At 40.2% G+C, this 144,179-nt stretch overlaps 2 protein-coding genes across 5 annotated transcripts; one reads left to right on the top strand and one right to left on the bottom strand.

The window, feature by feature from the left end:
- Window positions 1–31,261: 31,261 nt before the first annotated feature.
- LOC143033204 (GPN-loop GTPase 1-like) lies at window positions 31,262–38,833 on the bottom strand. Its single transcript, XM_076198391.1, has 2 exons — window positions 37,660–38,833; window positions 31,262–31,462 (listed from the first exon to the last, which is right to left on the bottom strand). The coding sequence occupies exons 1-2, from the start codon at window positions 38,461–38,463 to the stop codon at window positions 31,262–31,264; spliced, it is 1,005 nt and encodes a 334-aa protein (XP_076054506.1). The 5' UTR covers window positions 38,464–38,833.
- A 6,773-nt stretch (window positions 38,834–45,606) lies between these two features.
- LOC143033477 (RUS family member 1-like) lies at window positions 45,607–130,642 on the top strand. 4 transcript variants are annotated; one of them, XM_076198961.1, is made up of 11 exons: window positions 45,607–45,777; window positions 53,744–53,861; window positions 54,770–54,890; window positions 70,069–70,229; window positions 72,035–72,227; window positions 85,742–85,860; window positions 107,899–108,101; window positions 108,233–108,363; window positions 110,650–110,775; window positions 129,960–130,089; window positions 130,321–130,641. In XM_076198961.1, exons 2-11 carry the CDS (start codon window positions 53,755–53,757, stop codon window positions 130,377–130,379), a joined length of 1,350 nt encoding a protein of 449 aa, XP_076055076.1. In that variant the 5' UTR covers window positions 45,607–45,777; window positions 53,744–53,754; the 3' UTR covers window positions 130,380–130,641. The 4 variants fall into 4 exon arrangements, with proteins under 4 accessions (XP_076055076.1, XP_076055077.1, XP_076055078.1 ...); XM_076198962.1 differs by lacking the exon at window positions 45,607–45,777 and adding an exon at window positions 45,792–45,886; XM_076198963.1 differs by lacking the exon at window positions 45,607–45,777 and adding an exon at window positions 46,166–46,292.
- The last annotated feature ends 13,537 nt before the right edge of the window (window positions 130,643–144,179 follow it).

Here is a 144,179-nt window from a genome sequence, read left to right as displayed (position 1 = left end):
CTTTTCCTTTTCAGTTCTATTCTCATTCCTTTGATTCGCCTCATTCCTAAGTTCTTTTTCTTCCTCACTCATTTATTTTCTTATCCAAATATTTTTGTACTGTTTGCTGTTTGCTAATCTTATTGTTCTAGATAATATTTCTTGTGCTTTATTGCGATCTAAGTTTAACTTTTAGTGATCTATCCTGTTTATCTTTAGAGTACCTGCCCATTCTATGAGTTTCCTCGATTTCTCGGTCCCAGCCTAACTCATCTGTTTGTAACTCTTTTAGTATTTCTTTGGCAATCTCTTTTTCTTCCTTTTCCCTCTGATATCTTGGTACATTGTGCTTTTCTTTAATGCCATAGACTACTAGACACCTTTTTCTATCCACTGTGTCCCTAACTAGGTTACTTTTCTCTTTAATTATCTGAATTACAGTTTCTTTGGAGTGTGGAGCAAGGAGGGCGGGAGGGTAGTGAGTGGTGGGATGAGGAAACAAAGAAGGGTGTAGAGGAGAAGAAGCAGGCATTCATAGATTGGCTACAAATTAGGACGAGGGAATCGTATGAGAGGTACAAAGTAAAGAGAAAGGAAGTTAACCATAAGATAAAGGAGGCAAAGAGGAGAGCAGATGTGAAATGGGGAAAGAGTATGACAGAAAATTTTGAAAGTAATAAAAAGATGTTTTGGAAAGAAATTAAAAAAGGAAGAGGAGGCGAAACAAGTAGAGAAGAAAAGGTAAAAGGTGCAGATGGAGAGATGATAATGGAAGAGAAGGCAGTGAGAGGAAGATGGGCAGAGTATTTTAGGGAGTTGCTAAATGTGAAGAAGGATAGGGAGGGAAAGGTAGTTGCAGTGGGAAGTGCTAAGAAAATGAGAGTGATGAGTGAGGAAAATGAAGGAGAAATAGGGAAGGATGAAGTGAAAGCAGCTGTTAAGATGATGAGAGCAGGTAAGGCACCTGGGTTGGATGGATGCCATGCAGAATGTCTAAAAAAAAGGAGGTATAGTTATGGTGGACTGGCTGGTGAGGTTATTTAATGTTTGCTGGAGAGAGGGTAGAGTGCCAGAAGACTGGAGGAGTGCCTGTATAGTTCCGCTTTACAAAGGAAAGGGACACAAGTGTGAGTGTTGTAGTTACAGAGGGATCAGCTTGTTGAGTGTAGTTGGGAAGGCTTATGGGAGGGTCTTGATTGAGAGGATTAGGAGAGGAACAGAGGGAGTAATTGGTGAGGAACAGTGTGGTTTTAGGACAGGTAGAGGATGTGTAGATCAGATTTTTGTGGTAAGACAGATATGTGAGAAAGCTATAGGAAAAGTTAAGGATGTTTTTTGGGCTTTTATGGATCTGGAAAGGGCTTATGACAGGGTAGACAGGAAGGCACTGTGGGAGGTACTGCAGATATATGGAATAGGAGGAAAGCTGTTAAGAGCAGTCAAGAGTTTTTATGAAAATAGTAGAGCTTGTGTTAGGATTAGAAATGGAGAGAGTGAATGGTTTGAGGTAAAGGTGGGACTTTGTCAGGGGTGTGTTATGTCGCCCTGGCTGTTCAATCTATACATGGATGGGGTGGTGTGAGAGGTGAATGCAAGGGTAGTGGGTCAGGGGTTGGAGATGGTTAAAGAAAATGGAGAAAAGTGGGAGGTAAGCCAGTTGTTGTTTGCTGACGACACTGCGCTTGTAGCAGGATCAGAGGAGGGATTGAGGAAGTTAGTGACAGAGTTTGAGGTGTGTGAAAGAAGGAAGCTGAAGATAAATGTGGGCAAAAGTAAGGTGATGAGATGTACAAGGGGAGAGAGTGACAGTAGGCTGGAAGTGAGCATTAAGGGTGAGAAACTGGAGGAAGTGGATAGTTTCAGATACTTGGGTGCAAATGTGACAGGAAAGGGAGGAGTGGGGGTGGAGGTAGAATGTAGATTGAAAGAAGCGAGTAAATGCCTTGGTGGATTAAAGAGTGTAATGAGAAATAGACATCTGGGAATGGATGCTAAGAGGAGGTTATATGAAGGAGTGTTTGTGCCAACAGCAATGTACAGGGCAGAAACATGGAACATGAGAGAGGAAGAGAGAAGGCGTTTGAATGTGTTTGAGATGAAATGTCTGAGAAGTATGATAGGGGTTACTAGGATAGATAGAGTGAGAAATGAGGAGGTGAGGAGGAGAACAGGGGTGGAAAAGGAGCTGGGAGATAGGGTTGATGAAATAGTATTAGGATGGTTTGGACACATGGAAAGAATGAGTGAAGAAAGATTAGTAAAAGAGGTGTGGAAGGCGGAGGTGGAAGGAGTGAATATGAGGGGGCGTCGTATGTTGAGATGGATGGATGGGGTGAAAGGGCCTTTACAAAAGAGAGGAATGTCTGTAGAGGAAGGACGGGAGAGGACAGAAGATAGGGGTGAATGGAGAAGGGTTGTGTATAGATGAGGCTGTGATGCATGAGGGGGAGTGGGGAGGGAGGAGGGTGGAGGGGAGTGGAATATATGGGAAATGAAATGGGCAGGAGTGATTTCTATGCCTTTTTCTTTTTGGTTACCCCCCGTGTAAGGGGGAAAAAGCCTTTGGTATATGTATGTATTTTGTATTAAAACTATATGTATAGAATGTTTGTGCAGGAACTGCTGCAGTTAGGCATGCTCTTGTTGTTGTTTATTTGTAGAATGTTTAGTATGTGTTTATTTTGTATTTTGTGGTATTCTTTTGTTGTTGGTTTGCAGAGGTGGGCAGTGCAAATGAAAAGGGATTATGCACAAATGCAATGAGCAAACTCTATTTCACTACTCTGTGCAAGCAATTTGCATATATGTGTAGGAATATTTACTTTGTTCACCATACTTGTGTCAACACACAACTTCAAGATTGTGGCTAATACAAGGAGAGCAAATATACAAAGGAATTAATATAGACAGCAACAACTTACAACAAAACTGTAAACAAAAATCCAATCATCATCACCACCAAAACAAGATGCACCCCAGTTGACCACAGACACACATACACCAATTACAAGAGAGCTAACTGGGAAGCTTTTACTAAAGAGACAGAACAACATTTTGAAATACTTAACAGTACACCAATCACAAACATAAACATTGCTGTGCACACTTTTAATACAATCATACAAAACGCAGACAAGAGATACATCCCTAGAGGCAACAGAAAATCACACAACCCCAACTTCACACCAGAAATCCAAGACCTCATCAGACAACGTGACACACTTAAACACGATACCCCCACACCTATCCCTCAAAACATAGCAGACCAAATACAAACACTAAACACTGATTGATAATAAAATACACGAACAAAAAAGACAAAATTGGCAAAACTTTATCAATACACTTGATCACAAAACAAACACCAGCAAATTGTACAAAACACTCAACAGCATTACACTATCCAACAGTAACACTACACGCTCTCACGCAGCAATAATCACAACAACAGATAATCTACCCTCAAACAGACAACAAGCAAACGCACTCATATGTCATTTTGCACAGACAAGCCATCTCACTTCTCACCCTGACGACCGACACACCATTCGACGTAAGAAAGACTTCCCCACAGACTCAGACTATACACCCTTCATAGACAGTCAGACAAAACTCATAATACATACTCTCAAGCACTCATCTGCCTGTGGCCCTGATAACATAAGCAACATCCACCTAAAACACATTGGACCACAAGGTATACACGCACTCACAAACATTGCAAACTACAGCTATTCACACAACACTATACCTGACATCTGGAAGCATGGTAAAATAATCACCATTCCAAAACCGAACAAAGACCCAACAATCCCAACATCGCACCGCCCAATCACACTTCTCTGCACCCCCTCTAAAGTCATTGAACGCCTAATACTTAAACTTGTCACACCACATATTCCCCTTGCTGACTCACAACACGGTTTTAGGCCACTACACTCCACAAACACTCTTCTGATAAACCTCACACAAAGAATTTTAGATGGCATCAATTCAGATAGGCCCCACCACAGAACATTTCTCATAACATTAGACATTAGTAAAGCTTTTGATGCTATCCCCCACCACAACCTAACAAATAAAATATATAACACAGACATGCACAATAACACCAAAAGATGGCTGGCCAATTATCTGGCAGGTAGGAATGCTTACGTGTCATATAATGGCCAATCATCGCACATCAGAAACATTAAGAATGGAGTACCACAGGGGTCTGTTCTATCCCCCACACTATTTAATCTATACATGCATGACTTACCCACACCAGACAACTCAGAAATACAAATCTCTTCCTACACAGACGACATAACAATCACATGCACACATCATAACACAGACAAAGCTGCGGAAATAATCCAGCCATACCTTGATACACTCAACACATGGTTCATCAGACTCAAAATAGCTCCAACCAAATCTACAGCAACACTTCTCACCAACTGGACAATAGAACACAAATACATACCTCATCTCTACATCAACAACACTCTAATACCACACACAAACACACCGAAAATTCTTGGTGTAACATACGATACATCCATGTCTTTCAAACAACACATCACAAACATAAAAAACAAATGCACACCTAGACTTAACGCACTTAAGGGGGTACGCGACACCTGGAGGTCATTTTCTAAAATATTTAGAGTAAAGAGCTGAAACTTCTCAGGTAAATAGGTATCCATATTGCTTACATTTTAGGTGAAGCAGAATGATGTATGTACACATGTACACATGTACACATGTACGTATACCAGTAGCGACATTTAAAAGTGCACAGCACCATAATACGTGGACCAATTTGTTTTATATTTTGGCTATGATTAGTCAGTAGGCACACCTAGGGCCGGTCATTGAGTAATTGAACAATTTCTTTTATACTTTTGCATACAGGCATTTCAATTTTAATGGCTGGCAAAAATCGTGAAAAATACAATTTTTTTGCTCTTGTTTCCATTATTACTCCGAACTCTTTCATCCTATTCAAAATATTCGAACGATCGGCCCTAGCAGTTACTAAAAGTAATATTCCCTGTAAGTTTCATTTAAATCTAATGTATATTAGATTTTTTATGATTAAAAAAAAGTAGAAAAATATCGAACGGAGATATGGCAACTTGAAATATGAATATATCTGTAACTTGCTTATAGTTTCACCAATTTGACTGATTTTTTCATGGCTTAATTCTTATTATATAATAAGTAAGTACAGTAAAAATTATCAACATATTTTAATTATAAGTACTTTAAATACTGAAAAACTAAAGTATAAGTATGTCACAGTAGTGACGACGCACAGACGACAACATCATATAATTTGCTTTTTGCACCATTGGCGGTTTCTTCATATGAAACCTCTCTGCTGGGGGTCTTCAGGGTATCTAAATCATTGGAAAGAGGTTTATTTTCCAGTAGTGGGCACCTTCTCTTTCCTCATCAGATTCCCCTCGCCAATCTATGTTGGTAGGGCACCCCCTCCAGCATCATATGATGTCCCTTCTTCTTTCTTCTTCCTGTATAGCCTTGATCTTTTTCCTCTTGCTTTCTTCTTTGGATTTAATCTTCCTCTTTGAATTGTTTAGTCTAATGTTGTCCTTTACCTCTGTCACCGTCACAGAGGTGCAGGTGAGGGCGGTGGTGGAGTGAGAGGTGGTGAGATCTTTAGTCGTCTTTGACTGCTTGCCATCTTTAACTGCTGTTTTTTGTCATTGTGATGTTCTTTTGTTCTTTTTGCTACCCATGATGACTGTACTAAAGAGTAATATGTACTAGCTAAAGTAATAGATTGCAATGAGAGCTCATGAGACATGCGTACTTCCCTTTTCAGAGTTAGCCGGTAACTAACGCTTAGTTTCGCACAAAGTTGGCGAAATATTCTCCCTCCACCTTCCTCCCTTCCCCTCCACAATCGTATTGGCCGTTGATACACTGGGCGAGTGTAAATTCAATCAAATTTCAACGTTATTCGCTGCGCCTGAAGGTCCTAAGTGGCACGCCTCCTTCTAGTGTGGGTTGCGCCTTTAAATCTGTCCCTTTAATCCTCACCCAGGACCTTTAAATTGCGCGCGGCTGGAAAATTATTTGTCGGGATTTATTTCTAAGTGGTATACGAACATTTTGAACACAGTTTTGAAAAATGCCATATCTTGACCAAATTCACCCCCCCAGGTGTCGCGTACCCCCTTAAGTCAATCACTGGAACGACATTTGGACAAAACAAAGAAACTAATATAACAATATACAAACAATGCATACGCTCAGTGTTGAATTATGCGAGTCCTGCATGGGCTCCTAATCTCAGTGAGACACACCACAACACCCTTCAAATCATACAAAACAAAGCCCTAAAAACAATTACAGGCTGCACAAATACAACACCAACAGACCATTTACACCATGAAACAAAAGTCCTCAAAGTCAAGGACCACCTCGACATGAGAGGCACACAAACACTTGCCGCAGCCACCACAAACACATCACACCCGCTACACTACATAGCAGAACACACACACACACCAAGAAACATTAAAACAACACCCAAAGACCTTTATTACACACAAATACTCTCTTCTCTTCCTCCACAACCACCAAATACCAGCCTCCGGAAACATATTCATAATCATATCACTTACCGCTCCATTAACACACTGAAAGACAACACACTGCTGCATGCCAGACCCCCCTGATATCCACCCTTCTGAATCCTCTCTCCCACGAAAGGACAGAGTCCACTTGGCCAGACTGTGATGCGGCCACCACCCAGCACTTCTAAGCTACCAGAAGAGGCTGGATGACCGCATTGTGAACAGCTGCCCATGATGTAACACTTCACCCCATACCATACAACACATAATGGAAGACTGCATTATACACAATCATACACGCAAACAACACAACATACACTCTATAAAGGATTTGTGGGAAAACCCAGTTTCGGCTGTAGCATTCCTTGGGGAGACGGGACTGCTTGGACAGACAGTCTAGGGAACGACAACAACAACAAAACTGTACAGCTTATTGAATTTATCCTATATAGTTGTCACTTGTCAGTGTCACTCTGTCTCCAAGACATATTTCCACATCTATCTTCAGCAGACCACCTTTCCTTTAGGAAAACAAACCTTTTAAAATTACTTGTAAAATTCAGGCTGTCCCTCTTGGGCTTCAGGACATCCAAACACTGAGAGAATGCCCTCTCAACACCTACAGGACTTGGGATGGTGCTGTCAGCACATGACTTCAAGCTTTTAACTAAAATGAGATGGTTAGCAAATATACAAAGAATGGGATAATAAAGACTACCACAACAAAACTGTACAATTTAATAAATCTATTCTGTGTTGCTGCCACTTGTCACTGTTTTCAATCCAAATTTAGTTGTGCAACCAAATAATTTTACATTTGGACATTGTATTTTTATGTGCAAGAGTGTAATTCTGTCAAAGAGCACAATTCTGCACATGTACAACTTATTCTCACCTACCTGGGTCTGTTGGTTTGGAAGCGTTTTGGCAGCAGGCCCATTTTGTTGTGTACTGGTTTGTGTTGGTGAGTGGTGTGGACCCAGGCTTTGCATGTATTTGTATTGAAGGAGTGATTGTGCTGACACCACTGTATGGGGCAGAGACCTGGAATCTAAGAGAGGCAAAGAGGAAAAGTTTAAATGTCTTTGAGATGAAATGTCTGAGAAGTATGGTAGGGATTACAAGGTTAGAGTAAGAAATGAGGTGAAGAGGAGAGTGGGAGTGCAAAAAAAAAAGATGGCAGATAGGGCTGATGAAAGTGTATTGGGATGGTTTGGTTACATGGAAAGAATGAGTGAAGAAAGATTAGTAAAAGAAGTGTGGAAGGCAAAGGTGGAGGAAGTGAGCTTGAACGGATGACTGAGGATGTGATGGATGGATGGGGTGAAAGGGGCATTGAGCAAGAGGGGAATGTCTGTAGAGCAAAGAAGGGTGAAGGCAGGACATAGGGATGAGTGGAGAATGGCTGTATATAGATGATGATGTGTTGCAAAGAAGGGAGGAGTGGGAGATGGGGAGGGCTAGGGAGTGGTTATATATGAATGATATTTTGACAGTCCAAAGGGACTTCTCCCCATCTTCTCCTTTTCTTCATGTGGAGACAGAGGGGGGGTGTCACCTATCAAGTGAAGCAGCCTTGCTGTGGATGTGCTGTGTCTTGCTGCATTGCTTCTGACCTAGGGCAGTGGGCAGGATACAGGGATGACCCATCATCCATGAGGAGCTAATATGAGAGGGAGGAAAGGGTGGTGGATGGGAATGAAATTGGTGGGAATGAAATGGGAGTGAATGCTTGCTTTTTGACTTGGCTACCTCCCTTGTAAGGGGGGAAAAAACCCCTTGGTAGATACTGTATTGATATGTGTTAGTGATGTATTTGTGTATACTGGACAAGTATAGGGGCCTGGGTTTGTTTCTATATTACTGGGTAAGATAAGTAGATGTGGTCACTGGTCTTTGTATCCTCTCAATCTTGAATATATCATCATTTTGTGTGGAGACCACACCAAAACTACATATTTTACTCTATGGCAGCTTAGGTATTCTATGATTTTTTCAGTATCTCTTCATTCATGTGATTAAACCATAAACTGCAACATACATCACATGATGACCAGTGTGTATATCTGTATTTACTTAGTTGTAATATACAGGAGGGGAGCTATGCTCGTGATGACCCGTCTTTGTATCTCTCCGCATCAAGTTTTATCTTAAAATCTTGTATAGTGTTTGCATGTACTGTTTTGTTGTCTAATTTGTTCCATGTATTTATCGCTCTGTGTGGGAAACTGTTCCTTTTCAAGTTTTTTCTATAACTGTCCCTTTTCAGTTTTTTTCCGTGTCCTCTCGTTTTACCGTTGTCCCACACTAACAAGTCGTTCCTGTCTAAAACTTCCATTCCTTTCATTATTCTATAGATAGTCAGCAAATCTCCTCTTTCTCTTCTTTGTTCCAAAGTTGGTAGATTCAATTTGGACAGTCTTTGCTCATATGTTAGTTTGGCGAGAGTCGGTGCTAGTTTGGTTGTTGCTCTTTGTGACATACATCATATGATGTGAAGGCTGTATTTCACTCTCATATGTCTAAAAATGAAGTTTGGCATCATAGGGTGAATGAGTCTACATGCTAGACCTACCCATCCCTTGATTCTCCTCAGACATCATAAAAGGGGTAGGTCAGTTACCTTCGCACAATCCATAACCATCTAATTCTCATAGTGTATAATGCAAGATGACTTACACAAAAACATTCTTATGAAAAGGAAAGAAACAGTGGACAATGCAAACAGCAATAATGAGGAACAGTGTGAAAAAGTATAAAAAAGAACATAGTATAAAAGTTCCCTGTAGCTCACCCATACATGACCACCACTCACTGTCTGCTACCTCCAAGTGAAAAAAGGCACAACTTTGTTACACCACCACACCTGAACTAAAGCAAATAATTTACAAATATTTTGTTTTCCCATACATTTCCATGCAAACTTTCAATCCAATCCCTGACCCATTACCCTTGCATTTAAGAAATATAGCATAACGGAATTTGGAAAAAGTAAAAAATGGATATCATAACAATATAAGATTTGTGAAAAGGAAGTAAAGAAAGTGGGATCTGAAAAAGACTTGGGGATAATCATCACAAAATGTCCCTTGACAAACATAACAAAATTGTTGGCAAAACCTATAACTTGCTAAGATCAATACAAGTGGCTTTTACTTACATGGATGAAGAAATGGTAAAGAAAATACTAGTCACACTGATAAGGCCTAAATTGGAGTATGCAGTGACACTATGGTCACCCAGTACTAAAAAGATAAAGAAAATTGAAAGAATCCAGAGAGTAACTATGAAGATGGCCCCAACACTATCAAAAATGTAAAATGAAGAAAGATTGTCAAAACTAGAACTACCAACTCTGGAACAAAGAAGAGAAAGAGGTGACTTGTTGACATCTACAGAATTATGAGAGGTGTGGAAATCTTTCATAGAGAAGACTTACTAAATTGGGATAAGAGAAACACAAGAGGACATGGAAGGAAACTCAAAAAGGACAATTATGGAAGAGACTTCAAAAAGAACAGCTTTCCCCACAGTGTGGTGGATGTATGGACCATACTAGACGAAACAATAGTGTGTGCAAAAACAATACAAGAATTTAAGAGCAAATTAGATATGGCAAGATACAGATACTGGACACTATGAGTGTAGCTCCCCTTCCTATAAGATACAACTAGGTAAATACAAACCATAATTTGTAAACATGGATAGCCAACTGTAATTACTATTGAGTTATATCTCAGTGCAGCAGGAGGCATCCAACCTCTACATCTTTTCTCTATAGATGGTGATGCAATCCTACCTGTTCAGAATCTGAATAAAACCACCACTAAACTGAGTACACCTTTTATATAAAAATGGTGCTACCAGTGTAGTTGACCATAGATCCACTACATTAGTAGTCTCCACTTGGAGCATTTAGGAGTTCAAAATATATCAAAACATGATATAAACTAAGAAAAAAAAAAAGGATATCACAAGTTGTACAATTAGGTACAATACAAACAAAAATGTATAAATCCTGCATTCAAGACTGTTCATCAGAAGGTGTCAACTTCTGTTGCATTGTTTTATTTTTATGTTGATCCAGGAATTGCTTAAATGATTCAAGCTCTTTTTTCTCCTCTGTGTCCTCCTCATCTAATTCATCTCCTTCTTGTTCATCTTCACTATCAGCTCCTGGAGACAGGAAGATTTCTGTCTCTTCCCTGGATATAAGAAAAATATTAAAATTGTCATCATTATAAAACACATTCAGTATCATTACAGTATTAAGGACACTTTTTTAATTGAAATAGGAAGCTGATTTCTTTTTTACTGAAACTCATGATCATTACTGTAGTCATTTTGACCAAGTTTCATTGAAGTCTGTCACTAGATTACTTACAAAATAAAAATCTCATTTTTATATGTAAAATCATCAATATACAAACTACCAGTCTCCAACTATTTGGACTTATGCTGTGGCATTTGTTTCTATGAAAGTATTGGGCAAAGTTATAATTATCAACACACTATATATACTTTTTTGTTCAGTGGTTACATTGTTATATTGATATATCATTTACCCTCACATAATTTTTTAACGACTCATAACATAAATCCCTCTAGAAAAATTAATATTCAACACTTCATTAAAAAAAAATAATAATAATAATGTAAATAGACCAAATTTTGTCAGAGTAGTATTATTCTGAATTATATTATTTTAGAAAGAAGAAGAAGAAGAAGAAGAAAAAAAAAAAAAAAAAAAAAAAAGCGAGAGAGAAAATGGGCTTCATAGTATACCTTCAGGTTTTTACACTCCAGGCATCAATTTAATGGGTGTCATTTGTGAAATATGCAGATAAATTATTTGATAATTCATTATTCAAGTAAATCAAGGCATTAAAAGGAAGAGAGTGGTTGCCCTTTATTAGTAAAGGGCTACCAATATCTCTTCTCTCTTCATGCTTCTTCTCTTACTTATGCCTGACTTTTTCCCTTTCTCTGCTGCAGCCCTCTTCTGTTTCAATGGTTTAGGGCAGCATTGTTTAACCCAAATTGCCCGGGTGCCGCACATGTGCGGCAATCACTTTTGTTCCAAGATTTCGGGGTCAGCATATATGTGGTACTTGCAAATTTCTGAAGATATCGGGTGTCAGCATATATGCGTTACATAGCCACGTTCCAAATTCACGGGGAACGCACAAATGCGGTGTTGTCTCTTGTTCTCGGTCCTCAGCATATGTGCGTCTTTTTATCCTATAAGGCCAGAGGTTCTTTGTTTACCATTTGAAGTAAGAGGGGAGGGGGACTGGGGGGATAATTAGTTTCGCCTCATTACTCCAATACCCCCCTACTCAAGGGGGGGTGGCTGGGGTGAATGATGTCACCGAATTGGCGCATTCTGATTGGTTTATTTGAAATATATTATCTTATAAGACGATCTGAGATTGGATAATAAATTATGTTACACTATCTATGATTGGCCATAGAGGTGAGGGGTGAATGATGTCACCGAATTGGCGCATTCTGATTGGTTTATTTGAAATGTATTATTTTATAAGACGATCTGAGATTGGATAATAAATTATGTTACACTTGGCTATCTATGATTGGCCATAGAGGTGAGGGGTGAATGATGTCACCGAATTGGCGCATTCTGATTGGTTTATTTGAAATATATTATCTTATAAGACGATCTGAGATTGGATAATAAATTATGTTACACTATCTATGATTGGCCATAGAGGTGAGGGGTGAATGATGTCACCGAATTGGCGCATTCTGATTGGTTTATTTGAAATGTATTATTTTATAAGACGATCTGAGATTGGATAATAAATTATGTTACACTTGGCTATCTATGATTGGCCATAGAGCTATATATAAGGCGAGACTCAGCCGGTTGAAGTCGTTTCTCGCCAGGCCTCTGAACTGCTAACATGCCTCGCCAGCCCTCAACCTCTCTACGTTCAACTTCTCGACCTACGAGTCATAGAAGGCCTACTTCCAAGTCTCGCCCTTTGCGTATATCATCCTCTGACGAAGATGACCCTGCACCTCTTGCTCCATCACCCAAAAGGCGTGCCATTCCATCTGCAAGTGGAACACAACTTGTACCATCGGGTACACAACAACCTGTACCCTCTACTTCGGGTACACAACAACAAGTAGGCGATTCTGACTGGGATCCTGAGGACGTGGACAGCTCAAGTGAGGGCAGTGATGAAGAATGGGGAGAATTGGATTATGTAAATATACATGATTCATCAATAGACTCGGACGAGCCGCTAGCCAATGTGGTGAGGAAGGAGCACGACAGGAATGCACCAGGTACATCTGGTTTCCAGTGGAAGAAGAAAAATAACGTACCAAGGAGATTTGCTTTCTCTGGTTCTCCAGGAGTACAGAATGAAGATCTGGATGGATACTCCACTGTGTCTGATGTATTTTCCTCTTTATTCCCTCCTGAAATGTGGGAAAGATTTGCTGAGGAGACAAACACATATGCCAGCCAGAACCCACCCAAAGCCTATGCCCATTTGAAGCCTTGGACACCTGTGGACGAGACTGAGATGAAGGCCTTCATAGGTCTCCGTCTTCTCATGGGAGTGCAGAATCGTCCGCATGCACAGCACTTCTGGTCAAAAAGCAAACTTCTGCACTCCGAAATATTTGGTGAGACCATGAGTAGGGACCGATACTCCATGATTGCATCAAATATGCATTTCTCCAATAATATGGATCCTCAGAAGGACAATGACAAGTTGTGGAAGCTAAGGCACATCATTGATATGTTTGACTTCACCTTCAAGACTGTTTATACATCCCCCAAAATTGTGACAGTCGATGAGAGTCTCTTGGCATATCGTGGCAGACATCATGCTGTCCAGTATAATCCCTCAAAGCGGTCACGGTTTGGTCTGAAGGTATACAAGTTGTGCTGCAGTGATGGTCCTGCTGCTGGCTACACCATAGCTTTCAAGGTCTATATGGGGAAGGAACCAGGAAATGATCCAGTGGCTATGAGGGCAGTTGTTGATCTGATGACGAAGGCTGACATGATGGACAAAGGATACGACTTGTATGTGGACAATTGGTATTCGTCACCACAACTTTTTCACTACCTCCAGGCAAGGCGAACAAATGTGGCTGGCACAGTAAGGATGAATAGAAAGTTCATGCCAAAAGATATGGTAGTAAAGAAGAAAGGAGAGATAACATCACGGTCAACAGCTACAGGCATGATATGTATATCCTGGATGGACAAGAGGAGAGTAAACATCCTCTCAACAATGCACAGAGACAACATGGAACCCCTTCCACCCAACAGGAGGGGAGAGGTACGCCACAAGCCATCCTAGATTATAATCTAGGAATGAAAGGAGTGGACTTGTCTGATCAAATGGCACAATCGTACCCTGTACCGCGAAAAACCAACAAGTGGTACATAAAGTTATTTTTTCATCTGCTGGACACTGCCATTGTGAACACTCATCTCATTCACCGGGCACTTGGAAGCACCAAATCACATCTGGATGACAGGCTGGAGCTGATAGAAGACCTTATTCAACCTCATCACACCAGATGCCGCTCACCATCACCAGGACCAGGAGTTATAGGTGTACGACCAGGTCATCTTTTGACTGAAGTCCCAGACAAGAAAAGAAAACGCTGTCGCCAGTGTCGCTTAGAAAGTGGGACAAGAAAAGACTCCTTCTACTGGTGTGCCAAGTGTAAGTTAGGTTTCTGCCCAGGGAAGTGCTTCAATAACTACGCAGAACACAGACATGTCTTCTAGACTGACCACCAGTGGACCAGAGGACGGGCTGCCGCATATATGTGGTGCTTCTAATTTTATTATTTTCCTTTTTGTAAATTCAATAAAAATTATTTTGTGATCACTATATTTATTACATAAACATATATGTAAAGGATGGAACCTGATATACATAAATAAAATAAAAAAAACAAGGTAGTTGAAGCTTCTCTTAGTAATATAAGCAACCAAACTCAAGCTTACATAAATTTAGGATGTCTTACAAATTTTATTCTCATATGAACACATCACAACACATAATAATAAATAATACATGTTCGTGAATCTGAAGGGCCCTGGCCTTATACAGAAACCCCGCTATGCGCGGAAGTTAAGTAGATAAGACGTCCGAGAGTGAGATGCGTCAACAACATCTCAGGCCCGTCAAATTTGGGTTAACCAGGGTTCCCCAAAAGGTCCCTAAGGGTTCCATGAGAACAAGTGAGATAAGCCAATGCACTTTTGATTTTTTAGTTAATTTTATATACGTACATACATATATATACCAAGGCTTTTTCCCCCTTACAAGGGAGGTAGCCAAAAAGCAAGAGGGTAAATCCATATGAAACCTACCAATTTTTTTGCAAATTTGAACCTCACCGTCACCGATTTTTATGAAATTCGGTATGCATGTAGAACTCGGTAAGGCAAATTGATTGAGATTAGTCTCACGTTTTCTATCTTTTATAGAACCAGAATTATGGCTTCCGGAAATTTTGAGAAAAATCGAAATTTTGAAGGTACGGCCTAATTTCAGACATGCATAACTTTGTTAGTTTTTGTCGTAGAACATTCGTTCATATGTCATTGTAAAGCTAATGAGTAGCTCTGCAACTTTTATTCTATTCATATTTTACCTATGAGGTCAAATAAAAAAGTTCCATTTGACCTTGACCTTTGACCTTGAATAACAAAAAACACGCCATCTTCGATTTTTTTCATTTTTTGTACAAATATTCACCATCATCTTAATAACCTTCATGCCAAATTTCATAGTGGGACATTCATGGGATCAGAAGTTACAGGCACTTAAATAACTATAGGTATAAGAAAATTTTGGTATTTTTTGATCTGTATTATTTCAAAAAATTCATATCTCGGTTATTTTTCATCACAAAACGTTCACTAATATACCATTTTAAAGCTGATGATTAGCTCTACATCTTTCATTCTATGCATTTTCTACCTAAAAGGTCAAATAAAAAAGTTGTCTAACCTTACAAAAACTTTTTTTTGTGGGGTACAAAACTTCACTACTTACCTTATTGTATTCAATATCCAGGTATACAAACTGCTTGTGTATAGGATTTGTATATCTAAATTTTTTATCTAATATTAAATAAATAAAATATAATATTTATAAATAAAATATCTAATATTTTGTATATCTAAATTTTTTTTATATCCTTTTTACAGATAAAATATTTACCCACCAACAGAAATAAGTTTAAAAATGCTTGGAAGAAGTTTTAAATTCAAGAAAGTGTGTTGTAATCCTATCAACCTTCATGATGATGATCCTAATAAGAAAGGAAATCGGCAAATGTCAGAAGACTTTGTGGCAAAGAACATTGCATTTAACCTTACAGAAGGTTATTATATTTGTGACAAATGCAGGAAAGAAATTACGAAAAGAAGTCGAGAATTACAAACTACTGAAATAGAAAATGAACCAGCAACAGTCCCTGAAACAACAGATAATGAATCATCATCTTCTTCAGATAAAAGTTCGGAAGATGATGTTTTTGTTGACAAAGATACTGACCTGAAAGCACTTAATGAGTCTCTATCAATCATTGGAGAGTCACCAGTAAAAAAACAAAGACTTGAAAAAGGAATTTACTATAAGGAAGAAAAAGCCAAGAAAATCCAAGATAATATTTGCAGTAAATTACAAATTGGTTCAGCACCATCAACATCAAAAGACCATACAACAGCATTGATCTGCCTCTCACGTTACAAATGCAGATGAAGAAATTGTTATTCAGCTAAAAGAAAAATTTAATACAACAGAAAAACGTTCAGAAAAACTCCAGATTTTGACTGTTCTTCCAAAAAGCTGGAGCAGATCAAAAATCCAGGAAGAGTTCAAGGTGACCCAATATATGGCTAGACAAGCAAAAAACTTAGTAAAAGAAAAAGGTTTCATGGCTCTCCCAAACAAAAGATTACCAACTTTCTCAAAAGAAACTGAAAACATTATCTTACATTTCTACAAATCTGAGGAAATAAGTAGGATTATGCCAGGAAAGAAAGATTATAAATCTGTCAGGAAAGGAGGATTTAAGGTACAAGAACAGAAACATCTAATTCTTTGTAACCTCAGGGAAGCATACAAATTATTGAAAACAAAACATCCTTCCTTAAAGGTAGGGTTTTCAAAATTTGCAGAACTTAGGCCAAAGGAATGCATATTGGCAGGCGGAGCTGGAACACATAGTGTATGTGTATGCACCATCCACCAGAATATTAAGCTGATGATAGTAGGATCCGGGCTTTCTTGTTGTACAGAAGGTGAAGAGATTCATTTGAGTGATTACACTAGTTGCTTAGCTGCTACTACTTGCAATGAAAAGTCAATTGACTGTTTTTTTCATCAGTGTTCTGATTGCAACTCTCTCTCGAATAATTTTGCTGAATATTTAGAGACAATTTTTGAAAAACACATGATTGATGACATTTCATATAAAAGGTGGATTTCTACAGATCGAACAACATTAGAAACCATCAGTAAATCTGTAAATGAGTTTATTGAAGAATTTTGTTCTAATCTTAAATTATTGAAACGGCATGATTATATTGCAAAGCATCAATCGCAATTTTGCGCTGAGAAAAAGAGAACATTAGGTGATGGAGAAATGTTGATTTTGGCAGATTTTGCTGAAAATTACTCATTCATTTTACAAGATGCAGCTCAGGGGTTTCATTGGAATAATGCACAAGCTACATTACACCCCTTTGTATGCTATTATAAAGATGAGGAAGAGCTTAAACATCTAAATGCTGTAATTATTTCTGATTGTTTACACCACGACACCATTGCAGTACATTTATTTAAAAAAAAAGTTATAGAAATTTTGAAAACAAAAATTCCTGGAGAAATAAATAAATTGATTTATTTTTCAGATGGTGCTGCCTCCCAGTATAAAAATTTTAAAAATTTCATAAACTTGTGTCATCATGAAAAGGACTTTGATATGAAAGCAGAATGGCATTTTTTTGCCACTTCACATGGCAAAGGACCATGTGATGGGTTGGGTGGAACTATTAAAAGATTAGCAGCAAAAGCTAGTCTGCAGAGAGCCTACAACAACCAAATCATGACACCAAGACAACTCTATGAATTTGGAAAAGAAAACATTCCAGGCATACATTTTTTATATGCCTCTCAAGAAGAATGGTCTAAAGAAAAAACATTACTGGAAGAAAGATTTAACATCGCTTGCACAATACCAGGCACTCAGAAACTGCATAGCTTTGTTCCAACATCTCTGTCAGAACTCAAAGTAAAATTTGTATCAAATAGCACTGATGATAAAACCGTAAGAATACGTAAACAGACCAATTTCATATTTGAAGAAATCAAAGGATTTGTGACAGCAATGTATGACCAAAAATGGTATTTGGCATGTGTCCTAGAAACATATTCAGATTTAATGGAAGTAAAACTAACATTTTTGGAACCTAATGGACCTTCTCCTTCTTTCAAATATCCACGAATACCAGATATTTTAATTGTACCAGAGAAGGACATTTTAAGCATTGTAGATCCACAAACTGCAACAGGAAGAACATACAATCTCTCTGATAAAGAAATTAAAAAAGCATCTGAATTATTAAATGAAAAATTATCTTAATAATCATTAAAATCCAGGGTGGGTGGAGGGACCTGTGGCTTTTTCTGCTGAGCTATCAGGGGTGGCCCCTTAGGCGATGGGGATACCAAATTGTGTACAATTTGGTAGTGGCTTTGCCACCAACCATGGACCATAGCAGACATGCTCAGTCATGAGTATGATACTTTAATAGTATGATAAGTTTTAAATAGTCAGGTATTTAGTGTAAAATTAATTAGGTAGAATTACAATTTACAAACAATAAAACACAAAATGACGGCATTTTAAATTTTTCAAGGACAGTGGTCGTTCACAACTTTTTTATTTGACCTTGAAGGTAAAAAGTGCATAGAATAAACGTTGTAGAGCTAATCATCAGCTTTAAAATGGTATGTTAGTGAACATTTTATGATTAAAAATAACCGAGATTTGAATTTCTAAAAATAATACATATAAAAAAATACCAAAATTTTCTTATACCTATAGTTATTTAAGTGCCTGTAACTTCTGATCCCCTGTATGTCCCACTATCAAATTTGGCATGAAGGTTATTAAGATGATGGTGAATATTTGTACAAAAAATGAAAAAAATCGAAGATGGCATGTTTTTTGTTATTCAAGGTCAAAGGTCAAGGTCAAATGGTACTTTTTTATTTGACCTCATAGGTAAAAAATGAATAGAATAAAAGTTGCAGAGCTACTCATTAGCTTTACAATGACATATGAACGAATGTTCTACGACAAAAACTAACAAAGTTATGCATGTCTGAAATTAGGCCGTACCTTCAAAATTTCGATTTTTCTCAAAATTGTCGGAAACCATAATTCTGGTTCTATAAAAGATAGAAACGTGAGACTAGTCTCAATCAATTTGTCTCACCGAGTTCTACTTGCACACCAAATTTCATCAAAATCTGTGACAATGAGTTATAAGTCATTGGTAGGTTTCATATGGAATGACCCAAAAGGCATAAAATCATTCCCACACATTCCATCCCCAAATACACTCCACTCCCCTCCACCCTCCCTCTTATCTTAGCACCTCCTATATATAATTAAACACGTACAACATATTCTTACACATACATACATATACCAAGGCTTTTTCCCCCTTACAAGGGAGGTAGCCAAAAAGGGAAAGGCATAAAAACACTCCCACCCATTTCATCCCTAAATACACTCCACACCCCTCCCACCCTCCCTCTCATCTGAGCACCTCCTGGATGACGGATCATCCCTGCACCCTGCCCACCGCCCTGGGTCAGAAGCAGTGTCGCAAGACACAGCACATCCACAGCAAGGCCGCTTCATTTAATCGGCGACCCCCCCCTCTCTGTCCCCCCTTGCATATAAGGAGAGGACGGGGAGAAATCCCTTCGGGCTGCGTCAAAATTTACTCACACATACTACCCCACCCCCCCTCCCATTCCTCCTCATGCAATCACAACATCATCCATATACAACCATTCTCCACTCACCTGTCTTCCGTCCTCTCCCTTCCTTCCTCAACAGACATTCCCCTCTTCCCCAAAGCCCCCTTCACCCCATCCATCCACCTCATCCTAGGACGTCTCCTCATGTTCACTCCCTCCACATCTGCCTTCCATACCTCTTTTACTAGTCTTTCTTCACTCATTCTTTCCATGTGTCCAAACCATCCTAATATTCTTTCATCAACCCTATCTCCCAAATCCTTTTTCACCCCTGTTCTCCTCCTCACCTCCTCATTTCTCACTCTATCCAGCCTAGTAACCCCCACCATACTTCTCAGACACCTCATCTCAAACACATTCAAACTCCTTCTCTCTTCTCTTATGTTCCACGTTTCTGCCCCATACAGTGCTGTTGGCACAATCACTCCTTCATACAGTCTCCTCTTCGCATCCATTCCCAAATGTCTATTCCTCATTACACTCTTTAATCCACCAAGGCATTTACTCGCTTCTCTCAATCTACATTCTACCTCCACCTTCACTCCACCTTTTCCTGCTACACTTGCACCCAAGTATCTAAAACTATCCACTTCCTCCAGTCGCTCTCCCTTAATGTTCACTTCCAGTCTACTGCCACTTTCACCCCTTGTACATCTCATCACCTTACTTTTACCTACATTTATCTTTAGCTTTCTTCTATCACATACTCTCCCAAACTCTGCCACCAGCTTCCTCAATCCCTCCTCTGACCCTGCCACAAGCACAGTGTCGTCCACAAACAACAGCTGGCTCACCTCCCACTTTTCTCCATTTTCTTTAACCATCTCCAATCCCTGACCCACTACCCTAGCATTTACCTCTCACACCACCCCATCCATGTGTAAGTTGAACAGCCAGGGCGACATAACGCATCCTTGACGCAGTCCCACCTTTACTTCAAACCACTCACTCTCTCCATTTCTAATCCTGACACAAGCTCTACTACTCTCATAAAAACTCTTGACAGCTCCCAGAAGCTTTCCTCCTATCCCATAAATCTGCATAACCTCCCACAGTGCCTTTCTGTCTACCCTATCATAAGCCTTTTCCAGATCCATAAAAGCCCAAAAAACATCCTTCCCCTTTCCTATAGCTTTCTCACATATCTGTCTTACCACAAAGATCTGATCTACACAACCTCTACCTGTCCTAAATCCACACTGTTCCTCACCAATATTCTTGGTTATTGTAATAATGTAATATAGACATCATCCTATCTAACCTATTATTACAATATAAATAAAATGAGAAAGATATGGTATATGTGTTGTTTTTTTGCACAGGGGTTCCTTGAGACATGCAATTTATTTTAAAGGTTACGCAGTAAAATGGCTTTAAAAATTCATCGTCAATTTGGCCATCTGGGTGTGGAGAGCTTGATAAGGATGCTGCGAAATGCTGAAATGTTGGAGAGGGACTTTGAGAAACAGTTTAGAAATGTTACTGAAAACTGTGAAGTGTACATAACCACCCTAAACCTGGACCAGTTGTCAGTGTGCAAATGGCAGAGAAATTTAATTAAGTAATTGTAATGGATCTGAAACAGGTACAAAAACATCTGTTTCTTATCATAGTAGATCTTGCTACAAGATATTGTGTGGCATCAGCCATCACCAACAAGTCTGCTAACACAGTGGTTGGCAGCATCTTCAGAAACTGGATTTCATTGTTTGGTGCTCCAAGGAAACTTCTCTGACAATGGACTTAAATTTAATAATAGTGACATGAGAGAATTTGGTGATCTGTTTGGTGTTGAAATTCTAACTACTGCTGCAGAAAGTCTGTGGAGCAATGGTGACACAGTGCTAAAAGTGTTTGAGGATATGCAGTGTGATATCAACGTAGCCTTAGCATGGGTGGTGTCAGCCCATAATGCATTGGCAAATAATTCTGGTTTTAGCTCAAACCAGTTAGTATTTGGTTTCAATCCTGCAGTACCGTCTGTCACCAGTAGCTCCTTGCCTGCTTTAGAGTCAGTTTCTGGCTTGGATATTGTATAACAAAACTTAAATGCTCTGCACTTGGCTCAAAGGAAGTACCTCAAAAACAAATCTAGTGGAAGGATCAAGAGAGCTTTGCATCATAATGTGCATGCAATGGAGATAAATGACCTTTACAATGGCAATGAGGTGTACTTTAAGCATAACGATTAATCAGTGATGGCATGGTCCAGGCACAGTTATTGGTGGGGATAGCAAGCAGGTTCTGGTTTGTCATGGAGGTGTTTATGTCAGAGCCTATATTTCCCAATTATCCAAACTTCCCTTGAGGTCTCAATCAGATTGTCCTCAGAATTGTGGTGGATCATCCAATGACACCCGGGAGGTATTGAGGAATATGGAGGGCATATGTGATCAGGAGGAGGTAGATGAGGATTCAGAGGGGTCTGCTTCATCTGCATCAACATCTGAAAGCAGTGAGGAAGTAGATGATAGTGGTGAGATACAGGAGGTACAACAAAGAAAAAATTATATTATAAACAACCCTGAACTGCCAGAGAACTCTCGAAGAGAAACAAGACCATTCAAACTGCTACTGGGGCAAAGGATCCGAAGACTGAATGAAAAAACTGGTAAACACATGTCTGGAAGAATAGTGAGCAGAGGAGGTAAAGCTAAAGAAAAATAAACAAAATTGGTTCAGCTTCCAAAAAGATTCTGATGGGAGTGTAGAGTGTGTGGATTATTCAGAAGTTGCAGAATTGGAAGTGGTCTCTGACAAAATGGAGATGTTCGTGTTTTACTCCAATGAAGAAGTGATAAAAGCAAAGGAACTGGAAGTACAAAATTGACAAAAAAAATTGTTATGAGGAGGTGGAAAACAAGAGGACAGGAATTTATATATGTGCAGTGGGTTATTACAGAAAAGGTGAAAGATGGAAGCCCTATAATCAAGGCACACCTTGTAGCACGGGGTTTTGAGGAGGACACATTCAGCTTTTGGAAGGACTCCCCAGCTTGTTCTAAAGAATCTATCCAATTGGCTTTGGCAATGGCTTCTATGTTTGGTTGGGTGTGTAACAGCCTAGATGTGAAGTGAGCTTCCCTTCAGGGCAACTACATAGAGTGAGAGGTTTACTTGTGTCCTCCCCCAGAATATCATAGTGGTCAGCTTTGGAGACTGAAAAAGATGGTGTATGGTCTATGTGATGCAGTGAGAGTATGGTACTTGCATGTCAAGAGTCGGCTACTGTCTCTGGCAGCTGAGAGGAGTCAACTTGAACCATCCTTGTTTTCATGGTATTTTGGTGGTGAACTTCATGGTATCATATGTGTATATGTGGATGATTTTCTCTGGATGGGCAGTGGAGTGTTCCAGGAGAAGGTTATTGATGTTTTTCAAGGAGAGTTCTATACTGGGAGCACGGCATCATCTACCTTCAAGTACATAGGATTGGAAGTGGGCACTACAGCTGAAGGTAGGAAAAACGAAACAAAGCAGACAGAAAAAGACGAGAAAGGAAAAAATTAAAGTTAGCCTATACCAACATAGATGGAATGATTTCAGGACTGAATGAATTAAATGACTATCTGGCATTAGAAAAACCAGACATAATGGGAATAGTAGAAACTAAATTAAAAAGTACTCTACCACCAAATACTGTGGGACAAGGTCTATACAACTGTTGAACGAAGAATACATACATACATACATATACCAAGGCTTTTTCCCCCTTACAAGGGAGGTAGCCAAAAAGGAAAATGCATAAAATCATTCCCACCCATTCCATCCCTGAATACACTCCACACCCTTCCACCCTCACTCTCACCTTAGCACCTCCTGGATGACTGGTCATCCCTGCACCTTGTCCACTGCCCTGGGTCAGAGGCAGTGTCGCAAGATACAGCACATTCACAGCAAGGCCGCTTCATTAAATCGGCGACCCCCCCTCTCCGTCCCCCCATGCATAAAAGGAGAAGACGGGGAGAAATCCCTTCGGGCTGCGTCAAAATTTGCTCATATACTACCTCACCCCCCATCCCCCCGCCCATTCCACCTCATGCATCACAACATCATCCATATACAACCATTCTCCATTCACCCCTGTCTTCTGTTCTCTCCAGTCCTTCCTCAACAGACATTCCCCTCTTCCCCAAAGCCCCCTTCACCCCATCCATCCACCTCATCTTAGGACGTCCCTTCATGTTTACTCCCTCCACATCTGCCTTCCATACCTCTTTTACTAGCCTTTCTTCACTCATTCTTCCCATGTGTCCAAACCATCCTAATACTCTTTCATCAACCCTATCTCCCAACTCACTTTCCACCCCTGTTCTCCTCCTCACCTCCTCATTTCTCACTCTATCCAGCCTAGTAACCCCCATCATACGTCTCAGACACCTCATCTCAAACACATTCAAACTCCTTCATATAGTCTCCTCTTAGCATCCATTCCCAAATGTCTATTCCTCATTACACTTTTTAATCCACCAAGGCATTTACTCGTTTCTCTCAATCTACATTCTACCTCCACCTTTTCCTGCCACATTTGCACCCAAGTATCTAAAACTATCCACTTCCTCCAGTCGCTCTCCCTTAATGCTCATTTCCAGTCTGCTGCCACTTTCACCCCTTGTACATCTCATCACCTTACTTTTACCCACATTTATCTTCAGCTTTCTTCTATCACACACTCTCCCAAACTCTGTCACCAACTTCCTCAGTCCCTCCTCCGATCCTGCCACAAGCGCAGTGTTGTCCGCAAACAACAGCTGGCTCACCTCCCACTTTTCTCCATTTTCTTTAACCATCTCCAATCCCTGACCCACTACCCTTGCATTCACCTCTCACACCACCCCATCCATGTATAAGCTGAACAGCCAGGGTGACATAACGCATCCTTGACGAAGTCCCACCTTTACCTCGAACCACTCACTCTCTCCATTTCTAATCCTGACACAAGCTCTACTACTCTCATAAAAACTCTTGACAGCTCCCAGAAGCTTTCCTCCTATCCCGTATATCTGCAAATCCTCCCACAGTGCCTTTCTGTCAACCCTGTCGTATGCCTTTTCCAGGACCATAAAGGCCCAAAAAACATCCTTCCCCTTTCCTATAGCTTTCTCACATATCTGTCTTACCACAAAAATCTGATCTACACAACCTCTACCCATCCTAAATCCACACTGTTCCTCACCAATTACTCCCTCTGTTCCTCTCCTAATCCTCTCAATCAAGATCCTCCCATAAGCCTTCCCAACTACACTTAACAAGCTAATCCCTCTGAAACTACTACATTCACACTTGTCCCCTTTTCCCTTGTAAAGTGGAACTATACAGGCACTCCTCCAGTCCTCCGGCACTCTAACCTCTCTTCAGCAAACATTAAATAACCTCACCAGCCAGTCCAGCATCACTGTACCTCCTTTTTTAGACATTCTGCATGGCATCCATCCAGACCAGGTGCCTTACCTGCTTTCATCATCTTAACTGCTGCCTTCACTTCATCCTTCCTTATTTCTCCTCCATTTTCCTCACTCATCACTCTCATTTTCTTAGCATTTCCCACTGCAGCTATCTTTCCCTCCCTATCCACCTTCACATTTAGCAACTCCCTAAAATATTCTACCCATCTTCCCCTTACTGCCTTCTCTTCCATCATCATCTCTCCATCTGCACCTTTTACCTTTTCTTCTCTACTTGATTCGCCTCCTCTTCCTCTCTTAATTTCTTTCCAAAACATCTTTTTATTACTTTCAAAATTTTCTGTCATACTTTTACCCCATTTCACATCTGCTCTCCTCTTTGCCTCCTTTACCTTTTGCTTTACTTCTCTTTTCTTTTCTTTGTACCTCTCATATGACTCCCTCGTCCTATTTTGAAACCAATATGTGAAAGCTCACTTCTTCTCTTCTATAACCTTCTTTGTTTCCTCATCCCACCATTCACTACCCTTCCTTCTATTTCCTCCTATCCTTCTTGTTCCACACACCATCTTTGCACACTTTGTGACTCCCTCCTTGAACCATCCCCATTCCTCCTCCACACCTAGCTCTACTCTATCCTTCACTCCCTCCCACTCCTCCTTCAGTTTCCTCTTGTACTCCTTCTCCTTTTCATTTAAAGAGTTCACTCTAAGCACCTCCCTACCCTTTGTCCCTCTCCTCTTCCTCCATCTATCCTCCACTCTCAACTTACCTTCCACCAAAAAATTATCTGATATTCCCCCACCCGCCTCCCCTTAGCACATGTACATCCTTAACTCTTCATATCATAATCCTATTTACCACTACATAGTCCATTAACACTCTATCTACTACCCTTCCATCCACCACCCTCTCCCATGTGTACTTATGCTTGAATTTCTTCCGAAACACTGTATTTGCTATCATCAACTCTCTAGACACATTTCCACCATCAACTCTCCACTAAGATTCTTTCCTGGAACTCCACATTTCCCAACCACTCCATCAATTGGATCATTTCCTACCCTAGCATTAAGGTCTCCCAGTACTATTACATTGATATTTCTCCCTAAATCCTCTATACACTCATTTAAATCTATCCAAAAAGCCTCCCTTTCTTCTATTCTCTTCTCACTGCCAGGCCCATATGCACTTACAAAAACCCACATCTCCTTTCCCAGTTTCACCTTAATACACATTATCCTTGAGGGAACCTCTTTCCACTCCACTACACATTTCCCTATCTCTTCACTTACTAGAATAGCCACCCCTTCCCTCCCTCGCCCTCTCTTCACTCCTGATAACCTCCCACTTACACTCCCAAACTTACACTCGCCCTTCCCTTTCAGCTTAGTTTCACTCAAAGCCAACACATCCATCTTTCTTCTCACAAACATACTACCTATCTCTTCCCTTTTACTCTCATCTGTACCACATCCACGCACATTAAAAGACCCAAACCTTAGGGTGCTGGTCGGAAAAATCCCAGACCCTCTTATGCCTTTGCTTTTTCTTTTAGGAATGTTCCCTGTGGGGCTACAAGGAGAAGGATGCCTAGTCCCAATCCCCGTCCCTTTCTTCTCGCCTCTTACAATCCAAGTGGAATTACTTGGTGGCAGTATTCTTTTCCTCCACCACAGGGAATAGAAACGAAAAACAGGGTGGGGGAGTATTATTTTTGACTAGGAAAGATTTAAATGTGACAAAGATAACAGAAGGAAAAAACAATGTAGAATAAATTATTATAAAAGTTTAAAGCAATCACATGAAAAGTAGAAAAATTGTAGAAGTGCATGTGCCCCCCAAAACATAGTCCTGGACAGAAAGCGATCATTCCAAACTGTTGGAAGATACAAAGTATGAACTGACAGATATACTGAAGGAAAGAGGAGATATAGTAATTATGGGTGATTTTAATTCAAAAGAAATATGTTGGGAAGAAATGACAGTAAAGGGTGGAGAAGACATCTGGGGCAACATGCTGCTCGATATGACCATTGAATACACAACGAGTCAGTGGATAAAGGAAAATACCATATACAGAAATAATGAGGAACCATTGCGACTGTTTTAATACTTATGTCAGAACCTGAAACTGAGGACAGATTAGATTACAAAACACCAATAGGAAAGAGTGACTGTGTACTAATAGAATTTGAACTAAAAGAGCAAATGGACCTAAGAAGAAATGAGAAACATAGAATAGGAAGACCAATGTATAACAAAATGAATTTTGAGAAACTTAAAAAATTCTTTCGTAACGCAAACTGGGAAAAATTCCTAAGGAAAAAAACAAAGATGGAAGAGAAATGGAATATACTAAAAGAAATTTATAATGAGGGAGTGAACAAATATGTACTACAACAAAAGCAAGAAAGAGTATACATAAAAAACTGGTACAACAAAAAATGTAGTGAAGTTAAGGATAAAAGAGACAAAGCTTGGAAAAAATGGAGAAAAAAAAAATGCAAATAGCAAACATACATCAAACTAAGAAACGATTATGTAAAAATATGCAAAGATAAAAAGAGAAAATATGAAAAAGAAATAACAGAAAAATGCAAGGAACAACCTAAACTATTTTACAGGCATGTAAATACATACATATACCAAAGGCTTTTCCCCCTTACATGGGGGGTAGCCAAAAAGAAAAATGCACAGAAAACACTCTCACCCATTCCATCCCCTACATATTCCACTCCCCTCCACCCTCCTCCCTCCCTCTTATCTTGGCACCTACTAGATGATGGGTCATCCCTGCATCCTGTCCACTGCCCTGGGTCAGAAGCAGTGTCGCAAGACATAGCACATCCACAGCAAGGCCACTTCATTAATTCGGCAAGTCCCCCTCTCTGTCCCCTCATGCAGAAAAGGAGAAGACGGGGAGAAATCCCTTCGGGTTGCGTCAAATTTCTCATACATACTTCCTCACCCCCCCCATACCCCACCCACTCCCTCTCATGCATCACAGCATCATCTATACACCCTTCTCCATTCACCCCTATCTTCTGTCCTCTCCCATCCTTCCTCAACAGACATTCCTCTCTTTTGTAATGCTCCTTTTACCCCATCCATTCATCTCATCCTAGGATGCCCCCTCACATTCACTCCTTCCACATCTGCTTTCCACACCTCTTTTACTAATCTTTCTTCACTTATTCTTTCCATGTGTCCAAACCATCCTATTACTCTTTCATCAACCCTATCTCCCAACTCACTTTCCACCCCTGTTCTCCTCCTCATTTCTCACTCTTCATATAACCTCCTCTTAGCATCCATTCCCAGGTGTCTATTTCTCATTACATTTTTTAATCCACCAAGGCATTTACTCGTTTCTCTCAATCTACATTCTACCTCCACCCCCACTCCTCCCTTTCTTGCCACATTTGCACCCAAGTATCTAAATGTATTTGTATGTAAATGGTAAACTAAAAAACAAACAAGAAATAGAAAAGCTGTGCCAGGGAAATTATGAATATACAGAAGAACAAGAAATGGCAGAAATTATGAGCAATCATTTCAAATCGGTATTCACAATTGAGAACTCGCCTAACTGTGAGGGAATAGAGACAGAAATCCACAATGAAGGAAATAACTGTAACACAGAAGGAAATTGAACAAATAAAAAACCTTGATGTCAGGAAATCACATGGTTCGGATGGAACTGCAAATTGGATACTGAAAGAATGCATAGAGGAGTTGACAGATAAAATATAATATAATCAAATGCTCCCTCAAAGATAGAAAGGTACCACAGGACTGGAAAAAGAATATAAAGAAATTAGAAAGAATACAAAGAGCAACGACAAAGTTGGTACCAGTTCTTTCCAAATTAACATACAAAGATTATCCAAATTGGAATTACCAACACTGGAGCAGAGAAGAGAAAGAGGAGATCTACTGACTAACCATAGAATCATGAAAGGAATGGAAATCCTTGATAGAAATGATGTACTAAAATGGGACATTGGAAAAACAAGAGGACACGAAAAGAAACTCAAAAAGGATAACTGTAGAAGAGATCTGAAAAAAAAAAAAAAAAAGCTTCCCACACAGAGTACTATATACCTGGAATAATTTAGATAAAGAAGCAGTGTGTGCAAACACTATTCAAGATTTTATGAAAAAACTTGATGCTGAAAGATACAAAGACGGGTCACCATGAGCATAGCTCCCTTCCTGTATAATACAACTAGGTAAATATAACAGTTGGCCAGTATAGCTATGCCAGTCTGCTCATACAACTGAGTTTGGGATTTCGCAGGTCGGCAGCTAAGTCCATTGAGCCATCGAACAATGAGAAGAAAGAATTCAGTGCTCTGATTGGTCAACTGAGCTGGTTAACTAGACAATCATGACCTGGCATTGCCTTTGATATGTGCAAACTGAGTGGACATTATAAAAATGCCACAGTGGCTGATGCTGTGAGACTCAATACGATTATCAAAGTTATGGGTGACCATTTTTGCTTACTGTTTAGAAAGCTGTCAGCTGTAGAGGACTGTATAATTGAATGCTTCTCAGATGCTTCCTTTGGGAACCTATCTGATGGTGGTTCCCAGGGAGGATTTGTGATTTTTCTCAAGGATGGGGAAGGAAGAAAGTGCCTGATTTTATTGGCAATTGAGGAAATGGCGCCAAGTGGTGAAATCCACATTGTCTGCCGAGACCCTGGCACTCATTGAGTGCACTGAGGCTGCTTCCTATCTTGGACAAATTATCAGGGACATTATCAAATGCCACATCTTAGCTGTACACTGCTCAGTTAACAAGAGTTTGGTGGAGGCCTTGAATTCTTCTCATAGTGTGGAGGATCATCATCTTCAGATCAACATTGCACTGCTAAAGGATATGTTGTCTCATGGTGAGATTAACTCTGTTTCTTGGGTCAGAACCTCGGAGGAACTTGCCGATTGCCTTACTAAGAGGGGAGCCTTGGCCCAGCATTTGCAAGGGGTCCTCTTTGGTCAATAAGTTTGCTTGGCTTATAAATACTTTAAAAAAAATAATAATAATAAAAAAAATATATATATATATAAATAAAAAAAAATAAAAAAAAATAAAGACCAAGCATCATTGGAGTGTTTACTGTCGTCATTTGGCTGAGGGCAGCCATATTGGATTTGTGTGGTTCAGTGAACAGACACCAGATGGCAGTGTTGTTGAGCTATTATGTGAAGTGCTGGGTCCCCAGTATAAAGGAAGTAGTGACTGGAGCAAGTTTAATCTGTCACCACCCATGAAGCAGTTAGAGCAATCCTAGACAAAATATCAACATCATCATAAACAAATATCTCTCCAAAACTAGCTTCAAGCCCACTATACCAGATATTTGTAAAACATGACAATGACATTCCTCGAATTAGAATTCTTCCATAGCCCATTAATACCCTCAACCATCCTTCCCTTTGCCACCCTTTCCCATGTATACTTATGATTGGCTCTCTTCTTAACCACTTCAGTACGGGACTTAAATCTCGCGGGCAGCAGCCAATGCCAGCCGTATGACGTGTCGTAATAATACTCGCATCATAAAACATAGTCACCACTTATATCGATCGTTCTCTCTTTCATCCGCGAATTTTGAAAACCACAGAGAATGGGATTCAGGGCGCATTTGGGAGAATATAAAAACACAGGGGCGACTACAATAAATATAATCAAGACGCCGATATGGCAGCGTCGCGAATCCACTTGCTCCTCATGACGCCTACGTGTGCGGCACCGTATGGAAGGGGTTAAACAGTGTTTGCCATTACCAACTCCCTTTCTGAACACATCTCCAACATCATCTCTTGACTATAATTCTTAACTGGTACACCAAATCTCCCTACTACCCCATCTACTTGCTAACCTCCTACTCTAGCTTTGAGATTCCCCAACAGTACTATCTTTACATTTCTCCCAAAATTTTCCCCTTCAACTTAGTTACACTTGACTCTAACACATCCATTTTCCTTCTCAAAAACTGCTAATTTCTTCCCTTTTACTCTCATCTGTACCAAAACCATGCACATTTAATGACGAAATGATGAGTGGTTTCAGTCAATAGGGGGCACCCCAAAACAGTCCATAAAGCATTGGCTGCGTGTTACCTTGCAGTCAATACTCCTTCTGAAAATAAAAATGTTATGGCAATCATGAATGTGAATATTACTTCACAATGTTGAATCAAGGCTTAACCATACCTAATAGCTTTCCGCACTGTGCAGAGGGACTCCTTCTCTTCTCTCATGTCCTTCTCCAATTTCTGCATTTCTCTCCTCTTCTTTTGAGTTTCTTCTTCTTTCCGTTGGGTCTCTAGTTTCTTATATTCAGCCCTGTATTCTTCATACTCAATGGATGCCTCCCCAGTTAAATCCATGAATTTGTCCAAACCCTGAAAGTGATGTATATATTAATTCTTTCTGAATACAAAAATGTCATACTGATCTCCATGCTGTCTTAAAAACACATCACGCTCATCTCCAACTGAAGTAATGGAGTAAGGTAATGTTTGGTTTACGGTTTAGCCCTAAGATTTCTATTGAATTCTATTGTATTGCCTCCACCTTTTCATTCAATGAAAAGTGACAAGCACCAACTGCTCCTCTCCTCTAGTGGCATAGAAACATCACATATGAATACAATACAGAAGACATTCCAATATTTCTTCTCATGAGATCTATGCAAGAGGCCAAGTCCCACTGCATCTGTTGCGGGACTGTAGGTTTACAATCAATGAAACTTGAAACAACCTTTATTACTATTACTATAACAAACCTATTTTACTGGTACAGAGAAGGCTTAATAGTTGGAAATGGAGAAAGTGAATGGTGTGAGAAGCATATGGGGTTGTGTAAAGAATATGTGGTTCAGTATGTATATGAATGGGATGATCAGGGATGTAAATGCATGAATACTGGGCAGGGGTTTAGAAATGGTGGATGAGAATGGACAGGGAAGTAAACCAGTTGTTATTTGAGGATCACAGTGCACATGTGACTAATTCTGAAGAGAGACTGAAACAGTTGGTAACTGAGTTTGGAAAGGTATGTGAGAAGGAAATTATGAATAAATGTAAGAAAAAGTAGTAGAGAATGATGATGGTGGTGAGTTCAATATGAGTATAAAGGGAAAGAAGCCTCAGAAATTTGGAAAGTTTAAAGTATTTGGGGATACATGTGGCAGTGAATGAAGGAGTGGTTGCATAGGTAAATTATAAAGGAAACAAGTAAATGTCTAGGTGGATTTTTTTATGAGGAATAGGTATTCAGAGATAAATACAAAGAAAAGGTTTTATCAATCAATCCACTGCCCCTGGTCTCTCTTCCAGTAGACCCATGGCCTCCTGGAAACTGCCCCTGGAAAGGACCACAAGTCATTTAGAGAAGACTTGTTATAGTCTGGGGATAGACAGTGTGGGGCATTGTAGTATAAGATGTTCTGGGTCTTCTGTGTGGTGATTACATTTGGGACAGTTTGAATCTGTGGCCAGGCCTAATCTGTATTGGTACAGTCTCTCTGATGGATGGTGACCTGAGTGCAGACATACTAATGTGGTTCTTGTCTGGTGTGTGAGGGTTTTCTTATATCTTGGAGTTATTGTTGAAGTATTGAGTTAGGTGGTCTTTCTTGGAGGGTTTCTTTAGTTATCTGAACGTGAATTTTTTTCTGTGTGGATGTTTTGTGTGGTTTGCGTGACATTTTGTGGTAGATGCTCAAGCAGTATGCTGTTGGTGTAGTTTTGTTGTATTCTGTTGGTGGTGCTTGCAAGATGTAATGTGAAGTGTGTGTGGTGTTAAGGATTCTGGCATAGAATTGTGTTCCTGTCATTTTCATGAGATATTCTAATGGGGTGATTTTGATTTCTTTATGTAGGTGTCCTAATGGGGTGGTTTTGGTGATTCTTGTAATTACTCTTTGTGGTCCACTCTGCAGTGTTTGTTTGATCTGCTGATTGTTGGGAACCATACTGTGGAGGCATATTCTAAAATTCTATGAATTGTTTATAGATGATTATTAGTTTCTTTTTGTCAAAGTCAGTGCTAGGGATGATTTTCAGAAGGTTTGTTTCCTTGTTGAATTTTGTTGTTAGGTCATTGACACGAGGGCCAAATATGACATGACTATCAAATGTTGGACTCAGAATTTTTAGGTTCCTTTCCAAAGGAAGGGTTTAACCATTTAATTTTGTTATGGAGCATTTTTTTTTTCATAGTTGTCTGGGGTGAGCAATGTTACTATTGATTTCTAGGGCAATATTTGATCCAATCATGACATATAAGTCTTATATTTTTAGAAATTTTCTAATGCTTTGTTTCTGCTGATTTCTTATTATGAATATCCTTATAATAGATAGACTTCTAATGGGTAAAAAAAAAAAAAAAAAAAAAAAAAAAAAAAAAAAAAAAAAAAAAAAAAAAAAAAAAAAAAAATGAAACTAGTTATGGTACTACAGTCGAACCTCGAAAGCCCGGACTAATTGGGGGGAAGGGTGGTCCGGTCATCGAAAATATCGCCCTAACACCCGTAGATTTTCGTAGCGGTATACGTATAGGTAATGTATGATATGGCATAGAAACACATAAGAATAATACTCTAACACTGTAATAATAACAATACTGTAATAATAATACTATGATACTAATAATTCTGTAATAATAACTGTAATACAGGCATGTAAATGTGCTGTATATACAGTGTACTGTACTGTATTTTTTATTATGTACACTGTAAATATCGGAAGGTATGCATGCGGGACAGTGGTGGCGGCCAGGGTTGGCACGTTTTCTGCACTGCCGTGTAGAATGGAGTGTTGCTATACCGGGGCGTACATTTTTCTCGGGCGTGTGCAGACTTTCATAGCAAGATACACTTGTCAAACTTTGACAAAATGTTGGTTCTAGTTTTTTTTTATTCTTGAATGTATATAAGGCCCCCATGCCCTAACATATTCAGTAAGATATAAAAATTATTTTTTTTTTAAATATTATTATCACTAAAAGAAACCTGAAACTTTAGCGTAGAATTTTTGTCTACACCGTAAAAATGTATCTTTTGGGGTATAATATTTTATAAGTAACACAATTACCAATGAAAGTCATATTTTGATGTACCATTTATTATTTGATAACTAGTTCTATGATTTTTAAACAAAAGTTTGAGTTTTTGAATGTTTTTAACAGCCCGCTGATATGTAGAAAATTTTTCCTCATGTCCTTGTGCAGTTGCCACATGCCGCTATTTTACTACATTTTGGTACAAAATTCTACGAAACGGCAGCCCTGGTGGCGGCTTGACTGGGCCAGGTTTGAGTACACGTGTACGGCCGTTGCTGCCTCCTACCGGACAAATAGGGAACTTTGCTTGAAAAGTCCGCCCTTTGTTCATTTCGACCGGTCATACGAGGGTCCGGGCATTCGAGGTTCGACTGTATTTAAAAATAACTGGGAAGTGACATGAATTTGATCAATTTATATCAATAATGTTTTTATTCTTTCCAAGAAGTTGTAAATAATATCTTCAGAAAAACAAATAAACTCTTCACCACTCAAAATTAAAATGGTGAAACTGATTACAGACGCTCCTCTACTTACGTTCATTATTTTTAAATTTTTTCGATTTTACGTTTGAACTGACTGGTAAAAAAAAAAAAAAAAAAAAAAAAAAAAAAAAAAAAATTGCGAGTGAATTTTTTAGTTTAGCGCGCTCTCCGTAGTACGAGACGTTCAAACGATACTTACGCATGATGCTGCGTCCATTGTTTACATGGCACAAACGACAGACTGAACGTGCCTTGCCTCCTCATCCTCCCCTCCTCCTTCTCCTCCACCATCTCACTTTATGTTGCTTGAATTGAATTTATTTGAAATTAATGTTATTATTTTACAATGCTATGTTTATAATTAATGATTTAGGGGTGTTTTATAAGATATGGTAATAGAATTTATGGATGTATAGTACAGTATGAACGGTCATACATTACTGGAACGTACAGTAACAACTTACGTTCATTTTCACGTTACCTTCGGCCGTTTGGAACGTAACTAAAACGTAAGTTGAGGAGCGTCTGTACTGACTGAAAGCCTATAAATACCCCCAATTACCCTGAAGCTGGGCTTTAGAAATTTTGTAGTGTGTCTCAAGATCTTTAAATAACCTTCTATGCGGTAATTTTTTAGAAATGTACACCTACACGATATAGCAGAAGAAAACCAATAATTAATTTTGTTAATTATAATATATCAACATATGCCTTTTTCATGGTGGAAATTAATATCAAACCAATTTATTAACAAACAAAGTCACAGAGGGTGAATGATATGCCCTATTTGTTTTAATAGATGCTGAGGTTGAAGAAATGAAAGGATGATAAATTCGTCTATTCTAACCTAACCTACCTAAGTAATCTAAGCTGTACTTAGCAATGTGATACCTGTAATTCTAAATATCATCTGGGTTGTTGTCACGGATGCTGACACCCTGATTGTTTACTCGATCGGACTGTGGGGAATAGAATTGTTGCATAGCTTGAAGGAAGCCCTATTGTCTTCGTAACAGCACTTATTAATGTCACCTGGAGTTGGAGAACACCTGGTGCACAATGTGAAAGCCATCGTCTAACTGACATTGACTGGACTGGACATATGACAACACGGTGTCTTGGTCCTATGCTCGCAGCCTATTTGGTAGTATATTTGCTTTTAGCAAGGTTTTTTGCTATTGATTTCTGCCAAGAAAAACATATATTACATTGATCAACTATAATTTACAAAATTAATAATTAATTCTCTAATGCTGTATCACATAGGAGTGAACTTGGAAAAAATAGCCTTGTATGCAATGTCGCTGCTAGTGAAAATATGTATTCAAGAAAATAAACTAAAATTGTGTTTGTGAGTTTCTGTACTTATACAGACAACAGTTACCTTAGAGTCAACTGTAACCTTTAATAAACACAATTGGTTATTTAAAACCATTCCTGCAGAAAATATTTTATGAACACGTGAATCTATAAAATATTATAGTATTCTTCTTGAAGTGCACACCTATGTGATATAGCATTAGAAAATTACTTATTTATTTTGTAAATTATGATACATCAATGTAATGTACATTTTTCTTGGCAGAAATCAATAAAAAAAAAAGAACTTGCTAAAAGCAAATATACTACCAAATAAAGCTGCAAGCACAGTATCAAGATGCCATGTTGTCATCTGTCCAGTCCAGTCAATGTCAGTTAGATGATGGCTTTCACGTTGTGTACCAGGTGTTCTCCAACCCTAGGTGACATTAATAAGTGCTGTTACAAAGACAATAGGGCTTATTTCAAGCTATGCAACAACTCTAGTCCCCACAGTCCAATTGAGTACTTAAAAAGACTCTCAACTTCCATGACGACAATGACAAAGACCCAGATGATCTTTAGAATTACAAGTACGGCATTACTAAATACAGCTTAGGTTAGAATAGATTAAGTTATCATCCTTTCATTTCTTCAACCTTTGTATCTATCAAAACAAACATGGTGTATCATTCACCCACCGTGACTTTATTTGTTAGTAAATAAGTTTTAGCAAATTTTTTGTTAATAATTTCCACCAAGAAAAATGCATATTACATTGATGTATTATAATTTCGGGTCAATTTATAGTTTCACCCAACCATAGAATTTGATATGTGGCTTGTGTGTTTCTGGTGAGAAATGTTGTGATAAGAACGATGGTGTATATAATTTCTGTCGCAAATGCGTACTTTTGAAGTAATTAAGTATTGAATTTATGTACTTATGGCTACATCTCCCGAACGATCTGGGGGGACGTGTGGGAAATTGGGATTTTTGGGTGGGGAAGACTAATAAATGGAGTAATGTGCTTTGCCAAACAGGTGTAAAATGAAGAAGAAGACTAAAGAAACCTATAAAAAACAAAAATATCCCATATCGGCAGGTACTGCGAGCGGCGCCATGTCTGTTTACTAATGATTGTAAGTATTTGTGAGTAGAAGCACTAGATTTAGGGCAGTCCCTTGTGCAAGACTTGGTAACCGTAAACTAAACTAACCTAACCTAACGGAGGTAACATCAGTTTACGGTTATGAAGTCTTGCGCGGCTGGAGTGGCCTTCGCTAAATGTAACAAATCGTTGGTAAAAACAAAGATGGCTACCGCTGGACTCGGGCCCTAATATATGATTTAATTTTTTTTTTTTTATATTTCTTCAGTGTTTTTGTTCATTTTATACCTGTTATGCAACGCAAATTACTCCATTTATTAGTCTTCCCCACCCATAAACCCCGATTACCCACACGTCCCCCCAGATCATTCGGAAGATGTAGGCATAAGTGCATAACTTCAATACTTAATTACTTCAAAAGTACGCATTTGTGATGGAAATGATGTACACCATCGTTCATATCACAACATTTCTCACCAGAAACACATAAGTCACATATCAAATTCTATGGTTGGATGAAACTATAAATTGTCCTAATTTCCAAATTGAATTATTAATTTTTTATTGCTATATCATGTAGGTGTGCACTTCTAAGAATTTACCACAATTATTACGTAAATAAATCAAAATAAGTCCTTACCTCTCCTGTATATGCTGATACTCCACATGACTTGATATTGCTATAAAATTCCTCCAGAGCCAATGAGAGGGAACGGGTTAGATTCGACGCATAAGAAGACTCTGCTGCTAATGCATCTTGAAATTCTTCAAAATCTTGCATCCACTTCATTGCATATTTACAATCCACAATATCTATTTTGTTTAGGGCAATAATGAAAGGTAATTTGTACTTATATAATATAGAGCAAGCATATAACATGTTGGACATAAACGTCTGAGGATTGGCAGATCTGACAACATCTACAACATACACAATCATGGTTGGGTAAGTTGAAGCGAGAGTTCCGGCTATAATTGGACCTGATGCTGACCAATTAAATACTTCTATTTGCCCTGGAGTATCAAAAATGATGTAATCCAGCTGATCTTCCCGTTTGGCAATAAGTTTCATTACACTGTCAAACATTGTAGAGAACAAATTTAAGGCAGTAACAATTCCTCCATTTGGACCCAAACCATATTGTTTCATTACTTCTTTGTAATTGACAGTATCTCGAATATCTATGAATGGTAGGAAGGGGACATCATGTACAGCTGGGTCCAAATTGATGACGTTGTGAGGTTTCTTCTTGACATGTAAATGGGTATCAAGTCGACGTACAAAACTTGTCTTTCCAGATCCTGCCATTCCTAATACGATAATACAAAGAGGTTCTTTCTTCTTCCCACTGCTTTGCGCTTGTGATGTGCCTGCCATCGCAGTATCCTGCTGACTTGATTTACATTTCCCATCTCCTTCCGCCAGGGTACCTGCCCTTTCCATGTACTCAGGGGTTAACTGTTTATGGTGTTTTTAATAATAGAGAACTGCCTGATCAGCAACACAAACTTCTATATTTAATACACTATGTTTTGAAACACTAGCTTGCTCTCATTAACAATACTCTGGGTTAATACCACGTCTATAACTGTAGTGTAGGACCTTAACTTGCAACTGTTTGTTGTTGTAGTAGTAGCGGCAGTACTTCTGGGGTTACGTTTCGTTTATTTTCAGACTTTGGTTGTTCTGTATTGCCAGAGGTTATATATTGTTTGTCGGTTCTCTTCTAGGTTTTCTGCTTTTGCATCGAACAGTAATAGTTTTAAGGATCTCGTCTTTGATTTTCGGGTATGGTTATTGCAGCAGTTTGTTTCACTCTGGCCTGCGCTGTTTTCGGGCCAGTTTTTAGCACTGAATAAAAAAATCATGCTCATTTTACTCAATTAGATAAAATTAATTAAATACTAGCACATGATAAAATCCTAAATTCCGATCTATTTGTAAGTGAATGAAACACAATATTGAAAATATTAGACTGATTTATTCACAGAAGCCTCACAAAATATTTTTAATAGATAGCAAGAAGAGTATAATGAACTAAGGAAGCTACTCATGGATGAATGGTCTCTTCAGGGACCGTTTGTGCTGAGCAGACTCCACATCCCTCTTCAGTAGTGCTGGGCAAATACCGCTAATTTCAATACCGGAATTACCGGTAAACAACAATGCCGTTACCGGAATTACCGGTAATTTACCGGTAAAAGACTCGTGAGGTAGTAGTGACGTCCCAAGTTCGAGTCGCCTTTATGACTTACATCTAAACAAATTTCATCCTACTATGGTGTGTAGTCACAACTCAAGTTTTGTAACGTCGTCACTATAAAAATCCTGCGCTCCGAGTCGTTACTCCAACTCTCGTGGGCGGGGTGCGTGTAAGGTCACAACATTACCTCCTTTCCCTCAGTGCATAGGCCTACGCACCAATCCCCCCTCCCCCTCTCACACTCCACTTCCGTCTCTATGTAAGTGCAATTTCATACAAAGAATATATTTTTCACATAGAAACACAATTTCATAAAAGAAAAATAATTACATGCATCATTTTTACACATTTCACATAAAAATTCATTTCCAAAATCACTCATTTTTCATTTAGTCAGGACAAATTTTTTTTTGTACAATTGAGGTTTTAAAGGTTTTGTGTGAGATGAATTGACATATGTAGGTCATTTTCATGTTTTTTTTACCAAGTTCCTCTTATATTAGGCTCAGGAACACATAATCTCAACCTTTTGAATTTCTGTCAAAGTTTTTTTCAATTGTTCATAGTTGTCATTTTTTATATTGGAATTACGTTAATTTTGTATTAGCAGGACTCTACGATCCCTATATTTATATTATAGTACCTTTAAATGGACAAAAAAAACACGCATATATTTTATTTTAATTTTTTATTCTGTGTACCCATTTGGATACATGCCCACCGGAATCGCCAGCGCGCGCCACCTCCACCAATCTAGGGTAAGGCTCACAAATATTAGGTACTTAAGACCAAGATCTAAGAATATAAGGTCTAACCACTTCCGACCGAATTTCGAGGGAGTTGGCGCAGCGGGCCCGTGAACGTCACCTGGCTGTTCAAAGTGGGGTTGGCGGGTCCTATAGCTGTCAGTTGAAGCTGGTGCAGCGTTGCCGTTTCGTGGAAATATCGCTCATGGTGAGGGAATCTAGCGAATGTTGGCAACTGGCGTGGATAACGTGGACGTATTTCTACACAGTGTGGAAAAATATTTCCACATTTTCTATCTGCTTTGGGGCCTCTAGCTTATTGTGTGCAAAGTTATGTTTAGTTAATGTTATACGTAAGATGGATTGCTGATAACCAAATGTTCCATTAAATACCTATATCTATACACTAACAGTCGTAAAATTGCAACGATACAAGAGAAGGGTGCTTAGCAGAGGAAGATAACATGGTCAAGGTGTAGGTTTGTGAGGTCCAGTTATTCAGCTGAAACGGAGAGAGTAACATATTGCTTCTTCTACAGGTGTCGCAACTTAAGATATGTGAAAATGAGGTAAATAATGATGGACCAAGTGAAGAGCTTTTCCATACAGAGGATAACCTAAATACAGAAAATCAGCAGAATGAATCAGAAAATACTAGTAATGACGAACAAAATGAGATAAACAATGATGGACCAACTGAAGAGCTTTTCCACACAGAGGATTCCCTAAATACAGAAAATCAAGAGAATGACCCAGAAAATACTAGTAGCGACGACCAAAGTGTGCTACGTTTTCATGAGCCAAATGACGAGTTTCCGATTCATACAGTAGAAAATCTTAGCGAAAACTATGTCAGTAGTACTGGGGAAAACCCTGACAGAGATTTCCTCAGTGATAGTGATACTGATCAAGAAAATACCGTAGAGAATCCATATACAACCTCCTCAGACTCGGATCCCTCTTCACAATCACAAGTGCCAGAATTTGAATACGACGGTGACTATGACAGTGATAGGTCAGACAACTCTTTAAGACCCTTTAAAAAGAGGAAATATTAGGTGAGTTTTGTTCAGTAAAATAATTATGTTACGTTATTATCATTTACCTTATTAGGGAAAGAATTAGCGGTATTCTAATATTCATCGGTTTATAATGGTATATGCTTCAATAGTATTATTTATATGTGTTTTCTTTCTCATCTAATGTTTAGAGAACTCTGTTGGTGGCAACACTCCTATTCCACATTGTTGTGTGTGTCCGTTATGCCGATAGAAATTCCGTCAATCACAAACATGAAATAGCTTAGTCACTGTTCAGTTTTCGATCAAAGAAAACGTGTGGAAAAAATAGGGTGTGGAATTCTGGCAACGCTGAGCTGGTGCAGTGTATAGGAAAGACGTTGCCTTCGCTCGCACAGCTCCACGCAATTAGTTATATTCTGACAAATATTATATAAAATATATATATATATTATATATAATATATATATATATATATATAAAATATTATAGTTCCTGTCTTCCTTGGCGTTTCACAGTTTTCTTCAGTGTTTCACAAAGAGAAAATGGACTCAGCCAAATGACGTCAGAAGCTGCGCACAAGAATTCAAACGGTCTGACCTGTATATTTAGACCTTGCTTAAGACTACGCGAATAATAATTACATGCGTATCACTAACAAAATATGATTTTTGAATAACACGTTACCTTGCGTCGTAGAGGCCACTTCAATGGGCACAGTGTTAATCCACCAGAATCTTTGATCGTCTCTGCCCGCTTGTTCTTGTCTCTGCTTTCCGTGATTCTGTTGTGGTATACTGTATTACCTGCCCCAACCCATAGGTTATATATATATCCTTGTCAGTCATCACTCGTGCGAGTCTGATAAGTGTATTTGTGAACTTGTTTGTGATTAACTCCAATACAAGTACAGTACAAATAGATTGTAACATGCGGATGGTGTCTTTCATGAGCAACTGCGTACATTTTTGTAAATATGCATATATTAATTAACATTAAATATAAAGTTAAATATGAAGATATGGTAAGTGTGGAAACAGTGTCTCTCCAATCTCCCCGTTCTGTGAGCTTTCATGTCCGTTCTACAAACTTTACAACGTGCCTTATTTCCATCCTCTTTCACTTCCGCTAACTATTTTTTAAACAGGGGATCCTTTAACCAGACAGACTGAAAAGTTTTCGAGTAGTTTGACCACCTCTTCATTTCTAGATCACATAGGCTGACTAATCGAATACGTACATTTTGCACTGAACCTCTGCGGGCCGAGATGCGAACAAAACGATCTAGCACGTCTGTTAATTTTCATATTCGAATACGTACATTTCGTACTGTGCATCTGTGGGCCGAGAAGGGAGCAGGACGATCTAGCACGTTGAATACGTTCCTGTTAATTTTCATCCTACGTAGGGCCGTCAGTACTGTCACTCAGTACCACCAAGCCGAAACGTGCTTACCGCTCTCTGAGTATTATGGGATAGCTTATCGGTTAACGGAGCCTAAACGGTAGCAGATTTTTTGCTGGTAAGCTACCGTCAAGGTTGTTACCGATAAAACCCGTAACTACCGGTAGCTGCCCACCACTACCGTCACTCAGAACCACCAAGCCGAGACGTGCTTACCGCTCCACGAGTGTTTGGTAAAGCTTATCGGTTAACGGAACCTTAACGGTAGCAGAATTATTGCCGGTAAGCTACCGTCAAGGCTGTTACCGATAAAACCGGTAACTTTACCGGTAGCTGCCCACCACTACTCTTCAGAGACCAGCAGTAGTCGGCCAGAAAGTTGACGTCCCATCGGCCTATGGCGTTCCTCCATAACACTGATATCTTTGTGAAAGCGCTCACCCTGTTCTTCAATGAAGTCTCCACGATTCTCTGGAAAATAGTCCAGATGAGACCGAAGGAAGTGCATTTTCACTGACATGCACGCACCAAGTTGGCGGAAATTCTCCATTAACTCATCAGCCACTTTCTGATACTGGGAACTTCTGTGGTTGCCAAGGAAGTTTGCAATGACTGACTGGGACAACCAAGCAGAGTTCAGCAGGATTCGGTGCATCATCAAAGCTAGTATCTTTGATGAGTTCCATCAAATATACCTGCCCTAAGTTTCGCCATGCTTTTTTGTTGAAACTTCTGATGGAGGAAAGCAAATCTTCTACCTTCCCTGTCCAATGCCTTTACAAAGTTCTTCATGAGACCGAATTTGATGTGGAGGGATGGAAGCAATATCTCGCTCGGTTCAACCAGAGGGTGGGACAGAACGCGTTGTGTGACCCAGGTTTTGATCCTTGTCTTGATGGCCACTCTTGTATGACATAACGCTGGTCATCAGCACAGCTATCCCATAAGCATGGATACTTTGTGTAACCACCTTGAAGTCCTAGGATGAGTCCAACAACTTTAACATCTCCACAGATCAACCATTTATGTTCCTGGTAGCTCAGAGCAGACAACAGACGTTCCATGCTTTTGTGGGATTCTTTCATTTCAACTGAGTGCCCAACAAGGATCGATGAAAACTCATATACGTTATTCAAAAGAGCTGCCTTGAGACTTCCGTTAGATGAGTCAGGGAAAAGTCTCCATTCCATAGCATCATACTTCAGACCAAGTAATTCAATCAGGTCAGCAATATTGTTACAGTAGACCAGTGAAGATGCTTCATCAAACGTGAAGAATTTTCTAAATTCTCTCTCGCGGTCCCGATACCAATAGAATGTTCCTGGTGCCAGTAGACGTTTCTCTCGAAGACGAGAACCCAGTAGCTGGGCAGACTCCTTGGAAAGGTTCAGGTCTCGTGTCAGGTCATTGAGTTCGGCTTGGGTCAAAGGCACCGGTTGGTCGTCCTCTTCTGGCCTGTATGCACCACACTCAGCTGTATCAGTCATGTCACTAGATTCGGAATCAGAACTAGATTCCATGGTGACATTTGGCTCAGGAACAGGAAGATCGGGGCCATGGGGGACTGGCTTTATGGCAGAAGGAACATCAGGGTATTGAACATGGTGCTTGTTCTTGCAATCGATGCCTTTTAGATTTGTCATGCAAAAGCAGCAGTCGGTAGCGTGATCTTTCCCTTCCCTCCACACCATTGGGACACCAAATGGCATACTCTTTCTTTTCTCGTTCCTTCAATCCTGTAAGTTCACTACATATGTTTTGCAGCAGATATGGGGAGCGAATGGCTTATCCTGGTTGTGTGTGTTGGTCGAGGGCTAAGTACATTCAGCCTTAAACACTAACACAGTTACAAGAAGATACAATATAATAACAGAGTCAAAGATAGCGCCCATGCGTTACTCGGCGTCCCCTCTACGGTCTCTCACTCAAGCACTGTTGCTAAGCTCCTATGCATGCCTACCCCGGGCATGCGAGTTGCCACATGTCGCCAGACGGGGATATCAATAACCCACACTGGTCTCCTAGTTTGACTCCAAAGTAAGCTTTATATGCCTTCTTCACAAAATCCGTGATTTTTGCTTGACGGTCTACTACTACTACTACCACTACTGCTACTACTACTACTTCTGCTGCTGCTATTACTACTGTTTTTTTTAACGACCTCCATCCTCGTGGAACTGTGTGGTGGAAGCAGCAGGATCTGTCTCCCACCGACACAGTTCATCGGCCCCTCTCCCGCCAATGACTGGTTAACGACCCTTTTATTTATCTATTTATTTTTTTTATAATTCCCAATACAAAAGTTCATTTATCCTACTGTCAACCACCGTCTGCTCAAAATCTAGATTTTGTATATGTGCTGCTTTGGGCGGTGGGGACCTGGTACCTCTCAGGCATAGGAGGGCTGATCTTAGGAGTGAGAATGACAGATCTAGCCTACATCTCGTCCATGAAACAATGCTGCTTTTTGGTTGTTGTTTCTTTTCAGGCATCACCTCTGCCAGCCGAGTGTAGAATGCCTTTGCTCTACTACTATTTTTTTTATTTTGAATATTAAAAATACGACCTCCATCCTCGTGGAACTGTGTGGTGGAAGCAGCAGGATCTGTCTCCCACAGACACAGTTCATTGGCCCCTCTCCCGCCAGTGACTGTGGTCAACTACCCTTTCATTCATCTATTTATTTTTTATTAATAATGCTTAATACAAAATTTCATTTATCCTACTGTCAACCACCGTCTGCTCAAAATCTACTACTACTACTACATGATAACGCACGTCAAATTTTTAATGAATATCGTAGTTAATTCATTCGCTGCGATAATAGCGGGTCAGATAAATTTATAAATAGGTCATTTTGACAAAATGTTGTGGCACACATGTAATATTCACGAAGAACCCACAATCGGAATAAAAAGGAAACTTTAGAAGAATGTGTAACTTCTATATTTCGGCTTTCCTTTTTATTCCGACTGTGCAGGGTTCTTCGTGAATATTATAAATAGGTATTTGTTCATTTCACGAGTGTTTCTATAAGCCATGAAGTTTATTTTTAGGCATGGGATTTATTTCCGATTTGACCAGTGAGGTAAGAGAGGGTGAATTCTCACGAGATAAAAAAAAAACAAAAAAAAAAAACACGGAATGCATAATCGCAATATACTGTATTTTCCACTCTTGTTGCATGAAACTAATATTAATTGAAAAAATAATCATAAAACAAGTTCAGCTGTACTTAGCTCCCAACTACGCAAGAGTAGATGTAATATATGCAAAAATTAGCTCAGTAACACTTGTAATAATGCAGTGAACGAATCAAAATATTTCATAATTTCAAATCCGTGCAGGCTATTCCCAGTTTCCCGCCGCACCGTTAGAGTTCAGAGTAAGTTGACACTTGTTAGGTTGATCAGTGTGCTGGCGAAAGCATATAAAACAAAAGTTACAATTGTCATAAAATATCTATTGCATCAATAAAACACATAACTCTTGAGGTTTCAATAGAATTGCTTTTCTAGTATTAGTAGACATCAAAACATAAACAGGTTAAAGTTTGAAATGACCGATAGACTAGGTCTAGAACTAACCAAGTAAACGAATAATTATGAACAAGATCATAAGATGTTGAATGTTCTCTTGACAGTATGGCAGTATTTTAGTATAATAATAATGTGTAATGTATCATTTAGAAGGCCTTGATATATGCCACATATCACTCTTAAGACTTAAAACTGATGTATAGATTTGATTGGTATGACGTGATCCTTGCGACTCATTATATTCTAGCTTACTGATATTACGCTCAACCATATTTTGATCATGGTTGAGTCTTGTTCTAGGTGTTTCTTAAACAGGAAACCTGGAGTCATAATTTGGTCTGCAAGTCACTCGGAGGAAAGAGTGAGTGCATTTTGGGCCTTTGCTAGACACCAGCTGGACTCATCCGAGTGGAGGCAGGGGTTGACAAGTTGTATTTGTAGGTTGGGTTGAAAGTACAGTGACACCTTGGATAATAAACTTATTGTGTTCCATGATTTTTCTGAAACTGAAACATTCGGTAACCAAAATACTTATGGCAAACATGCTTTTATAACTATCTTTTTTGAGTTTCTTTCCATGCCTTCTTGTGTTTCTCATGCCCCAATTTAACAAGTCCTCTCTAGCAAATATTTCCGTGCCCTTCATGATTCTATAGATGGTCAGTCTTGCATATACCCTTCATTCTGTGTGGGGACCATACTACTGGTGCATATTCCAGTTTTGGATGTATTAGGGTTTCGATGAATTTTTTTCATTATCTCGTCATCCATATAATGGAATGCCACTTTAATCTTCTGGAGTAGTCCTTATGTCTTTCCCACAATCCTGCTGATATATGTCAGGTGACAGATTGTCTTTTATCAATACTCCCAAGTTTTTCTTCTCTTTGCTTTCGTAATGCGTTCACTTCCCAAGGAATAGTTTAAGGATCACCTTTTGCTGCTATTGCCCATTTCTAGTACTTTGGATTTTTTGTTATTGAACTTCATTTCCCATTCTTGGCTCCATGCAAAAATAGTATCTAGTTCTTTTTGCAATATTCTACCATCCTCCTTATTTTTCACTCTTCTCATTATTTTTGCATCATCTGCAAACATGCTGGCATAGCTTATTGTTCTTTCCATCGTGTCATTAACATAGACAAGAAATATTATTGGTGCAAGCACTGAACCTTGAGGAACTCTGCTCATTACTGCTCTCCATTTTGACATCTTGACCTTTGCAACTGTCCTTGTGTACCTTTCCTTCAAAACGTCTTTAATCTATTCTAATAGTTTGCCTCTCAGTCTTCCAACATGGTCCAATTTCCACATAAGTTGACTGTGAGGTACTTTATCAAATGCCCTCTCTAGGTCCAGGTACAGACAGTCCACCCAACCCTCTCTCTCTTGCAGCACATCAATCACTCTTGAGTAAAAGCTTAATAGGTTTGACACACGTGACCCTCCAGATCTGAAGCTAAATTGACTGTCTGTCAGAATGTTCATCTTTTCAAGGTGTTAGGTCCATCGATCTTTCACAATCCTTTCACATAGTTTTACTATTGTGCTGGTTAGTGATACTGGCCTATAATTTAGCAGTGCTTCCTTGTTTCCTCCTTTGTGAATTGGCACCATATGTGTTTGCCCTTTTCCAATCAAATGGCATAATACCTTCTTTCAATGAACATGTAATAAGACTGGATCTTGTCCACTAGTTGTTCCCTACATTTTTTAAGTATAGAGTTTGAGATCCTGTCAGATCCTGAGGCTTTTGTTACATCCAATGATCCCAGGAGATTGAGCACTTCCCTCTCTTCTACATTTATATCTGCTAAACCTGGTTTTTTGCTCCCCTTGCTTTTCTCCAAAATGTTATGCTCTTGTGAAGACAGATTGGAAACCTTCATTCATTATTTGTGTCTGAACTGAGGCCTCTTCAATGACCACATCATCTACTATATTTATTAACTTGGTGATTTCTTCCCTGTGTCTCAGTTTACCATTTATGAACCTGTAAAACAGTTTTGGTTCATCTTTGCATTTTTCTACTACACCTCTTTCAAAATTGCTTTCTCACATTAAATTCTTGTATAGTCATTCCTAGCTTGTTTGTAAGTTTCTTTTGTTTTATTGGTTCTTTCTCCATTTTCCCCAAGCCACATCCCTGGCCTTTTTCGCAGTCTCACTTTTTATTAAACCAATTCTGCTTTTGCTTCTTCTTTTCTCTAGTCTTTGGCACATGATTGTTCACTCCTAGGTTGTAAAGGTCAAGAAAGATTTCTCATTTCTTCCCTATTCCTTTGGTATTCATGAATTCCTCCCAGTTTGTTTCTTCAAAGAATTGTTTCAACTGTAATTTGCTTTCCTAAAATTGAATCTCCCTTGCCTGTGTGATTCATTCCTTGCCTCTATCTCCTCATCCTCCAGCTGAAATTCCATTGTAACATGGTCACTTTTTTCCTATTGGGCAGAGATAGTTCAGGGAGCTGATGATGAGGCATATGCATATATGCCTCATCAATAGAGACAAAAATTTTCAGAAAACTTGTTCATTAAGTTATTTGTTAGTTAAATTGAGTGTTTGTTATCCGAAGTTCAACTATATTTTGTACAATCCTCTCTCATTGAAACATTATGTATGTATCTAGTTGTAGTATATAGGCTTATGGGTGGGTTTTAATTGAAAGTATTAGGAACATAGGGAGCAATTAATGAGGAATAGTGTGGGTTCAGGAAAGGTAGGAGTTACGTAGATCAGATTTTTGTGGTAAGACATATGTGAGAAAGCTTTAGCAAAAGTTGAGGCTGCTTTTTGTGTCTTTATGGATTTGGAAAAGGCTTACGACATGGTAGACAGGAAGGAACAGTGGGAGGCATTGCAAAAATATATGGGACTGGAGGAAAGCTGTTAAGGCCAGTCAATTGTTTTTACAAGAGTCATAGAGCCTTTGTTCAAACTGGAAATGGAGAGAACAAGTGGTTTGAGGTAAAGGTGGGACTGTGTCAGGGATGTGTCATGTTGCTATGGCTGTTCAATATGTACATGGATAGGATGGTGTGGGAGGTAAATGCGAGGGTAATGGGCAGGGATTGGAGATGGTTAAAGAAAATTGAAAAAAGTGGGAAGTGAGCCACTTGTTTGTTGACGACACTGCACTTGTGACGGTCAGAGGAGGGATTAATGAAGTTAATGATGGAGTTTGGGAAGGTATGTGATGAGAGAAAGTTGAAGATAAATGTGGGTAAAAGTAAGGGGAGAGTATGGCAGCAATTTGGAAGTGGATAGTTTCAGGTATTTTGGGTCACATGTAGCATGAAAGGAAAGAGTGGAGGTAAATTGTAGATTGAGGGAAGCAAGTAAGTGACTTCGGAGATTAAAGAGTGTAATGAGAAATAGATCAATTACAGAAATGGTCTGAAAAGTGGCTAATGAAAATTTAACACAAGTAAATGCAAGGTAATGCACATAGGTAAAAATAACAGTAAGTACGATTACAAGTTATTTGGTAATTCGTTAACAAAAGTGGATAGTGAAAAAGATCTCGGCGTAATTATCAGTAACGACCTCAAATCATCTAAGCAGTGTATTTCAGCCTCTGAGAAAGCAAATAAGATTCTGGGACTGATTGTGCGATCTTTTGATTTCAAAAGTCCATCACTCATTAACAAGCTATATAAATTGTTAGTTCGTCCACATTTGGAATATGCTGTTTCTGTATGGTCACCGAATCTCATAAAAGACATTGACAGACTGGAAAAAGTACAACGGCGAGCCACAAAACTGATTCCAAATATCAAAAATAAATCATACGAAAATCGACTAAAACATATGAATCTGTTTTCCCTAAAAAAGCGTAGACTCAGAGGTGACTTGATACAGGTCTTTAAGATTTTAAAGGGAATTGACAACATCAAAAGTGACAAAATTTTCACATTGAATGAGAATCAGACAAGAAACAATGGTCTCAAACTATCCGGAAATAGATTCAATTTGGAAGTAGGTAGAAACAACTTTGCCAACCGTGTAGTAAATGAATGGAATAAACTTCCTGCACAGGTTGTGCAATGTAGTTCAGTTCGAAGCTTTAAGAATCAGTTAGATAAATACCTAAGTAAGATGCTGTAATGATTATAATTTATCTTATATTATTTGTTTTTGTTTTGTTAAAATTTGTCTGTCTGATTTTCATTTATTATTAGTTATATGTCAATTTATTATTATTTACTATTTACCTGTTTGTTTATTATTTAACTATACCTATGTATTTATTTATGTATTTTATTTGTTATTTACATTATTATAGTTTTTATTTATTGTTTTATTATTAATATGATTTTTTTCGCATCCAACCTAGATATGGATCAAAAGGTCTCCTGTCGGCATGCTCCGCCTTTGTAATCCTTTGTAAATATTTGGGAATAGATGCAAAGAGATTATATGAAGAGGTGATTATGCTGACAGCACTGTATGGGGCAGAGACGGAATTCAAAAGAGTCAGAGAGGAAAAATTTAAATGTGTTTGAGATGAAATGTTTGAGAAGTATGGTAAGGGTTATAAGGTGGGACAGAGTGAGAAATGAGGAAATGAGAAGGAGAATGTGGGTGGAAAAGGAGTTGGGAGATAGGGTTGATGAAAGAGTATTGGGATGGTTTGGACACACGGAAAGAATGAATGAAGAAATTTTAGTAAGAGGTGTGTAAGGCAGAGGTGGAAGGAGTCAACTTAAGGGAAGACTGGGGATGAGATGGATGGGTGGAGTTAAAGGGGTGTTGAACAAGAGGGGGATGTCTGTTGAGCAAGGAAGGGAGAAGGCAGGAGATAGGGATGAGTGGAGAATGGCTGTGTAGAGATGATACTGGAATACAAGGAAGGGAGTGGATGGTGGATAGGGGGATTATGGAGTGGTTATGTTTGAATGATATTTTGACACAGTCCGAAGGGATTTCTCCCGTCTTATGTTTTTCTGTATGAAGGGATTGAGGGGGGGGGGGGTCACTGATTAAGTGAAGCAGCCTTGCTGTGGATGTGATGTGCTGTGTCTTGCTACATGGCTTCTGACCCAAGGCAGTGGCCAGGATACAGGGATGACCCATCATCCATTAGGAATTAAGATGAGAGGGAGGAAAGGGTGGTGCAGGGGAGTTGAATGGGTGGGAGTGAGTATTTGCTTTTTGACTTTGGTTACCTCTAGGGGTGTGCCGATTCAATTTTTTTTGCCAATGCCAATTCCTGTTTACCATTAATTGTTGATGCTGATACTGATGCCAATTCGTATTCACTCTTAGTTGCCAATGCCAATTCCACTTTATATGATTACAGTATATCAATTTTAATATAAAGTAATTGAACTATGATTTTTACTTGCTTTATAATCTATGTAGATTTATACACACTAGATTGGACTACTTTTTGAATATTTTATAATGTATCTACATTTTATTATGTACTTATTTCCATAAAAAATTCTTCTTTACAAATATTTTTCAACCAGCATCACTAAACATAATTAATTAGTGGTTTTATTCTATAAGCCAGTAGTACATAATCACTAAAACAATACATAAATGCATAGAACAAAAATTTTGAATAATACTTTTTATTATGTTGATGAACAACAACTTTTTTTTAGACAAAACAAACCTTAATGTAAACTTTAAAGATACTAATAAAATACAAATTATACTATTTATAAAGATGCCAGATGTTTTTAATTTAGCAGTTTTTAAGCCTCTAAAGTCTACTTATAAAAACTGTGTTTTTGAATAACAGAACTATGTAGTCAAATTACATAAAGATGTATTGTTATATATTTACTTGTCAAAATGTAAATAATAATAAATAAATAAATGCATAGGTATAGTTAAATAATAAACAAACAGGTAAATGTTAAATAATATTGAATTGACAGATAAGTATAAATGAAAATCAAGCAAATAATAAACAAACAAATAATGTAAAATAAATGGCAGTTATTGTAGCATCTTGCTTAGATGTTTATTTAAACGAATCTTCAAGCTTTGAACTGAACTACATTGCACTGCCTCTGCAGGAAGTTTATATATAAAAAAATCTTTATAAACAATTTGTTTGGTTATAAATTGCTGCAGAGAAAGTGGGAGTAAATCCATCCACTCATTTTTCGCACTTATAAGTGGGTAAAACCGATGCCAATGCCAAATCCCATTCTAAGAAATGCTGATTCTTGCCGATCCCGATTCACCAAAATAGTGCTGATTCTTGCCGATACCAGTTAATGGGCACACCCATAGTTACCTCCCTGGTAAGGGGGAAAACTCTTGGTATATGGATGGAGTATATAGGGTTGGAGCTGTGCTAATGGGATCCCATGTATTTGCCTCCACTCATCAAACTTTGCCTTAGATTTATTGAAGGTGTTGATTTGGATTATATGTCATCCAGCTTGTTCCAAAAATTAAACACTATTATATGGGAAGTTATGTTTCCTACCATCTTTTTATTTTATTTTATTTATTTTTTCCACTGTGACCTCTTGTTATTCTTTCATCCCATAGTACTGCCAGCAAATCCTGTGTCTATTTTTTCTGTACCTTTCTCTGATCTAGATATTCATATTATGTTGCTTTTCTGTCTTCACTCTTCCAGTGTGGGAAGTCCTAGTTTCTTTCAATCTTTCTTTGTATGTGTTTTCATTTAGATTTTGGATCATCTTGGTTGCTTCCCTTTGTATTTTCTCTATTTTTGTTATATACTTTTTTAGGTGAGATGACCACATCAATGCATATTCCAGTCTGGGAAGAGTCAGATTTTCATAGATTGACTTCATCATGTCCTCTTCCTCTTAGTGTCAGCAAATTATAAGTCTTTCATCATTTTCTTAGTATTATTTTCTGGTGTTAGATCATTCATGATTAAAATCACTTTTCCTCTCAACCTGATACCCCCTCACTCTTTTCACTTCTTTCCAAAACATTTTACTCGTTTCATAATTTCATCAAACTCTTACTACACTTTATACCTGTTCTCATTGACTCCCTTACCTCACACTTTGTTTTTCCTTTATTCACTCTGTACCTCTCATATGCTTCCCCTAGTTCTACAATTCTGGATCGACAATATATTTTTCCTCTTCTTAACTGTCTTGGTGGCTCAGAATATGGTGAGATTAGTTGATTCAGTTGGAAGTGTAAAGGATATTGCCATCACTGACAAGTTATATAACAAAAAAGTAGAAGTAGTAAACTAGTAAATGAGGTGTTTAAGGAAGATAGTTGAAAAGAGGGGGTTGTCAAAGTTAAAGTGACTAGTACTTTTTTGAGTTGTAGTAGTAAGCTAGTAAATGAGATTTTGAAGAAGTGTGGTTGAAAGAAGGAAGTTAAAAGTGACCAGTGTTCGTTTATAAGTGGAAATTAATAAACATACATATATATCATATGGCCTTCCCTTTACAGTTGGGGTGGCTAAATGAAAGCACACATCCACTCCACACTGATCCCACACCCATCACAACTTATTCACCTTAGCACCTCATGGAGGTTAATGTCTAATCATTAAAGAATGCTTCATGGCTTTTATCCATAGGTATTTCATTAAGTTCACTAAAATATTACATACCTAGTAGATACATATCAAAAGGCTAAGAGATGGCCAAGTTATAGCATATACCCATCCTGTGCCCATCCCACAAACTTTTCGAACCCCATCTTAATATATCTTCTTGCATTGCCTTTTTCCCAAGCAGTGTGGACAGGGGCAGGGATGAACTAAGATAGTGACTGGATAAAACTTATGCAGTCATTGTCTTATACTCTGCATGTATTTACTCTGACCTTTATTTTTATCTCCTCAGAATTAAATAAAATGAAGAATGCAAGGATTAAGGAAAGCATTGCAGGCTTACGCTGTAGATATTACCAAGAATCATCAGGAGAAAAGGGATTCATATCAACAGATCTTAAAAGTAACGAGTAAGTTATTGTACTGGTGTTATGTTACTGGTACCAATCTTTCACTAGGTTTCTGTACATATCAATCAGTCAATCCTTTACTTGTGTTCAGGACACTATTCATTAACAACACAGAATAGGCTTTACCACAAAATCAAGCTCCCCTTGAGGCAACCACAACACAGAAGACACTGAACACCTCATCTTACACTGCCCCACATGAACAATCCCCAGACAACAACTCAATATTTCCTCTAAGTGACCTATGGGCCTCCCTGGTGGCCCTTGTTGGTTGTACTTGGGAGCTGTGGGTCTCCTGCAAGAGAGGCCTAAACCAATAGATTGACTGATTGATCTGCCCCATTTAGTTTGTTGTTATTCTCCAGGATTGGAAGAGGGCTATCATGGTACCAGTTCATAAAATAAAATAAAATAAGAAGAAACCCCAGAATTTCAGATCTGTCTGACCACCATGATAGCTAAATTGTGAGATTGTGAAAAATAGATTAACATTTGACTGAAAATCAGTCCAGTTTCAGAACTGAAACTATTGAACTTGTTAAGTACTTACTCACAAACAAGAGAACTGGGTAGATTGTGTGTACTTAGATCTGATAATCTTTCCATTAGTTTAGATATGGGAGAGAGGTGAGAGTTAGGTCTGCATGACATTGGGTTCTGTGACATTTTGTTTGGTTTCAGGATGGGTATTATGTGTGCTCTTCATCAGACTATGGTATTATTGTGTAACCAGAAATTATTGGAAATATTTGTCCTGATTTTTATTGCTTTAGTGAATTTTCATTTTAAAGATTGTAGCCTTGGTTGTAATTTTTTTTTTTTTTTTTATCTTTGTTTCACTTTGTATTACTTCACATGGCCATGTTCTGTCTGTTATACAATACCTGATAATTTTTCCTTGCTGACAGTAAGGCAGTCAACATTTGGGACCGCATGATCTACGGGGTCAAAGATGTATTCCTGCCTCAGGGTTATCCTGACTCAGTCTCTCCTGACTACCTTGAATATCAGTGTTGGGACACTTTACAGGTAATATTAGGCTGTATCATGCCATTTTTTAAAGTAATAAAGAGCTCCTGACATGATATTGACATATTTGACCATTTTTGTAGCACATAAAAAGTTTACACAAAAGGAAAAGAAAGACAATGAAAAAAATTATATATATATATATATATATATATATATATATATATATATATATATATATATATATATATATATATATATATATATTTATATATTGTGGTTGTAGGGCAATGTATCACTTATCTGCATTATTTCCTGCTTCTTGTTCTTCGATGATGAAGACTCTTCTATCTAGTTTCTCATTCACTTGTATTGCCTATCATCCTACCTGAACTAATTATTCTCTATATTCTTCTTCCCCAGCACTTTTCTCACTCGCTTTCTTCCCCCCCCTTTCCCCTTGTTTGCCCCACATACACATTGCCCATGTGCATCAGCCAACGCCCATTTGCCCCCATCTACATGGTGACCTTTGACCCTGTGCTGGGGGTGCTAACTGCACACCCATATCTGGACCACATTCATACCACACCTCCCCTTGATCTCAAGATCAACCTATTCTTCATCTTCTTCTTCTCCCCCATTTCCTACTTCGTAGTCCTGCAGCTATCCCAGAGGATGTTTATTACACTGCAGTCATCGAGGCACTGCTCCCCCATCCACTACCATGTCATAATTCTCTTCATCGTTTTCTCTGCCATCCACCACACAATGAAGACCCAGGATATGTTGTGGCACTACCTTGAAAGAGATGTTCTGTGAATTTACCTGTTACCATACCCCTCGTCCACTGTGAGGTGCACTCACTGTCTTTTGGCTTCATCCATTCCTCCTCTCCTACCTGTACTGAGGCAGTGCCTTCTTCAGCATTGGCTGGTAGCACCAGCACTACTCTGGGATGTCGCAAGTCACATTTAAATAATGCTCTCTATGGAACCGAGTCTTTGTCTTGGTCTGACCTAGGGGACATATTATACCAAAAGACTGCTTCCATGGGTGGTATTAGTGCCTTTTCAGCAATGGACTTAATAGTGCGATGGTATTGTTCTACTATTCCATTTCCACTCAACCAGTAAGCAGCCCTAAAGAAATGTCATGTGCTCCAGTTGTCCAGCATTTCTTGTAGTGATCCTGGATGAAATGCAGTGCTAGTATCCATCAGGACTTCATCCACTGGACCCTTTTCCAGAAATATCTCATTCATCACCTGTGCAATTTCCTCTCCTGTCTCTGTCTTCAGCTCCTGCCAGACAACAAATCATCCTGGCCCACAGTCAACCATTGATAAGTACATGCCTTGTTGATAGTGGGTTATGTTGACTGCCAATCTCCTCCAGTTCTCTTGTACACTGAGTTCCCCTGTTGTGTGTGGTCTTGGGGTGGGATCTATTGATTGACATTGGACACATGCTCTCACAGACTGCTGGACTTCTTCCCTTGTTATATTTGGGTCAGAACAATGACCTATCAACACCTTGGTGATGTGTTCCATGTAACTCCTCCATGCATAGGGACCCTGTGGTGCACACTTCAACTTTTTCCTCCTCCTGTTCTCCTGGTACTCTCAGCCAGATTTTCTTTACTCTGGTTAACACGTCTGCTTTGCTCACTCCTGATAGCACCTGGGATTACGCTCACCTTTACACTGAACTCGTTTATTAACTCCCTCTGGATCCCAAGGTGCCTTTTCACAATGACATCTGCTGCCCCTTTCTTGTGTATTCTCTTCTCAGCAGTCAATATTGAGTTCATCTGTCCCACCACTGTGACTAAGTCTGTCCTGATTTCAATCTCACATAGCCCCCATTTCAGTGCCAAATTGACTCCTTTTACATATTTTAGTGCATTGATAGAAGCTATCTCAAAGTCAGTCATGATGTTTTGAGGCTGGTTGTTATCCAATAACTCTTTAATTTCTTCATAGCATGCTCTGTATGTTGATTCGGTTTTGTTAGAGAAGAGAACAAATGCTTGAGGAATGCTAAAATTATTTTTTTGAATATGAATGGTGAGTACATACATACATATACCAAGGCTTTTTCCCCCTTACAAGGGAGGTAGCCAAAAAGGAAAAGGCATAAAATCATTCCCACCCATTCCATCCCTGAATACACTCCACACCCCTCCACCCTCCCTCTTATCTTAGCACCTCTTGGATGACGGGTCATCCCTGCACCTTGTCCACTGCCCTGGGTCAGAGGCGGTGTCGCAAGACACAGCACATCCACAGCAAGGCCGCTTCATTAAATCGGCGACCCCCCCCCTCTCTGTCCCCCCATGCATAAAAGGAGAAGACAGGGAGAAATCCCTTCGGGCTGCGTCAAATTTTGCTCACACATACTACCTCACCCCCCATCCCCCCACCCATTCCACCTCATGCATCACAACATCATCCATAGACAACCATTCTCCATTCACCCCTGTCTTCTGTCCTCTCCCGTCCTTCCTCAACAGACATTCCCCTCTTCCCCAAAGCCCCCTTTACCCCATCCATCCACATCATCCTAGGACGTCCCCTCATGTTCACTGATAATATATTTCCGGAGCCACTTTAAATGTGCCATCAATGGGTCAGTTTTGGAACCTTTTTAGATCTTTTATACCCGTTGCAGTCATAAATGTAAGCATGTGATTTTCATCATTCACACGTAAATCATATTGCAGAAACCTTTCTCCAGAGTCGAAAACAGTAAATTCTTGTGGTATGGCATATCCTGTACATGACATCGGAATAGCTGGAAAATTAGCATTATTCTGTCTCCATTTTCAAACATTTCTGCCTATGGTACATACAGAAGGTAACTGTGAAAGTGTAGCTTCATCTAAGGTAGCAGCCGCTTGTGATACTAATACGCAACTTGATTGATGAGATAATGTGGAAGTAGCCTTTAAAGATGCTTGAGCAACTTTAGCTTCAACTACATCCTTTGTCACATAGTGGTTGTACTCATTAACATACTTCAAAATCTCAACATTTTCTAATAATGCTTTTGTGTGAAATCTTGCTTTGCATTTCTTTTACTCTCTTTGAGAACATTCCCAATAAATAACTGTGCCACTATTATTTTCGCTATTGCTATGATTATGATATATGTATTACAGCTCATCCACGAGCATATCACTTCCACATTCACTTTTTATTACACGTGCCATTATGGGTCTTTTCTTATATATCTGCAGAACCTCTCACAGTGTCTTCCTGTCTACCCTGTCATAAGCCTTTTCCAAATCCATAAAAGCCCAAAAAGCATCCTTACCTTTTCCTATAGCTTTCTCACAAAAATCTGATCTACACAACCCCTACCTGTCCTAAATCCACACTGTTCCTCACCAATTACTCCCTGTTCCTCTCTCAATCCTCTCAATCAATACCCTCCCATAAGCCTTCCCAACTACACTTAACAAACTGATCCCTCTGAAACTACTACATTCACACTCGTCCCCTTTTCTCTTGTAAAGTGGAACTATACAGGCACTCCTCCAGTCCTCCGGCACTACCCTCTCTTAAACGAACATTAGATAATCTCACCAGCCAGTCCACCATAACTGTACCTCCTTTTTTTCAGACATTCTGCATGGCATCCAACCAACCCAGATGTCTTATCTGCTCTCATCATCTTAACAGCTGCTTTCACTTCATCTTTCCTTATTTCTCCTCCATTTTCCTCACTCATCACAGTCATTTTCTTAGCACTTCCCACTGCAACTACCTTCCCCTCCCTATCCTCCTTCACATTTATCAACTCCCTAAGATACTCGGCCCACTGTCCTCTCACTGCCTTCTCTTCCATTATCATCTCTCCATCTACACCTTTTACCTTTTCTTCTCTACTTGATTTGCCTTTTCTTCCTCTTTTAATTTCTTTCCAAAAGATTTTTTTATTACTTTCAAAATTTTCTGTCATACTTTTACCCCATTTCACATCTGCTCTCCTCTTTGCCTCCTTTCTCTTATGCTTTACTTCTCTTTTCTTTGTGCCTCTTATACAATGCTCTTGTCCTAATTTGTAACCAATCTGTGAAAGCCTGCTTCTTCTCTTCTACACCCTTCTTTGCTTCCTCATCCCACCACTCACTACCCTTCCTTCTATTTCCTCCCATCCTCCTTGTTCCACACACCATCTTTGCACATCTTATGACTCCCTCCTTGAACCATCCTCATTCCTCCTCCACTCCTAGTTCTACTCTATCCTTTACTCCCTCTCACTCCTCTCTCACTCCTCTCTCAGCTTTTTCTTATACTCCTTCTCCTTTTCTTTCTCATTTAAGCAGTTCACTCTAAGTACCTCCCTACCTTCTGCCCTTTTCCTCTTTCTCCACCTATTCTCCACTCTCAACTTACCTTCCACCAAAAAATGATCTGATATTCCCCCACTCTCTCCCCTTAGAACATGTACATCCTTAACTCTTCCTACTATACTCCTGGTTACCACTATATAGTCCATTAAAGCCCTATGTACCACCCTTCCATCTTCCACCTTCTCCCATGTGTACTTATGCTTGACTTTCTTCCTAAACACTGTACTTGCTATCATCAACTCTCGAGACACATCTCCACCACAAATTCTTCACTACGATTTTTTCCTGGAATTCCACACTTCCCAACCACTCCATCTATTTCTTCATTTCCTACCCTAGACTTAAGGCTTCCCAATACAATTACATTGACATTTCTCCCTAATCCCTCTTACTTACTTCTTACTTCTTACTTCAGCGTCCAGTAGTAGGCTTTATGCCTGTCAGTGGTCCCAGCATGTTCCTCCATCTGCCTCTATCATGGAAGGCCCCTTCCTCCCTCAGAGTTTCGATGTTGGGCAAGTCATGTCTGCTGAGGGCTTCTTCAACATTTTCTTTCCATCTCTTTCTCGGTCTTCCTCTTGGCCTTCTTTCATCTGGCTTCCACTCCCAGCATCCCCTTGCAATTCTTTCTTCATCCATTCTTTCTAAATGTCCTAACCATCTTAACTGGGCAGCATCTATTTTGCTTAGCATGGAACAGACGCCAATGCTTTTCCTTATGTCTTCATTTTTTAATTTATCTCTCCTCGTCTTTCCAACTATGGCTCTTAAGGCTAATGTGAGGCTGAGGGCCTCCCTCTCAATGGTAGAATATCGCCTTTGATACTCTGTAAGAATCTGAGACATAAATGAGATGGGTCTCATGACACCATCCTTTTCCTGAGCAAGCATAGCACCTACAGCTACATGACTGACATCACAAAAAAGATAAAAGGTCTTACTATAATCTGGGGCTATCAAGACAGGACGGCCTGAGAGAAGTTTCTTGCATTCTTCAATGGCTGCATCAGCGCCCTCATCCTACCTGAAATGATTATAAGAGAGCATGCGGGTTAAAGAAGCGGCTACCTCTGCAAGGTTTGGACAATACCTCCGATAGAATCCAAACATGCCAATGAATCTCCTGATGCCTCTCTTCGTCTTTGGGACCTGGAAGTTCATGATGTCTTTTACTCTGGCCTCTAATGTCGTGATGCAATTCTGGCCAACTTGGTGTCCCAGGTAGTCGATAGTACTCTTCCCAAAGGCACTCTTCTTTAGGTTCACAGTGAGATGGGCTTGTGCTAGTCTGTCAAGTAAACTCTTCAACCTGTGCATGTGATCACTCCATGTGTCAGAGAACACTACTATGTCATCTGAGTATGCCCTGACACCTGGCAACCCCTCAACTAGCCAGTGTAGAAGGCACTGAAAGGATGCTCCACTATTTTCCATCCTGAATGGGGTCACTTTATATTGAAAGTGCCCGTATGGGATAACAAAAGCAGATATTTCAGTAGCTCTACTTGTAAGGGGGATCTGATGATATCCCTTCATTAGATCCAATTTGGATAGATATTTTGCAGCAGTGACCTCCTCAATGAGATCATCTATTCTGGGGAGAGGGTAAGGGTCCACTTTTGTGACTGCGCTCACCTTCCTGTAATCAACACACAATCTCCACTCACCTTTAGGTTTAGGCACCAGCACAGCTGGCAAATCCCAAGGACTAGTGCTAGGTTCCACTAACCCTTGCTCCATGAGCTGCCTTACTTCCTCCTCCATGATCCTCTTCTTCTGGGGCGACAATCTGTAGAGTGTCTGCTTCACTGGTTTGGCTCTATCTTCTAGGATGACATCGTGAGATATTGCTTGAGTAACGGTGGGGCATGAGGAAAATATGTGGGCATTCTTGCAGAGGCCCCCATTTATATGTCACGAACTAGGCCCTGTATTTGAGTTGGTACATCAAATCGTAAACCATGACTCGACCAGATCCTGCAATCCAGGTTCTAGAACGTCTATTTAGCCTCTTTTATATCAATTTAACTTCACTGGGGTCAAGAAAATAGTGGAGCACAATCACTTACATACATACATATATATACCAAGGCTTTTTCCCCCTTACTAGGGAGGTAGCCAAAAAGGAAAAGGCATAAAATCATTCCCACCCATTTCATCCCTGAAAACACTCCACACCCCTCCACCCTCCCTCCCACTTAATTTAATATATGAATTGATTACAATTAGCCTTTTCTTACAATTAAGTTGGTGTGAACAGAGTGCAAATGCAGTTATTAGGACTCAAAAGTGCCTGCGCATCTTTTTTTATACTACAACCGTACAACACCAGTGCCATGGCACAGGTGCCAGTGTATGCCAATGTAACCTATCCTATTACTATTTACCCAGCTCCACACAATTTACCTGTATCTTTATTTTTGTGTGAAGAAGGCTTACAATATATTCACTACTACTCATCTAAAACATGTAAGCACTGGGGTCTAGAGGAGAAGGCCCTACTTCAAGTCATCATCTTGATTTACGTGCCCTCTGACCTCTGATGACAGCATTTTGTAGTCCTCCGCTGCCGGCTTCCAAGCCCTCCGCGTCCTTTGTCAGTAACATGTCATGGAACATGACAGTCTTGGTGGGTGTCTTCTGAAGAAGGCAAAAAAGGGTGATCGTCTGGTGGTAGTGTGGGTACCACTGGTGATCTTCTGACAGGCCAGTAGTAGATCTGGCCATTTGTTTGGATGTCCCTGGCACAGTGTTGCCAGGATGCTCTTCTTCGATGCATCCACTCTACCACACCGTTTGCCTGTGGGTGGTATGGGGTGGTGTAGAGTACGGTAATCTGCTACACCTCACACATCTCTAAAGGCTGTGTTGGTGAACTCCATGCCATTGTCCATGATGATGCTCTCTGGGACGCCATAGTCTGCAAAGTACTGGGTCAGGGAGTGCAGTATGTATTTACCTAGTTGTAATGTACGGGAGGGGAGCTATTCTCGTGGTGACCCGTCTTTGTATCTCTCCGCATCAAGTTTTATCTTAAAATCTTGTATAGTGTTAGCACATACTGTTTTGTTGTCTAATTTGTTCCATATATTTATTGCTCTGTGTGGGAAATTGTTCCTTTTCAAGTTTTTTCTATAACTATCCTTTTTCAAGTTTTTTCCGTGTCCTCTTGTTTTACCATTGTCCCACATTAATAGGTCGTTCCTGTCTAAAACTTCCATTCCTTTCATTATTCTGTAGATAGTTAGCAAATCTCCTCTTTCTCTTCTTTGTTCCAGAGTTGGTAGGTTCAATTTGGATAGTCTTTGCTCATATGTTAGTTCGGCGAGTGTCGGTGCTAGTTTTGTTGTCGCTCTTTGTAATCTTTCTAGTTTCTTAATATTCTTTTTGGTACTGGGTGTCCAAAGTGATGCTGCGTACTCAAGTTTTGGTCTTATTAGTGTAGTAAGTATTTTCCTTATCATTTCTTCGTCCATATAGGTAAATGCCACTTTGATTGCTCTCAATAAGTTGTAGGTTTCTCCGAACATCTTGTTTATATGCTTATCTGGTTTCATGTCCTTTCCAATCATCACTCCAAGATCTTTTTCATAGTTTGTTTTATTTATTTTTTCTTCCCCAACTCTGTAATCTTTTGATATTCTATTTTTACTCTTTCCAAATTCCATTATGCTGCATTTCTTAATATTGAATTTTACTTCCCACTTTTGAGTCCAATTCCATATTGTGTCCAGATCTTGTTGCAATGAGTTGCAGTCCTCTTCCGTTTTTACCTTCTTAAGTAATTTTGCATCATCTGCAAAAAAATTTATATAGCACTCCACGCCTTCATTCATGTCATTAATGTATACAGCGAACATGATCGGGGCCAGTACTGATCCTTGTGGGACCCCGCTTTTTACTTCTTCCCAGTTGGAGAATTTTTCTCTAATTACAACTCTCATTTTCCTCCCAATCAGAAAGTCTTTCATCCATTCCAATAATTTTCCTCTGATGCCACCTTTTGACTCTATCTTATTTATTAGTTTCCTATGAGGTACCTTATCGAATGCCTTTTGCAGGTCCAGAAAAGCACAGTCTGCCCATCCATCTCTTTCTTCTATTATGTCTACTAATCTTGAGTAAAAGCAAATCAGATTTGTTGTACAGGATCTCCCTTGTCTAAATCCAAATTGATTTGGGTTCAGTATAGATTTTTCTTCCAGGTCACTCTTTCACAAATTTTTGCTATTGTGCTTGTTAGTGAGACCGGTCTGTAGTTAGATGGATCTTCCTTATCACCTCCCTTATAAATTGGTACAATGTTTGCTTTTTTCCAGTCCAATGGTACTTTTCCTTCTTTAATTGATGATTTAATTATATCATATATGTGTTGTTGGTATTTTGTTCTTAATGGGAAGAATCTAATGAATCTACTGTAGTGATTGATTATGGTCATGATATACCTATAACCCTGTGATCCGGATACCATATCTGTTAAATCTATGCCTATTCTCTCCATTGCTTTTGTAGCAGGAGGAACCTCTTTTTATTGTTGTGACATCCCTTGCATACCCTGGAACCTCTGGCAAGTAATGTATCTCTTTATAAAATTACACACATCTACTTTTAAGTTAGACCAATAGAATAGCTCCTTTGCTTTATTAATGGTCTTTTGTTCAAGATGACCTGTTAACTCATGTGCATGACTTACTACTTTGTGGACCAGATTGTGGGGGATTATAAGCATGTAGTGAAGGCTTCTATCTGATTTCTCCCTAACGTAGTATAAGATGTCATCTATTAAAGCAAACTGATCTAGTGCTGTTTTCTTTAAGTGTCTACTTGGTAATGTACCTCCTTCTACGTAACTTGCTAACTCCTGCCATGTGAAACTCTCCCTCTGTTTTTCCTTGAAAGTCTTTTTATTGTATCCCAACCAAGTGGCTTCCAGTACTCTCATAATTACTGTAACTGATCTTGATAGTTGATTGGCTACAATATTTTCTTTCCCCTTGACGTATTGGATCACATACTGATATTCTCTCATTTTTAAGATTGACCTGTTCATATGGGGTGACTTGGTTTTTCTTTTGAACATGCTGGTTAGGGTTTGGTGATCTGTAATAATGATGAATTTAGTCCTCCATAAGTGATGGGGAAAGTTCCTGCAAGGTAATACTATAACAAGTGCCTCCTTATCTGTTACTGCATATCACGTTTTGCTTGGGCTCAACTTCTTTGAGAAGTATCCTATGGGTTTAATGCCCCCATTTGGTTGCATCTGGCTCAGTACAGCTCCTGTGTGTTTGTTACTGGCATCAGTAGTTAATACGAATGGTTGGTCATTCCGTACCTTTGCTAATATTGGTGCACAAGTTAGTTTCTCCTGCATGTGTTCAAATGCTTCCTGGCAATTACCAATCCATACATATGTAGTATCTGACTTTGTGAGATTAGTGAGTAGTATCGTGATCGTAGCAAAATCTGGTACAGTATATACTTCCTGTAAAAGCCACACATCCCCAGGAATATTCGTACTTTCCTTACATTCTTTGGTGATTTCAACTTAAGATTGCATCTACATTCTTTGCCAATGGTCTACTATCTTTTGCCGAGATTGTATGTCCCAGGAATGTGATCTCTTTTAATCCTAAAAGACATTTACTTAAGTTCAACTTGACTCCATTTTGTTCTAGTCATTTCACTAGCTCTGCAAAAGTGGGTGCCCATAGAATGAGGTTGTCCAGATAATTCATGACCCATCCTTTCTGCAGTAAGGGTTTTAACACATCTGTCATGTGCCTTAAAAATATGGCTGGGGGTGTGCCAGTTCCATTTTTTTTTTTGCTGATATTGATGCCAATGCCGATTCCTATTCACGCTTAGTTAACGATACCGATGCCAATGCTGATTCCACTATAATTATGGTATATAAGTTTTTAATATAAAGTAATTAAACTGACTTTCACTTGCTTTATAATCTATATAGATTATACACACCAGTTGTTGAGCTGTTGGATGCTAATGATTGAATAAATTTAATGAAATGCTTATTGATAGACCACTTTATGATTGATATATATATATTAATGTTTGGAACCTATTTCTTGACATGAATTTCCTGAATGTTGGTGTACCCAGCAACAGTTCTTTTTTCCAATAGTCGCTGATGACATGTTTCTTTGTGTGTGGCATCAGAATAGCTAGAGCAAAGAACACAGAGAGTTCCCTGACCGTTGTGTCTTTCCATATCCTGAGGTGGTTGTGTGCATTACTTTCTTCTTCTGAATTGTCACTCTCCTATGTTATGGGATAATTATGTTGTAGATTCTCCTGCACTATTTTGTCCATTCACTTTTCTTTTTAGGAATATGCCCCGTGGGGCTACAGGGAGAAGGATGCCTAGTCCCTCTCCCCGTCCCTTTCTTCTCGCCTCTTACGATCCAAGTGGGAAACTTGGTGGCAGTATTCTTTTCCCCCACCACAGGGAATTCCCCCATCACAGAAAGAGAATACTCAGAGAAATGGTACAGGACAGCAACAAGGGGTTGGGGGACAGCATAACGGAGGGACAGTCGTAGTATAAAAGTGTCATCATTTCTCTATGAACAGAATTTCTTCTATCATAGACAAAATGATGTGTGGCTCTGGTCCGTAGGGGCGCCCCATATAGACCCTAAAGTATCGACTGCATGCTACTTTGCCACAATAACAAGCCAATTAAATAAAGCGGCCTTGCTGTGGATGTGCTGTGTCTTGCGACACTGCTTCTGACCCAGGGCGGTGGGCAGGGTGCAGGGATGACCCGTCATCCAGGAGGTGCTCAGATGAGAGGGAGGGTGGGAGGGGTGTGGAGTGTATTTAGGGATGAAATGAGTGGGAGTGTTTTTATGCCTTTCCCTTTTTGGCTACCTCCCTTGTAAGGGGGAAAAAGCCTTGGTATATGTATGTATGTATTTTGTCCATTACTTCATTGTCAAAGAAGGCTTCAAAATATTTTGCTTCCATTCCATCAGGCCCAACAGGAAAAACTGAAGTCATGCCTGACGAGCTAGACTCAAAATTATGAATGTGAGGGTCAAAATCATGACCATCACTCCATGAAATAAAACCCACATTGTCGCAGGGGTTCATGTCAGTTGGAGTGATGGTCGATGCAACTCCTTCATCCTCACTCGAATTCCATTCATACTCTCTCCCTGATGCACCAGGGCATCTATGTCACTGCTGTCCTCTGCTTGATGATTGTGATTCATGTCATCATATGATCCAGAATTGCCATCGGATCTTGTTGATGATAGCAAAGTTTGATCACTTTGTCACTTTTGGCCAATGCTGATTTGGGTCCAAGTATCCGACATTACCACTAATTATGTGTGACCTAATGCAAAAAGAATACATAAGAAAGCAATAATACCATAATACCATGATAATAACCATAATGATAATAATGATTATAGTGATAATAGTACTGCCGAAAACAATGATGGATGACAATAATAGTGACTGTAATGATATTGATACTGATAACAATGATAATGATGATGGTAAGGATAGTGGTAATGATGATACTGATGATGATGAATGAAATAGCAACTTTAGTAGGCCAGTTGGCAAGAGAGGCTCTCGGTGACAAACCGATCTTATAACTACGACAACATGCAAATCGTGAAAATCAGAAAGATTCATAAAACAAAACACGTGCTCCCAGACAACCATGCCAACAAAAGTGTTCTACCTCACACGAGAAATATTAGCACGATATATATTTCAGGTTTGTTGCTGAAAGCCAACCACGCTCGCCTCAAGTCCACATGAATCTGTAGGCAGCATAACATCATAACATAATTTTCAACAGGGCTCAGTTCTATCCCCCACATTATTTAATCTATACATGCATGACTTGCCCACACCAGACACCTCAGAAATACAAATCTCTTCCTACGCAGATGACAACAATCACATGCACACATCGTAACACAGACAAAGCTGCAGAAATAATCCAGCCTTACCTTGACACACTCAACACATGGTTCATCACAAACAGACTCAAAATAGCTCCAACCAAATCTACAGCAACACTTCTCACCAACTGGACAAAAGAACACAAATACATACCTCATCTCTACATCAACAACACTCTAATACCACACACAAACACACCGAAAATTCTTGGTGTAACATACGATACATCCATGTCTTTCAAACAACACCTCACAAACATAAAAAACAAATGCACACCTAGACTTAACGCACTTAAGTCAATCACTGGAACAACATTTGGACAAAACAAAGAAACTAATATAACAATATACAAACAATGCATACGCTCAGTGATGAATTATGCGAGTCCTGCATGGGCTCCTAATCTCAGTGAGACACACCACAACACCCTTCAAATCATACAAAACAAAGCCCTAAAAACAATTACAGGCTGCACAAATACAACACCTACAGACCATTTACACCATGAAACAAAAGTCCTCAAAGTCAAGGACCACCTCGACATGAGAGGCACACAAACACTTGCTGCAGCCACCACAAACACATCACACCCGCTACACTACATAGCAGAACACCCACACACACCAAGAAACATTAAAACTACACCCAAAGACCTTTATTACGCACAGATACTCTCTTCTCTTCCTCCACAACCACCAAATACCAGCCTCCGGAAACATATTCATAATCATATCACTCACCGCTCCATTAACACACTGAAAGACAACACACTGCTGCATGCCAGACCCCCTGATATCCACCCTTCTGAATCCTCTCTCCCACGAAAGGACAGAGTCCACTTGGCCAGACTGCGATGCGGTCACCACCCAGCACTTCTAAGCTACCAGAAGAGGCTGGACGACCGTGTTGTGAACAGCTGCCCAGGATGTAACACTTCACCCCATACCATACAACACATAATGGAAGACTGCATTATACACAATCATGCACGCAAACAACACAACATACACTCTATAAAGGATTTGTGGGAAAACCCAGTTTCGGCTGTGGCCTTCCTTGGGGAGACGGGACTGCTCGGACAGACAGTCTAGGGAACGACAACAACAACAACAGGGTGGACAGACCGAGTTCATACACACTTTGCAAAGTACTATATAAATAATTTCAAACATACCTTTCACCAAGTATTTCTATTAATGTACCACGAGATGATAATAGTATATTGTACATTAGGCATGCTAGGAAAATATGGGGAAAGGGAAAAACTGCAACCCTTACATTATAAAGGGAGATTTTTTTTATTATGTGTATAATATTTTCATGCCTGACTTCATTGCTTGTGTTTCAGTATTATTCTGTACTGTCAATGCATATTTCTAATCTTGCCATATAACCTTACTAAACAAGAAACTGTTTTTGATAACAAAATATGAGCCGTTGCTCATTAGTGTAGACTAACAAATCTAAGCAATAATTTAGCTAAGCTTCAAGAAAAAATAATAAAACTAATTACGTCACATCCAATGTATATGGCTTTAACTATAAAAACTTGCCTAAAAGATAAATGAACTGGTGGCTACTTTTCTCAGCTAATCAGAACATACGAATGTGTATGTTCTTCACAGTAACTGATATACTCCCCTCTTGACAATTGAAGCTCTAATGATTCTTTTAGGGTGGTCGTAGTCAATCAGATGATTGATGGGTGAGTTGCCAAGTATTAAGATAATGTGAGTGTAATAACACATTTGCCGTCGGCAGTGTATATCTGTCACATCCATCCACGGCAATTGCCGTGGACGGCAGTGTAAGGGTTAATACTAGACAAAGTGATGAGCCAATAGATGGAGTAGTAGGGAGTTATGGCATGGTGGGAAGCATAACGGTGCGATATTAGAGATGTGCACAGGAAAGGAAATGATAGCAAACACAATGTTTGAGAAGAGAGATGAGCATAATTATACGTAGGCCAAGGTGGTGTATAAGAAAGCAGTTGAGAGGATGTTAATGGACTATGTGGTGTTATCCAAAAGGTAGATAGGAAGGGATCTGGATATAAATATATTCAGGGGATTGAGGTGTGGATTGTTAGATCATTGTCTGGTAGAGGAGAAATTGAGAGTAGAGGTTAAATGGAGGGGAAAGGAAAGTGTTAGAGGTAAAAAAGTGTGGTAGGGGACAGGGATGACCCTCAATGAGGTTCTAAAATTGGAGAAGCAATGAATGAACTTTGGATAGGTGTAGGGTGGGTGTATGCTTTGACTGCATCAACTCCCTTTAGGAGGGGGAGAAGGCCTTTTGGTATATGCAGTATGTACCAAATTTAGATACAGATATACCAATGGCTATTTCCCCCTTACAAGGGAGGTAGCCAAAAAACAAAGGCATAAAATCCACTCCCACCCATTCCATCCCCACATACTCCACTCCCATTCACCCCCCTCCCTCCCTCTTATCTTGGCTCCTCCTGGATGACAGGTCATCCCTGCATCTCACCCACTGCCCTGGGTCAGAGGCAATGTAGCAAGACACAGCACATCCACAGCAAGGCCGCTTCATTTAATTGGCGACCCCCCTCTCTGTCCCCTCATGCAGAAAAAGAGAAGACAGGGAGAAATCCCTTCAGGCTGCATCAAAATATTATTCAGACATACTCCCTCCTCCATCCCCCACCCACTCCCTTCCATGCATCACAGCATCATCCATACACAACAATTCTCCACTCACTCCTATCAATATTGTGTTAAGAGCTCTTGAACAGTAAATGTGTATAATAAATGAACCAGAATTCATCAGAAGAGTCTCATCTACTTGTGCCAGGTTCTTTCATGCAAAACAAATTACCTGTAAGAATTGATCAATATGTTTTGTACTTGGAATCAGATAATGCAATCCAAGGTAAAGAATTTTATATATTTTTTTAACATTACAGGCCATGTGCAGCTACTTGAATACTTCATTAGGGCTCCACAGTGCTCTGCAGGCAGCAGGGGTAGGAGATGAAAATGCCTCTATTCTCACATCCACACTTGCTTGGATACAGAAGGATGGTGCTTCCATGCTGGCTTCCATTGCATTTGCATATTTTCATGGGTATGGCATATGGGATGAATTTTGATGAAAAATAGTGTGACTATTAGAATATTTAAGAACATAGTTCAGGAATGGTGGTGAAGACATTGGAAAAGGAATTAAGTAAGGATGAGGATGAGTGATGAGGAGCAAACAAAGATTCTCAACTTTCTTCCTTATTTGGTATGATTTTCTTTTACTAAAGGCCCACTCCCAATTATAAGGGGATGGGTGTCAAATCACATGTCTACTTCATACACATAATGATCCATTCAGTGTTCCTCCCATTTCAACACATCATGGATGAATGTTTCCTCTTGTCCATCACACTCCTTGGTTCAAAGACAGTGCAGCAAGACACAGCAGTTCTGTGCAGGACCCATGTGTGAAGCTAGCCCTCCATTGCTTCAATATATGGTGACCCCATCCTCATCCTCTCAAAACATTTTACAGAACAGATGAGAAGAATGTCCTTTTGTGCCATACAGCCCATTCCCTCTTTTTTTTTTTTTTTTTTCCTCTCCTGCCTTACAGACATGCCCCACTCCCTGCCACTTGTGAAGTTTGAATAATATATTTGGGGATTGGGGTATGGCCTCCTCCTCCTCCTCCTCCTCCTCCTCCTCCTCCTCCTCCTCCTCCTCCTCCTCCTCCTCCTCCTACTCCTCCTCCTCCTCCTACTCCTCCTTCTCCTCCTCCTCCTCCTCCTCCTCCTCCTCCTCCTCCTCCTCCTCCTCCTTCTCCTTCTCCTTCTTCTCCTTCTCCTCCTTCTCCTCCTTCTCCTTCTTCTCCTTCTCCTCCTTCTCCTCCTTCTCCTCCTTCTTCTCCTTCTTCTCCTTCTCCTCCTTCCCCTCCTCCTTCTCCTCCTTCCCCTCCTCCTTCTCCTCCTTCTTCTCCTTCTCCTTCTCCTTCTCCTTCTCCTTCTCCTCCTTCTTCTCCTTCTCCTTCTCCTCCTTCCCCTCCTCCTCCTCCTCCTCCTCCTCCTCCTCCTCCTCCTCCTCCTCCTCCTCCTCCTCCTCCTCCTCCTCCTCCTCCTCCTCCTCCTCCTCCTCCTCCTCCTCCTTTTCCTCTCCCTCTCCTGAATATCAGTCTAGAATCACCTATGAAATCAACTGATTCCACTAAGAACTGTTTGGGATTAGTGGGTTGCATGGGAGCTTGGTCAGATAAACTATGAGAAATGGTGCCAGCATACAAGTAAAAGGAACCCCCCTTCCCCCCTGAACATATGCTTCCCATTGGTAATGATGATGACATTCTCCAAGCTGTAGCTTATATAATTTTAGAAGAAAAAATTGGTATATTAAAAAAAATCATGTGTATTCTGTTTCTCAGATTATTCAAAACCTTTTAGGCCTTTGACAAAAATAGGCTCATGATCCCAGGGCCTGTATCACACCCACAATTTTCTCTGCTTCCCTGTTTATTATTTCTCTTTTTATCAAACATAATATACAAGTTTGTTTTTCAAAACCATTCAAGCATTAAACAAGTGATTTTACTTATGTAAGCAAATTAGTGGAATTAAGGCATTGAGCATAAGAGTAATGCAGCAAACTTTCATTTTCTAGATTATATCTCTGTGGAAAATAAGACTTTATGATATCTGGTTTTCTTTTATGCAGCTATTCTCAAGAGCAGCACTCAGGTAAAATAAGTTGCTGTATTAGCATTTATTTTGTTGCTGCATTACAATAACTTGTGCTCATAAACATGAATAGTTTATTGTTACTATAATCATGAAGATATGAACTTCAAAATATAAGCAATATTGATTTATCAACCAATGTGGAGTCAAATACATTATGCTTTTCTCATATTTGCAGTTCATACCTGGACAGTAATAGTAAACAGTGGCGCCTCTTTGCAGATGTTGCAAATGATTTTGGTTTTGTGCTGCAAATTTTAAGTCCTATGTTGCCATTGCCATTAAGCATCACCATGTGCCTTATTGGTATTACATTTTCACTGGTTGGCACTGCAGGTGTAGCTACTCGAATGGCTCTTGTCTCACACCAGGTATGATATAGTTGTTTTGTCATTGAATTTATTTCTATTTAATTGCTTTATCCGAAGGGATTTCTCCCCGTCTTCTCCTTTATGCATGGGGGGGCGGAGAGGGGGGGTCGCCGATTTAATGAAGCGGCCTTGCTGTGGATGTGCTGTGTCTTGCGACACTGCTTGTGACCCAGGGCAGTGGACAAGGTGCAGGGATGACCCGTCATCCAGGAGGTGCTAAGATGAGAGGGAGGGTGGAAGGGTGTGGAGTGTATTCAGGGATGTAATGGGTGGGAATGATTTTATGCCTTTTCCTTTTTGGCTACCTCCCTTGTAAGGGGGAAAAAGCCTTGGTATATGTATGTATGTATGTAATTACTTTATGGATTTTGTTGGTATATTGTTAAATAATCTCTTGTCATAGATATAGTCAATAAGAATAGATATATCATAATTGTTGTCTGGCTGAAAGACTTGGTTATTTCATGGAAGGTATGCCAGGAACATGATATGAAAAATGCCAGATAAATTACTTCCATGACTCAAATGTGACTGATTGGTGAGGGTGTGTTTAAGTTAGGTCTCTGCAAGAGGAATGACTTGTGTCCAGTGAAAATAAAGTTTATGTCATAGGTCAACAAATGAATTAATCATCAAGTCTTGGAAGTTAGCAGAAAAATATATGTTTAAAATTTTTTGGGTCAGGAAAGATGTATTTACCTAGTTGTATTTAATGGGAAGGGGAGCTATGCTCGTGGTGACTTGTCTTAGTATCTTGCAACATTTAGTTTGTTCTTAAGTTCTTGTATGGTGTTTGTACACACTTGTTTTTTCCAATTTGTTCTAGATATCCACCACTCTGTGTGGAAAGATTTTTTTTTTTTTAGATCTCTTCTATAACTCCTTTTTGAGTTTCTTTTCATGTCCCCTTGTTTTTTTTCTATCCCACATTAATAGGTCTTCTCTGTCAAGGACTTCCATGCCTTTCATGATTCTGTAAATGGCCAATAGATTGCCTCTTTCTCTTCTTTGTTCCAGGGTTGGTAGTTCCAGTTTGGACAGTCTTTGCTCGTATGTCAATTTTGAAAGTGTTGGGGCCATCTTTGTCATTGCTCTTTGGATTCTTTCTATTTTCCTCATATTCTTTTTTGAAGTTGGTATCCATAGTGTTGCTGCATACTCCAATCTTGATGTTATCAGTGTGAGTAGTATTTTCTTTATCATTACCTCATCCAAGTAATTAACCCCTTCCATACGGTGCCGCATACGTAGGCGGCATGAGGAGCAAGTGGATACGCGAGGCTGCCATATCGGTGTCTTGATTATATTTATTGTAGTTGCCCCTGCGTAATGACATACTCTCTAAACTGTCTTCATCACATTTTCTATGGTTATCAAAATTCACGGGTGAAAGAGAGAACGATCGATATAAGCGGTGACTATATTTTATGATGCGAGTATTATTACGACACATCGTACGTCTGGCAGCTAATGCTGCCTGCGAGATTTTGGCCCGTACTGAAGAGGTTAAAAGCCACCTTTATTGATCTTTGTAAATTGTAGGTTTCTCTAACTATTTTGTTTATCTGCTTGTCTGGGGACATGTCTTTGGTGATGATTACTCTTAGGTCCTTTTCGGAACCAACTTTCTTTACTTCCTTTGCCTCCTGATATTCTTTTTTTACTTTTTCCAAATTTCATTATACTACATTTCTTAATGTTGAAGTCAACTGCCCAAATCTGATTCCATTCCCAGACCTTGTCCAGATCTCTGTAGTGATTCACAATCTTATTCCATACTTACTTTCTTTAGGAGTTTTGTGTCGTCTGCAAAGAAGTTAATTTAACATTCTACACCTTCATCCATGTCATTTACATAAGCAAACATTATCTGAGCCAGTACTGAACCCTGTGGGACTCCACATATCATTTCTTCCCAAGTAGAGTTTTTATCTCTAAGTACCACTCTCATTTTTCTCCCATGTAAGAAATCTTCCATCCATTTTAATAGTTTTCCATGTATACTTCCTGTTGTTTTGAGTTTTCTTAATATTTTCTGTGGTACTTTATCAAATGAAAAGATGTTTTGGAAAGAAATTAAGAGAGGAAGAGGAGGCGAATCAAGTAGAGAAGAAAAGGTAAAAGGTGCAGATGGAGAGATGATAATGGAAGAGAAGGCAGTAAGGGGAAGATGGGCAGAATATTTTAGGGAGTTGCTAAATGTGAAGGAGGATAGGGAGGGAAAGGTAGTTGCAGTGGGAAATGCTAAGAAAATGAGAGTGATGAATGAGGAAAATGGAGGAGAAATAAGGAAGGATGAAGTGAAGGCAGTTGTTAAGATGATGAAAGCAGGTAAGACACCTGGTTGGAATGGATGCCATGCAGAATATCTAAAAAAAGGGAGGTACAGTGATGGTGGACTGGCTGGTGAGGTTATTTAATGTTTGTTGGAGAGAGGGTAGAATGCCGGAAGACTGGAGGAGTGCCTGTATAGTTCCACTTCACAAGGGAAAAGGGGACAAGTGTGAATGTAGTAGTTTCAGAGGGATTAGCTTGTTAACCTCTTCCATATGGTGCCGCCTACGTAGGCGGCATGAGGAGCAAGTGGATACGCAAGGCTGCCATATCGGCGTCTTGATTATATTTATTGTAGTTGTCCCTGCGTAACTGACATACTCTCTAAACTGGCTTCATCACATTTTCTATGGTTATCAAAATTCACGGGTGAAAGAGAGAACGATCGATATAAGCGGTGACTATTTTTTATGATGCGAGTATTATGACGCAACATCGTACGTCTGGCAGCTAATGCTGCCCGTGAGATTTTGGCCCGGAGTGAAGTGGTTAAGTGTAGTTGGGAAGGCTTATGGGAGGATCTTGATTGAGAGGATTAGGAGAGGAACAGAGGGAGTAATTGGTGAGGAACAGTGTGGATTTAGGACAGAGGTTGTGTAGATCAGATCTTTGTGGTAAGACAAATATGTGAGAAAGCTATAGGAAAGGGGAAGGATGTTTTTTGGGCCTTTATGGACCTGGAAAAGGCTTATGACAGGGTAGACAGAAAGGCACTGTGGGAGGTTTTGCGGATATACGGGATAGGAGGAAAGCTTCTAGGAGCTGTCAAGAGTTTTTATGAGAGTAGTAGAGCTTGAGTGTCAGGATTAGAAATGAAGAGAGTGAGTGGTTCCAGGTAAAGGTGGGACTTCGTCAAGGATGCTTTATGTCGCCCTGGCTGTTCAACTTATACATGGATGGGGTAGTGCGAGAGGTAAATGCAAGGGTAGTGGGTCAGGGATTGGAGATGGTTAAAGAAAATGGAGAAAAGTGGGAGGTGAGCCAATCTGTTGTTTGTGGACGACACTGCGCTTGTGACAGGATCGGAGGAGGGACTGAGGAAGTTGGTGGCAGAGTTTGGGAGAGTATGTGATAGAAGAAAGCTAAAGATAAATGTGGGTAAAAGTAAGGTGATGAGATGTACAAGGGGTGTGGTAGTAGACTGGAAGTGAGCATTAAGGGAGAGCGACTGGAGGAAGTGGATAGTTTTAGATACTTGGGTGCAAATGTGACAGGAAAAGGTGGAGTGAAGGTGGAGGTAGAATGTAGATTGAGAGAAGCGAGTAAATGCCTTGGTGGATTAAAGAGTGTAATGAGAAATAGACATTTGGGAATGGATGCTAAGAGGAGACTGTATGAAGGAGTGATTGTGCCAACAGCACTGTATGGGGCAGAAACATGGAACATATGAGAGGAAGAGAGAAGGAGTTTGAATGCGTTTGAGATGAGGTGTCTGAGAAGTATGATGTGGGTAAAAGTAAGGTGATGAGATGTACAAGGGGTGAAAGTGGCAGTAGACTGGAAGTGAGAATTAAGGGAGAGTGACTGGAGGAAGAGGATAGTTTTAGATACTTAGGTGCAAATGTGGCAGGAAAAGGTGGAGTGAAGGTGGAGGTAGAATGTAGATTGAGAGAAGCGAGTAAATGCCTTGGTGGATTAAAAAGTGTAATGAGGAATAAACATTTGGGAATGGATGCTAAGAGGAGACTGTATGAAGGAGTGATTGTGCCAACAGCACTGTATGGGGCAGAAACATGGAACATAAGAGAGGAAGAGAGAAGGAGTTTGAATGTGTTTGAGATGAGGTGTCTGAGAAGTATGATGGGGGTTACTAGGCTAGATAGAGTGAGAAATGAGGAGGTGAGGAGGAGAACAGGGGTGGAAAGGGAGCTGGGAGATAGGGTTGATGAAAGAATATTAGGATGGTTTGGACACATGGAAAGAATGAGTGAAGAAAGACTAGTAAAAGAGGTATGGAAGGGAGATGTGGAGGGAGTGAACATGAGGGGACGTCTTAGGATGAGGTGGATGGATTGGGTGAAGGGGGCTTTGGGGAAGAGGGGAATGTCTGTTGAAGAAGGACGGGAGAGGACAGAAGACAGGGGTGAATGGAGAATGGTTGTATATGGATGATGTTGTGATGCATGAGGTGGAATGGGTGGGGGGGGATGGACTAGTAATTGGTTGAAAGGTCGAAAACAGAGAGTTGTTTTAAATGGAAAATCTTCTGGATGGAAAAATGTTGCAAGTGGAGTTCCTCAGGGTTCCGTTCTTGGGCCACTTCTATTCATAGTATATATAAATGATATAGACAATGGACTAAAATCTACTGTTTCCAAATTTGCTGATGATACAAAACTGTGCGGAGTGGCAAATGATCACTCAAACCAATTAGATATTCAAGAAGATTTAGATCAATTACAGCAATGGTCTGAAAAGTGGCTAATGAAATTTAACACAAGTAAATGCAAGGTAATCCACATAGGTAAAAATAACAGTAAGTACGATTACAAGTTATTTGGAAATTCGTTAACAAAAGTGGATAGTGAAAAAGATCTCGGCGTAATTATCAGTAACGACCTCAAATCATCCAAGCAGTGTATTTCAGCCTCTGAGAAAGCAAATAAGATTCTGGGATTGATTGCGCGATCTTTTGATTTCAAAAGTCCATCACTCATTAACAAGCTATATAAATCGTTAGTTCGTCCACATTTGGAATATGCTGTTTCCGTATGGTCACCGAATCTCATTAAAGACATTGACAGACTGGAAAAAGTACAACGGCGAGCCACAAAACTGATTCCAAATATCAAAAATAAATCATACGAAAATCGACTTAAGCACATGAATCTGTTTTCCCTAAAAAAGCGTAGACTCAGAGGTGACTTGATACAGGTCTTTAAGATTTTAAAAGGGAATTGACAACATCAAAAGTGACCAAATTTTCACATTGAATGAGAATCAGACAAGAAACAATGGTCTCAAACTGTCCGGAAATAGATTCAATTTGGAAGTAGGTAGAAACAACTTTGCCAACCGTGTAGTTAATGAATGGAATAAACTTCCTGCACAGGTAGTGCAATGTAGTTCAGTTCGAAGCTTTAAGAATCATTTAGATAAATACCTAAGTAAGATGCTGTAATGATTATAATTTATGTTATATTATTTGTTTTTGTTTTGTTAAAATTTGTCTGTGATTTTCATTTATTATTAGTTATATGTCAATTTATAATCATTTACTATTTACCTTTTTGTTTGTTATTCAACTATACCTATGCATTTATTTATGTATTTTATTTGTTATTTTTACATTATTATAGTTTTAATTTATTATTATGATTTTTTTTTCTTTTTTTTTTTGCATCCAACCTAGATATGGATCAAAAGGTCTCCTGTCGGCATGCTCCGCCCATTGCCCTTGTATGAGAGAGCAAAATTTGATGCAGCCCAAAGGGATTTCTCCCCGTCTTCTCCTTTTATGCAATGGGGGGACGGAGAGTGGGGGGTTGCCGATTTAATGAAGCGGCCTTGCTGTGAATGTGCTGTGTCTTGCGACACTGCTTGTGACCCAGGGCAGTGGACAAGGTGCAGGGATGACCTGTCATCCAGGAGGTGCTAAGATAAGAGGGAGGGTGGAGGGGTGTGGGGTGTATTCAGGGATGGAATGGGTGGGAATGATTTTATGCCTTTTCCTTTTTAGCTACCTACCTTGTAAGAGGGAAAAAGCCTTGGTATATGTATGTATGTATGCACTTTATCAGATGCCTTTTTTAAGTCCTGGAAAGCACAATCTGCCCATCTATCCCTATCTTGCATTATATCTATTATCCTTGAATAGAAACAGATCAAATTTGTGGCACATGGTCTTCCCTGTCTAAAACCGAATTGTCTCAGATTTAATATATTGTTCTCCTCCAGATGTTAATCCATCTAATTTTGATAACTTTCTCTCAAATTTTAGCTATTGTACTTGTAAGGGAGTCCAGTCTATAGTTTGTTGGGTCTTCCTAGTTTCCCCCCTATATATATTGGCATGATATTGGCATTTTCCTAGTCTTCCGGTACTTTTCCTTCTTTGAGTAAGCAATCCATTATCTTAAATATTTTATTTGTTAGTTCATCTATACATTCTTTTAGTATCCAGTTTGCAGTTCTGTCTGGGCTGTGTGATTTTCTGACATTAATGTTCATTATTTGGTTCCTTATTTCTTTCTGTCACAATTACTTCTCTCATTTGGGGGATCTTTCTCCTCTTCCTTCTTTTCTTTTGTGAATACAGAATTGAAATCTTCATAATTTCAGCCATTTCTCAATAATATGTTTCCTTGACGTAGTATTATATTTCCTGTTTATTTTTTAGTTTACCATTTACATATATGAAGAATAATTTGGGTTGATTTTTACATTTATCTATTATGTCTTGCTTTGTCTCTTTTGTTTTTTGTCTCACTACTATTTTTGTTATACATACATAGCAAAGGCTTTTTTCGCCCTTATAAGGGAGGTAGCCAAAAAACAAAGGCATAAAAACCATCCCTATCACACTCCATTCCCCTTCACCCTCTTCCCTCCCTCTCATCTTGGCACCTCCTGGATGATGGGTCATCCCTGCATCTTGTCCACTACCCTGGGTCAGAAGCAGTGTTGCAAGACACAGCACATCCATAGCAAGGCTGCTTCATTAAATCGGCAATCCCTCCTCTCTATCCCTTCATGCAGAAAAGGAAAGACGGGGAGAATTCCCTTTGGACTGCATCAATTTATTTCTCACACATACTCCCTCACCCCCCATCCCCCACCCATTCCACCTCATGCATAACAACATCATCCATATACATCCATTCTCCATTCATCCCTATCTTCTGTCCTCTCTTGTCCTTCCTCAACAGGCATTCCCCTCTTTCCCAAAGCCCCGTTTACCCCATCCATCCATCTCATCCTAGGTCAACCCCTCATGTTCACTCCATTCACATCTGCCTTCCACACCTCTTTTATTAGTCTTTCTCCACTCATTCTTTCCATGTGTCCAAACCATCCCAATACTCTTTCATCCACCCTATCTCCCAACTCCCTTTCCACACCCATTCTCCTCACCTCATTTCTCACTCTATCCAGCCTAGTAACCCCTATCATACTTCTGAGATACCTCATCTCAAACACATTCAAACTCCATCTCTCTTCCTCTCTTAAGTTCCATGTTTCTGCCCCATACAGTGCTGTTGGCACAATCACTCCTTCATACAATCTCCTCTTAGCATCCATTCCCAAATGTCTATTTCTCATTACACTTTTTAATCCCCCAAATCATTTACTCGCTTCTCTCAATCTACATTCTACCTCCACCTCCACTCCTCTCTTTCTTGCCACATTCGCACCCAAGTATCTAAAACTATCCACTTCCTCCAGTCTCTCTCCCTTAATACTCACTTCCAGTCTGCTGCCACTTTCTCCCCTTGTACATCTCATGACCTTACTTTTACCTACATTTATATTCAACTTCCTTTCACACACCTTCCCAAACTCTGTCACTAACTTCCTCAATCCCTTGTCTGATCCTGCAACAAACGCAGTGTCATCACCAAACAACAGCTGGCTTATCTCCCACTTTTCTCTATTTTCTTTAACCATCTCCAATCCCCAACCCACTACCCTTGCATTTACCTCTCGCACCACCCCATCCATGTATAAATTGAACAGCCAGGGCGACATAACACATCCCTGACAAAGTCCCACCTTTGCCTCAAACCACTCACTCTCTCTATTTCTAATCCTAGTACATGCTCTACTATTTTCATAAAAACTCTTGACAGATCCTAAAAGCTTTCCTTCTATCCCATATATCTGCAATACCTCCCACAGTGCATTCCTGTCTACCCTGTCATAAGCCTTTTCCAAATCCATAAAAGCCAAAAAACATCCTTACCTTTTCCTAAAGCTTTCTCACATATCTGTCTTACCACAAAAATCTGATCTACGCAACCTCTACCTCTCCTAAACCCACACTGTTCCTCACTAATTACTCCTTATTCCTCTCTTAATCCTTTCAATCAAGACCCTCCAATAAGCCTTCCCAACTACACTTAACAAGCATGTTGAGAAAAAAAGGATTGTGGTACTCCCCAAGGCAGTCATAGCCGGTGGCCAGGGCTGGTTGCCGCCGTTTGGCCCCCAACTCTTGGGGTTGGGGAGTGGTCCCACGACGTAGACGCTGCGGCTCCAGGACCTTAAGTTAATCACTGGAACAACATTTGGACAAAACAAAGAAACTAATACAACAATATACAAACAATGCATACGCTCAGTGATGAATTATGCGAGTCCTGCATGGGCTCCTAATCTCAGCGAGACACACCACAACACCCTTCAAATCATACAAAACAAAGCCCTAAAAACAATTACAGGCTGCACAAATACAACACCTACAGACCATTTACACCATGAAACAAAAGTCCTCAAAGTCAAGGACCACCTCGACATGAGAGGCACACAAACACTTGCCGCAGCCACCACAAACGCATCACACCCGCTACACTACATATCAGAACACCCACACACATCAAGAAACATTAACCCCTTCCATACGGTGCCGCACACGTAGGCGTCATGGACTTAGATCTCGGTGGCAGCAGCCAATGCCAGCCGTACGACGTGTCGTAATAATACTCGCATCATAAAATATAGTCACCACTTATATCGATCGTTCTCTCTTCACCCGTGAATTTTGATAACCATAGAAAATGCGATTACAAAAGAATTAGAAAGAATGTCATTATGGAGGGGCGACTACAATAAATATAATCAAGACGCCGATATGGCAGCCTCGCGAATACACTCGCTCCCCATGACGCCTACGTGTGCGGCACCGTATGGAAGGGGTTAAAACAACACCCAAAGACCTGTATCACACACAGATACTCTCTTCTCTTCCTCCACAACCACCAAATACCAGCCTCCGGAAACATATTCATAATCATATCACTCACCGCTCCATTAACACACTGAAAGACAACACACTGCTGCATGCCAGACCCCCTGATATCCACCCTTCTGAATCCTCTCTTCCACGAAAGGACAGAGTCCACCTGGCCAGACTGCGGTGCGGCCACCACCCAGCACTTCTAAGCTACCAGAAGAGGCTGGATGACCGCATTGTGAACAGCTGCCCAGGATGTAACACTTCACCCCATACCATACAACACATAATGGAAGACTGCATTATACACAATCATGCATGCAAACAACACAACATACACTTTATAAAGGATTTGTGGGAAAACCCAGTTTTGGCTGTGGCCTTCCTTGGGGAGACGGGACTGCTCGGACAGACAGTCTAGGGAATGACAACAACAGCAACAACACTTAACAAGCTAATCCCTCTGAAACTACTACAGTCACACTTGTCCCCTTTTCCCTTGTAAAGTGGAACTATACAGGCACTCCTCCAGTCCTCTGACACTCTACCCTCTCTTAAACAAAAATTAGATAACCTCATCAGCCAGTCCTCCATCACTGTACCTCCTTTTTTCAGACATTCTGCATGACATCCATCCAGACCAGGTGTCTTACCTGCTCTCATCATCTTAACAACTGCCTTCACTTCATCCTTCCTTATTTCTCCTCCATTTTCCTCACTCATCACTCTCATTTTCTTGGCACTTCCCACTGCAACTACCTTTCCCTCCCTATCCTCCTTCACATTTAGCAACTCCCTAAAATACTCAGCCCATCTTCCTCTTACTGCCTTCTCTTCCATTATCATCTCTCCATCTGCACCTTTTACCTTTTCTTCTCTACTTGATTTACCTCCTCTTTTAATTTCTTTCTAAAACATTTTTTATTACTTTCAAAATTTTCTGTCATACTCTTTCCCCATTTCACATCTGCTCTCCTCTTTGCCTCCTTTATCTTATGCTTTACTTCTCTTTTCTTTGTACCTCTCATATGACTCCCTCATCCTATTTTGTAACCAATCTATGAAAGCTCGCCTCATCTCTTCTACAACCTTTTTTGCTTCCTCATCCCACCACTTACTACCCTTCCTTCTATTACCTCCCGTCCTCCTTGTTCCACACACCATTTTTGCACACCTGATGACTTTCTCCTTGAACCATCCCCATTCCTCCTCCACTCCTAGTTCTACTCTATCCTTCACTCCCTCCCACTCCTCTCTCAGCTTCTTCTTATACTCAGCACTTCTAAGCCACCAGAAGAGGCTGGACGACCGTGTTGTGAACAGCTGCCCAGGATGTAACACTTCACCCCATACCATACAACACATAATGGAAGACTGCATTATACACAATCATGCACGCAAACAACACAACATACACTCTATAAAGGATTTGTGGGAAAACCCAGTTTCGGCTGTGGCCTTCCTTGGGGAGACGGGACTGCTCGGACAGACAGTCTAGGGAACGACAACAACAACAACAACAACAACTTCCCTATCTTTTGTCCTTTTCCTCTTTCATCAGCTATCCTCCACTCTCAGCTTACCTTTCACGAGAAAATGATCTGATATCTCCCCACTCTCTCCTCTTAGAACATGTACATCCTTAACTCTTCCTACTATACTCCTATTTATCACTACATAGTCCATTAATGCACTATCTACCACCCTTCCATCCACCACTTACTCCCATGTGTACTTATGCTTGACTTTCTTCCTAAACACTGTATTTGCTATCATCAACTCTTTTGAGACAATTCTCCACCATCAACTCTCCACTACGATTCTTTCATGGAACTCCACACTTCCCAACCACTGTCTATTGACTCATTTCCTTCCCTAGCATTAACCACTTCAGTACGGAACTTAAATCTCGCGGGTAGCAGCCAATGCCAGCCGTATGACGTGTCGTAATAATAATCGCATCATAAAATATAGTCACCGCTTATATCGATCGTTCTCTCTTTCACCCGCGAATTTTGAAAACCACAGAGAATGGGATTCAGGGCGCATTTGGGAGAATGTAAAAACACAGGGGCGACTACAATAAATATAATCAAGACGCCGATATGGCAGCGTCGCGAATCCACTTGCTCATGACGCCTACGTGTGCGGCACCGTATGGAAGGGGTTAAGGTCTTCCAATACTACTACATTGATATTTCTCCCTAATCCCTCTATGCACTCATTCAAATCTATCCAAAAAGCCTCCTTTTCTTCCACACTCTTTTCACTGCCAGGCCCATATGCACTTACAAAAACCCACATCTCCTTTCCCAGTTTCACCTTTATCCACACTAGCCTTGAAGAAACCTCCTTCCACTCCATCACATGGTTACCTATCTCTTCACTTAGTATATCGACCCCCTTCTTTCCTTTGTCCTCTTTTCACTCCTTACACCTTCCCAACTACACTTTCAAACTCAAACTTGACCCTCCCTTTCAATTTTGTTTCACTCAATGCCAACACATCCATCTTCTCATGAGCATACTGCCTATCTCTTCCATTTTACTCTAATCTGTGCCACATCCACACGCATTAAATGACCTAAACCTTAGGGTTCTGGTTGGAAAACTTCTCCCAGACCCTCTTATGTCTGCTTTTTTTAGGAATGGCCCCTTTGGTGCTACAGGGAGAAGGATACCTAGTCCTATCCCATCCTGTTTTAGTCACCTTTTATGGTGGCAGTATTTTTTTCCCCACCACAGGATTCAGGGCAATGGAAAAATGAATATTCGGAGAAGTGGTACAGGACAGTAACAAGAGTGTGGGGACATCATAACGGAGGGACAGTCGCAGTATAATAAATTATCACCATTTCTCTAAGAATAAAGATTTCCTCTACCACAGACAAAATTATGTGTGGCTCTGGTCTGTAGGGGTGCACCATATAGACCCTAAAGTATCAGCTGCATGCTACTTAGCAACTTTTAACCCCACAATAACATATATACAGGGTGTTTGGGATAAATTTGACACTTTTTTTTGAAAGGATAGAAAAATGTCATATCTTGGCCAAAAAATAATGTATTATCAAAATTCAAAGTGCATTTTTTAGAGGATTTTTTGTCAAATACAGCCCACTCAAAGAAGCCGCTCTGAGCCTCTACCATGGCCTCCAGGCAGGACCTGAACCTGCAGCACGCGGCCTTCATAATGTCCTCCGAGAGATGCCTGAGCACCACTTTGATCCTGGCAATCAGCTCATCCTTGGTGTTGCAGGTGGTACAATTGGTGTAGTTGGGGGGCCATGTGTCGGGACTGGGGAAGTTGTAGAAGTTCTCAGACACACTTCTGGATTTTCCTGGAGGTGTGACACAGAGCTGAGTCCTGCTGCCACATGTATGGCCTGCAGCCACCCTTTCCACCCAGCGCTTGACAACAGTGGAAAGCAACTCAATATAGCCATCTGAAGTGAGTCTGAGTCCCTTTTCAAAGATGTTGGGTGGCATGACGTGGCCTTCAGTGGAAACACACCCAAAGACCATGACAGTTTGAAGGAACTTGGTTTTCATGAAGCGTAGGACTTAGTGCGGGCTGTAGGCTAGCCACCTGTTGTTCTGCATGTTGTGCAACTTGCCCTGGTAGAAGTTCTTCTCATCTGAGAAGAACCAGAGCATCCCCAGCTCGACTGGGTGTTTGATCTTGGTGAGGAGTTTCTTGGCTTTCGTAAGGTGTCTTGGATTTTAGCAGTGAGTAGTTGGCCCTTGTGGCTCTTGTATGAGGAGTGGCAAAGATCCTTAATCAGCACTTTCTTCATAGTCACCACTCCAACGCCCATCTCTCGCCAAAGTCCGCATTGCCTTGCCTGGATCGTGCCGCGCCCTTTTTTTTTTGCAGCTTCTCGATGAATTTTGTTGTGCAGACAGAGTCAGAATGCCTGCTATGATCCTTCCTGCTAGCCACTGCTTCCACATCTCTGTCGCAGTTCTCTAGCTCACATCTCACAGCCTTCATGGTATTCAAGGAGCACTGAGCTGCAGCTAAGATTTCTGAATTTTTTAATCTGGCATGAATCATCATGATGCAGGTCACTCTCTTCCAATATTCCAGTGCTTTCCAGTCGTCCATGCTCTCTAGCTCTCACACCCACCAATAGTACACAGAATCAGCTACAAGTATCTGTTGGTTTCACTGCTATTAAATCCCTCTAATGGTTCTGAAATGACAGAAGGTAAAATAATTATCAAATTTATCCCAAACACCCTGTATATACATATACACTTCCTAATTGCTAGTTTTTGTTTACAGGCTCAACGTGGCAACCTTGCTGATGTCCGGGCCAAAGATGGTAGTCAAGAAATGCTAGTGAATCTAGTTGCACTTGGCCTTTCAGTGCTTCTCCTCTCTTTTGTCACTGATTCTATCAAGTAGGAATATATTTGTTTATTCTATGTTTTTGATGGCGGGTTGGGTAATATGAAGCAGTGACAGTAAACCAGCTCTGTTAGGTCCTGCTGTTGAGGAACTGTCATGCTGCATTGCCTTTGACTTAAGCATTGTTGGTTGGGGACAAGGATGCCCCCTTCTTTCACAAAATGCTAAGATGGGAGGGAAAATGAATAGGTTCTGGATGGGTGTGGTGTTGGTGTATGCTTTGTTTTGGCCACCCTCCCTTAAAATGGGGAAGAGGACTTCTATTATATGTGTGTGTGAATATATATATATATATATATATATATATATATATATATATATACACACACACACATATATATATATATATATATATATATATATATATATAAAATATATTTATATATATATAAATATATATATATATATATATATGTGGTTAAAGGAAATGGGGAAAAGTGGGAGGTGAGCCAGCTGTTGTTTGCGGACGACACTACACTTGTGGCAGGATTGGAGGAGGGATTGAGGAAGTTGGTGACAGAGTTTGGGAGAGTATGTGATAGAAGAAAGCTAAAGATAAATGTGGGTAAAAGTAAGGTGATGAGATGTACAAGGGGTGAAAGTGGCAGTAGACTGGAAGTGAGCATTAAGGGAGAGCGACTGGAGGAAGTGGATAGTTTTAGATACTTGGGTGCAAATGTGGCAGGAAAAGGTGGAGTGAAGGTGGAGGTAGAATGTAGATTGAGAGAAGCGATGTAAATGCCTTGGTGGATTAAAGAGTGTAATGAGGAATAGACATTTGAGAATGGATGCTAAGAGGAGACTGTATGAAGGAGTGATTGTGCCAACAGCACTGTATGGGGCAGAAACATGGAACATAAGAGAGGAAGAGAGAAGGAGTTTGAATGTGTTTGAGATGAGGTGTCTGAGAAGTATGATGGGGGTTACTAGGCTAGATAGAGTGAGAAATGAGGAGGTGAGGAGGAGAACAGGGGTGGAAAGGAAGTTGTGAGATAGGGTTGATGAAAGAGTATTAGGATGGTTTGGACACATGGAAAGAATGAGTGAAGAAAGACTAGTAAAAGAGGTATGGAAGGCAGATGTGGAGGGAGTGAACATGAGGGGACGTCCTAAGATGAGGTGGATGGATGGGGTGAAGGGGGCTTTGGGGAAGAGGGGAATGTCTGTTGAAGAAGGACGGGAGAGGACAGAAGACAGGTGAATGGAGAATGGTTGTATATAGATGATGTTGTGATGCATGAGGTGGAATGGGCGGGGGGATGGGGGGTGAGGTAGTATGTGTGAGCAAAATTTGACGCAGCCCGAAGGGATTTCTCCCCGTCTTCTCCTTTTCTGCATGGGGGGACGGAGAGGGGGGCTCGCCGATTTAATGAAGCGGCCTTGCTGTGAATGTGCTGTGTCTTGTGACACTGCTTGTGACCCAGGGCAGTGGACAAGGTGCAGGGATGACCCATCATCCAGGAGGTGCTTAGATAAGAGGGAGGGTGGAGGGGTGTGGAGTGTATTCAGGGATGGAATGGGTGTGAATGATTTTATGCCTTTTCCTTTTTGGCTACCTCCCTTGTAAGGGGGAAAAAGCCTTGGTATATGTATGTATGTATGTATATATACTGTATATATATATATATATATATATATGTATGGCAAGAGTAGTATAGGTAAATTCTAGGAAGGAGCAGAAGTATTTTATTCTCTAACGTTTCGACAGTCTTCTTCAGAGAGATAATAGTACAGGCAAATTGGAATACATTGTCCATATACTAAGCGGGTCATCTCACAGGTCGCCTTGGGATAGAGTCCGCCGTTTGTGCCCCCTCGATGATTAATCTTGCTGTTGTGCGTGCCAAATTTTTATATATATATATATATATATATATATATATATATATATATATATATATATATATATATTGAGACATTCTGACAGGTTGACGTAAGCGGAGAAGGAAACACAGGAGTCTTCATCTTGAGTTTATTCCTGATTAGTTTCGCAGGTATGCTTTTTGAAAAAGCATACCTGCGAAACTAGTCAGGAATAAACTCAAGACTAAGACTCCTGTGTTTCCTACTCCGCATACATATATATATATATACACACACACAAATGACATGTGAATATAATTTCAAAAGAAATATGCTGGGAAGAAATGACAGTGAAAGGGGGAGAGAAACACTGGGGCAATGTACTCCTTGACTTGACCATTGAATACACAATGACCCAGTAGATTAGAGAAAATACTAGATACAGAGGAAATGAAGAACCCTCAAAATTGGACTTAATACTTACGACAGAACCTGAGATTATTGAAAAAATTGATAATAAAACTCCGATAGGAAAAAGTGACCACATACTAATAGAAACGGAATTGAAAGAACAAATGGACCAAAGTAAAAATTATAAACATAGAATAGGAAGACCTATGTATAACAAAACAAACTTTGAGAAACTTAAAACATTCTTTCGCAATGCAAACTGGGAAAAATTCCAAACCAAAGATACAGGGATAGAAGAAAAATGGAACATATTAAAAGAAATTTATAATGAAGGAGTGAACAAATATGTACCACAACAAAAAATGGAAAAGGCATACATAAAGAGCTGGTACAACAAAAGATCTAGGAGGTGCTAAGATGGGAGGGAGGGTGGAGGGGTGTGGAGTGTTTTCGGGGATGAAATGGGTGGGAATGTTTTTGTGCCTTGTCCTTTTTGGCTACCCCCTTGGTAAGGGGAAAAAAAGCCTTGGTATATGTATGTATGTATGTACAACAAAAGATGTAGTGAAGCTAAGGAAAAAAGAGACAAAGCTTGGAAAAAGTGGAAAAGAGATAAACAAAGCAAATGGCAAATGTACATCAAACTAAGAAATGAATATGTAAAAATATGCAGAGATGAAAAGAGGAATTATGAAAAAAAGATAATAGACAAATGTAAGGAAGAACCCAAACTATTTTACAAATATGTAAATGGAAAACTGAAAAACAAACAAGAAATAGAAAAACTGTGCCAAGATAAAAAGGAATATACAGAAGAACTGGAAATGGCTGAAATTATGAACAACCACTTCAGATCAGTATTCACAATAGAAAACTCGCCTAACAGTGTAGATAGAGAGAATTATCCCCAGCAATGAAAGAAATAAACGTAACACAAAAAGAAATCAGTGATCAAATTAAAACCCTTGATGTCAGAAAATCACATGGCCCAGACGGAATTGCAAACTGGATACTGAAGGAATGTATGGAGGAATTAACTGACAAAATATATAATATAATTAAATCCTCACTTAAAGAAGGAAAAGTACCATTGGACTGGAAAAAGGCAAACATTGTACCAATTTATAAGGGAGGTGATAAAGAAGATCCATCTAACTACAGACCGGTCTCACTAACAAGCACAATAGCAAAAATTTGTGAAAGAGTTGTCAAAAACAGATGGGTTAAATACCTGGAAGAAAAATCTATACTGAACCCAAATCAATTTGGATTCAGACAAGGGAGATCATGTACTACAAATCTGATCTGCTTTTACTCAAGATTAGTAGACATAATACAAGAAAGAGATGGATGGGCGGACTGTGTTTTTCTGGACCTGCAAAAGGCATTCGATAAGGTACCTCATAGGAAACTAATAAATAAGATAGAGTCAAAGGGTGGCATCAGAGGAAAATTATTGGAATGGATGGAAGACTTCCTGATTGGGAGGAAAATGAGAGTTGTAATTAGAGAAAAATTCTCCAACTGGGAAGAAGTAAAAAGTGGTGTCCCGCAAGGATCAGTACTGGCCCTGATCATGTTCGCCGTATACATTAATGACATGAATGAAGGCGTGGAGTGCTATATGAATTTTTTTGCAGATGATGCAAAATTACTTAAGAAGGTAAAAACGGAAGAGGACTGCAACTCATTGCAACAAGATCTGGAGACGATATGGAATTGGACTCAAAAGTGGGAAGTGAAATTTAATATAATGAAATGCAGTATAATGGAATTTAGAAAGAGTAAAAACAGAATATCAAAAGATTACAGAATTGGGGAGGAAAAAATAAAAAAAGCAAACTCTGAAAAAGATCTTAGAGTGATGATTGGAAAGGACATGAAACCAGATAAGCATATAAATAAGATATTCGGAGAAACCTACAATTTATTGAGGTCAATAAAAGTGGCATTTACTTATATGGATGAAAAAATGATAAAGAAAATACTAACTACACTAATAAGACCAAAACTTGAGTATGCAGCAACACTTTGGACACCCAGTACCAAAAAGAATATTAACTAGAAAGATTACAAAGAGCGACAACCAAACTAGCACAGACTCTCGCCGAACTAACATATGAGCAAAGACTATCCAAATTGAACCTACCAACACTGGAACAAAGAAGAGAAAGAGGAGATTTGCCGACTATCTACAGAATAATGAAAGGAATAGAAGTTTTAGACAGGAACGACCTGTTAGTGTGGGACAATGGTAAAACGAGAGGACATGGAAAAAAACTGAAAAAAGATAGTTATAGAAAAAACTTGAAAAGGAACAGTTTCCCACACAGAGCGATTAATACATGGAACAAATTAGACAACAAAACAGTATGTGCAAACACTATACAAGATTTTAAGATAAAACTTGATGCGGAGAGATACAAAGACGGGTCACCATGTGCATAACTCCCCTCCCGTATATTACAACTAGGTAGGTAAATACACACACACACACGAGTGAGAGTCAAAAGTTATCTGCACTTTTGCCATAACATATTTTTATTATTGTCACACTATGTTCTGCATATGCATGCTGATAGTTCGAGTACTGTTGCGGTCATATGATTGAAGTTTGAGCCTATTCATGCCATTTTGCTTTCTGTTTTTATAGTGTCAACATGGCTGCTCCACTTGCACTATGCACTGAGGAGGAACAAAGAGCAGTGACCTAATTTCTTTGGTCAGAAGGTGTGTCAGAGACTGAAATTCATTGGAAGGTTTTAGCACAGTACGAGGACAGTGCACAATTGCATAGAAGTGTGTATTAATGGATCAAGACGTTTAAAAATGGCTGGACAAGCGTGACACATGAAAACGTTTGCACTTGTGCTCTGCAGTAAGCTCCCTTGGCACCCATCTTGCACAGACTTTACGGAAAGTGAGCTCATTGTAGATGATTTGATAGGCAGTACTGTGACAAATCTGCAGAGAACAAGCTGCTTCATTGATGATAATTCGCCAGTTCGCCATTAGTATCTCTTGAACTTGCTGAATCTTCCCATCACTGGTGGAAGTTGATGGATGTCCTGCCCCCTCTTTATGCGTCATGCTTCTCTAGCCACTTTTAAACTTCTCAATCCACTCATACACACTTCTACTACGTGGGATTGTGCTAAAAGCCTCTGATGAATTTCAGACCCTGACACACCATCCAACCAGAGAAACTGGGTTACTGCTCTTTGTTTGTCTTGGTGCTTAGTGCAAGTGAAGTGGCCATGTTTACACTGTAAAGACAAATTGACATGATCAGGCTCAAACTTATGTCATGTGACCACAGCAGTACCACCTATAAGCTTGCATGTGCAGAATGGAGTGCGACAATAGTAAAGATATGTTATTGCACAAATGTGGATATTTTTTACTCTCCCTCTTATATATGATTGATGATGATTTGGTTTAATGTCACAAGGAGGCTAGGACAGTGCCCATTATAGAGGACTTTGTAGCATGGAGTTTGATGAACCGTGTTCATGGCTCAACTTGCTGGTGGCAGGGTTCATACTGCCAGCACCTTGACCTTCATTGCAAGTAGTGATGCCCATCTACATATGGTAACAATAAACACTGGTAACTTGTGTTCAGTTATGCAGACCCAGTGGTCACCTTGAGTTTCACTAACTAGAAATGCAAAGCTAGTGTGTCCTAGGGCCCTTTCTGAGAAGAAATGTTGGACAGTTGTGTGTGATGTATTATTGTGAAACTTTGTCACCAGCTTATAGTAGTAGGAGGAAAGGGAAGTAGTTGTCAGTTGTTAGCTCTCTTTATGTGAGAATGTAGAAAGGGAGGGAGTAATGAGGGGAGAGCAGTGTTTGGTTAGGAAAGGAAGAGGGTGCATAGAGAGTTACATTAGAGATAAAAAGGTTGTTAGGAATCACATTGGTCCACTATTATCTGCTGACGGTCAACTTGAATATTCAAATGAAGGAATGTGTAATATCTTAAACAATTATTTTAGCTCGGTATTCGTAAATGAAACACCTCAAAGTGAATTCCAAACTGAAACCTGTGAAAAGTCTAGGGTAAACTTACTCACTACGGTAAATATAACAAAAGAAAAAATTAAAAGGTGTATAGATAAAGTCAAAGTTAATAAAACACCAGGGCCTGACGGTTGGCATCCAAGAATCTTAAAGGAAATGAAAAATGAGATTGTTGTTCCATTAGAAATTATTTTCAAGAAATCCATCATATCCGGAGATGTCCCAAGAGAATGGATGCTAGCTAACGTTACTCCCATATTCAAAAAAGATGACAAAAAGAAACCAAATAACTATAGGCCTATAAGTTTGACTTCAATTGTAGGAAAAATAATGGAAACTATCATCAGAGATGCTATCGAACATCATTTAGAAAGTAACCGTTTGATAAATGATAGCCAGCATGGTTTCAGACGGAAACGTTCTTGCGTGACTAACTTTGGCGGAGTCGACTGGGACTCCGCAGATGAAATAGACAGTCAACATCATAGCGTCCGTGACGTAGACAGACTTGGGACTGAAGGTTATAGAATCACGGGGATATTTGATGCGTATTTAATGCAGATCTGATCCATCGTTCGATAATACGTTGGAATTGATGAAAAACTGTAAAAAGTACTATAATTACTATAGGCTAAAGGCTACACAAGAAGAGGGTATTACAAAGGATGCACTAGAATACTCTAAACCTCAAATACAAAGAGTTTTAAGACTTACATGGTTTGGTTAGGCGTGGGGTGTGTACATCTTTCTAGATCGGACCAAGACTGGCGCCTAGAGGTGCCGTGACATCACAACACAGTAACCGGTTATTACACACCTTCTTAAGTCTAATTCTTTAAGTGCACGTTGCACAAATAATGAGATGTTATCTTGCAGCACAGCTTGCAGACAACTTACAACGATAGTATTCTTAAGCAGACGAAGCTTCTGCTCGCAGCATACTTAAATTAAACATTACGAAAAACAAACTTGGAAACCTCTTCCGAGGGGAAACGAGCCTTACGACAAAAAGATATGTAAACATGGGGATACACGGACATATAAAAAAAGCCCCGTTACCTCTCGTAACGGCACACTCCCTTCCTAATTTTCTAGGGGGAAAAATTACCAAAACTATTGACCTAGCAACACAAGCTCAGAAATGGGTCTTACATATTCATGGGCTTTGTTGTTTACCACAACTCTTACTTGGACCTTCCTGACTAAATCATCCTTGCCAGGGAATACTTTGTTTACAATACCCAAGGGCCACTGTCCTTGGGGACACTCTTGATTTTTTACCAACACTACATCATCCACCTTTACATTTGGAGAGGAATTGACCCACTTTCTTCTGGGTTGTAAAGAGGAAAGATACTCTTTCTTCCATCTCTTCCAGAATTCCTCAGCAAGGTGATGGACATGCTTCCATTGAGATTTGTATACTGCCTTAATATCTATCTCTTCAGGAAGAGTTACAGGAATATCAGTTTTCTGAGTGAGAAGGATGGACGGAGACAAAATGAAAGGACTACTAGGGTCCGAGGAAACAGGAACTAAAGGTCTGGAATTCACGATCTTACATACTTCTGCAAAGAAGGTTACTAACACCTCATGTGTTAATGCCTTGGGGTGATGGTTAGTCAGTATCACATTCATGATGTTGCGGACTATCCCCACCATACGCTCCCATGCTCCACCCATGTGAGAAGCATGAGGAGGGTTAAACAACCAAGTGCAACCTTGACTTGACAAGAAACTATTGACATCACCACCTTCATCGGTAATGGCAAGCAAGTTCAGTGCTTTGACAGCACCTACAAAGTTCGTGCCTCTGTCAGAACGCATCATCTTAACTGGGCCACGAATACAAATGAATCTCTTTAAGGCATTAATGAAGGAAGAAGTACTCAATTCTTCTACAGTCTCTATGTGGATAGCTCTGGAAACAAGACAGGTGAACAGAACGCCCCATCTTTTACTTTCGAGGAAGGAACTTCTAGTGCGCCGAGTTTTTATATGCCAGGGGCCAAAAAGGTCAACTCCTACATAGGAAAATGGCGGATTGGGAGTAAGTCTATCGACGGGTAAGTCTCCCATCTTCTGAACACACACCTTACCTCTTACCCTTTTACAGGTGACGCATTTGGAAATGACCTTAGAAATGGTACGTTTCCCTCCCAAAATCCAGAAACCACCTGTACGGACGGCTCCTTCTGTAATCACTCTCCCTTGGTGGTGCACTGTCTCATGGTAGTGACGGATCAACAACAAGCCTAAATGGGATTCCTTTGGAATAATAATAGGCCTTGCAAGCATACCCAGTATATCACCGCCTTGACTCAACCTGCCTCCTACACGAAGTAGGCCCTTCTGGTCTAAATAAGGAGACAGAGATGCAATGGGACTGGAAGGAGGTAAACAAACTTCACCTTGCAATTTAGTCATGGCAGACGAGAAATAATCCTTTTGGTATGTCTGAACAATGAAATCAGCTGCATCTTCTAGTTGATCGGGTGACTTATGTTTGTTGCATATATGCCAACCTGAACAACACTTGTTACCTTGTTTGAAAGAACGGGCTATATGCTTAAGGAGAGCTACCGCTCTTACAAGTCTCCTCCAACAGGAGAAATTAGAGAACCTCTGAGCTAATGACGCAATTGCAGGCTCTACATTGCTTTTGTTTGCACTAACAAGGGGTTCAGACTCAATTGTGTAGTCTGATACCTTTACTTCTTTATCTGTCTCAGGGCTTACAAGAGGAAAACTTCCACTGGTGGATACAACATCCTCAAATAAGCTTGAGGGACCTGACAACCAATCACTCTGATTTAGGTCGGTTATTTCGAGACCACGGGTAGCCAGGTCTGCTGGATTACAATCTGTAGGTACATAATGCCATTGGTTAGGTTCGGTGGACGACCTAATGTGGTCTACTCTGTTACTCACGTAGACATGAAATCTACGCCTTTCATTATGAATATAGCCCAAGACAATCATGCTGTCAGAATAGAAATGTCTTGCGTCTAAGGGTTTGTCCAAGCAATCCGAGATGGAATTGCTGAGATTAACTGCCATCACTGCAGCACACAACTCTAACCTGGGAATAGTATGACCATGGTTGGGAGCTACTTTAGCTTGTCCCCTCACAAAACACACCTGGTAGCTTTTGGTATCACTGAAAACCTTAAGATATGATACAGCTCCTACTGCTACTCTGGAAGCATCTGAAAAGGTATGAAGCTCTATCCTGTGAGCTTGAGACAAAGAAATACTAGCAAACTGACGATTGATGCTTATATCCTTGAGGTCCCTTAAGGACGTTAGCCATCTGGACCATTTGGTATGGATCTTAGCTGGTATGGGTTCATCCCAACCACACTTTAGATTGGTTATCTCTCTTAGGAGTAGTTTTCCCACTATTATTACTGGAGCTAAGAATCCCATGGGGTCAAACAGACTATTTACAACAGACAGTATCCCTCTTTTTGTCGAAGGCTTGTCTGAATCCATGAACTTATAGACGAAAACGTCTCTTTGGATGTCCCATAAGAGGCCCAGGCTAGACTGCATAGGCATAGAGTCAGAAGTTAGGTTCAGCTCCTGAAGGTTATCAGCCAGCTCACTGGTGGCAAACTTTTCCAGCACTTCCTTACTGTTGGAAGTGATCTTGTGCAAGCGCAGGCGTCCTCCTTCTTGAAGTGCTGACTTAGAGTCTTGGATTAACTTGTAAGCAGTCTCCGCATCTGGCAGAGATGCTAACCCATCATCCACGTAGAAATTGTTCTCTATGAAATAGCGAACTTCAGGAGAGGCATCTTCTACAGACTTACGCAAGCCATAGGTGGCAATGGCGGGAGATGGCGTGTTCCCAAAAACGTGAACAGTCATTCTATACTCAATCAACCTTTCATCAGGGTCATTATTCTTGTACCAGAAGAATCTGAGATAATCTCTTTGCTCAGTCTTCACTTTGAAATTGTAGAACATCTGTTCTACATCAGCTGCCACTGCTACAGCTTCCTGACGGAAACGTAGAAGAATCCCGAGAATACTGTTTGTCATATCAGGACCTGACATCAGCATATCATTTAGGGAGAACTCTCTGGATTTGGCAGAAGAGTCGAACACAACCCTGATCTTGTCAGGTTTCTTAGGGTGGTACACCCCAAACAATGGAAGATACCAGCACTTCTGATCAGACTTCAATGGTGGTGCAACCTCAGCATGCCCACGATCTAACATCTTTTGCATGAAGGCCATCATATGCTGACGTTTTTCCGGCTTTGTGCTGAGGCTACGATGGAGAGACAGTGTGCGGTGCCACACAAAGTCTCTATTATTACTGGTGGCTACAACATTGGGACGGAAAGGCAGTGGCGCGACCCAATGACCACTTTGATCCTTGCGGAACTCTGAGTTCATAACATCCAAGAACTTCCTGTCTTCAATCGACAGGGCGGCCTTGTCATCATCTTTGGTTACCTTGAACAAATCATCCTTTACTTCAGAAACATGAATCTGGTTACCACATGGTGCGACTATAGAGGGACGTCTATCATGTACAAAGGATGTTTTGAAACTGCTAATGACAGGAGGCCTACAAGTGCCATGGAGACACACTTCCCCAATGATTGCCCAACCCAGACTGGTCTGTTGAGCTAGAGGGGCATTGACAGGTCCAATTCTCTGGTCAAAAATGTAATGAGCTGAAGGCACATCTCGACCAATGATGAGTAGAATCTCAGCTTCAGGAACCAGAGGTGGAATACATTCGGCCAGATCGGACAGATGGGGATAACCACGAGCTATGGCGGGGGTGGGTATCTCTTCTCTTACATTGGGAATGCTGTCGCATTCCACTAACTGAGGGATATGTACCTCTTGTGAGTTATGCCAAGACACGATGGTGTAATTTTTGGTGGTGCGCCCAGAAGCGCCCGTTACACCTGCACAGGTAGCTAGACGATATGAAACCCGTTTGCTCAGCTTGTCAAACAAATCGAAAAACTCAGACCTTGCTAAAGAGCAATTGCACTGATCATCTAAGATGGCATAACACCACACTCCGAGCTCTGGCTTACTTTCAGGATAGACCTTTACCAAGAAGGTCTTGGCACAGGACTTACTCATGGAGGTGGGGTTACTGCATATCAAGGTACATTTGGAATTGACCGCAGCATCCTCCCCTCCCTGAGTCTTTACTATGGGGGTAAGAACATTTGGAAGCGGCACTTGATTGACTACAGGGGAGCGAGGTGTTTTATCTTGAGCAACCTCCCTTCCATGCTGTGTAACCGCTTGAGTCGAACTCCTCTTCGACCTGGGTTCATCGTGATGTAAGGCAGTCACATGAGTATGGGCCTTACAGAGTTTGCAGAAAGTTCTCTCTTTGCAGCTGGAAGGAGGATGGTTACCTTTGCAACATCTGTTGCACATTCCTTTATCGTTTAGGAAAACCTTCCTCTCGCTCACTGACATGGTGCGAAAAGCCCTGCAGAAATCCAAATGGTGTACGTAGGCATCATGGTAGACGCAAAAATCTCCCTTTTCTGCCTTTCTTTGCTCGGTAGGACTAGCGGCGCCAACAGACCTGTCAGCGCCCATGGTCGACTTACTGCCACTGGACAACATGGTGTCAGTCTTCTTCACACGTACTTGAGGAAACTTAGAGGGAGGTGGCTTCTCTGGTTTCACAAAACCATCGGCTCCAAGGCTTTGATAAGAGAAACATGGATCATTCTCGACCCTTGCCATCTCCTTCACAAACTCAATGAAGAAGGAGAAAGGTGGGTACGGCACACCGTGAGCAGTCTTGTAGTTCATGGCTCTGCCAGTCCACGCTCTCTGTATACAGGGTGGAAGTTTTGCGACTGGGATTGATGCCTGACGAGGCGTCATAATATGCAAACAGTGTACTGTATACAGGGTTAGCCTTCAAGGCTTCTATCTGGTACAGAATGTCACACAGGTCGTATAACCTTAAGGTGTCTCTAGGTGAAATCCTAGAGAAGTTGGCGAGCTTCTTTTTAATTGAAGTCTCAATGATCGAAGGGGCAGCAAACCTGTCATCCAAGCGCTCCCAAATTCTACTGCACGCCAGGGTTGGATTCTTGGCATTTGAGTTTCTAGTTGTACGGGCCCATTCTTTAGACTCAGGACCTAGGTACTTAACTAACAGGTCTATTTCCTCCTTACATGAGGTGCCTAACTCTTGCACGACCTCCTTGAAACTCTCCTTCCAAACAGCATAGTCTTCCGCAGTATCATCAAACGTAGACAGCCTGCTAAGAAGTAAATCCTTCCGCAAGAAGAACTTGCTCAAATCGGCAGAATTGGAGGTTGTCCCCAATCTAGGAGATGCACTCCGAGGAGGTTTTACTACGGGTGGTGACACATAAGAAACATGGTTAGCAACAGGTTGCTGCGCAGGTTGCACAGACCTCACCTTTACCTTTTCGATACGAGGTTCAAAACTGAATGGAACATTGTTAGCAGGCTGTGAGTTAACTCTGAAATCAGAACAGGGCTTGAAAACAGGGCTTTCAGGATTCAAGCCTACCAGATCCTTCTGACTAGCGGAAACATCGACTATACCACCCTGTTGCTCCACATATAGTTGGGTGCGGGTAGCGACTGTACCTTTTAATTGGTCCCAGTCACTGCATGTTTCCCAATCATCGTCGGGTCCTAAGTGCCTAAGTTCGGCTTCGGCTTCTTCCAACTCCTTTTGCTGTGTCATAACTTTGAACTTGGCCTGCATTTCAGCCTGCTCTTTCATAAGCTGACCCTCCTGTTCAGCAAACTTGACTCTGATACGAGCGGTCTCCACCTTGGCTCGTTGCTTCCTTGCAACACTAACACTGGTGCTACTGGAACGACCTGACCTAACCGACCTTCTTGAACTGCCCTTCATGGAAGGGGGCATACAAAACTCAGAGTGGTCGACGAGGGATAAAGGAACTTGATTGGACTTCGGGTCATCTTGTAAAAACGGTTCAGTGTGGTGTTCCTCTTCCGTGACTTCAACTGAGGAAGAGGAAGCATAGTTACTGATTACCTGACGAAAAGATGCCTGAAAATCCCTGTCTTCGTGCTTCACTGATTCAGCACGAGCCAGACTTTCTGAAGTACGTTCACGCATTAAGAATTCAAGGTACCTTTTTACAGTATCCTGGTACACAGCGTGGGCCCTATACAACCAAGGACTATGATTCGGTTCTTCCAATAAGGCTTGTACTCCTTCTCTACTCGCCTTTACCCTCTCTTCATGCTGATCAGACGCTCTCTGAAAAGCCTCTTGCCCTTCAGCCGTGAGGACTCTGACCCTACCAGAGACGGGTCCTTCATCTATACTGTGGTTGGAAGACATATTGCCAAGCGAGAGAAACAGTGAGAGACAAGACAGTAATATGATAAAGAAGACAAGGAAAACTCGAACTTAATCGAAAACCACGGAGTACGTTACCACACTCCTAACTATACGACTATTGAGGTAGACAACAACAGATTAAACCCTACATTTGGTTCAATCTAAAAATGCACATTAGTCGCATGCTTATATTAACATATGACAGGATTTTAGGCAAGGTAGCTTGCCTTCAAAGGAAAAACACATGCTTAACTGCGACGAGGTGTTATGTAAACACTGTTGGGGCTTGGCAACCATACGTTGTTGCCACATCACACTCGCGCGCCGATACGATCACTAAGACTGCCACATCACACTCGCGCGCCGATACGATCACTAAGACGACACAAGATCACTACACTTTGGCTTGCGCTACACTACACTTAACTTGCGCTACAACACCCAAGCACACACACGCAAACTTATGCCAGGAAGGCGACACATCAAGTTCATGTGGTGACGACGAGGGGAATCTAGACGTGGCAACGGCGTGCAGGGCGTGGTCTGGCCGACACCTCATTCCTATGCTTTCTTCATCTGTTCGTTTCTATCGAACAATTTTTTCATTTTGGCGGAGTCGACTGGGACTCCGCAGATGAAATAGACAGCCAACATCATAGCGTCCGTGACGTAGACAGACTTGGGACTGAAGGTTATAGAATCACGGGGATATTTGATGCGTATTTAATGCAGATCTGATCCATCGTTCGATAATACGTTGGAATTGATGAAAAACTGTAAAAAGTACTATAATTACTATAGGCTAAAGGCTACACAAGAAGAGGGTATTACAAAGGATGCACTAGAATACTCTAAACCTCAAATACAAAGAGTTTTAAGACTTACATGGTTTGGTTAGGCGTGGGGTGTGTACATCTTTCTAGATCGGACCAAGACTGGCGCCTAGAGGTGCCGTGACATCACAACACAGTAACCGGTTATTACACACCTTCTTAAGTCTAATTCTTTAAGTGCACGTTGCACAAATAATGAGATGTTATCTTGCAGCACAGCTTGCAGACAACTTACAACGATAGTATTCTTAAGCAGACGAAGCTTCTGCTCGCAGCATACTTAAATTAAACATTACGAAAAACAAACTTGGAAACCTCTTCCGAGGGGAAACGAGCCTTACGACAAAAAGATATGTAAACATGGGGATACACGGACATATAAAAAAGCCCCGTTACCTCTCGTAACGGCACACTAACTTACTCGAATTCTACAACACAGTTATCTCGAATTATGACAAAAGAAACAATATAGATTTAATATATCTAGACTTTGCAAAAGCTTTTGATACCGTCCTACACGAAAGACTACTTACTAAATTAGCTTTACACAGAATAAGTGGTAGCTTATTACGTTGGACTAGTAATTGGTTGAATGGTCAAAAACAGAGAGTTGTTTTAAATGGAAAAACTTCTAGATGGAAAAATGTTACAAGTGGAGTTCCTCAGGGTTCCGTTCTTGGACCACTTCTATTCATAGTATATATAAATGATATAGACCATGGACTAAAATCTACTGTTTCCAAATTTGCTGTGATACAAAACTGTGTGGAGTGGCAAATGATCACTCAAACCAATTAGATATTCAAGAAGATTTAGATAAATTACAGCAATGGTCTGAAAAGTGGAAATTTAACACAAGTAAATGCAAGGTAATGCACATAGGTAAAAATAACAGTAAGTACGATTACAAGTTATTTGGAAATTTGTTAACAAAAGTGGATAGTGAAAAAGATCTTGGCGTAATTATCAGTAACGACCTCAAATCATCCAAGCAGTGTATTTCAGCCTATGAGAAAGCAAATAAGATTCTAGGACTGATTGTGCGATCTTTTGATTTCAAAAGTCCATCACTCATTAACAAGCTATATAAATCGTTAGTTCGTCCACATTTGGAATATGCTGTTTCCGTATGGTCACCGAATCTCATTAAAGACATTGACAGACTGGAAAAAGTACAACGGCGAGCCACAAAACTGATTCCAAATATAAAAAATAAATCATACGAAAATCGACTAAAACATATGAATCTGTTTTCCCTAAAAAAGCGTAGACTCAGAGGTGACTTGATACAGGTCTTTAAGATTTTAAAGGGAATTGACAACATCAAAAGTGACAACATTTTCACATTGAATGAGAATCAGACAAGAAACAATGGTCTCAAACTATCCGGAAATAGTTTCAATTTGGAAGTAGATAGAAACAACTTCGCCAACCGTGTAGTTAATGAATGGAATAAACTTCCTGCACAGGTAGTGCAATGTAGTTCAGTTCGAAGCTTTAAGAATCATTTAGATAAACACCTAAGCAAGATGCTGTAATGATTATAATTTATTTTATATTATTTGTTTTTGTTTTGTTATCATTTGTCTGTCTGATTTTCATTTATTATTAGTTATATGTCAATTTATTATTATTTACTATTTACATGGATGGGGTGGTGCGAGAGGTGAATGCAAGGGTAGTGGGTCAGGGATTGGAGATGGTTAAGGAAAATGGAGAAAAGTGGGAGGTGAGCCAGCTGTTGTTTGCGGACGACACTGCGCTTGTGGCAGGGTTGGAGGAGGGATTGAGGAAGCTGGTGACAGAGTTTGGGAGAGTGTGTGATAGAAGAAAGCTGAAGATAAATGTGGGTAAAAGTAAGGTGATGAGATGTACAAGGGGTGACAGTGGCAGTAATCTGGAAGTGAGCATTAAGGGAGAGCAACTGGAGGAAGTGGATAGTTTTAGATATTTGGGTGCAAATGTGGCAGGAAAGGGTGGAGTGAAGGTGGAGGTAGAATGTAGATTGAGAGAAGCGAGTAAATGCCTTGGTGGTTTAAAAAGTGTAATGAGGAATAGGAATCTGGGAATGGATGCTAAGAGGAGACTGTATTTACCTACCTAGTTGTATTTACCTAGTTGTATTTTGCGGGAAGGGGAGCTATGCTCGTGATGTCCCGCCTTTGTATCTTGCAGTGTCTAGTTTGTTTTTAAACTCATGAATGGTTTTTGCGCATACTATTCCATTGTCCAGTTTGTTCCAAGTGTCCAAAACTCTATGAGGAAAACTGTTTTTCTTCAGTTCTCTTCTATAGCTATGTTTTTTTATTTTCTTTCCATGTCCTCTTGTGTTTCTTTTGTCCCAGTTAAGTAAGTTCTCACTATCGAGTACCTCTGTGCCTTTCATGATTCTGTAGATGGTCAATAGGTCACCTCTCTCTCTTCTTTGCTCCAGTGTCGGTAACTCCAGTTTAGCCAATCTCTCTTCGTATGATAGGTTTGCAAGTGCAGGTGCCATTTTTGTAGCTGCTCTTTGGATTCTTTCTATTTTCTTTATATTCTTTTTGGTACTGGGGGACCACAATGTCGCTGCATACTCTAATCTAGGCCTTATCAATGTAACCAATATTTTTTTCATCATGTCTTCGTCCAAGTATGTAAACGCCACTTTTATTGATCTTAGCAAGTTGTAAGTCTCCCCGACAATTTTGTTAATCTGTATATCATAGGACAAGTCGTTCGTGATAATTACTCCCAAATCTTTTTCGGATCCTACTTTCTTTACTTCTTTGGTTCCAATTGTATATTTTCCTGATATTCTGTTTTTGCTTTTTCCAAACTCCATTATGGTACACTTCTTAGTATTAAAGTCCACTTCCCATTTCTGACTCCAGTTCCATACCCTATTTAGGTCTGCTTGCAGTGCTTCACAGTCCTCATCAGTTTCTATTTTCCTTAGCAGTTTGGCGTCATCGGCAAAGAAGCTCATGTAGCAGTTCACGTCCTCATCCATGTCATTCATATAGATAGCAAACATTATTGGTGCCAGCACAGATCCTTGCGGTACTCCACTGATCACCTCTTTCCAGTCTGAATATTTTTCTCTGAGCACTACTCTCATCTTTCTACCAGTCAGAAAGTCCTCTATCCATTTTAGTAGGTTTCCCTGTATTCCTCCTATGTGTTCCAGTTTTTTTAGTAGTTTTCTGTGTGGTACTTTGTCAAAGGCTTTTTGCAAGTCTAGGAATGCACAATCAGCCCATCCATTTCTTTCTTGCACTATGTCTATTAGTCTTGAGTAAAAGCATATTAAGTTTGTGGAGCATGATCTTCCTTGTCTGAATCCGAATTGTCTTGGGTTTAATATGTCATTGTCTTCCAGATGTTTTACCCATCTATTCTTGATTATTTTCTCACAAATTTTGGCTATGGTGCTTGTTAGTGATACTGGCCTATAGTTGGTGGGTTCTTCTTTGTTTCCTCCTTTGTGTATTGGTACAATGTTAGCGTTTTTCCAGTCCTCGGGTATCTTTCCTTCTTTGAGTGAGCTGTTTATTAAGATGTGTATTTTGTCTGTTAGTTCTTCTTTGCACTCCTTTAGAATCCAATTTGCAATACCGTCCGGGCCATGTGATTTTCTGACATCCAGCCTTGATAAATGTTCTGATATTTCCTTTAGTGATGCTGTAAACTCATTCATGAGGGGAGATTTCTTGTTTTTGTCTATGTCACAATTTGGTATTTTCTCTCTGGTGAAAACAGATTTAAAGTGATTGTTCATGACTTCGGCCATCTCTAAATCTTCTGTGTATTCTATGTTTCCTTGGCATAGTTTCACCAATTCCTGTTTGTTTTTAAGTTTACCATTCACATACCGATAGAATAGTTTGGGTTGCTCTTTGCATTTGTCTATAATATCCTTCTCATGGTTCCTTTTCTCCTCTCTTCTCACATTAACATACTCATTTCTATAGTTAACATAAATTTGCCATTTGCTTTGTTTTTTGTCTTTTCTCCACTTTTTCCAAGCTTTGTCCCTTCTGTCTTTTGCCTCACTGCATCTTTTGTTGAACCAACATTTAATGTACTCTCTCTCTCGCTTTTGTCTTGCAAAGGGTCTTTTGATCTTTCATGGATTTGGGGAAGAAATGGCATGGCTGACATTGGGGCATTATGGAATTATAGATGTATTGGACGGGGAAGTCTGTTGAAAGTAATCAAAAGTTTGAAGGAGTGATTGTGCCAACAGCACTGTATGGAGCAGAAACATGGAACATGAGAGAGGAAGAGAGAAGGAACTTGAATGTGTTTGAGATGAAGTGTCTGAGAAGTATGATGGGGGTTACTAGGCTAGATAGAGTGAGAAATGAGGAAGTGAGGAGGAGAACAGGGGTGGAAAGGGAGCTGGGAGATAGGGTGTAATCCTTTGTAGAACAAATTTTTATAAGATTTATAAGAAGTTTTTTGCAAAGGGTCTTTTTATCTTTCATGGATTTGGGGAAGAAATGGCATGGCTGACATTGGGGCATTATGGAATTATAGATGTATTGGACGGGGAAGTCTGTTGAAAGTAATCAAAAGTTTTTACTTGAGTAGTAAAGCTTATGTAAGGGTAGGGAGTGGAGATAGTGGTTTGAGATGAAAGTGGGGCTGTTCCTGGGTTGTGTAATGTCACCATGGTTCTTCAATGTATATATGGGGTTGGTAAGGGAAATCACAATGGTGCTAGGTAGGGACTTTTAGAGTTTGTTGGTAAGGTTGGGGGGAAATAGGTGAGCCAGTTGTTTATGGATGACAGATAGTGGCAAAGTTTTGGAGGTATGTGTGAAAAGGAAGCTGAAAGTAAATGTGGGCAAAATTAAGGTAAGAGATGAACAAGGAGTGAGGGTGGGTTGGAGGTGAGTTTAAAGGGTGAGAGGCTGGAAGAAATAGCTTTAAATATTTTGGGTCACATGTAGCAGGGAATGGAAGAGTGGAAGAGGAAGTAATTTATAGAGTAGGAGAACCATGTAAATGGTGGGAGGAGACCAAAAATTGGATAGATGGATGGATGGATGGGATGAAAGGCCTTGAGTACAAGGGGAATGTGTGTAGAGCACGGAAGGGAGAGGGAAAGAAATAGGTGTGAGTGGAGAGTGGTCTTGAGTGGATGATAAATTGATGCAAGCCAAAAAGGATTTGGCAGTTCGAACCCTGCCACTGGCGAGTTAAACTAAGGGCATGGTACAGGCTACAAAGTCCTGTGTAAGAGGCACCATCCTAGCCTCCTAATAGAAAGGAGTTTCATGGCATAAAACTGAATGAGAACAGATTTTCAAGAATATAATTTCAGAGTATTTTAGGGAGTTATTAAATGTGAAGAAGGATGGGGGGGGAAAGGTAGTTGCAGTGGGAAGCACTAAGAAAATGATAGTGATGAATGAGAAAAATGGAGGAGAAATAAGGAAAGATGAAATGAAAGTAGTTATTAAAATGATGAGAGCAGGTAATGCACCTGGGTTGGATTGGTGTCATGTGGAGTGTCTAGCAAAGGGAGGTACAGTGATGGCAGACTGGCTGGTTAGGTTGTTTAATGTTTGTTTAAAAGAGGGTAGAGTGTTGGAGGACTGGAGGAGTGCCTGCATAATTCCACTTTACAAGGGAAAAGGGGACAAGTGTGAGTGAAGTAGTTAAAGAGGGAACATTTTGTTGAGTAGTTGGGAAGGCTTATGGAAGGGTTTTGATTGAGAGTATTAGGAGAGGAGCAGAGGGAGTAATTGTTGAGGAACAGTGTGGGTTTAGGACAGGGAGGGGTTACATGGGTCAGATTTTTGTAGTAAGACAGATATGTGAGAAAGCTTTAGAAAAAGGTAAGGGTGTTTTTTGGGCCTTCATGGATTTGGAAAAGGCTTATGATAGGGTAGATAGGAAGGCACTGTGGGAAGTATTGCAGATATATGGGATAGGAGGAACGATGTTAACCCCTTCCATACGGTGCTGCATACGTAGGCGGCATGAGGAGCAAGTGGATATGCGAGGCTGCCATATCGGCGTTTTGATTATATTTATTGTAGTTCCCCTGCGTAATGACATACTCTCTAAACTGTCTTCATCACATTTTCTATGGTTATCAAAATTCACGGGTGAAAGAGAGAACGATTGATATAGCGGTGACTATATTTTATGATGCGAGTATTATTACGACACATCGTACATCTGGCAGCTAATGCTGCCCGCGAGATTTTGAACCGCACTGAAGAGGTTAAGAGCAATTGAGAGTTTTTATAAGACTAGTAGAGCCTGTGTTAGAATTAGAAATGAAGAGAGTGTGTGGTTTGAGGTAAAGTTGAGACTTTGCCAGGGATGTGTTATGTCACCTTGGCTGTTCAATTTATATGTGGATGGGGTGGTGCAAGAGGTAAACACAAGGGTAATGGGCTAGGGATTATGGATGGTTAAAGAAAATGGAGAAAAATAGGAGATAAGCCAGTTGTTGTTTGCTGATGACACTGCTTATGGCAGGATCAGAAGAGGGATTAAGGAAGTTAGTGACAGAGTTTGGGAAGGTGTGCAAGAGAAGGAAGTTGAAGATAAATGTCGGTAAATGTAAGATGATGAGATGAACAAGGGGAGAATATGGCAACAAATTGGAAGTGAGTATTAAGGGAGACTGGAGGAAGTGCATAGTTATAGATACTTGAGTGGAAATGTGGCAGGAAAGGGAGGAGTGGAGGTGGAGGTAGAATGTAGATTGAGAGAAGCAAGTAAATACTTTGGGGGAGTAAAATGTGTAATGAGAAATAGACATTTGGGAATGGATGCTAAGAGGAGCATGTATGAAGGAGTGGTTGTGCCAACAGCACTGTATGGGGCAGAAACATAGAAGGTAAGAGAGGAAAAGTTTAAATGTGTTTGAGATGAAATGCCTGAAAAGTATGGTAGGAGTTACTACGCTGGATAGACGAGGTGAGAAGGAAAGCAGAGGTGGAAAGGGATTTGGGAGCTAGGGTTGATGAAAGGGTGTTGGGATGGTTTGGACACATGGAAAGAATAAGTGAAGAAAGATTAGTAAAAGAGGTGTGGAAGGCAAAGGTGGAGGGAATGAACATGAGGGGGCAACCAAGGATGAGATAGATGTATGGGGTGAAGGGGGCATTGAGAAAGAGGGGATGTCTGTTGAGGAAAGAATGGAGAAGAAAGAAGATAGAGGTGAGCGGAGAATGGTTGTGTATAGATGATGCCGTGATACATAGAAGGTAGTGGGTTGGGGATGGGTGTGAGTATGAGTGATATTTTGACATAGCCTGAAGGGATTTCTCACCATCTTTTCTTTTGCATGAGGGGACAGAGATGGGATGTGTTGCTGATTAAATGAAGAGGCTTTGCTGTGGATGTGCTGTGTCTTGCTACATTTCTTCTGATCCAGGGCAGTGGATGAGATGTATAGATGACCTATCATCCAGGAGGAGCCAAGATAAGAGGGAGGGAGTGGGTGAATGGGATTGGAGTATGTAGGGATTAAATGAGTGGGAGTGGGTTTTTTGTTTTTGGCTATCTCCCTTGTAATGGGGAAAAAGCCATTGGTGTATGTATGTATAATTTCAGATATTGACACAAAAGTGATTCATTCAATAAAACTTTTATTTTTAGGTACAAAATCATCACAGCATCTGTCCTGATTTTCTTCCATGTCTACGCTAACTACAAAGCCGTAAGAGCTGTAAGAATTAAAACACTAAACCGTCCTCGTCTACTGATCCTCTTACATAAATGGTTCACATCAACAAAGATTCTTAGTGTTGAAGAGGCCAATAAAAATGAGCCCCTTGTCACTGGGGCTGCCTATTTGCCAAGTATGTTTTCAGAGTACATATATTTGAGTTGATGCACTGTTGAAGTCTGTTCATATACATTGTTACTTTATTTTTGTAATCATGTACTTTTTTTCACACTTGATTTTCACATTTTCTCACCATTTCTTCAGCTTATTTTCCATATGGATATAGTCTTAAAATTGGATGTTCACTGACACAAGCCTTGAATTCCATGGGAAAAGCAGAGGCATCGCATCAATTTAAGTATTTGCATCAAACATTTAGATATGACAACTACATGGTAAGTTGTATTATTATTGTCAGTTATAGAGTTGAATTAACATTTTAAAAGTAGTTTTGTAGGCATACTATGAAGATTTTTTCAGTTATTAGTATTGTTTTCCTCATAATAGTAATTACATGCATCCCTGTACTTGGAAGAAAAATGAAAACGAAAACAAGATTTGATCAGAGGTATAGATGTTATGTATTATTTAGTTGTATGAAGAGTGTGGAGTATGGATGATGCTGTGATGCAAGAGGGAGAGTGGGTGGGGGATGGGGGGTGAGGGAGTATGCGTGAAAAATGAATTGACGCAGCCTGAAGGGATTTTTCCCCATCTTCTCTATTTCTGCATGAATGGACGGAGAGGGAGGGTTGCCGATTTAATGAAGCGGCCTTGTTGTGGATGTGCTGTATCTTGTGACACTGCTTCTGACCCAGGACAGTGTGCAAGATGCAGGGATGACCTGTCCTCCAGGAGGAGTCAAGATAAGAGGGAGGGAGGAGGGTGGATGGGAGTGGAGTATGTGAGGATAGAATGGGTGGGATTGGTTTTTATGCCTTGTTTTTTGGCTACCTCCCTTGTAAGGGGGAAAAAGCCTTTGGTATATATATGTATGAAGAGTGGAAGGTGGTGGTGGATGGAATAAACTTAAGGAGATCAACAATGAAATGGATAGACAGAGTGAAAGGGGCATTAGGTGTAAGAGATCTGTCAAGCAGGGAAGGGAGAGGATAAAAGATAGTGTAAGTGGAGAGTGGTTGTAAATGGACAAAAAATTGACATAGCCTGAGGGGATTTTTTTTCCAGTCTACCTTGTGTATTCTTGAATGGTAAAGCAGCTTTGGCTGTTGGGCCCTTCTGAGGAAGTGCTGTAACTTGCTGCATTGCCTCTGACCTGAGCAGTGGGTGGTGGGCACAAGGAGCTAACAGAAAGGATAAGAAATGGGTTTTCAGAGGATGGAATGGGTGAAGGGTGTTTTTATTAAATGATCAGTTATGTCCTCAAATACTACTTACCCTGTATATTGATGGGGTAGTCCATCCATCCATCCATCCATCCATCCATCCATCCATCCATCCATCCATCCATCCATATACCAAGGAATTTTTTCCCATTACCACTCCCACCCATTTTATCCCCACCCATTCCACTCCCATGCACCACCCTTTCCTCCCACTCATCTTAGCTCTCATGGATGACTGATCATCCATGTATCCTGTCCACTGCCCTGGGTGAGAAACAATGCAGCAAGACACAGCACATCGACAGCATGGCTGCTTCACAAGTGGGCAACTGAGGATGAGGTGAAAAGGGCATTGAGCAAGCGGGGTATGTCTGTTGACCTTGGAAGGGAGAAGGCAGGAGAAGGGGTGAGTGGAAAATGGCTTTGTATAGATGATACTGTTAAGCAAGTAAGGGAGTGGATGGGGGGTTAGGGAGTGGTTATGTGTGAATGATATTTTGACTTCTGTCATCTGTTTTTCTGCATGAGGGGGCAGAGGGGAGGGGTTACCAATTAAGTGAAGTGGCCTTGATGGGGTAGTAATAGTGTTGGGTGGAAAGCAGAAATAAGTGGAGTTTAAGAATTTAGGGTGGCATGTAACAGTAGGTTTGGTAGTGGAGGTGAACTATAGTGCAAAGGAGGTAAGTAAATGTCTCAGGAATGAAAGGTGTCATGAGAAAGAGGTATTTAGGGGTGAATGCAAAGAAGAGATGGTGTGAGGGAGTAATTGCACTCATGGCACTGCATGGAGTGGGAACATGAAATTTGATATATGGAGAAGGAAGAGCCTAAACGTGTTTGACATGAAATGTGAAGATAGAGTGAGAAATGTGATGGTGAGGCAGAGAGTAGTATTAGAAAGAAAGCTGACAGACTGTGTAGACCAAAGTGAGCTGAGGTGGTTTGGTCATATGGAAAAAAGGAAAGACTGCTGAAAGTAGGAGTGGGTGGAGTGAATTAGAGGGAAAGAGCAAGAATAAAGCAGAGAAATCACTCTCAGGACAAGCAAGAATTGTACTGACACACCTATTTTCAGGTTACCAGCCCACTCTAAAATAGTACCAGCATAGAATTGACCTGACAACAGACACCACTTGCTCTACATGTAACCACTACTTACAAGATACTGAGCATTGTTTGTACTTCTCTGTCCTACAACCCTTCCAGACAGGAACACACTCTTGTCAACGAATGATTTACAGGCTGAACCAGTGGCCATGTCCTGTGTCCTGGGGGCTGCATGTCTTGTGCAAGGTAGCTAGGGCAATAAATAAATTAATTATGCTTTTCTTTCAGCTTCTTGGAGACTTCCAAAAGAAAAAAATGTTCCTTATTTACCATGAGAACATAACACCAGAGGAAGAATTGGAAGGTTTCTTTGTGGCATATCTTTGTGTGCTGCATTTCATCACTATGGAAAAGGTAAATTTAAAAGTACATACAGTCGAACCTCGAAACCCCGGACTAATTGGGGGGGAAGGGTGGTCCGGTCATGCCAAAAGTCCGGTCATTGCAAATATCGCCCGTAGATGGAGTGGTTGGGAAGTGTGGAGTTCCAGGAAAGAATCGTAGTGGAGAGTTGATGGTGGAAATGTGTCTAGAAAGAGAGTTGATGATAGCAAATACAGTGTTTCGGAAGAAAGTCAAGCATAAGTACACATGGGAGAGGGTGGTGGAGGGAAGGGTGGTAGATAGAGCGCTAATGGATTATGTAGTGGTAAATAGGATTATGATAGGAAGAGTTAAGGATGTACATGTGCTAAGGGGAGAGGGTGGGGGAATATCAGATCATTTTTTGGTGGAAGGTAAGCTGAGAGTGGAGGATAGATGGAGAAGGAGGAAAGGGACAAAAGGTAGGGAGGTTCTTAGAGTGAACTCCTTGAATGAAAAGGAAAAGGAGAAGGAGTACGAAAAGAAGCTGAAGGAGGAGTGGGAGGGAGTAAAGGATAGAGCAGAGATGGGTGTGGAGGAGGAATGGGGATGGTTCAAGGAGGGAGTCTTAAAGTGTGCAAGGATGGTGTGTGGAACAAGAAGGACAGGGGGAAATAGAAGAAAGGGTAGTGAATGGTGGGATGAGGAAACAAAGAAGGCTGTAGAAGAGAAGAAGCGAGCATTCACAGATTGGTTACAAAAGAGGACGAGGGAGTCATATGAGACGTACAAAGAAAAGAAAAGAGAAGTAAAGCAAAAGGTAAAGGATGCAAAGAGGAGAGCAGATTTGAAATGGGGTAGGAGTATGACAGAAAATTTTGAAAGTAATAAAAAGATGTTTTGGAAAGAAATTAAGAGAGGAAGAGGAGGCGAATCAAGTAGGGAAGAAAAGGTAAAGGGTGCAGATGGAGAGTTGATAGTGGAAGAGATGGCAGTAAGGGGAAGATGGGCGGAATATTTTAGGGAGTTGCTGAATGTGAAGGAGGATAGGGAGGGAAAGATAGCTGCAGTGGGAAATGCGAAGAAAATGAGAGTGATGAGTGAGGAGAATGGAGGAGAAATAAGGAAGGATGAGGTGAAGGCAGCTGTAAAGATGATGAAAGCAGGTAAGGCACCTGGTCTGGATGGATGTCATGCAGAATGTCTGAAAAAGGGAGGTGCAGTGATGGTGGACTGGTTGGTGAGGTTATTTAATGTTTGCTGGAGAGAGGGTAGAGTACCGGAGGACTGGAGTAGTGCCTGTATAGTTCCTCTTTACAAGGGAAAAGGGGACAAGTGTGAATGTAGTAATTTCAGAGGGATTAGCCTGTTGAGTGTAGTAGGGAAGGCTTATGGGAGGATCTTAATTGAGAGGATTAGGAGAGGAACAGAGGGAGTAATTGGTGAGGAACAGTGTGGATTTAGGACGGGTAGAGGTTGTGTAGATCAGATCTTTGTGGTAAGACAGATATGTGAGAAAGCTATAGGAAAGGGGAAGGATGTTTTTTGGGCTTTCATGGATCTGGAAAAGGCTTATGATAGGGTAGACAGAAAGGCACTGTGGGAGGTTATGCAGATTTATGGGATAGGAGGAAAGCTTTTGGGAGCTGTCAAGAGTTTTTATGAGAGTAGTAGAGCATGTGTTAGGATTAGAAATGGAGAGAGTGAGTGGTTTGAAGTAAAGGTGGGACTTCGTCAAGGATGCGTTATGTCGCCCTGGCTGTTCAACTTATACATGGATGGGGTTGTGCGAGAGGTGAATGCTAGGGTAGTGAGTCAGGGATTGGAGATGGTTAAAGAAAATGGAGAAAAGTGGGAGGTGAGCCAGCTGTTGTTTGCGGACGACACTGCGCTTGTGGCAGGGTCAGAGGAGGGATTGAGGAAGCTGGTGGCAGAGTTTGGGAGAGTATGTGATAGAAGAAAGCTAAAGATAAATGTGGGTAAAAGTAAGGTGATGAGATGTACAAGGGGTGAAAGTGGCAGTAGACTGGAAGTGAACATTAAGGGAGAGCGACTGGAGGAAGTGGATAGTTTTAGATACTTGGGTGCAAGTGTAGCAGGAAAAGGTGGAGTGAAGGTGGAGGTAGAATGTAGATTGAGAGAAGCGAGTAAATGCCTTGGTGGTTTAAAGAGTGTAATGAGGAATAGACATTTGGGAATGGATGCGAAGAGGAGACTGTATGAAGGAGTGATTGTGCCAACAGCACTGTATGGGGCAGAAACGTGGAACATAAGAGAAGAAGAGAGAAGGAGTTTGAATGTGTTTGAGATGAGGTGTCTGAGAAGTATGGTGGGGGTTACTAGGCTAGATAGAGTGAGAAATGAGGAGGTGAGGAGGAGAACAGGGGTGAAAAAGGATTTGGGAGATAGGGTTGATGAAAGAATATTATGATGGTTTGGACACATGGAAAGAATGAGTGAAGAAAGGCTAGTAAAAGAGGTATGGAAGGCAGATGTGGAAGGAGTGAACATGAGGGGACGTCCTAGGATGAGGTGGATGGATGGGGTGAAGGGGGCTTTGGGGAAGAGGGGAATGTCTGTTGAGGAAGGAAGGGAGAGGACGGAAGACAGAGGTGAGTGGAGAATGGTTGTATATGGATGATGTTGTGACTGCATGAGGAGGAATGGGCGGGGAAGTGGGGGGTGGGGTAGTATGTGTGAGTAAATTTTGACGCAGCCCGAAGGGATTTCTCCCCGTCCTCGCCTTATATGCAAAGGGGGACGGAGAGGGGGGGTCGCCGATTAAATGAAGCGGCCTCGCTGTGGATGTACTGTGTCTTGCGACACTGCTTCTGACCCAGGGCGGTGGGCAGGGTGCAGGGATGACCCGTCATCCAGGAGGTGCTCAGATGAGAGGAAGGGTGGGAGGGGTGTGGAGTGTATTTAGGGATGAAATGGGTGGGAGTGTTTTTATGCCTTTCCCTTTTTGGCTACCTCCCTTGGAAGGGGGAAAAAGCCTTGGTATATGTATGGTATGTATGTAGATTTTCGTAGCAGTATACGTATAGGTAATGTATGATATGGCATAGAAACACATAAGAATAATACTCTAACACTGTAATAATAACAATACTGTAATAATAATAATACTATAATACTAATAATTCTGTAATAATAACTGTAATACAGGCATTTAAATGTACTGTATATACAGTGTACTGTACTGTATTTTTTTTATTACGTACACTGTAAATATCGGAAGGTATGCACTCGGGACAGTGGTGGCGGCCAGTGTTGCCGTTTGTCCGTAGCTCCAATTTCCGTCGTTTTCTCATCATTTAGTGAAAGAAAACGTACTAGAGTCTAATTACAGGGGCTACTGCTGTATCTGAGAAAGCTGTCGATTTGCCCAGTGATATGATTGTAATGTAATGATGTGACATATGGACTTGTATCTGGCCAACCTAGGTTACATTGCACTCTGGATAAGTGTAGGTGAGGGAGGATGGTAGTTTTGTGATATGTCACAGAGGTAAATGCAACGAGGAAGTCTAGTAATAAATACTGAGCTGGACATTTCCGTAGTCCAGTGCAGGTAATCACCTCGTACCACCATTCATAGTAATATTCGTACGTGATTAAACCTATTTTAATTTAGGGAATACAATAACAAGACATACCGAATTGTAATTTTATTTTTCTCTACCATATACTTCTGAATTTAAGAAGAAAAGGGACATACTGATGACGTCATGTCCGCAGCATGACGTATTTATCCGTTTTGATGACGAGTTTCCGCAGAACGGCAACACTGGTGGCGGCCAGGGTTGCCGCGTTTTCTACACTGCCGTGTAGAATGGGAGTGTTGCCATACCGGGGCATACATTTTTCTCGGGCGTGTGCAGACTTTCATAGCAAGATGTACTTGTCAAACTTTGACAAAATGTTGGTTCTAGTTTTTTTATTCTTGAATGTATATAAAGCCCCCATGCACTAACATATTCAGTAAGATATAGAAATATTTTTTTTTATATTATTATCGCTAAAAGAAAGCTGAAACTTTAGCGTAGAATTTTTTTTTCTACACGGTAAAAACGTATCTTTTGGGCTATAATATTTTATAAGTAACACAATTACCAATAAAAGTCATATTTTGATGTACCATTTATTATTTGATAACTAGTTCTATGATTTTTAAAAAAAAAAATTGAGTTTTTGAATGTTTTTAACAGCCCACTGATATGTAGAAAAAAATTCCTCATGTCCTTGTGCAGTTGCCATATGCCGCTATTTTACTACGTTTTGGTACAAAATTGTACGAAATGGCAGCCCTGGTGGCAGCTTGACTGGGCCGGGTTTGAGTATATGTGTACGGCCGTCGCTGCCACCTACCGGACAAATAGGGAACTTTGCTTGAAAAGTCCACCCTTTGTTCATTTCGACCGGTCATACGAGGGTCCGGGCATTCGGTGTCCGGGCTTTCGAGGTTCAACTGTACATACATATACCAAAGGCTTTTTTCCCCCTTTGGTAGCCAGAAAGAAAAAGGCATAGAAACCATTCCCACCCATTCCATCCCTTACATATTCCACTCCCCTCCACCCTTCTCCCTTCCTCTTATCTTGGCACTGGGTTACCTTAAACAGAGGAAGAGCCAAGTTAGGCAAAACGAAAGAAAATCAACACAAGTGGGGATACACCAATAGCCCCCAATGTCTCTGTGGCGAAGTACAGATGATGGTCCACGTCCTCCGGGAATGTCCATTGAGTCCCCATTGCTCCGACCAAGACCTTAGGGAAGCAAATGAAACTGCCCTTATATGGACACGGTTCTGGTGTGACAAGATATGATGATGATCTTGGCACCTCCTGGATGACAGGTCATCCCTGCATCATGTCCACTGCCCTGGGTCAGAAGCAGTGTTGCAAGACACAGCACATCCACAGCAAGGCCGCTTCATTGATTCGGGGACCCCCCTCTCTGTCCCCTCATGCATAAAAGGAGAAGACAGGGAGAAATACATTATATTAAATGTGGAAACATTCAACATAATGTATCATGGGGGAAGTGGCGAGTGATTGTGTTTGGATGATATTTTGATGCAACCTGAGGGAGGGTTGCTGTATAAGTGAAGTGGCCTTGCTGTGGATGTGCTCTGTCTTGCTGCATTGCTTCTGACCCAGGCAGTGGGCAGGAGACAAGGATGACCCTTCATCCATGAGAAGCTAAGCTGAGAGGGCAACAAGGGTGGTGGATGGGAGTGGAATGGGTGGGGTGGATGTGCCTTGACTGACTATTTCCCTTATAAGGGGGAAGAATCCCTTGGTGTAAAGATAGATGTTAAACATTTTATCATTTGCAATTATAGAGTACAATGCACAAGTACACATTATGCATTTACTTTGTTATTTGTTTACTCTTAAACCAGGATTTGTAATTATTTACTAGCCCTAAGACTGGTGTTGGACTTGTATTTCTTTGTCAGTAACCAATGTTTCTATCCTTGGGAACAAAATTGCACTGAAGAAGTCGATTTATAGAGGTAGTGAAAAGGAGGGATTTAAAGAGGGAGAGAGAATTGTATTTCATTACCAATATCTATCCTTGGGGACAGTACCATTTCAGAGTGGTAATGTCATAGAAATGGTAAAGGAGAGATTAAAGGAAGGACAGAAGTTAAAGGTGATGAGCTTTCTTTGAGTGGGGATTAGTCTAATCATAAAAGGGTAGTGGTTTGTAGGGCTGTCAATAAAGTCCTTAAGGGGAGGCTCCGGCGGTCATAGGGAGGAGGAATTTTATTTTGTCTTCAGGGTTGCCCAAAAATTACACAGTTATAAACAAAGTAAATGAAGTAATTTGACCCCAAAATTTACCTTGATTTCCCTAAGGGCGCCGCCCTTAGGTATGTTTTGTACATCAAAACTATGCATTTTCTAAGGCTGAACACGGTTATAATTATCAAGATATTGATTTGAAATTTATGCTATTATTACTTCTTGTGTAGATTAACAATTGTAAACAGCCATTTTTTTAATTATTATTATTATTATTTTTTTTCTAGGGTCGTCTACTTTCATGTATATTTTTTAAATAATTTTTCACGTAAAAAAATGGTAAAAAAAATCAATATTTAAAAAATTTGGCTCTTTATTTTTCATCAGAGATATCCATAGTTATTGCACCATAAATTTCATGGAATTTGAATAGTAAATAAAGAAGTTCTGGTACTTTATAATAAAAAAAGTTAGTTTTGAGATACGGCCAATTAAAGATTCTGAAATAATTTTTACACTGATTTTTTTCTCAAAACCAATTAATGCTATGCTGAATACTCTATTACGACTACTGTCTTACTTATCTTTGTATAGAGAAGACTGGATCTCTCATATTTTGGCTCTAGGGTTCAAGAAAGGCACTTGGTCCCCCCCTACCCACCCGGGAAGAGTATTACTTCAGAGGGTATCGGAACTGCCCACATTCCTCACTGTTGCAAAGTTTTTCTTAGAACCCTCCTGCAGAGTAGTCTCTTTTGTCTATTGTTGCTCTCATCTTCTTGCTCTTCTTACTGGGTCCTCTTTCTGAGGATAATAGCCTTCTTTTCTCCATCTTGCTTAGGCTTCTGTCAAGTGCCTGTGACCCGAGCTTGAGTTCTTTCAATATAGAGCCTTCCTGGTAGCCAAAGCTATGGCTTAGAATTGCACTTCTAAGGCCCAAGACCTTATGAAAGCTAAGAAACTCCTCAACCAAGTTAAACACTCAGTCGAGCTGGGGATGCTCTGGTTCTTCTCAGACAAGAAGAACTTCTGCCAGGACCAGTTGCACAATGTGCAGAACAACAGGTGGCTATCCTACAGTCTGCACAAAGTTTCGCACTTCATGGAAACCAAGTTCCCTCAAACTGTGATGGTCTTTGGGTGTGTTTCCACTGAAGGCCACATCATGCCACCCCACATCTTTGAAAAGGGATTCAGACTCACTTCAGATGGCTATACGGAGTTGCTGTCCACTGTTGTCAAGCGCTGGATGGAGAGGGTGGCTGCAGGAAGACCATACATGTGGCAGCAGGACTCAGCTCCGTGTCACACCTCCAGGAAAATCCAGAAGTGGCTGTCTGAGAACTTCTACAACTTCCCCAGTCCCAACATCTGGCCCCCCAACTTGCCTGATTCCCCGTGGACTACTATGTGTGGGGCACAGTTGAAAAAGACACCAATTGTACCACCTGCAACACCAAGGACGAGCTGATTTTCCAGGATCAAACTGATGTTCAGGCATCTCTCGAAGGACACTGTAAAGGCCGCGTGTTCTAGGTTCAGATCCCACCTGGAGGTCATGGTGGAGGCTCAGGGCAGCTTCTTTGAGTGAGCTGTATTTGGCAAAAGATCCACTAAGAGATGCACTTTAAATTTTGAGAATACATCAATTTTTGTCCAAGATATGAATTTTTCTTTCCATTATGAAAAAGTCTAAAATTTATCCTGAACTCCCTGTACAAGGGGTTATGGCAGCAATGAATTGGGGGATAAGTCTTAAGGGAGGGAAACTAGAGGAAGGGGATAGTTATAGCTATTTAGGGTCACATGTAGCAGAAATGGAGGAATAGTGGTGTAGGTAAACGCTACCATAAAAAGTCAAAATACATAACTCTAAAATCCTAGTTTTGAGAAATTCACTGATTGCTTTTTTGCTACTTATATCTGCATCTTGTAGTTTTGCAAACCTGAGGATTGGCATTAGAAATGTTGCTTTATGACGTTAGAGTCCCTCAAAATGTTAAGCAAGTAGTCAATGCGTTATGCCTTTTAGTAATGTAGAAAAAATGTGGAGTTAATGCAGTCTGCCTGTTGAGACTGCAGTATAATGGTAATACGGAATTAACCCATCTTAAGAATAAGGTTCTCTTTCTGCTGATTCCATAAATATCCAAATTGGGTTTTGAAGTGTCATGAGAAATTGGTATTTGGGGATGGATGCAAAAAGAATGTATGAAGAATTGTGCCTACAACAGTATATGGGGCAAAGACTGTAAGGAATGCAGAAAGGAGAAATATATGTTTGAGAAGTATGATGGGGGTTAAAAGGATGGATAGAGTAAAAAATTAAGTAAAGCAGAACCTGGGTGTGGAAAGGGAACTTTCAGATAGTGTTGATGAAAGAAAACTGGGATGGTATGAGCATATGGAAAGAAGGAGTGAAGAAAGACTAGCAAAAAGTGCAGAAGGTGGAGGTGGATAGAGTGATCTTGAAGGGAAGACAGAATGAGATGGATGGATGGGGTGAAGTGGGCTTGGGTATAAGGGGAATTTCATTTAAACAAGGAAGAGAGATGGAAAGGAGTAGGTGCGACTGGAGAGTGATTGTGAATGGATGACAAATTAATGTGGGCCAAGGAGATTTCTCCTCGTCTCCTCTAATTAGTTGTGAGGGGACAATAAGGGAGGGATGTCATATGATGAAGTAGTAGGGGTAAACCATCTTTGGCTGTCACATCCTGTTGTGGAGTTGCTGTGTCTTGCTGCATTGCTTCTGACCTGAGTAGTGGGTGGGGCCCATGGATGGCTTTCATCTACAAGGAACAGATAAAAGGGGAAACAAATGGGTGAAGGATGGGTGCATGTCTTGGCTGGCCACCTCTCTTACAAGTGGGAATAGGCCTTTTGGTACATAGTGAGATACATTGTTTAAAGAGAGATTTTTTTTTTTTCCCCCCCTCCCCTTACCCATATGGAGTATTGGCTGCATATTGTTGTGGGATTAAAAGCTGCTAAGTAGCATGCAGTTGATACTTTAGGGTCTATATTGGGCACCCCTATGGACCAGAGGCACATATAATTTTGTGGTAGAGAAAATCTTTATTCATAGAGAAATGTATTATTGTACTGCAACTGTCCCTCAGTTATGCTGTCCCCCCCCCCCCCCCCCACTCTTGTTACTGTCTTGTACCATTTCTCTGAATATCAATCTTCTCATTTCGCCGAACCCTGTGGTGTAGGAAAAGAATACTGCCACCAAGTCTTTCCAATTGAGTTGTATGAGGCGACAAAAACGGGACAGGGATAGGACTATGAATCCTTTTCCCTGTAGCTGCCATGGGGACATTTCTATAAAAAATAAGTAAAGGCATAAGAGGGTCTGGGAGGAGTTTTCCAACCAGTACCCTAAGGTTTGGGTCTTTTAATGTGCATGGATGTGGTACAGATGAGAGTAAAAGGGAAGAGATAGGCAGTATGTTTGTGAGAAGAAAGATGGATGTGTTGGCATTGAGTGAAACTAAGTTGAAAGGGAGGGGCAAGTTTGAGTTTGGGAGTGTAGTTGGGAGGATCTCAGGAGTGAAGAGAGGACAAGGGAGAAGTGGTAGCTAAACTATTAAGTGAAGAGATAGGTAAAAGTATGGTGGAGTGGAAGGAGGTTTCTTCAAGGTTAATATGAAGGTGAAACTGGGATGGGAGATGTGGGTTTTTGTAAGTGCATATGGACCTTTTAGTGAGAAGAGTGTAGAGGAAAGGGAGACTTTTTGGGTAGATTTAAATGATTGCATAGAGAATTTAAGGAGAAATGTCAATGTAGTGGTATTAGAATACCTTAATGCTGGGATAGGAAATGAACCAATAAATGGAGTGGTTGGTAAATGTGGAGTTCCAGGAAAAAATCTTAGTGGAGAGTTGATGGTGGAGATGTGTCTTGAGAGTTGATAATAGCAAATACAGTGTTTAAGAAGAAAGTCAAGGATAAGTACACATGGGAGAGGTGGTGGATGGGTGGTAGATAGGGCGTTAATGGACTATATAGTGGTAACCAGGGGAATAGTAGGAAGATTTAAGGATATACATATTCTAAGGGGAGAGAGTGGAGGAATATCAGATAATTTTTTGGTGGAAGGTAAGTTGAGAGTGGAAGATAGATGGAGAAAGAGGAAAAGGACTGAAGGTAGGGAGGTGCTTAGAGTGAACTGCTTTAATGAAAAAGAAAAGGAGTACAAGAAGGAGCTGAGAGAGGAGTGGGAATGAAGGATAGAGTACTAGGAGTGGAGGAGGAATGGGGATGGTTCAAGGAGGAAGTCACAAGGTGTGTAAAGATGGTGTGTGGAACAAGGAGGATGAGAGGAAATAGAAGGAAGGGTAGTGAGTGGTGGGATTAGGAAATAAAGAAGGTAGAAGAGAAGAAGCGATCTTTCACAGGTTACAAAATAGGATGAGAATCATATGAGAGGTACAAAGAATAGAGAAGTAAAGCATAAGTTAAAGGAAGCAAAGAGGAGAGCAGATGTGAAATGGGGTAAGAGTATGACAGAAATTTTTGAAAGTAATAAAAAGATGTTTTGGAAAGAAATTAAAAGAGGAAGAGGTGAATCAAGTAGAGAAGAAAAGGTAAAAGGTGCAGATGGAGAGATGATAATGGAAGAGAAGAGGAAGATGAGGAGAGTATTTTAGGAGTTGCTAAATGTGAAGGAGGATAGGGAGAGAAAGGTAGTTGCAGTGGAAAGCACTAAGAAAATGACCATAAAGAGTGAGGAAAATGGAGGAGAAATAAGGAAGGATGAAGTGAAGGCAGTTGTTAAAATGACGAGAGCAGGTAAGTCACCTGGGTTGGATGGATGTCATGCAGAATGTCTAAAAAAAGGAGGTACAGTGATGGTGGACTGGCTGTTGAGGTTATTTAATGTTTGTTTAAGAGAGGGTAGAGTGTCAGAGGACTGAAGGAGTGCCTGTATAGTTCCACTTTACAAGGGAAAAGGGGACAAATGCGAGTGTAGTAGTTTCAGAAGGATCAGTTTGTTAAGTGTAGTTGGGAAGGCTTATGGGAGGGTCTTGATTGAGAGGATTAGGAGAGGAACAGAGGGAGTAATTGGTGAGGAACAGTGTGGGTTTAGGACAGGTAGGGATTGCGTAGATCAGATTTTTGTGGTAAGACAGATATGTAAGAAAGCTATAGGAAAAGGTAAGGATGTTTTTTGGGCTTTTATGGATTTGGAAAAGGCTTATGACAGGGTAGACAGGAGGTGGTATTGCAGATATATGGGATAGGAGGAAAGCTTTTAGGAGCTGTCAAGAGTTTTTATGAGAGTAGTAGAGCATATGTCAGGATTAGAAATGGAGAGAGTGAGTAGTTTGAGGTAAAGGTGGGACTTCGTCATGGATGTGTCATGTCGCCCTGGCTGTTCAATTTGTACATGGATGGGGTGGTGTGAGGTGTCAATGCAAAGGTAGTGGGTCAGGGATTGGAGATGGTTAAAGAAAATGGAGAAAAGTAGGAGATAAGCCAGCTGTTTGCAGACGACACTGTGCTTGTAGCAGGATCAGAGGAGGGACTGAGGAAGTTAGTGACAGAGTTTGGGAAGGTGTGTAAAAAAAGGAAGTTAGATAAATGTGGGTAAAATTAAGGTGATGAGATGTACAAGGGGTGAAAGTGGCAGCAGATTGTAAGCGAGTATTAAGGGAGAGAGATTGGAGAAAGTGGATAGCCTTAGATACTTGGATGTGAATGTGGCAGGAAAGGGAGGAGTGGAGGTGGAGTTAGAATGTAGATTGAGAGAAGCAAGTAAATGCCTTGGTGGATTAAAAAGTGTACTGAGAAACAGACATTTGGGAATGGAGGCTAAGAGGAGATTGTATAAAGGAGTGAATATGCCAACAGCACTGTACTGGGAAGAAACATGGAACATAAGAGAGGAAGAGAGAAGGAGTTTCAATGTGTTTGAGATGAGGTACCTGAGAAGTATGATAGGGGTTACTATGGTGGATAGAGTGAGAAAGGAGGTGAGGAGGAGGAGAATGGTGGTGGAAAGGGAGTTGGGAGATAGGATTGATGAAAGAGTATTGGGATGGTTTGTACACATGGAAAGAATAAGTAAAGAAAGACTAGTAAAAGAGGTGTTGAAGGCAGAGGTGGAAGGAGTGAACTGGAGGGGGTGACCTAGGATGAGATGGATGGATGGGGTAAAAGGGGCTTTTGGATAGAGGGGAATGTCTGTTGAGGAAGGATGGGAGAGGACAAAAGACAGTGGTGAGTGGAGAATTTTTGTATATGGATGATGCTGTGATGCATGAGATGGAATGGTTGGTGGGTGGGGGATGCTGGGTAAGGAAGTATGTGTGAGAAATATTTTGACGCAGCCCAAAGGGATTTCTCCCCGTCTTCTCCTTTTCTGCATGAGGGGATGGAGAGGGAGGGTCGCAGATTAAATGAAGCGGCCTTGTTGTGGATGTGCTGTGTCTTGTGAAACTGCATGTGACCCAGGGCAGTGGGCAAGATGGAGGGATGATCTGTCATCCAGGAGGTGCCAAAATAAGAGGGAGGGAAGAGGGTATAGGGGAGTGGAGTATGTTAGGGATGGAATGGGTGGGAGTGGTTTTTATGTCTTCGTTTTTTGGCTACCTTTGTTATATGTATGTATGTATTTACCTAGTTGTATCTTATGGGATGGGGAGCTACGCTCATGGTGTCCTGCCTCTGTATCTTGCAGTGTCTAGTTTGCTTTTAAATTCATGTATGGTTTTTGTACACACTATTGTTTTGTCCAGTTTGTTCCAAGTGTGGAAGACTGTTCTTCAGATCTATAACTATCTTTTTTGATTCCAAAGTTGGTAACTCCAATTTTGCCAGTCTCTCTTCATATGGCAAATTTGAAGGTGCTGAAGCAAAATTTGTGGTTGCTCTCTGGACTCTTTCAATCTTTATATTCGTTTTGGTACTGAGTGACCATAATGTCACTGCATATTCCAGTCTAGGCCTTGTTAGTGTGGCTGATATTTTTGTTTTAGTAATTTCTTTATCCAAATATGTAAATGCCACTTTTATTGACCTTAACAAGTTATAGGATTCTCCGACAATTTTGTTTATCAAAAGACAAGTCACTTAAGATGATTACTCCCAGATCTTTTTCAGATCCCATTTTCTTTACCTCCTTAGTTCCAGTTTTATATTGTCCTGATATTCTATTTTTACTTTTCCGAACTCCGTTATGCTGCACTTAATGTTGAAGTTCATTTCCCATTTCTGACTTCATTTCCAAACCTTGTTCAGGTCTCCCTGTAGTGATTCGCAATCCATTGTCTTTTTTTACTTTCGTCAACAATTTAACATCGTCTGCAAGGAAGCTCGTGTAACATTCCACATCATCATCCATGTTATTCACATAAATAACAAACATTGTTGGAGCCAATACAGATCCTTGTGGAACTCTACTAATCACCTCCTTCCAACCTGAATATTTTTCTCTAAGTGCTACTCTTATCTTTCTACCATTCAGGAAGTCCTCCATATATTTTAGTAGGTTGTCTTGTATATATATATATATATATATATATATATATAAAGATATATATAGAGTCTATATATATATATATATATATATATATATATCTTTTTTTTTTGTACCTTGTCAAAGGCTTTTTGTAAGTCCAAGAAAGCACAATCAGCCCATCCATCCCTTTCTTGTATTATACCTATTAGTCTTGAGTAAAAACAGATTAAATTTGTGGTACATGGTCTTCCCTGTCTGAATCCAAATTGTCTTGGGTTTATAATATTATTTTCTTTGAGATGTTTTACCCATCTATTCTTGATAATTTTCTCACAAATTTTGGCTACAGTGCTTGTTAGTGAGACTGGTCTTTAATTAGTTGGTTCTTCCTTGTTTCCTCCTTTATATATTGGTACAATGTTGGCATTTTTTTCAGTCTTTTGGTATTTCTCCTTCTTTAAGTATTTACCTAGTTGTACCTAGTTGTAATATACGGGAGGGGAGCTATGCTCGTGGTGATCCGTCTTTGTATCTCTCCGCATCAAGTTTTATCTTAAAATCTTGTATAGTGTTAGCACATACTGTTTTGTTGTCTAATTTGTTCCATGTATTTATCGCTCTGTGTGGGAAACTGTTCCTTTTCAAGTTTTTTCTATAACTATCCTTTTTCAATTTTTTTCCGTGTCCTCTTGTTTTACCGTTGCCCCACATTAATAGGTCGTTCCTGTCTAAAACTTCCATTCCTTTCATTATTCTGTAGATAGTTAGCAAATCTCCTCTTTCTCTTCTTTGTTCCAGAGTTGGTAGGTTCAATTTGGATAGTCTTTACAAAGGATTACAAAGGCGGAGCATGCCGACAGGAGACCTTTTGATCCATATCTAGGTCGGATGCAAAAAAAAAAAAAAAAAAAAAAATCATATTAATAATAAATAAAAACTATAATAATGTAAATAACAAATAAAATACATAAATAAATGCATAGGTATAGTTGAATAACAAACAAACAGGTAAATAGTAAATAATAATAAATTAGTTAGTTCGGCGAGTGTCGATGCTAGTTTTGTTGTCGCTCTTTGTAATCTTTCTAGTTTCTTAATATTCTTTTTGGTACTGGGTGTCCAAAGTGATGCTGCGTACTCGAGTTTTGGTCTTATTAGTGTAGTAAGTATTTTCCTTATCATTTCTTCGTCCATATAGGTAAATGCCACTTTGCCATTAGTTCTTCTTTGCATTCTTTTAGTATCCAATTTGCAATTCCATCCGGGCTCTGCAATTTCCTTGTTAATTGCTCCATTATTTTTTTTGTGTTATTGTTATTTTGCACTTCCTTTGTCCCTATACTGTACCTTCTCTCTAGTGAAAACCGACTTGAAATGATTATTCATGACTTAGGCCATTTCTAGATCTTCTGTGTATTCTCTATTTCCTTGGCGTAGTTTCACCATTTCCTGTTTATTTTTAAGTTTACCATTCACATATCTAGAGAATAGTTTGGGTTGCTCTTTGCATTTTTCTATAATGTCTTTTCATAGTTCCTTTTTTCCTCTCTTCGCACTTTTACATACCCATTTCTATAGCTTATATACTTGCCATTTTCCAGGTTTTTTTTATCTTTTCTCCATCTTTTCCAAGCTTTATCTCTTCTATCTTTAGCCTCACTGCATCTTCTATTGAACCAACATTTAATGTACACCCTCTCTTGTTTCTGTCTTGGTACGTACCTATTCACTCCTTCATTATAGATATCCATCAAGATCTCCCATGTCTCTTCCACTTTTGTCCCTTCCATGTAGAATTTTTCTCAAGTTGTATTTTGAAAGAATTTCTTTAGTTTTCCAAAGTTTGTTTTGTTGTACATCAATCCTTTTCTGTACTTTTCATTTCTCTCCAAATATATTTCTTCTTTTAGTTCAGTCTCTATAAGTATATGGTCACTTTCCAAGTGGTGTCTTGTATTCAATTTTATCCAAGATTTCAGATTCTGTTGTAAATATTAAATCCAGTCTCGACGGTTTTTCATTACTTCTGTACCTGGTGTTTTCATTGATCCATTGTGTCATTGTATATCATGTCCAGTAATACATTACCCCACAGATCCTCTCTGCCCTTCACTGCCATTTCCTCTCAGCAAATTTCTTTGCAGTTAAAATCCCCATAATTATCAGGTTACCCCCGCCCATTAGTCTCTCGTTTAATGAATGCCTTGTATCTTCTGACATTTTAAATGCTCATTCTCTTTCCAAAAGCTCGTATTTGGGGGTATATAAATTACTACAAATGTTCTATTTTTCATGTGTGTCGTTGAGTTTTATCATGATCATTTCTACATTGTTCTTACCCTCAGTAATCTTTGTCACATTAAAGTATTTTTTGGCCAAGAAAATGACTCCTCCTCCCTATTTCTCGTTTCTGTTTTTAATCCAATAATTGTATAACCCATGTCCAACATTATTGGGTGGTATTGGCCCCCTTAATTTCATCTCCACAGTTCCCATTATGTCTGGTTTTTCATCAAACAGGTAATCATTTAGTTCATTCAGTCCTGAAATTAATCTGTCAATGTTTGTATAGGCCACTTTTAATTTTTTTCTTTATCCATCTTTTTTTCTGTATGTTTCGCCCATTCTGATGTACCATTTTCTCAGCCTCATGTTGATTACCCTCCAATAGAATTTCTTGCATTCGGTCTCCATTCTCCTCGCATTTCTTCCCTAGCTTCACCTTTAATGTCTTTTTTTCTAATTCCTCAACACTCTATTCTCTTTTTATCCATATCTTGTAGTAGTGTTTGCTCCTTGCCAACTTGTTTTTTGTGATAATGTCTTCTACCACCATTTGCGATCTTAGTTTTATCTTTAGTGGTCGATTACTTTCCTTAGAATATTATCCCATTCTATACACTTCTTCTATATCTTTCTCTACTTCCCAATCACCATCTTTTATTTCTTTTAAAACTGATATTACTATTTCTTTGTCTGCCTTTTCTCTCATGTACCTCACCAGACCATGTTTTCCCTTAGTCCATATACCACAATACATTTTTTTCTATCCACTGCATCTCTAACCCAATTTGCCTTTTCTTTAATTACTTGAATGATTGTATCTTTTGTATTTTCCTGCATTTGATGTTGGACTAATTCTTTAAAGGCAATTTCTTAATTTTCTCTGTTTTCCTTCCATTTCTTAATCTTTTGCATACTTTCCTCACCTAAGTTTTCTTCAATTCTTTCAGTCATTTCTTGTATTTTGTTATTTACCTCTTTTTTTAAGTTTTCACTATTGGTAGTGTCATTAATTTTCCTCTTTTCATTTTCACGCTTAACCTCTATTATATAATTTTTCATTACCTTAAATTCAGTTCTTAGTTCTGAGTTTTTCTTTTTAGATCGGATATCTCAATATTAGTTTGGGCTAAACATTCCATTAATTCTACAATTTCTTAACTTCGTTCCATGAATTAATTCTCCCACCATTTTCTATTATTACTCATTTCCCTTTCCATGTCTAAGATGCATTATGTTGCCCTGGCTGTTTAACTTATACATGGATGGGGTAGTGCGAGAGGTAAATGCAAGGGTAGTGGGTCAGGGATTGGAGATGGTTAAAGAAAATGGAGAAAAGTGGGAGGTGAGCCAGCTGTTGTTTGCGGACGACACTGCGCTTGCGGCAGGATCGGAGGAGGGATTGAGGAAGTTGGTGACAGAGTTTGGGAGAGTATGTGATAGAAGAAAGCTAAAGATAAATGTGGGTAAATGTAAGGTGATGAGATGTACAAGGGGTGAAAGTGGCAGTAGACTGGAAGTGAGCATTAAGGGAGAGCGACTGGAGGAAGTGGATAGTTTTAGATACTTGGGTGCAAATGTGGCAGGAAAAGGTGGAGTGAAGGTGGAGGTAGAATGTAGATTGAGAGAAGCGAGTAAATGCCTTGGTGGATTGAAGAATGTAATGAGGAATAGACATTTGGGAATGGATGCTAAGAGGAGACTGTATGAAGGAGTGATTGTGCCAATAGCACTGTATGGGGCAGAAACATGGAACATAAGAGAGGAAGAGAGAAGGAGTTTGAATGTGTTTGAGATGAGGTGTCTGAGAAGTATGATGGGGGTTACTAGGCTGGATATAGTGAGAAATGAGGAGGTGAGGAGGAGAATGGGGGTGGAAAGGGAGTTGTTGTTGTTGCTGTTCCCTAGACTGTCTGTCTGAACAGTCCTGTCTCCCCAAGGAATGCCACAGCCGAAACGGGGTTTTCCCACAAATACTTTATGGAGTGTATGTTGTGTTGTTTATGTGCGTGATTGTATGATGCAGTCTTCCATGATGTGTTGAATAGTATGGGGTGAAGTGTTACTTCCTGGGCAGCTGTTCACAATGCGGTCATCCAGCCTCTTCTGGTAGCTTAGAAGTGCTGGGTGGTGGCTGCATCGCAGTCTGGCCAGGTGGACTCTGTCCTTTTGTGGGAGAGAGGATTCAGAAGGGTGGATATCAGGGGGTCTGGCATGCAGCAGTGTGTTGTCTTTCAGTGTGTTAATGGAGCGGTGAGTGATATGATTATGAATATGTTTCCGGAGGCTGGTATTTGGTGGTTGTGGAGGAAGAGAAGAGAGTATCTGTGTGTGATACAGGTCTTTGGGTGTTGTTTTAATGTTTCTTGGTGTGTGTGGGTGTTCTGCTATGTAGTGTAGCAGGTGTGATGTGTTTGTGGTGGCTGCAGCAAGTGTTTGTGTGCCTCTCATGTCGAGGTGGTCCTTGACTTTGAGGACTTTTGTTTCATGATGTAAATGGTCTGTAGGTGTTGTATTTGTGCAGCCTGTAATTGTTTTTAGGGCTTTGTTTTGTATGATTTGAAGGGTGTTGTGGTGTGTCTCACTGAGATTAGGAGTCCATGCAGGACTCGCATAATTCATCACTGAGCATATGCATTGTTTGTATATTGTTATATTAGTTTCTTTGTTTTGTCCAAATGTTGTTCCAGTGATTGACTTAAGTGTGTTAAGTCTAGGTGTGTATTTGTTTTTTATGTTTGTGATGTGTTGTTTGAAAGACATGGATGTAACGTATGTTACACCAAGAATTTTCGGTGTGTTTGTGTGTGGTATTAGAGTGTTGTTGATGTAGAGATGAGGTATGTATTTGTGTTCTTTTGTCCAGTTGGTGAGAAGTGTTGCTGTAGATTTGGTTGGAGCTATTTTGAGTCTGTGATGAACCATGTGTTGAGTGTATCAAGGTATGGCTGGATTATTTCTGCAGCTTTGTCTGTGTTACGATGTGGGAGATAGGGTTGATGAGAGAGTATTAGGATGGTTTGGACACATGGAAAGGATGAGTGAAGAAAGACTAGTGAGAAGTGAGGAGGAGAACGGTGGTGAAAGGGGAGTTGGGAGGTGGGGTTGATGAAGGAGTATTGGGATGGCTTGGACACAGAGGGAATGAGTGAAGAAAGATTGGTAGAGGGGGTGTGAACATGAGGGGGTGAACATGAGAGGTGGAGGAGGTGAACATGAGGGGGCGACCAAGGATGAGATGAATGGCTGAGGTTAAAGGGGCAATTGGAAAGGGGGGAATGTCTGTGGAGGGAGGAAGGAAGAAGACAAGATAGGATTAGTGGAGAATGGTTGTGTATGGATGATGCTGTAATGCAAGGAAGGAGTGGGTGGGGGATGGCGTGAGAGAGTTCATGCGAATTATATTTTGATGCAGTCTGAAGGGATTTCTTCCCATATTCTCTTTTTCTGTGTGAGGGGATGGAGAGGGGGGTTGCTGATTAAATGAAGTGGCCTTGGTGTGGATGTGCTGTGTTGTACTGGATTGCTTCTGACCCAGGGCAGTGGGTGAGATGCAGGGATGACCCATCATCCAGGAGGAGCCAAAAAAAGAGGGAGGTAGGGGTGGTGAATGGGAGTGGAATATGTGGGGATGAAATGGGTGAGAGTGGATTTATGCCTTTGACTTTGGCTACTGCCCTTATAAAGGAATTTTTTTTATATGTATGTATGTTTGTTGTCTCTTTCCAGAATATTCAGTTTGCAATGGTAGATACAACTGGAATGAAGCTAAGCACCCCAAGTGGTGATATAATAAGCAAAGTAAAATGTGGCTCTCATGCACTCTACCAGGATTTCAAGGAAGCAGCCAAAGAAGAAGGTGGGTATTTAAGAAATTCAAGAATGTTGTTTTCAAAACTAGATTATTCCCTTCTTTCAATTTGATATATATTTCTGTTGTTCCCATCTCCTCCACAACCTGCTTCACCTTCTCTTCCTTCTCCTCCCCCTCCTCCTCCTGCACCAGTACTTCCTCTGATGCCTTCTGAATTTTTCTTGATATTCAGAATTTTGTGTCATGATTGTTAACCATTTAAATTTTCTTGTCTAGGTTGGAAGGTAGATCCACTGCTTCTTGCTCCTGATGAATGGAGGTACAGCCTTACATAGACCACATCACTCAAGAACTCAAGAAGTAGCAACATAATGGCTCAGGAGTCTTTTGTGTCCTGCTCCTTGTTTGAATAGAATCATTTGACATCAGTCATGGGAAAGTTTGTAAACAGCATCACTGGACCAAGTAATTGAAATTGTGTTAATCCCATTATTCTGGATCCTGTTCTCATGTTAAAATTGTATGGCACTAGTACTAAATCTTTGAAATGTTCTGTTGGTCATTGGGGTTTGTAGCTTGGAATTAAATCTATTGTTTTATGAACATGAAGGGATGTCCTAGGATGAGGTGGATGGATGGGGTGAAGGGGGCTTTGGGGAAGAGGGGAATGTCTGTTGAGGAAGGACGGGAGAGGACAGAAGACAGGGGTGAATGGAGAATGGTTGTATATGGATGATGTTATGATGCATGAGGTGGAATGGATGGGGGGTGAGGTAGTATGTGTGAGCAAATTTTGACGCAGCCCGAAGGGATTTCTCCCCGTCTTCTCCTTTATGCATGGGGGGACGGAGAGGGGGGTCGCCAATTTAATGAAGCGGCCTTGCTGTGGATGTGCTGTGTCTTGCGACACTGCTTCTGACCCAGGGCAGTGGACAAGGTGCAAGGATGACCCGTCATCCAGGAGGTGCTAAGATGAGAGGGAGGGTGGAGGGGTGTGGAGTGTATTCAGGGATGGAATGGGTGGGAATGATTTTATGCCTTTTCCTTTTTGGCTACCTCCCTTGTAAGGGGGAAAAAGCCTTGGTATATGTATGTATGTTTTATGAAAATGTATTTTGCTTTATTTCTTTTTTATTAATTAATATATTATTATTATTATTATTTATTTTATAAGATAAGCCAGTTGTTTGCTGATGACACTGTGTTTGTTGGAGGATCAAAGAAGGGACTAAAGAAGGTAATGATGGAGTTTGGGAAGGTGTGCGAAAGGAGGAAGTTGAAGATAAATGTAGGTTAAAGTAAGGTGATGAGATGTATAAGGGGAAAGGATGGCAGCAAATTGAAAGTGAGTATTAACCACTTCCATACGGTGCTGCCTACGTAGGCGGCATGAGGAGCAAGTAGGTACTCGCTGATGCCGAAGTCGCCATCTTGATTATATTTATTGTAGTTGTACCTACGTAATTTTCATTCTCTCTAAACTGGCTTCATCAGTTTTCTATGGTTATCAAAATACACGGGTGAAAGAGAACGGACAATTTAGCACTGACTTTATTTTTTATAATGCGATTATTATTTCGAGATATCGCACGTCGGGCAGCTAATGCTGCCAGACGTGCGATGTGCCCCGAAGGGAAGAGGTTAAGGGAGAGAGACTGGAGGAAATGGATAGTTTTAGGTACTGGAGGGTGAATGTGGTGGGAAAGGGAGGAATGGAAGTGGAGGTAGAATGTAGATTGAGAGAACCAATTAAATGCCGTGGGGGATTAAAAAATAGTATAAGAGATAGACATTTGGGAATGGATGCTAAGAGGAGATTGTATGAAGGAATGATTGTGCCAACAGCACTGTATGGGGCAGAAAAATGGAACATAAGAGAGGTGTTTGTGTTTGTGTTTGAGATGAGGTGCCTGTGAAGTATGGTATGGGTTACTAGGCTAGACAGAGAAATGAGCAGAGTGGGTGGAAAGGGAGTTGGGAGATAGGGTTGATGAAAGAGTATTGGGATGGTTTGGACAAATGGAAAGAATGGGTGAAGAAAGGTTAGTAAGAGGTGTGGAAGGCAGAGGTGGAGGGAGGGAATTTCAGGGGACAACCAAAGATGAGATTGATGGATGGGGTAAAAGGGGCATTGAGAAAGGAGGGAAATGTCTGTTGAGGGAGGAAGGGAGAAGACAGAAGATAGGGGTGAATGGAGAAGGGTTATGTATGGATGATGCTGTGATACATGAAAGGGGGTTGGGGGGGTGAGAGAGTATGTGTGATTGATATTTGGATGCAGTCCAAATGGATTTCTCCCTGTCTTCTCCTTTTCTGCATGAGGAGATGGAGAGGAGTGTGTCACCAATTAGAAGCAGTCTTGCTGCATTGCTTCTGACCCAGGATAGTGGGTGAGATGCAGGGATGACCCATCATCCAGGAGGAGCCAAGAAAAGAGGGAGGGAGGGGCTGTGAATGGGAGTGTAATATGTAGGGATGAAATGGTTGGGAGTGGATATATGCCTTTGACTTTGGCTACTTCCCTTTCAAGAGGGAGAAAGCCCTTGGTATATTTATGTATGTATTTCATTTATTTGTTTATCTATTTTTTTCATTTTTTGGGGAGAGGACATTTTGGACTTGTCAAGCTTCTGTTAGTACAAAGCCGTTTTTTTATTACCAGCTTATAGTAGAAGGAAGGGACCACTATATGAAAAGGTAAAGGGAGTGCACTCTTGATATGAAAAGGTGGAGGGAATACAGAAAGTGATTGGAAGTGGTTCAGAGACCAAGTGCTATTCAGGGCTGCACCTTCAGATGGAGATCAGGGTGTTCACTAGTTTTGAAGGTGAACTTTAGGCAGATGGTATTCACTGATGTCCATCTTGAGTGGGGGGGAAGGAATTTTCTTGTTTGTAATGGTTTTTATGTATTTTAACACAGTTTGAAAATTTTGTATAGGACCATTTGAATATTGATACACCATACATTTTTTATACATGATTTTCATTCTCTCCTTTGAATTGAAATATCTTGGCCACAGTGCAATAATGTCCATAAGGATGAAAGTGCTGGTGAGCTGTCAGTGATAATACCCACCAACCTACCTACTTACCAATCTACATACTTATGATTGAAAATACCTTACTCTTCTAAGGCCAGGTTTAATATATCATACTGGAGAGTGTATGTGTAAACCAGTTAAAGTACCTGCTTGGAAGAGCAGTCTAGTAGGAATGGCACTCAATTTGATTAGGTCCAGTATCTCTATGAACTTGTATGTTATCCCTTCACATATTCACACAAGTTGGATTGACACTTGACAACTGTTTCTTTCCTTATTTTCCTGGCCAGTGACATGCCAATAAACCACAGATTGACAGCACATACAGCAATCTAGTATTTTTGCCCAGAGATGCACCTGGTATACTTGGAAACCCTAAGGATCATTCATGGCTGTTACAGGCTGCAAGTATGTGATCAGTACTTTTCAGAGTAAAAGGGAAGAAAAAATTTAATGTATTTACCTAGTTGTACATAGTTGTACTATATGGGAAGGGAGCTATGCTCATAGTGCCCGTCTTTGTATCTTTCAGCATCAAGTTTATTCTTAAATTCTTGAATAGTATTTGCACACACTGTTGCCTCATCTAATTTATTCCAGATATGCACCACTCTGTGTGGGAAGCTATTCTTTTTCAGATCTCTTCTATAAATGTCCTTTTTGAGGTTTTTTTCATGTCCACTTGTTCTATCTTGTCCCACTTTAATAAATCATCTCTATCTAGGACCATTCCTTTCATAATTCTGTAAACAGTAGATCTTCTCTTTCTCTTCTTTGTTCCAGGGTTGGTATGGTAGTTCCAATTTGGACAATCTTTGTTCATATGTCAATTTGGAGAGTGTTGGTGCCATCTTTGTCATTGCTCTTTGTATCCTATCTAATTTCTTTATATTCTTTTTAGTAGTGGGTGTCCATAGTGTTGCAGCATACTCCAATCTTGGTCTTATTAGTGCAACTAATATTTTCTTTACCATTTCCTCATCCAAATAGTCAAAAGCCACTTTCATCGACCCTAGTAAATTGAAGGTTTCTCTGACTATTTTGTTGATATGCTTGTCTGGTGACATATCTTTGCTGATAATTACTCCTAGGTCCCTTTCTGAGCTTACTTTTTTTTTACTTTTTTGCACCAGTTTTGTATTTCCTCGATATCCTATTTTTACTTTTTCCAAACTCCATTATATCACATTTCTTGATGTTAAAGTTAAATTCCCACATTTGACTTCATTTCCAAACTTTAAGTCTTTCTGTAGTGATTCACAATCTTCCTCTGTACTTACTTTCTTTAGTAGTTTTGCATGATCTGCAAAGAAGTTCATATAACATTCCACACCTTCATCCATGTCATTTATATATATGGCAAATATGATCGGAGCCAATACTGAACCTTGTGGGACACCACTTATCATTACTTCCCAGGTCAAGTATTTGTCTCTAAGTACTACCCTCATTTTTCTCCCTGTCAAGAAATCTTTCATCCATTCCAATAATTTTCCTTTAATACCACCTATTGATTCCATTTTTCTTAATAGCTTTTTGTGTGGTACTTTATCAAATGCTTTTTGTAGATCTAGAAAAGCACAATCCGCCCATCCATCCCTTTCTTGTATTATTTCTATTAGTCTCGAGTAGAAGCAAATCAAGTTTGTGGTAACAAAGAAATGCCCATGAAAGTATATAATATGTCTGGAGACAAATGCAGAAACTCCCACAGTGTGTAGTTCCAAGAAGAAATGCCAACAATAGAACTAGAGTTCAGTATGACAAAGTCAAACCCAAAACAACACTGGCAGACTCCCCAAACCAAACATCACATAGAACATGTAACACCAGTGTGGGAGTAGTCCACACCCTACCTTTACAATACTACAAGGAAGAAATAGTTGACAAAATAATAAGAGTTTATCAGGTTAAGAAAACCATAAACAAAACAAAAATCAATATTTCTATAATTAAAGCAACTTTAAATCCACCACATCTTCCAGCATATTACCTGTGTTACCTAAAATATGAAGTAGAGATAATCCATGCCTATACCAGTCTTTTGGACATTCTAGACAATGATGTCACTGTCTAGACAGAGGGTGTCTGTGCCCATTGCTCAATCCGTGCACATAGTACTCCATGCTCAAACCCACACAAATACATAAACTGCAATCAAGATCTCCCAGTATAATTCTCAAAATGGACAGTATACAGTACCAGCTAAAAAAAAAAAAAAGAAAAAAAAATAAAAAAAAAAAAAAAAAAAAAAAAAAAAAAAAAAAAAAAAAAAAAAAAAAAAAAAAAAAAAAAAAAAAAAAAAAAAAAAAGTCTTCTGTCTCAGAAAACAACAGCCTCAAAGAAGTTTGAAGACTAGTGTAATCAGACCAGGATTCCCATACAATTCATCAGACTACCTCTTCACCCCTCTCATGGTTTTTCCAGATCGTCAAACAAAAATCACGAATTTTGTGAAAAAGGCATATAAAGCTTACTTTGGAGTCAAACTAAGGGACCAGGATGAACCATTCGCTCCACATATCTGCTGCAAAATATGTGTAGAGAACTTACGGGATTGGAGGAACAAGAAAAGGAAGAGTATGCCATTTGGTGTCCCACTGGTGTGGAAGGAAGGGAAAGATCACCTTACCGACTGCTACTTTTTCATGACAAATCTAAAAGGCATCAATCGCAAGAACAATCACCATGTTCAATATCATGGTGTTCCTTGTGCCATAAAGCAAGTCCCCCATGGCCTCGAAAAGCATGGAGAAACTTAAGGCAGGTATATTTGATGGTCCTCAAATAAGGAAACTCATCAAGGACACTAGTTTTGATGATGCACTCAATCCTGCCAAACTCTACCTGGTTGTCCCTTAAGTCAGTCATTGCAAATTTCTTTGGCAATCACAGAAGTTCCCAGTATCAGAAGCTGGTTGATGAGTTAATGGAGAATTTCTGCCAACTTGGTGCAAGCAGGTTAATGAAAATACACTTCCTTAGTTCCCGTCTGGACTATTTTCCTAAAAACTGTGGACACCTTAGTGAAGAACAGGGTGAACGCTATCTCAAAGACATCGGTGTTATGGAGGAACGCTATCAATGCCGGTGAGATGCCAGCTTTCTGGGTGACTATTGCTGGTGCCTGAAGAGGGATGTGGTGTCTGCTCAGCACAAACGAAAGTCCCTGAAGATACCATTCATCCATAAGTAGCTTCCTTAGTTCATTATACTCCTCTTGCATCTAGGAGGTGCCAAGATGAGAGGGAGGGAGGAGGGTGGAGGGGAGTGGAATATGTAGGGAATGGAATGGGTGGGAGTGGTTTCTATGCCTTTTTCTTTTTGACTATCCCCTGTGTAAGGGGGAAAAAGCCTTTGGTATATGTATGTATGCTATCCAAAATATTTTGTAAGCCTCCGGTGAATAAATCAGTCTAATATTTTCAATATTGTATTCCATTCACCTACAAATAGATTGAATTTTAGGATATTTTTAATGTGCTAATATTGAGGCGAATTACTGGACCAGTTTTTGATGAAAATGAGAATAGGTGGAGAGGGCGACACAATAATGAGCTGAGGGAAATAACTAAACAAGAGAAAATAACAGATGTTATAGGTAGAACAAAATTGAGATGGGCTGGGCATGTGGCACGTATGGAGGACCATAGAATTCCAAAACGAGTTATGATGGGTAGAATGCCTGGAAGAAGACCCAGAGGGAGACCTCGAATGAGATGGATAGATGGAGTGGATGCGGAGATGGACAGAAGAGGAATAAATAAAATAACCTGGATGGAAGCAGCACAGGACCGAAGGGTATGGAGAGGATTACTGTTGGCGGACCAGAATCTACATGAGGTTCAAGATCCAACGGAGTGAGTGAGTAATATTAACTTGATCTAATTGAGTAAAATGAGCATGATTTTGGGATTCAGAGCAAAAAACTGGCCTAAAATCTGGTGTTATATGTTAAACCTTGAAAACAGTGTAGGCCAGTGTAATTGATCCATTATCACAGCTTATTTATGGGTATAATAAATTGGAGAATAAGACACAGGACCCCACAAGTACACTACAATTAGGTAAATACAGGAGACATACAACCTCCAGGAAACTGGCTACAGCCACAAGTTTACTCCATAGGTCACTCAGTGAAGATATATTTTTTTTCATGTGTGTGTCTTGCGTGGCGGATTCATAAAACAACATCCCATTTTAAGCAAAATGTTCTTTATTGGCAAGCAATTTGTCACAGTATCCCAATGTAACATTTCTTTTCAAACAGTATCTAATATGCAAAGTACTAAAAGTAGAATAATTGTTTACAACACTGTATCAGTGAGTCAATCCATTTTTCCATAACTAAATGTTCTTTTTTCAAAATATGATGACCAACTGCTTGCTCTCAATAAAGGTCTGATGAACATAGATTAATTATTCTAAAATTCTAGATTACTTCATGCAGGGGAAAATAAGAATTTTATACACATGAAAATTAAAACTTTAATGGAAAGAGTACATAGGAAAAGGGAAACTGTGTACCAAAAATCACTTTAACTTAGATAATAAAATAGTATAACTGGATTATAAGAGAAAACACAGATTCAGATTTTATATTTATTTTTAAATATGTTAATTTTCTTTTCCAACACAGTAATTCAAAGAAAACAGATTTTATGGTTAACAATAATATGAAACTAATGATATACTCCTAAACTTAGCTTAGTTGTATGTAAGTGACACATTTTTAGATACTTGTTTGATGAATTCATGAAAATTATTATTAATGAAATATATCATAGATATAACTTACAACCATGCAACTGAGCTTGGAAAATTTAGATTGACAGCATAAAACCAGTCACAATACTTACAAATATATTCTATTTTTGGCCCAAGTACCCTACTTATTGAGATGCTGTTAAAAATGAAATATATTAAAGATTCCCCATTGGTTAAAGATTGTCAAAAATATTTAGCATTTGCATACGGTGATAGCTATAGTCAGTGGTGTGGTGCCAATTTTATAGGTGCTGGAGCTCTGGGATTGAGGAAGTTAGTGAGAGAGTTTGGAAAGGTGTGCGAAAGAAGAAAGTTGGAGATAAATGTGGGTGAAAGTAAGGTGATAATATGTACAAGGAGAGAAAGTGGCAGCAGACTGGAGGTAAGTATTAAGGGAAAGAGACTGGAGGAAGTGAATAGTTTTAGATACTTGGATATGAATGTGGCTGGAAAGGGATGAGTGGAGGTGGAGGTAGAATATAGATTGAGAGAAGCGAGTAAATGCCTTGGGGGATTAAAAAGTGTAATAATAGAAATTTGGGAATGGATGTTAAGAGATTGTATGAAGGAGTAATTGTGCCGACAGCACTGTACGGGACAGAAACATGGAACATAAAGGAAGAGAGGAGGAGTTTGAATGTGTTTGAGATAGAATGCCTGAGAAGTATGATAGGGGTTACTAGGCTAGATAAAGTAAGAAATGAGGAGGTGGAGAGGGAGTTGGGAGATAGGGTTGATGAAAGAGTATTGGGATGGTTTGGATACATGGAAAGGAATGAGCGAAGAAAAATTGGTAAAAGAGGTGTGGAAGGCAGAGGTGGAAGGAGTGAACATGATGGGGCGTCCTAGGATGAGATGGATGGATTGGGAAAGAGAGGACTGTCTGTTGAGGAAGGACAGGAGAGGACAGGAGAGGTGAATGGAGAATGGTTGTATATGGATGATGATGTGATGCATGAGGGGGAGTGAGTGGGGGATGGGGGTGAGGGAGTATGCATGAGAAATAAATTGACACAGCCGGAAGGGATTTCTCCCCATCTTCTCCTTTTCTGCATGAGGGGATGGAGAGGGGGGTCGCTGAATTAATGAAGAGGCCTTGCTGTGGATGTGCTGTGTCTTGTGACACTGCTCCTGACCCAGGGCAGTGGACAAGATGCAGGGATGACCCGTCATCCAGGAGGTGCCAAGATAAGAGGGTGGTGGGGAGTGGAGTATGTAGGGGATGGAATGGGTGGGAGTGGTTTCTATGCCTTTTTCTTTTGGCCACCTCCCATGTAAGGGGAAAAAGCATTTGGTATATGTATGTATGTAATGATAAACACAGAAGATGTAATCAAACCAGTTCACAGAATCTGTGGGTAACTCATGTACAACTACAAAACATTTATACAATAAAGACGCTGATGCCAGCATTCTCATGTACCCACTTGTGGCTCATGATGCCTACATAGGCGTCAACGTACTGAAGTGGTTAAGATATTATGTGCTTACTTTTGTTAGTTTTTAAATACAGTGTGGATTCAGGGAGGCTTGTCTTTAAGAACTCTAGTTTAGATTAAGGATTGTGTGCTGTGTCGCACTGACTAAAATTAAAGGATTTGCTTAGCCTCTGACAATACCAAGTAGAACTTCCAGATCACAATCTCGTATTATTTTTTGAGCTGGTAACTGGTATTTTAGGTTAAGATGTGAGACCCACAAGGTATGTAGATAGTCTCTGAGTATATCTAAGGTTAGTAAGATCAGGTATGCCTGATTTTAAACTAGAGCCACCAGGAGCCAGTCCCATGCCATAGTGGCTTTTGGCAACCCTTGTGCTCTGTAGTACCTTGAAAGTGCAGGTCAGGCACTCTTGGCTTTTTCCCTGCATTTTCCTTGTGAGGATTATGCCACTTACCTTAAGTTAAGAGTATGTAGTTTGTCCTAAGTGTTTGTCCAGTTCATCTTTTTGTAACTTTTGGTGTTTGCTGTTGTTTTTTTTCTATCTTACACTGTTTAGCTTTTTGTCGAGGCTGGGTATTTTTAGCACATCGAATTTTTTATTAATTCATCTAGATAAGTAATTTTCTTTGTCAGAGCAAGACCATGGACAGTTTTGTGTAACAGTAGATATGAACCAATATAGATAGAATTATATATTTTTCTATCATACTCTCTTAATTGATCCTGGAATATTAATTGAACAATTACAAATTGAAATATTTATCAGAATTCACCAATCATTTTAGAAGTATAACAATATATATAAATATATGTAAGAGGGTAGTAGAAAATGGTTGGTTGGGATGACCAAGTGGTAGCTGCCGAGCCCTGTAAGAAGCTCGGTATAGATTCTGTTGAATTAGCATTCATTCTATAAGATGGAGACCAAAACTGTGTATCCTCATGTCTGGATTTAAGATTACACAAACGCAACTGGAGATAGCAAATGTTTTTTTCACTTTTCATATACTACAAAAAATATCGAGAAAAAAAAAAATTATAACATCTAATATTTCTGTGTACGCATAAAAAACATTATAAACACAAATTTTCAAGTTCGTAAGAGATATAGATATTTATTAAAATGAAATACAATATATACAGAACAAGACCAGAACAGCAGAACATTTGGTTTCCGTAGGACTGGGATTTTTTTTTTTTTTTTTTTTTTTTTTTTTTTTTAAGAACCGGGTATTCTCTTTCGCCTTTGAGGTTCTTCAAGTGCTGGAACCAGGGAGGTTCTCTTGGGGGGCCAAGGAGGTTCTCTTGGACCCCGGGAGGTTCTCTTGGATCCCGAGAGGTACTCTGAGCCCGGTTGGTTCTCTTAGACCCCGGTAACTTCTAATGGACTTCGGATGGTTCTCTTGGACCCCGGAATGTTCTCTTGGACCCCAGAAGGTTCTCTTAGACCCCAGGTGGTTCTCTTGGACTCCGGGTAGTTCTATTAGACCCCGGGTGGTTCTCTTGGAACCTGGGTGGTTTTCTTGGACTCCGGGTGGTTCTCTTGGATCCCGGGTGGTTCTCTTGGACCCCGGGAATTTTTCCTGGATCCCGGGAGGTTCTCTTGGTCCCCGGAAGGTTCTCTTGGACCCCGGGTAGTTCTCTTGGACCCCGGGTGGTTCTCTTGGACCCCGGAAGGTTCTCTTAGACCCCGGAAGGTTCTCTTGGACCCCGGAAGATTATTTTGGCCCCCGGAAGATTATCTTGGACCCCCAGGAGCTTCTCTTGGATCCCGGAGGGTTCTCTTGGACCCCGGGAGGTTTTCCTGGATCCCGGGAGGTTCTCTTGGTCCCCGGGAGGTTCTCTTTGACCTGCGGCCAGGGGTTCTTTTGGGGGTCGTGATTCCCTTTGGGTCCATGGGGCCGGGGTTTTCTTGGAGGTCAGGGGTTCCCTGGGAGCCGGGAGCTTCTCTTGGGGCTTGGGGATTCTCCCTGGGCCGGGGGATTCCCCTGGGGCCGGAGAGTTCTTTATGAAGTCGGGTGTTTTGGGGTTCGGGGGTTCTCCTGGGGTCCGTGGGTTTTTTCCTGTGGCTAGGGGTTTCTCCTGAAACCGGGGGTTCTCCTGGGGCAGTAGGTTCTTGGAGACCAGGGGTTCCTTTAGATGACAGGGATCCTTAGGTTCGGGGTTCTTTTGAATGTTCTTGGGGTCAGAGTTCTTCAAGAGGTTAGAGGTTCTTTCATGCCAGGAGGTTCGTTTTGGTGGCAGGGATTTCCTTGGAGGTTCTCTTAGAGTTCGAAGTTCTTTTCGGGGCTATGGGTTGTTTTTTGGGGGAACTGGGATTTCCTTTGTGGTCAGATTCTTTTGGTTGGATGGAGTTTCATTTGGGTTCCCTTGCTTCCGGGGGTTCGAGCGTCATCTGATAGGTTTTGGTTTCTTGGCGTTCTTTGGATCCTTTGGAGGTTCTCCAGGTTTTGGGTGGGTTTCTCCTGGGTTCGGGCGGGTTCCTTTGGGTCCTTTGGGGTTCGGGTGGGTTTGTATGATTTCCTTCCTGATTGGGATTTATCCTTCGGGGAGTATCGGCTTGGTCATCCTCTGGGTGGGGGTGGGGGTGTTGGCCTCGGTCCGCCGTCGTTCTGCCCCAATTGGACTCCTCCGGCCTGCGGAGGTCATGGCACCCGATGGACTAGAACGATTTGGGCAGATTGCGTTGTGTAATTACGCACTCGTATACATGCATGTACTCGTATTTGTACGTGTGTACATATTTATATATAGATATATGTATGCATGAATATTTGCATATACGTATATACATGTATGTGTAAATAAGTATTTGTTTATACATGTATGTACACGTTTGTATATGTATATTTGAATACACATACGTATTATATATATATATATATATATATATATATATATATATATATATATATATATAATGTATGTATAATTTTTTTTTTTTTTTTTTTTTTTAATCACTGCATACTTTGCATTGGTGATCTTTAGACTTTCTATTCTGAGTATTTTCTTCTCTGAAGCAGGGCGAGAAAATATATTTCCGAACGAGTCCATATTTGGAAATAAAAACCAACGTTTAACGACGCTTCGCCTACGCATTAGGCATCTTCTGGTAATTTTATTGAAAATATCCCTTACAAGATTATAAATACAGAAAAGAAAACATAAAGGAGAGGTCAATGTTTACACGAGTCATGTTCTATGGGTGGCATATGGTCTCTAATAAAAACAGCCTCTAAACATTTCAGTTTCTTCCTGTTATTATTCTTAACCAAAATTGAGGTGCTTTTATTTAGTTTGTCCCGTGTAATGCTGGTATTGTGGGATTTTGTTACGTGGGTTTTTATCGCGCCATTTTGCATGTGTTGTGTGAGCTCTTGAGTTAAAGTTTGTGTGATATGGCCTATACTCTTCTTTGCAAAGCACACCGTTTTTGTATAAATCACGAGTATTTATATACCACATTATTTTTCTTAAGTTTATCCGTGGTAGCTGCCATATTGTTTTTCATCACCAGCGATGATGTTCTTGGGTTACGGTAATAAATTATAAAGTTTATTTTGTCCTCTTTGTTTCGGCTTACAATTTTTATGGATAATGTCTTTTAAAACTTTTTCATCTTTTTTATTCTTTTTATACGCTGATGATAGTATTCTGATAATAAATGTTTATATTATTTTTCTTACTCTCTAATTCTTTATTCTTAGTGTTGGCTTTCTCCATATCATTTTCAATTTCTTTATCGATGTCCCTCATTGCAAAGCCGTTGTTAGTTAAAATTTGCTTGACTATTAAGTTCTTGGTGTAGTAATTGCCAACTAGAACAAATTTTAAAAGCTCTTGTGACATAGGCACGTATTACGCTCATCTTATATTTGGAGGGACATTCACTAGAATAGTTTAAGCACCTTCCAGAGGTAGTGGGTTTTCTATAGACAGTAGTGGTGAAAATGCCTTTTGTTCCATCTACCCAAACGTCTAAAAAGGGGATTTTATTATTGACACTCCTTTCCACCGTAAAGCGTAGACAAGAATATTCTTCCATTTTGTTTTTGATGTCATCAAGGTGTTTTTCTCCTGCATCTACAAAAATGTCATCTATATTGTGGTTACGCGCCGCTGGTCAGACAATCAGGAACTTGGAAAGCTCCCCACGTTCCCGCCAGCCTCCTTTAAGGCTTGATTCACACTATCGGTCCGGTCGCGCTCCGCTCTCGGTCCGGTCCAATATTGTCTCATTAATTTCAATGGAAGCATTCACACTGGCGCTCTCGCTCCGGTTTCGCTCCGGTCACGGTTCCGTCAAAAGATATTTTTACTGGAGCGAGAGCGGAGCGTGACCGAACCGTGAGCGCCAGTGTGAACTCAGTTGCCACGGTCCTGCTCCTCCTGCTCCACTCCAGTCGAGATTCAGCCTTCATATAAGCAAGTAGTGTTACATTCTGTCCTACCAAACCATGGATAATCCAAAGGAAACACCACAATGGGATCATGAGAAAGTTAGAAAAATGATCAAAATACGTTTTCTTTTTATTTATCACTGATACAATGACAATGCGTACAGCGAGGATATACATAAGCACCAACTGAATAAAATATAACCTACAAAACTTACTTTAATTTTGTGGATTCAGATGAAATGCTAATAGAATTAGTCAAAAGGTAAACCAGAGCTGTATGACCTGACTTCGCTGCACTACAGTGATAACGTGGCGAAAAGAAGAAGCTGTGTTGAAATAAGCAGGCAGCTGGGTTGTGAAGGTAAGAAATTCCATACAATAGCCTAATGTCCACTGTGGAAATGCATTTCCTATCCTCACTAAACAATTTTCCTATACAATAATGTTTGCATACTTATCATATTGCCAAGGTACTGAGAGAA

The sequence above is a fragment of the Oratosquilla oratoria genome, chromosome 15 (assembly GCF_046742065.1).
Source record: "Oratosquilla oratoria isolate Oo_2021 chromosome 15, ASM4674206v1, whole genome shotgun sequence".
Classification (NCBI taxonomy): Eukaryota; Metazoa; Arthropoda; class Malacostraca; order Stomatopoda; family Squillidae; genus Oratosquilla; species Oratosquilla oratoria.
The sequence above is the reverse complement of the archived record's forward strand: the minus strand, read 5'-3'. Positions and strand labels throughout refer to the sequence as shown.

Coding starts and splice junctions, on each gene's coding strand:
- LOC143033204 (XM_076198391.1), bottom strand. CDS start 38,463: ATGGAAAGGGCAGGTACCCTGGCGGAAGGAGATGGGAAATGTAAATCA. Junction 31,463..37,659: donor TATCAGCATATACAGGAGAG/GTAAGGACTTAT, acceptor CATCACTTTCAG/GGTTTGGACAAATTCATGGA.
- LOC143033477 (XM_076198961.1), top strand. CDS start 53,755: ATGAAGAATGCAAGGATTAAGGAAAGCATTGCAGGCTTACGCTGTAGA. Junction 54,891..70,068: donor AGTGTTGGGACACTTTACAG/GTAATATTAGGC, acceptor TTAACATTACAG/GCCATGTGCAGCTACTTGAA. Junction 108,102..108,232: donor TGGGGCTGCCTATTTGCCAA/GTATGTTTTCAG, acceptor CCATTTCTTCAG/CTTATTTTCCATATGGATAT.